At 35.4% G+C, this 144179-nt stretch overlaps 1 long non-coding RNA gene and 1 pseudogene across 1 annotated transcript; both read left to right on the forward strand.

The window, feature by feature from the left end:
• Nucleotides 1-50451: 50451 nt before the first annotated feature.
• On the forward strand, nucleotides 50452-117001 carry LOC129059349 (uncharacterized). The gene is made up of 4 exons (XR_008525166.2): nucleotides 50452-50602; nucleotides 51444-51492; nucleotides 53274-53391; nucleotides 116862-117001. It is a non-coding gene; the product is annotated as an uncharacterized LOC129059349 (long non-coding RNA).
• A 20961-nt stretch (nucleotides 117002-137962) lies between these two features.
• Nucleotides 137963-138116, forward strand: LOC129059739 (U4 spliceosomal RNA; annotated as a pseudogene).
• The last annotated feature ends 6063 nt before the right edge of the window (nucleotides 138117-144179 follow it).

The raw sequence follows: 144179 nt of genomic DNA on the forward strand, positions 1-144179 counted from the left end.
TTGAGAATATGAGAACCTAAAAGATGGAGAAGGGGCCCCATGGAGCAATGGAATAAGCAGTGCCTGCCTGGTGCTGTAACCAATGAGGTGTGGCACAGTGAGGCTAGTTTTAGGAGTACTAGCAACAGCTGGAAACCAGAAGCAAATGCTTCTGGAATTGTCCACTGCTGTGGAGGTGAAGAGCATTATGAGGTCAGGCTGACAAGGGAAGCAAACAGAAAAGAAAGGAGAATGTGCTTTTTTTTCATCCTGCTTTGCAACTCCATATAGTACTCTCTTGGCAGATCCTAATGAGTAGCAAGCTGGAAAAGGAGATGTGTTCTTTCAAGAGCCTCAGTCCCAGTCCAGCATCATAGAAGAGAGGACAGACTGGAACATTTAAACACAAAAGACAACAGTTTAATGACCGGGACAGTTTTCTTCCTTGTCTACTAGATGGAGAATGCCTAATCTGTTTTACTCATCTTTGCAGCCCCTTGAATAAGAATAAAATGTCATATTTAGGACTTGTTCAGCAAATATTTCTTGGATGCTTAAATGAAGATTAGGAAGAAGATAGTTTAGATCACATTTTCAAGGACTGTGAATTTAGAAGCACTGAGTGTAAATATGAGTCCTGCTATTGTTCATATGTCTGTGATTTTGTCAGTCATTCTTCTAAGCTTTTTACCTCTAGAACCTCATTGAACCTGTAGATTAGCCCTATAAGGTACATGCCATTATTATAAAGACGACAAACACAGGCTGACAAATGTTAAAAGCCTTCTCTAAGGTTCTAGAGTGAATGCGGCAACTTAACCTAGTGTTAAAGAAAATGAACTTGAGAGACAGAGGGACCTGGATTTGAAACCCAATGACCTACTCTCTTTTTCCCTCTATCAAAGGAATTTTATAATTGGGTTTCAAAAATTCCTTTTGGAAAACCTTTAGTATTCTCAGTGATAATGTTGCTGCTATGGGTCAAAATGTTCTCTCATTTAGATTGAAGGAAAACTTTATTAAGTAATGTTTTTAACAATACATTGGTTAGTCCTTGAGTTCAAGTCAAGGAGTTAATTATATCGATTTATGACAGAAGCACTCGATAACTAGATGGTAGAAATGATACCCTAAGACCTCTGCCAGCCAACAACTAAACTTTATGAAAAAGAATATTAAAAGCAAACTATAATTATTAAATGAATGTCAAGAGTGGGCATTTCAGAATATAAATTAATTCACTAGAAAAAATATGCTAACATACATATCCATATACGGAGGCAGAGACAGCAACTGAGAGAAAATTATGGCATTTTAAAAACATTTCCTATCTATTCCTCTGAGGACTACTAAACATCTTGAGAAACTGGTCGTCTTATTTATGCTTTGTACACTCATTTGTCTGTGTATTGTTTCAAGAGTCCTTCCAAAATGTAATTAGTTGTGAGCAAGCTAGTCCAATCCTTTGCCTCCAATATTAACATCTTTTAAATTCAAATAAATGCACCAAAGGGGGGCATAAGCAAATCTCTAACTTGGATTTTCTTCCTTAAAGAGCTTTCTCTCACCAAGTACTTTACATTTTGTTTCTAAGGGATATCTAATCATATTCACTGCATAATGCACCCAAATTCATCTCTAACACTTTCTATTTTGAAGGGGCTTATACACATTAACCCACCTATTATACTATAACTGCATGCTGCTTTCAAGAGTAGGCAGGAAAACAGCTGCAGAGCAGTTCAGTGGGATGGCTACAAGTCGTGTACATACCCACCTTCATATAATATTAGAACATGAGACTGTTTAACCAACTACATTGCCCTCCATTTTAAATGAAAAGAAAAGGGGAATGGAGAGGAAAAGAAAGACATTAAAACATTTTCAAAATCATTTATATAGCTTGTACTATGAGCCAATATTTTGAATTATTCCTTCAAATAAACATGCTCAGCTGGGCGCCGTGTCTCACACCTGTAATCCCAGCACTTTGGGAGGCCAAGGCAGGCGGATAACGAGGTCAAGAGTTCGAGACCAGCCTGGCCAACATGGGGAAACCCCATCTCTACTGAAAATACAAAAAATTAGCCAGGCGTGGTGTCATCCCAGCTCCTCGGGAGGCTGAGGCAGGAGAATTGCTTGAACCTGGGAGGTGGAAGTTGCAGTGAGCCAAGATCACACCACTGTACTCTAGCCTGGGAAACAGAGCAAGACTCAATCTCAAAAACAACAACAACAACAACAAACTCTTACCATATAATCCAGAAATCATGCTCATTGGTATTTACCCAAATGAGTTGAACACTTACATATACACAAAAGACTGAACATTAATGCTTATAGCAGCTTTATTTATGATTGTCAAAACTTGGTAGTAACCAAGATGACTTTCAGTAGATGAATGAATAAACAAACTGTGGCTCATCCATACAATGGAGAATATTATTCAGCAATAAAAAGAAATGAGCCCTCAAACCATAAAAAGATATTGAAGAACTTTAAATGCATGTTGATTAAGAAAAGCAAATCAGCAAAACCTACCTACCTTATTCCAACTACATGACATTCTGAGGGACAGAACTACGGATATATTAAAAGATCAGTGCTTGTCAGGTGTTACAGAGAAGGAATTGAAGGCATGACTAGGTGGTGCACAGGAGAATTGAACAGCAATGAAAATGTTCTGTCTGATACTATAAACGTGGATATATCTCATTATATGTTTGTCAAAATTTATATAATATACATTACAGAGAGTCAACTCTAATATAAACTATGAACTTAAGTTAATAATGGTGAATCAATAATGGTTCTTCCATTGTAACAAATATACCACACTAATGCAAGATGTTAATCATAAGGAAAACTGGCAGAGAGGGGAGGGTGACTGGTATGTAGGAATTCTCCTCTTTTCCATCATTTTTTGTAAAGCTGAAACTGATTGGAAAATAAAGTCTGTTCATTAAAAAAAAAATGAAGTATGTGCCATAGATGTTTGAAACCCATTTGCTTTGCCTGCCATAAAACAATGTTCGCTATACATAATGCCTCACTACTAGATCTTCTCTCATTTTATTTCTGCCAAGGATGGGTGAGAATGGATAACTTTTAACCTATGAGTGACATTAGTATATCTGGTAGACAGGTAAATAACACTACTCTCTTTTACACCTTACTCATATTATGATTAATAAAATCATGTTCTAGTCTGATTCATTATCTTCCTCTATTCTCAGTAACCTGGGCCAAGATCCTCTCTTTCACAAGTTAGAGTGACTGCAGTTTAGTAAACAGCAGGGCTGGCTCAAGGATGAAGGTACATGACTCAAGACAGAGTTCTAATGGACAGGAAACAACGCAACAGAAGAGGCACCCTATGGACCCATATGAAGTCATATCTAAGCAAATTTAAATGTAAAATAAGCAGATATAATGGCAGTGCCTCTGTGTGTGTGTGTGTGTGTGTGTGTGTGTGTGTGTGTGTTGGAGTTGGGGGGAAGGATCAAATACAGAAAGGATAATTTGAGAAAATAAATAAAAGTTACAGTACACAAGTCATGTTACACAGTACAGGTGATTCTATTTCTATGTTATTCTGACTTTATAAAAACAACTATACCCAGATATACACACAGATTCTCATCCAATCATATGCACACATAGTTTCACAAAGACAAATAGGCCAAGGAGTAATTCTGTAGAGAAAACAATTCAGTTCATTGATCATAGCAACAAGTGAGCAAATAGAAATCGACGTATACTTTCTAATTATTAACATCCTTAAGTCCATTAGAGTAAACCCAATAGACATGAGTCCTCTCATTTCCTTACAAAGTCTGATAACAAACTATTATATTAAAAATTACACATTTCAGTTACTCATTTTTCTACTTCCCACATCTCCAGACAGAATTTTTCTCATACTCTGTGAGACACAGAAATATTACATGACAGTGACACCTCTACGTCTTTACCATTAAATAGAAAACATGAATATATTCCTTTCATTGTTGTGTTTGTCTCTTGGTTCTTGGTCAAATTTCGCAACATACAAAAGTTTCTATACAGTTGCGCATTTTCATTTATTTGTCTTATTTTCAATTTTAGCCCATCTCCATTTCTGTGCTACTTTAATATAAAAGATAATCTCTTTTTAGAAGATAGTAAAGTCCTTAGCATAGTTTATTTATGGTTTGCATCAATATATAGCATCGGAATTCTCACTCAAGTCACATTGCTTAATAATTTATATTACCGAAATCTAATTTTGTGAAAAAGAACAACATTATATTATATACCAGTAGATGGGGAATGATTTCCACAGAACTTTGTGTATTGTATATGTTTTGTATATTGTATATGCTAGTTGCATTCAAAATTCACAATTTTCAAGGTATGTAAATTTTCAAACAGAGGAAAACAACCCTATATATTTACTCTGAAAACACCAGTAAAGGAGATATCTTTACCATTTTCATATTTCCATTTTATTTGAGCAACTGCTCTTCTGCACTGATAAGTCAAGGAGCTATTCAATAAATGATTGAATTCCATGATTCATTGCTTAGAATTCCTCCTTTTCTCTCACTTCTCAAAAGAAATGTCACTCAAATTGTGTATGTCACTTCTTTCTCTTTCCATGAACTAGCATCATTTGAAAAAAGCTTAGAATAAGTAAGTTACCTGTTCATGGACTTATTATTAAATGCTGCATAACCCCCAAACAAGTCCTGCAGTAGGAGAAGATCTCTAACTGCTGTAGAAATGGGAGGAATGTTTTTCCATTTATTAAGAAAGTCTACAGTGCGATTCAATATACATGGCTTTCAAAAGTGATAAGGGAAATACCCTTTCTTCCCATAATACACCCTCCCATGAACCTCTGTGTATGTAATGACAACTTTATATAATGTCAGCATACAATATTTTCTGGAATTTAAAAATGCAATTTCTATGCCTGTGTGGATAGTAAAACATTCATCTTCAATTCTTCCATGCCTATTTTTGTAAAAGAAAAAAAAAAAGGTAATATTCTCTTTTTAGCTGCCTGTTGATCTTGTCTCCTGAAAGCAAACTGCATGGAAGTCACAGAGTCATTGAGTTTCTGTGCTGTCCGTAGAGATGTGATCACATGAAGGATGTTTCTTCCCTCAGGTTTGGCCTTAATTTTATATTTTATATTTCTTATGATGCTGTTTGCGTAACATATTATCTTTACATTTGCCTAAAATAGGTCATATTAATATTTCAAGCCATTGTTATTTTCAAAGATTATACACAAGAATATTTTAAAGACAGTGAGTTTGAAAAGCATAGGATATATCTCATTTTCCTGTGAAAATAAGGGCTTCTTGTTGATCTTAAATGTTTCTTTGTGTGGGGAGAAGAATAAAGCTACTTTTAAAAGTATTCACATTATAAAAACAGGGAAAACACTTCAAGAAAGCTCTATAACCTCTTTCAGTGGTTTGATGAGTATAACACAGGAAGAAAGAGCCCCCTAATGGCTCAGATATCTATAAAAACAGAAGAGGTTGTACTTTCTCAATTCTTGTTTCACAATGGCTAAAATGAGTAATCAGGAAAGAGATCTGATACTATGGAAGCTAATGGAGAGTTGAATAAAAGGTCGACTAGAGCTCTCTCAACAATGCAAACAATAGTGAGAATCCCTAAAATGAATTGGTGAAGTAAGCTGTTAGATTTCAGACTGAGGGTGATGCTTACATATGTGACTCCTAGCACACTTGTCTTCCTCAATTATGTTTGCAGAGAAGCACTGATCTGGAATGCAGGCAACATATTCATTACACAGTTGGAAAGTGTGAAATGTTTTTTAAAAACACTTTCTTTTTTTCCAATCATTGACCATTTCCTGTTAATAATATGGGAAATCAAATTTCTTAGAGGAGAAATTACAGAATTTGTAAGAAAACAAAAAAGAGAATCAAAGTAATATTGAGTATAAGCTAAGAAGAATGTCCTAGTGCAGGAAGCACACAGTGCTAAGAAATTAAAAGTATTTTTGAAGGAAAAATATGTCTATTCACAGAAAAAAAAATAGCACTGATGTTACATCTACTTATGCTAAAATGTTAATGGTCTCATAAAAACATACACAACACAATTAGAATTACTTTTTTTTAAAATTGCATATAAGTCAATATAGCCCATAAGTAAGTACCAGGAGGAAACTGAACTGTATAAAACAACTTGGATACTTAAGGTTGTTGCAACAAAAATTATAAAATACAAAGTAATTTTGTATATTAAACTTAAAAATGAGTAGAAGAATTAGTTAAAACAAAGTTACATCCTTGAATGAGATGTCAGATATTTGCATAAATAAAATGGAATTATTAAAATATAATTTTAAATATACTTATTAAAAGCAATCAATATTATAAGCAAAACAATAACTAAATAAGGTTATAATAGATTTAAAACAAATTCTGTGTGTGAATTTGGCATGATACCGCAACAATACACACAAATATGTGGTTTACAGTGCCAGTCACAATTCTCAGTTAATGGTTTGGCATTTGTCCCCCAAATATAATACTTAAAAGAAATATATATATATACATGCTTTTTTTAAACAAATGACTCAATTTAAAAACAAAAACATCACTATTCTCTAATACATATCTCTACTTCCTAAGACCAACTGTACTTTCCCAAATTTATATCCACAATTCAGTTATTCACTTCTGATATGATTATATCAATAGAATACCAAGGTAGCTGTAATAATACTTGCATTATTAGGAAGCATCTAAATATCATCTCGCATTTAGAAGACAAAATGAACATCATAAAATATCGTTTTTCAAATATGCATTTTTAATTAAAATATAAATAAGGGTGAATAAAACACACAAAAACAACTATTTAGAGTATGTAATAATTCTAAATTCAGACATATTGGCTACCACTAAGGTTGGCAATCATGTTCTTGTTTGAAACATTGAACAACATATTAAAAAGTTTTGCTGACTTATCACAGATGGCAGTTTGTTATTTGATTAGAGGAGTGACTCAGGGAACTTCACTCAAAAGGACAGTCAGAGCAATTCTCAGCGTAAAATATCTCTTAATTAATCCAAAAGCAAATAAATTGACATAAAAATGTCACACACCATTTGAGTTCCAGTAAGCATTAAATAAATCCTTTCTGTCACAATGTTTTATCCTTAGTAGTTAATATCTGTGACCTATAAAACTAAGGTCAATCAAATACATCAGGACTGCATTGCCCCCGCTCATTATTTCTAGTCCAACCCATCAATTTCCTCAGATATCATTTAAAAAAACTCTGTTCTTCCCAGCAGAGGATTTAATATGTGAGAAGTTCCCATATATTCACAGATGCTTAACCTGCACATAGCATCACTGACATGCAAAACATTAATTGATGCTACTGCAGGTAAGCAATGAACTCTAAAATAGCTAAACATCTCCAGAGTCACATTTCTTTGCCTTAGCTCCATACTTTCTTAAGCACAAATGCTGACCATCAATAAGAGGGCAGTGTAATGTCACATCATTTAAGAAATATTGTGTTTGTATCGAAGAGTTAAAACTGCAATCAAAAGACAGATTTAGAAAAAAAATAACCCCTAGCAATCACTGAAAAGCATATGATAGCATCTACGTCTGCATAAAATATAATAACTGATAGTTAACACAGCAATGGTCCTTTCTTGATATGCTATTATTTACCAAAGTTGTTTAACAGCTAAAAACAATATTTATGAACATATTGTAAGGTTGTCACAAAAAAAGTACTTTGTATTATAAACTTGGCTTATTTTTCTTCTTTACGTGGAGTATCTGCTACAGAAACTTACAATGTAGTGACCTTATTTTTGAAAAAAAATCTGTACCTGGAGATATTTTTTAAATGCAAATATATTAATATAAACACAGTGTGCATTTCCATATTTCTAAATCAACATACTTGTGTATAGAATTTACTTTAATGCATCACGGCAAACTCAGTTTTAAAAACATGCAAAGCTATGATGTATTTTGCTGTGAATAATTAAAAAGAAATGCAGAGATAAAAATTGAATTTCCTTACCTGGAGCGTGAAACTGTTCCTGTTCAATGCTGGAAGAAAGTGGAACTGGAAAGGGGACTTGATTTTTGTTTTCTTTTCAAAATCCGCTTTAATGATGCAGGAGTAAGATGAGCTATTCCAAGGTGAAGTCTGTTATTTCTTGCTGGAGCTCAGAGCTGACATCCTCTTGTAAAAAGAAAGGCACCTCAGTAAGTTGTTCACTGAGGGAGCTACAGAGCAAGATTATCTGGCACAAGCAGTCACAGTAGTGATGCTATGGAACGTGCACTGGCTTCCTCCCCACCTTGTGTTCCTCTCTCTCTCTCTCCCCGCTTTTTTTTCTCTCTCTCTTTCTCTTTTTCCTTTTCACCCTGACGCTCGCTCAGCTCTGAGTCTCAGCTCCTGCTGCTGCTGTATAATCAATCTAGCCTGTCTGAAGCTAATAGTCCCCTATTTAACCAGCCAATCAATAGCAAGGATTCCACTGCTAGTCCCAAGAGTCTTTTCCAAGAGTGGTACAAACAATAAGAGTTTTGCCAGCAGTTTAGAGAAGTATTTTTCATTATTTTATCTCCCTTAGAGATAGGGCTTGAGAGGGCAGAGGCTCAAAGCAAGCTTAGTGTTACTGCTGATTTTTGCACTTTAAAAATTTACCCCTTCTTAACCAGCTGATACTTATAATTATCCTCACCTCCTATATATTGCAATATAAAAATTGCTGCAGAGTAGCAATGTGTGATAGGATCTTTCTCATTCAAACATGTAAGAATATACTCAGTAACAAAACTATATACACTGACAAATGCTTTTTGCTAAAAACAATAATGCCTCCAGTAGCCCGTATCACTAGGATGAATTAAAGAACGCCTCATTATACTGATTTATTTTAAATGTTATCTATTTTATTTTAGAAAATCATGGTAAATAATTATATTTCTTCTAAAGAACAAGAGGTGATGTTTGTAGATATTTTTGAACTAGGATCTGAGTCAGACTTCAGTGTATAAAACATTTTTTTCAATTTTAAAGCATTAATCTACCAAAGTTTCCCTCTGAATGTATCAAGTAGAGCATTTCACACCTGATTCATCCCTTCCAGGTTAAGAAGATTTTCTTCTTAAAGTGACACATTCATTGCTCAACTGCTGTGACTGACCATAATAAAGAAGCACAAAGCAAACCATTGAAGACCAGGCTGGTTTCTCATTTCCCACATGCTTCTAGGGGGGCAAAAAAGCAAAAGAAAAAAGAGAAGAGCATATGGGGTCGCATTAGCCAAACCCTAGAAATGCAGTCTTTCTCAATTTCTAATTAGGAGGTGGTTGCTTATCTCAATTTCACACTGCTTGGTCAACTAACATTTTAGTTACTTTTTCTTTGTAATACTGCATTTCTGCATTCATTAAAACAAATTGTATAAGAATCTTTAACTGCTTCAATTCCCAGTTGGCATTCAATTCCAGGCAGTAGTCATTGTAGCTCCAACCTTCAGCATCATATGATACAAATAAAAATGTATAACATGTGCTAAAGCATCTTGTAAATGAAGACTGAAAAGGTTATAAGGTAGGTGTGATCATGAAGTTACACTCAATTAAAATCTAAATTGTGAAGTGTTGTAACACCTATCAGAGACACACTTCTTTGATTTAATTGACTCAGTTCAGCAGATATTTATTGAGCAACTCTTTGCATCAGACCGTACATTTAATTAAGTAAATGAAAGAACAGGCTACTTTGTGTTTTTGGTATTTTCAGTGTAGTGCAGTTTGGGTAGTCAATCACCCAGGAGTTTACAATCTGGTAGGTAAATGAGGAATTCTTAAGTAAGCACCTGCTTTCATCAATAATAATTCAAAGAGCAGCAAGTCGTCAAGATAGATCATAGCTCCTCTGAAACAACAGAAAGACCCTGTAAAAAAGATAGCCTTGCAGTGATCCTTATCAAAGACAATAAAAAGCAATTTATAGGGAGAAGAAGATGGCAATGATGATAGTGAGGGGGAGGAACGACAGAAGCAAAAGGAAAATGTTAAAGGAGGTGGGTGATGGGAGAGGGGTGTGGAGGAAGACCCAAGTGAGATGGGTGGCCGGAAAACTTAGGGTCCAGGAAGGTAAATGAAAAAAGGGAAATGCTCATAATATGTAAGACTTTGAACGCCAAGCTGACAGTAATAGGGGATTGAGAGCATTTCAGTTTTATATTTTCAAACAGAAATGTGGTAAACTTGTAAGTATGCTTTGGGAACCTCTATATAACAAAATGGTGTCACTTAAGTACTAGAAAGGGACCTCAGCGAAAGTCAACAATCACTAGGGAGAAAATTGCCAAGGTCTCCCTTAGAAGTAATAATGGGTAGAACCAGGGTGCTCATGTTGGAAATTAGCAGAACGAATTAATATTAAAAAAGATTCTGAAATGAGGTCTCTGCATGACTCTGCAACCTAATAAGAAGAGGTGCAGCTTAGGAAAGCACTAAATTTTCAACTTAGGTGGATGACTAAAAAAAAAAAAAAATGAAGTGAATGGCAAATAGCCTGCTTACTTACATTCCATCTCAGTTTTTGGTGTCATAATATTTATCTCTAATTAAACTTGTTTCATTGTTGTTGTTACATGCATTTTCCACTACACTATAAGCTTCATGATGGAAAAGAACTGGTTTTGTACAATGCTTTACCCCCAGCATTTTCAGGAATTGTACTGGGCATATATTAGTTGTTCAATAAATAAGTGTTCAGTGGAAAACAAAATAATCCCCTTGTTTGGAATAATACAATAATCATTACATCACAAGTCCTCAACTCAGAATTCTCCAAAAATTATTTCATTTAACATGCAAAACTCTATAAAATAAATATTATCCCATTTCACACATAAAGAAAGTTAGCTTAAAGAAGGTAATTACGTTGTGTAATGACGCAATCAATCAATAAGCTTCTATTGAATTCTGAAGCCCATGTTCTTTATAATGTTGAGTTTTCAGGAACCAGCAGGTAATATAACAGAAACTAATAATCTGGATATTAATTTGTAGGTTATATAATTGATCAGATGGAAAGAACAAAAATAAATCAAATTAAAACTAAAGGTCGGGATTCTGGGAAGATGGCAGAGTAGGATGTACCAAAAATCTATCTCTGCTCTGTAGACAAAAATTGCACTGGCAGAATCTGACTAATGTAACTATTTTAGAACTCTAGATTCTATTGAAGGCTTACAACTTCCAGTGACAGCTTAGATGGTTAATTTGTAGTTAATTTGGTCCATTTAAGCTCTTAGCACAGCAGCAGCTAGCATCCTGCTCTTAAGCCCTATGGCAGGCAGCTGTGCATATATTTCTAGAATAGATTGCATATAGTTTGTGGTGGCCAGGGTTAGAAAAAAATGACCCTGCCTTCCAATATTGGAGATCTGTGCTATGACCACTGATTGCTTATCACAGAAGAGCACAAGAAGAGATAGTGGCCACTGTTGCCCCAACTTCCCTCAATGTTGCATGCCTCTCCCTCTCTAAGTAATGTGTCTTTCAGGAGATTTATAGAGCTGGTACCTTTTTGCTTCTTCCTTTTTCTCTGTTTTCTATTTAGGAGCTAGACATTGAAGACTAGGATATTCAAAAGCAACCATGTATACAGATGAAATTAGAAAGTTATCAGGCATACCCAGGAAATGGAGTAGGCTCAGAAAATACTTGAGAAGGCCTTATGTTTACACAACAGGATGACCAAACAAATCCAAACCAACAAAATGAAAACCAAAAACAAAACAGAAAACAGCCAACTATGGGGGAAGGGGATAGTCTGATTTCCTGAGTTACTATATTATTAGATTCAAATGTTTAGCTTTAAACAAGAAATTGCAAGGCATACAAAGGAATAGGAAAATATGGTCTATTCAAATGAAAACAAAACAAAACAAAAATAAAAACTGTCCCTGAGAAAGAATTGAAGGCAGATCTACTAGGCAACATTATAAAGAACATGGGCTTCGGAATTCAATAGACGCTTATTGACTGATTGTGTGTCGTTATTGTCTAATGTAATTACCCTCTTTAAGCTAACTTTCTTTATGTGTGAAATGGGATAATATTTATTTTATAGAGTTTTTCATGTTAAATGAAATAATTTTGGAGAATTCTGAGCTGAGGACTTGTGATATAGCGATTATTGTATTACTCCAAACATGGGGATTATTTTGTTTTCCACTGAACACCTATTTATTGAACAGCTAATATATGCCCAGTACAAAAACAACTATTTTAAAGATGTTCAACGAACTAAAAGAAGGTGTGCACAAAGTAAAGAAGATAATGCAATATTTGTTAAAAATATGAATAATGAGGTAGAAAACCTAAAAATAAAACCAAAAAGAAATATTGGAGTCAAAAGTATAATAACGGAAATGAAAACTTTACAAGAGGGGTTCAAAGGCCGATTTGAACAACCAGAATAAAGAATCAGTGAACTGGAACTTGGGACAATAAAATTTATTGAGTCTGAAAAGACAGACAGATTGAAGAAAAGTGAACAGAGCATAAGGGACCTATGAGACACAATCAAGAAGACCAGCATATGCACTGTGAAAATGCTGAAGAGGAGACAGAGAGAAAGAGACAGAGAATATTTAAATAAATAATGACTGAAAAGTTGACACATTTTATGAAAAACATGAATATAAATACACAGGAAGCTCAATGAATTCTGAGTAGGAAGATATCAAAATAACTCACAAGACATTATAGTCAAACTTTTAAAAGCTAAAAACAAAAACAGAATTTTGAAAGCATCAAGAGAAAAGCTTAGAGGCAAATACAATGAATTCTCAATAAGATTATTAGCAGATTTCCCATAAGAAGCTTAGAAGGCAAGAAGGCAGTGGGTTGATATTTGCAAAGCACTAAGAGAAAAAAATTAAAAACCTGTCAACCAAGAATCCTATATCTGGAAAAACTGTTCTTCAAAGTGAGAAATAAATTACGACATTTTCAGTTAAACAAAAGCTTAGGGAGTTTTGCTTTTATTATTATTTTTAAACACTTGACCTTCCCACAAGAAATGCTAGAGGGAGTCATGCAGTCTGAAATAAAAGAACAACAGACAGTTATTCAATGCCATATGGAAAAAGATGTCAGTCAAGGTAAACATATGGACAATTATAACACGTGTATTATTTATTGTACAAGGGTGTAAAACTCTACCTGTTCTTTTCTAAATGATTATTGTAACTTTGGTTTATAACTTCAAGTTTTGTTTTCTATATAATTGAAGAGATTAATGCATTAAAAAGTTATTAGTTTGTGTTTTGGGGTACACAATGTATAAAGAAGCAATTTTGCAACATCAAAAACCCAAGGGGGTGGGATAGACTTGTTACAAGAATAGTTACTGTATGCTATTGAAGTTAAGCTTATGTAGGTTCAAGTTACTCTTGTATCTTTAGGATGTTATAGTCCCCATGGTAACCACAAAGATTGTAGCTATAGAATTATTCAAAAGAAAATAAAAATGGAGTTTAAATGTTTTATTACAAAAAATCAACTAAGAGCAAAAGAAGGCAGAATGCAGGAAATAACGAACAAAAAGTCATAAAGCAGATAGAATATAAGCAGAAAAATAACAGAGTTAAGTCCCTTCTTGGTAATTTAAATGTAAATAAACTAAGTGTTGAAAGATAGAGAGTGGCAGAATGGATAAAAACATGATCCACCTATATGCTATCTACAAGAGACTCACTTTAGAATCAAAGACATAAATAGATGGAAAGCTAAAGAATGGAAAAGTATATTTTATGCAAATAATTACCAAAGAGAGCAGGTCTGGCCATACTAATACCAGACAAAATAGACTTTAAGTCAAGAAAGTTTACAAGAGACAAAGAAGACTGTTATATATTAATAAAGTTTTAGTAAATGAACAATATTTAATAATTATAAAAATATACCTTTTTCAAATAGCAGGTCATAAAATATATGAAGCAAAAATTAATAAAATTGAAGGGAGAGATAGTTCTAACATAATAGTTGAAGACTTTAATAACCTGTTATCCACAATGGGTACAAGAATTAGGCAAAAGATAAGTTAAAAAAATAGAATTATTGAATGACAATGAATGAACTAGATCTAACAGGCATACAAGAACACTCTAGCCAACAATATAATACACATTCTTCTTAAGTGCACCTGGGACATATTCTAAGATAGATCACATTAGGTGGTAAGTCCCCCCCAAAATGGAAAATACTTAGAGACAACTAAAAATAAAAAAAAAAAAAACAGCGTACCAAAACTTACAGGACATAGAGAATGCAGTGGTAGAGAAGAAGGTATAGTTATAAATGCTTACAGTTTTTTAAAAAGTGTCATCAATTTAACACATTAAACTTATGACTTAAGAAACTAGAGGCCAGGCGCGGTGGCTCACGCCTGTAATCCCAGCACTTTGGGAGGCTGAGGCGGGCGGATCACGAGGTCAGGAGACAGAGACAATCCTGGCTAACACGGTGAAACCCCGTCTCTACTAAAAAAATACAAAAAATTAGCCAGGCGTGGTGGCGAGCGCCTGTAGTCCCAGCTACTCGGGAGGCTGAGGCAGGAGGATGGCTTGAACCCGGGAGGCGGAGCTTGCAGCCAGCCGAGATGGCTCCACTGCACTCCAGACTGGGCGACAGAACGAGACTCTGTCTCAAAAAAAAGAAAAGAAACTAGAAACAGAAGAACAAACTAAACCCAAGGCTGATTGAATAAAGAATACGAAAAAATAGAGCAGATATAAACAAAAGAAATAAGAGAAAAATATGTTTAAAATGTATGAAACCAAAAATTGGTTCTGTAAAATAATTGACAAAATTACCATACTAGATATACTAAGAAAAAATAGAAAATACTAAAATTAATAAAATGAGAAATGAAAGGGTAGACTTTACTACAGATTTTAGAGAAATAAAATGGAGAATAAGAGAGTGTCATAAGCAATTGAATAAAATTATCAAGAAAACTGATAATACAGATGAAATAGACACATTCCTAGAAACACAAAACTGACCAAGAATAAACCACAAAAAATAGAAATTCTAAACAGAAATATAACTGGTAGGGAGATTGAGTCAGTAATCAAAAATCTCTCAAGAACAAAATGCTTGATGGCTTTATTGGTGAAATCTACAAAACATTTAATGAATGAACCACCGATACTTCTGAAACTTTTCCAGAAAATTTAAGAGAAGAAAACATTCTGTAACTTGTTATATGAGACCAACATTACCCTAATACTAAAGCCCGTAAGTGACACTACAATAGTAGCAAACTCAAGTTAGCAGCCTGTTAAAATGCTTATACAACATGACCAAGTGAGATTTATTTCTGAAATGCAAGAATGGTTTATCATAAAAAATGCAATTTAATGTACCATATTAAAATAATGAAGAGAAAAAACATAAACAAAATTTATTATCTTTTCACGATTAAGAAAACCTACATGTGAAAAACTCACAGGGAACATTATATTTAATGATGAAAGACTAAAAGCTTTTCCTTTAAGATCGGGAGTAAGAAAAGCATAACTATTCTCTTCTCTTCTCTTCACTATAGTATTGGAAGTATCAGCCAGAGCAATTAGGCAATTTAAAAAAAGACATCCAAATAAAATGAAGAAGTAAAATTCTCTTTGCACATGATATGAACTTACCTGAAAAAAAAAGTATAGGTTCCACAAAATAAAACCTGTTAGAACTAATAAACAAATCCAGAAAAGTAGTAAGGCGCTAAGTCAACAAGAAAAAATCAGTTGCTTTTTGTAATAGTAACATAAACAAACCAGGAGGAAATTAATAAAACAATTTCATTTATACTAACATCAAAAATAATAAAATATTTAAGAATTAATGTAACTAAGGAGGTTAAGGTCTTACACAATGAAAACACAAAACATTGCGGGAGGAACTTAAAGAAGACATAAATAAATGAAAAAAAAATGTTCATGGATTGGAAAACTTACCATTGTTAAAGTATCAATATTATCCAAGGTAATCTTTAGATTTATTGCAACCCCTGTTAAAATCCCAATTGCTTATCTTTCTGCAGAAATAGAAAAAAATTATTCTAAAGTTTATATGGAATCTTTAGGCATCCTGAGTAGCCAAAACAATTCTAAAAAGAAAGAACAAAGTTGGAGGACTCCCAACTCCTGATTTCAAAAATTACTACAAATCCACAGTAATTAAAACACTGTACTGTTGGCATAAAGATATATGTGTGTGTGTGTGTGTGTGTGTGTGTATACACACACACAGTAATGTAATGAATAGACTACAGAAATAAACCCTTGCATATATTAGCAAGTGATTTTTGACAAAAATGCCAGGATCACTTATGGGGAAAAAAAATAGTCTTTTTAACAAAAGGTGAAGAAAAGCTAGATACCCACATGCTAACAAACAAACAAACAAAAAAATTGGTCTCTTATCTAATAGCATATGCAAAAATTAACTCAATCTATGATCCATTGATCCAGTAAATAAAAATGTTGCCTAACTGTGTGTTCTAAAACTACAGAGGTCTTAGACAAAAACTATGGCAAATGCTTCATGACATAGGATTTGTTAATTATTTCTTGGATGTGGCATCAAAACCATTGGAAACAAAGGAAAAAGTAGTTAAAATTGAAATTGATAATTTTTAAATTGTGCATCAAAAAGTTTTATCAATTGAGTACAAAAGCAACCCACAAAATGAGAGAAAATATTTGCAAATCATATATCTGATAAGAGACTAGGATCCAAAATAGACAACTCCTAAAATTCAACAACTACAAAACAAACAACCTAATTCAAAAATGGGCAACACATTTGAATAAACTTCCCTCCAAAGAGGATAAGTAAATTGCTAATAAGCACATGAAAAGATGCTTAATATCACTAAGACATTAGGGAAATTCAAATCAAAACTACAGTGAGAGACCACCTCAAAAACACTAGGATAGTTACTATGAAAAACAAACAAGATTATAATTGTTGGTGAGGATGTAGGAAGGAGAGAAATTAGAACTCTTGCACTATTGGTGGGAATGAAAAATGGAAGCGCTGCTGTGGAAAACAGTGTGGCAGTCTCTCAGAAAAATAAAAATAGAATTGCCATATGCTCCAGCAATTCCACTTCTGCATATATATGCAAAAGAATTGAAAGGAGGGTCTTGAAGAGATATTTTTACACCTATGTTCATAGCAACATTATTCAAAACAGCTAAAACGTGAAAGCAGCCCATTTCCATTGACAGATAAATGGAATTTTTAAAGTTGGTAGGTACAGACAATAGATTGGTATTCAGTGTTTAAAAAGGGCTGAAAATTCTGCATTGGGTTACAAAATAAATGAATCTTGAGGTTGTTGTGTTAAGTGAAATAAGCCAGTACCCGAAAGACAAATAATACATGATTCCACTTATATGAGGTCCTTAAAGTAGACAAAATCATTGAGACTGAAAGTAGAATGGTGTTACAGGGGCTAGAGGGAGGGAGAAATAGGGAGTTTCACAACCACTGGAGCCATGTGTTGAGAGTAAAGGTGAACGGTAGGAGGTATTAGGAGGAGGGCTATTGGAGAGCTATGCAGAATAGGAATAGGTACTGAGTTCCATTACAGGGTAAGTTGACCAAGGAGAAAGAGAAGGTTGGCAGAGCTTCCCTGAGGCCCCAGCTGTGCCTGCAGATCATAAATTTCCAGTGGCACCAATATGCAAGGTTGCATGGATTTCCTGGGCTTGTTGTGCTCACCAGCTTGGAACCCTCAGAGATGAAAAGATTCATAGAAAGTGATGATTATTTTCTACAAGAAATTTGGCAGAAGAAGGAAAAGAGAAAGAGAGAGAGAGAGAAACTAATATTCTGCATACTCTGAGCATCAGAGATTTCAACGCTTTGTTTTAGTAAATGGTGTTAAAGAGTATATTTCTGTAGATAAGGGAAAGAACTAGTTGAAAAAGACAACTTGAGAAAGCAAATAAGAGAGACAATGCTGAATATATTAAGGTCAGAAAGAAAATAAGAAGGTGGGGCCAAAAGCTTTCATGGGGAATTTAGTACTTACAAAGAGGAAAAGGTTATTTATTTGAAAGCTAGAAGAGTTAAGTTTTATAGAAAACATTATTCTTGTAAATTAATTAATGTATTCCAAAAATATTATTAATACTTATATTCCAAGTAATCTACTAGGAGCTGGAAATTTAAATATATAAGTAGGGTTTTTTTTCTGTGTTCAAGTTGTCCAATCTAATAGAAAAATTATATATTTTTAATTATATATAATGTACATAAATATAATTATTAATATGAGTAAGTTCTGCAATAAGATTAGAGCACTAAGAATCATGGAAATGGAAAAGTCAAACATATTGGAGGATGAGCATACAGTTGTGATGAACATAGTGAAAATTTATGTATAAGAAGCAGGAGAATGGCGTGAACCCCAAGGGGCGGAGCCTGCAGTGAGCCAAGATGGCGCCACTGCACTCCAGCTTGGGCGAGAGCGAGACTCTGTCTCGAAAAAAAAAAGATTTCAAAATAGAGGAAAAAATAAAGTAAAATTAAAAGGAAGAGAATATTTGAGCTTAGCTTTGGGTTCACAGGCTATTTAAGATAGAACATAGGGCACTGAAGTAGGCATAGTAGGTGATTTTGCACTTCACATTAAGAAGAGATCAGAACGTGAGGAAACAATGAAATCAGGGTCTGTTTTTGTTTCTAATATCATACATTTTCCCTAACATTTTGTGAAAAAAAAATCAAAGAAATAAAATCATGATGATATAATTATACTTTAGAAAGAATATTTGTGGAAAGAATAATGCTTTAGAAATAATATTATTGTGCAGCCATAAAAAAGGATGAGTTCATGTCCTTTGCAGGGTCATGGATGAAGCTGGAAACCCTCACTCTCAGCAAACTAACACAAGGACAGAAGACAAAACAGCAAGTGTTCTTACTCCTAAGTGAGAGTTGAACAATGAGAACACATGGACACAAGGAGGAGATATCACACACCAGGGCCTATAGGAGGCTCGGGGAGCAAGGGGAAGGAGAGCATTAGGACAGATACCTACTGCATGCGGGGCTTAAAACCTAGATGACGGATTAATAGGTGCAGCAAACCACCATGGCACATGTATACCTATGTAACAAACCTGCACGTTCTGCACATGTATCCCAGAACTCAAAGTAAAATTTTAAAAATGAAAATAAATTTAAAAAGAAAATAAATAATATCATTGAGAATAATAATAATAGTAATGCTTTAGAAAGAATAATCTGTGGCAACAGGAGATAGTGGGATATTTTTACAAAGGCATTAGCTGTGGGAATGGAGATGAGAGAAAAATGAGCAGTTTTTAGATAAAATGTACAAGATTTGATAAATGATTGAATGTTGAGTAAATGTGAAGACAGAGATTAATTATGAGTTTATCTTGATGCTGAGTAATGATGGAGACAAAAAGGTATATTGTGGTTTGGGAAATGATTATGTTGCATTTCTGATGGACATATAGACGCAGATTCTCATAATTGTTCACTAAGTGGTATTCTGGTACTTATGACAGTTGTTTATACTGAGGATATGAATTTACGAAATAATTTATGATAGTCAAAAGAACCCAAAAAGAACAAGAATAATAAAAAAAAACCAAAAGGACCAAAAGCAGAAACATAGAAGACACTGACATTTTAAAGCTGATCCACAAAGGTAAGACAACGAATGAGACTAACAGAATGAGAAACCCAGAAGACAGAAGCCTACAAAGCTACAGTGGAAAATGTATCAGACATTTGCTGGTGCTTTAAAGGGAAAAGTGTTATGTTTTCTGTTGTGGCCCATTAGGATCAATTATGATAATAGTGACAATCAGTGAATAAAAAGACACAAACGAATCAACTACTTGCTCTTCTCCCTTTCTCAACAACTGATTATTTTATTCCATGCATTTATTATTCTTTGATACTTTTGTTTTGAGTAACTCCATATGCAAATCTCAATAAAGACACAATGGGGAATAAAGGTGAACTGAACAATAGCCTGGAGCAGAAAGAGCAAACACTACAACGTGAAGTTCAGATAAGCATTTCTTACATGAGATTGACAGAATTCTGTATAAATTGATAAACTATTTAAGCAATTAGAATGTTAAAAGGATTCACAGTCTGTATTACTTATTGAATCCAATAACTTTTTAATAATTAATATACAAGTAAGGAGAAATATGAATTAAAACCCTTGAATTTTAGTTGTTGACAGTTCATGTTAATAGTCTTCATCATCAGAATACTGACTAGCCTTTGTCTTATTAAATAATATGCAAATTAAAGATACATTTAAGTGGAATTTATTGCAGGTGCTTATAATCTGTTTAAATACAAACATCAAAACATTATCAGATACAACTTTTATTTTTGAAAATAGTGTCTCTCACTTTTGAAATTAACTGGGGAAGATTATGATTTGTGCATATCAAGCCTTAATTTTATAAAGAAAGATTTGCTTCACTTGATGCTTTATTGGAGCGTGTCTACAGGATGGAAGGGCAAGTTAGTAAGTACGTATATTCCTTTGGCAATGACCAATCATCATTTTCACCTTCATATTTATACCTCCATTTTTTCAAACTCTAGTACTATATAGTACCTGTACTACTCTTATTATGTTGCATGTTATCTACTATTATAAGTTTATTTGTCCTCACATGCGTTTTAGTTCTTTGGAGAGACTATTAAAAATGTTTGAGCAAGAATTATATTTTTATAATTTATAAACACTTTTTAAAATCTTCTATAATGAGCATTGTTATTATAACATTATTTATTTATTTATTTGTTTTGTTTTTTTTTTTTGAGACAGAGTCTTGCTGTGTCACCCAAGCTGGAGTGCAATGGCGCAGTCTTGGCTCACTGCAACCTCCACCTCGCGGGTTCAAGTGATTCTCCCTGCCTCAGCCGCCTGAGTAGCTGGGATTACAGGCACCTGCTACCACACCTGGCTAACTTTTGTATTTTTAATAGAGACAGGGTTTCACCATTTTGGCCAGGCTGGTCTCGAACTCCTGACCTCAGATGATCCACCCACCTTGCCCTCCCAAAGTGCTTGGATTACAGGCATGAGCCACTGCCCCCAGCCTACATAATTTATTTTTAAATTATTGTTATCAGTTCGTTTTTACTTTTGAGGCTTTATGTCTTTATTGGGGAGATATCAATATTTTAAGAGGTGGATACAAAATTATTTCCAAGAGGGTTGTCCAGTTTGGGAATATATTTTGTTTCAAATGTGAGGTTTCTGAGTGTATCTTGAATGAGCTAGGGTTATCTGAAGAGGTAGATAAACACTGATAAATAAGAAATGAGTGGGAATTTGTGGGTGTGTTGGTGGAGTAACATGTCTTCCAAGACTAGCTGGGTTGAAGGAATTGGTGATGGCAGTAGTAGCTGAAGCAAAACATAATTTAATTACATAACCCCTCTCAAATATATCAAAATACTAGAAGAATATTTAAAATACATAAATGCAGGCATGCATAGTGATTGAGACTTTGATTCAACTCTGGATCAACTCAGAGATGCCGAATTCTCAGGATATAGGTTGAAATGAAGAGCAGTTACTTAATGGAAACAGTATATCATCAAACTAATGTGTGTCCAAGAGAATTTAAACCCCTAGGAATTCACGAAATGTAGAGAAGCCATTGAACTTCTGTAAGTTAGAGTGTATGAGATTCAAGCCAAATGTATTTAAAATTTCAAGTATATGTGACAACAACTGACATATAGATTACTGTGGAAGTCACACTCATCAGTGTTTTCAAACTACTTCTACATGTCTTCCTATATTACAGAATCTTGAAACCTAAACAGTGCATTTCTCAGGCTTGCTTTCAGCTAAATCATTTTGTGTTTTTGTGTCTGCCAATCAAATGTGTCTTTATGATGCTCAAAAGTGGAAATAAGACAGTAATTGACCACAGGAGACCCTATCTGCTAGCAAGCCTGACAGTGAACATAACTGGTTTTGGGGGAAAGCAGAAGCAGGGTTCTTGGGTTTATTCCCTATTACTTTAGGTGACAGGGAGGGTAGAGAAGTGTTTCCACTACAATAGTGTCTGCATATAATTGTTCATAAATGTTTCTGATTTCTTTTGTTTGTGTGTAGTTCCTGAATATGCAGAATCCCTGCCCAGTTCTCTCCTCTCCTTGTAAGTGTGTAACAAAATTAATATCCGTAGTAAATCCCCAGCTTCTAGAAATGAGTGGGTTCTACTATCTACAAGTAAGAATCCTGGAGGAATAAATATTAATGAAAATGTATAATGATAAACCATTGTATAATTGGCTTGTGGGATATTTTGAGATAACAAATAAATATTGTGCTCTGAATGCTAAGAATCCTGGTATAATTTTAAAATGTCATTTAATAAATGTTCTACACACTCCCTAAGTTACTTCCCCCACTAAACAGAGACAAAGTCAAAGGCCGCCTGACATAAGTTAATAAGAAAAACACCCAAAGCCTCTGTAATAGGCTACAGCATTTATAGCATAGTTTCTGAGATTTTTTACTACATCAAAATTAAAATGAAAAACAAAAGTGATTTTCTGGTTCCCAAGGCTTTCTTTCTATAGAAAGCAGTTGAAAAAGTAAAATAAATAGCATGAATACAAAAAGGTTTGTTAAATGTTTAAGTCTATGGAAACCAATTTTCCCAAAATATGATTTTTAAGCTTTGGTTATAGGAACAAGAAAAGTTGGCCATACAGCCCCTTTTACTAGGCCCACGTGAGCTCCTGGCCATCCTAGGTGTAAATGGAGACCTGAAATTGACCATGGAATCAGACAGTGAGTCCTCTGCTTTGCAGAAGAATATGAGCCAAGTGTTCCTTCCATATTATGGCCTGGTCTCTGTTCAGACCTTCTCTCTTCATAGCTGGAGTCCAGTTATCAGATGGATGTGAATGAAGACTAATAGAAGAAGTACAAACAATTGAGAATTCTTATGGTGCTAAGAAACATAGTGCAGTTAGACCAGATTACTCCAGAGAGGAACATTATATAAATGCTACAGCTAGAATGAACTCTCAGTGCAGTGAAACATCTGGTGTTGTTTTGCATATGTTTTGTTGTAAGTTCTGTGCACTGCTGTTCTTCAAATGCATTTCTTCTTCTGCCGTCTGTATTTGCCTTGAATTACTTCAACACATACTTACCTTCCTGCTCTGACCTTTTTTTTCCTGAAAAAAACAAAATATATTGATGTTGAAAAGAATTCATTTCTAAGCATCCTACACAAGTAGTAGAAATATCATAGGCTTCAGTGACACTGTTAACTATCCATGGGATGCTTATTGACTATGTCATTCTATGAAAAGGAGAGTATCATGTTTTCTTACAGAAAAGTGGGTAATCTTTCCTCCAAAAGATGTGTTTTACCCAGATGTTTTACTTTAGTTTGCTTTCTGGAGAAGATTACAGTAATTCTGCAGTGAGAAGATTTTTCTACCACAGGAAATGTCCTGCATTGAATTAAATGATGATAACTTGCTATCATATCTAATCAACAGTTATGACTTTTTATAAAACGTAGAGCTGATGGCACCTTTACTATCACATTGATTTGATTAAGAATCTTTTTGGATACATTTTGAGAGTTCACTCTATAATGACATTTTCTCTTGAATTATATGTATGGAGTGGAAAAACCACAAGCTTTCAAGATTACAAAAAAAAGAAAAAGTGAGACTATAAACTTAAAGTGGTATTTGGGAGTTGGGATTGAAAAGAAAGAAGAAAAAAAGAAAATTCAATAGTATCACTGGCAAGTATCAATTATATGAAAACATTTTCTATCAAACTAGAAAGAAAATGATAAACCAATATGGATTTAGGGATGAAATATTTTCGAATTACCAGAGAAAGGACCCAAGGAGAAAGATGTGCTTAGAAAATATCAAGGCAAGCCAGTCTCCTGTAGCCTCATACCTAGAAAACAGATCAAGAAAATCACATAAAATGTGGAATTGCTATGATTTATTCTATTATACATACACACATGCATGTGTATATAGATGCGCATGTGTGTATATATACAAATATGTGTGTATATATTTGTATATATACATATATACGTATATGTATACACACGTATGAATGCACATAGGTTTGTATATATATATACATATACACACATACACGTGTGAACACACAGACACAAAATAGTGTGAATCAAGATGTTGTTAGTACTTTATTCAAAGGGGGAAATGAGAATACAATTAAAAATAGAAATTATCACTTTTAACAGTTTTAAAGCTACAGAAGCTGCTGTTAAAACCTATGAATGGTAGAAGAAGAGAATGGTGGATTATACGCCAGCCTGAAACCAACACTTATATCATGAAGAGAACTTTAGGGAGAAAAAGTGACTAGTTTGTGAACTGATTTATAGAAGAAGTAAAAACTTACTGTCACTTTACTTTGGATTTAAAGTTCACGAGCTAAAAATTTTGAATGATGATGGATGCTTTTTCTATCAGAGATTCTGGATAACTGTCAAACAATTACAACAACTTTAAAATTAAGACAATACAGAAATAAAATTGAGCTGAGTCTGAGGAATGAAATCAGCCAACCAACAAACCAACCAACAAATAGACAAAACAAACGGCATCAGTACATGGAGATGTGTTTACCGGTTGGACGATGGTACACAGACAGTTTTGTCTGCTTGAAGATTAGAAATGCTTAGGGTTAAGGGTTATTTTTTTAAAAAGAGGAGTTATAGAAATTGTAACATATATGAAATTGCCCGCTAAAAATTAGAGTCAGATTAGTCAAAAAAAATTCATTTTTATAATTCTGATTAGAAAAGGGAGTGAAGACTTACAGTTGATGAAAAATACAGTAAATTAAAGACACTTTCACATTGCTCTCTCTATTCTTCAATTATTTTACTTCTAAGAAGTTAGAATAATTAATAACAACAGATACAAGGAGATATTTATGCTTGGGTTTGGAATATAGTAAGATTTTTACACTCATTTTAGTTAAGACATTTATTAAGTGATTAAAATATTAATATCAACATATTTATTGAAAATAAACATGATTTAGATCATATAAAAACAGTCCAGGATTGTGTCCAAAAACAGTTTCTGTCACCAGAATTCCAAAATCTGTGCCTCTGGTAAGGAAGGGATCCTGGGTTACTTATATCTATTTCCAGTGTTATCTCTGGCACATTGTAACAATTTAGTCATCTTTGTAAGTATGTAAGTTATTCTCATATGACAACTTTCCTACTTCAATTAAAATGGGATCAGTCCATAGAGTGCCCTTTCTATGATTACCTATCTATCAGCAGAAAGTTAGTTTCTGATTCCATTGTTAGACATTCTATATTGTGAGGATAATCTTGAATTTTATATAAAATTACTTTCAGGACATGCTAAGAAAACTCCTGTGACCCAGTTCTATGCTCTTTCTATAAATGAGAAATTTTCTTAATTCATGAGTCTTTGCCCTATCTTTCCTTGATGAAAAGTGTTACAGAAAAGAGCAGGAGTCATCTGGATCCACTTGCCACACACCCACTGGGAGGAGCTGACACTGAGAACTCCAGGGCAAATCAAGGAGACTGAGCTGGTTCTGAGAGAGAGAGAGAGGCTCCTAAAATTATAAAAGAGAAATAGACATATATAAGGAGACTGATATTATAAGAAATTCAAAGTGAAATGAAAGGTTGTCATAGTTGTTCATTTATAACACAATAATAAATGAACTTTCAGAAACTAGGGAGAATAAAGATGAGCCTGTGCTCAAAAGCAGTGGGAAACATCGGTATCAATTAGGCGTCACCAGATAACAGAATGGGAAACATCTGTACCAGTTAGGGTTCTCCAGAGAAACATCATATATATATATATATACACACACACACACACACACACATACACACGCACACATATATACATACATACATATATACGTACACACACATAGTATATATATACTCAATTCTGTATCTATTTCTCAATTTCTGTCATTCTACTTATTTTATATATAACATGCATTTTATATATATGTTATATATTACACACACACACACACACAAAGGAATTGGCTCACATGATTGTGGTGGATTGCAAATCCGAAATCCATAAGGCAGGCCAGTAGGATGGAAACTTAGGAAGGGCTAGATGATGCTGCAGTTTTGAGGCAGGGGTTTTCCTCCCCAGGAAATCGCATTTTCTGTGTGTGTGTGTGTGTGTGTGTGTGTGTGGTTTTTTGCATTTTTTTTTCACTCTTAAGGCTTTTTAACTGATTTGATGAGGCCCAGCTGCATTACTTAGTGCAGTTTCTTTAATTAAAGTCAACTGATCAGTAACATGTGGATTAGTGTTTCCTTAACTATCTGAGTACTAAGGCCTAGTCACATGGACACCTACCACTAAGCATTACAATATTCAAGCAGCCTCATATTTAAAGATTCCACCAGTACGGAATCTGTTAATGAATCCTCTAATATTTAATGGCACAATTCTATGTGTCCCAATTATTACATATTCGCATACATATGTGCTGTATTAGAAATTCTGTTGATGGAGGAAAATATGTTGAAATTTACATTGTAGTCCAAGATCAATGTGCATACGGGCCTTGCTCCTTTTTAGATGCCAGGGAAGACTCCGTTCCAGGCCTCTGTCTAGATTCTCATAGTTCCTTGGCTTGTGGCGGCATAACCCAGTCTTTACATGCTATTATCGCTATCTGTGTGTTTGTGTCCAAATTTCCCCTTTTTATAAGGACATCAGTCATACTGAATTTATGGGCCCACCCTACACCTATATGACCTTTATCTTAACTAATTATGTTTGCAATGACTCCATTATTTAAAAAGGTCATATTCTGAGGTACCAGGACATATAAAGTTTTGAGGGATATTTTAACCTATGACACACGATTTGGATTCCATTTGTAAAAAAAAACAAACAAACAGCATTTTCTTTACTTTTCTTTTAAATTTAATTTTATTTTAAGTTCCAGGATACATGTGCGGAATGTGCAGGTTTGTTACATAGGTAAACGTGTGCATGGTGGTTTGCTGCACTTATCAACCCATCACCTAGGTATTAAGCTGAGAACGCATTAGTTATTTATCCTGATGCTCTCCCTGCTCCCAACCCCCTGCCACAGGTCCCAGTGTGTGTTGTTCTCCTCCCTGCATCCATGTGTTCTCATTGTTCAGCTCCCACTTTAAGTGAGAATATGTGATGTTTGGTTTTCTGTTCTTGTAAAAAACAGTACGTTCTATCTCTTTATGAGCACCGTGCTGTAAGTTTTCCACTTACCTCAATAAATGCAAGTTTTGTTCTTTGCTCTGCTCTCTTGACTAGGACACTCACCAGGCTCCTATGCAATGTAGCATCCAGTAGGTTTTGATGAATGGGGAAACTTGCAAAGGAATTGGGAGTGGGTGGAAAGTGAGGGGAGAATGGAAATTGAGGCATGGGTATGTCTACTCCTGGCTGCCTTTTTGAGTTGTCACCTTGAGCTAGTTACAACCATCAATCATATGTCACTTCTGCTCTTTGAAAATCTTTTCGTGACTTTGGGTTCTCAGTAAACATTTACTCATCTCTTCCAGCAAAGTGCCATGACATCATCCATGTTTAGGTACTTGCTCTATCTCTCTTTGTTTTCTTGTTAGGGTTCACTAAGGATAGTGGCAGAAATATTATAGAGTAAATATTAGGGACGTTAGGGACAATAGAGGCTTCCCCAGTTAAGGCTGTTTACCCTACCTCCATTTACTAACCTTTAAGTCAGATAGCCCTCTCAGGGGGAGGTCGACCAGGGATATTGTCCCCTAATGATATTTACCTTAGACCTCCGTACCTGAGCTTTATTCATTCCTAGAACTACTCTCTTAACCATGTTAATTATCCACAAATGTGTTGACTCAAAGCTTCTGTTGTTAATTGTATACCAAATAAATGCCTGGAGTGCCAGCTGCTCAGGGCCGGCCTCAGTGACAAACCTCTCTTGGTGTGCAGGTGGTCGGACACTCTGCTGGAATGGCAAAGCAGAATATCTGTGTGTCAGTGTACGTTTTATTCATCCATCGTTTATGTCGGGGTCTGTGGGCAGCCCCCGGCAGCTAATGCTTTCAAGTGTGAGGAGCAATATCTCGTTTTCTTACATAGCATTTAACCTTTGTAGTTAGTACTTTTTGAAAACAAATGTTTCTAATGTAACCATGCTTTCTGTTTACTGTTGGTACTATGACTGACACAAATGCTTTCCAAACATAACACATACTATCTGTAGTGTATAAATACCTAAAAACTGTAACAAGGTAATGTACTGTCTAGATTTTGTGAATATTCTGTCAATGAAAATTTATGTGAATTCTCTTTCCAAGCCACTCGTCATTTGGGGACATTTTTGAAGCTCTGTTCTTTGCTTTCCTCTTGCTGGACCAAATTTCGTTTCTCTTGATGAATTTGACTACTTTTCATTATGGAATGTCTTCCTTGTCCTATACTGCATTTAATATAAATTGAAACATTCCAGCTGTCCTTTGACTAGCATTTGCACAGCATATCTAATTTCATCTTTTAACTTGTCTTTAATATTTAAAATGTGTTTCCTGTAGAAAATCTACTGATGGATCTTTCATTTTTTATCCAATCTGATAATGTCTCCCTTTAAGTGTAATATTATGGTTGAGTTTAAACCTGCCGTCTCACATTTTTTACTATTTGTGGCATCTGTAATTTGGTCCTTTTACTCTTCTCCTGTCTTCTTTTGGTTAATTGAATATATTTTTATAGTTACATTTTTCTGCATTATTGGCTTATTAGTTATGTTTTTTGTTCTATATTTCTAAAGGTACACACGTTGATAGAGTGGTATTGGTTCAAAGGTAGACCTACAACAGAATGGAGAGTCCATTCTGAAAAGGAAGAATAGTCCTTATCATAAATATTACTAGGCCGGCCGGGTGTGGTGGCTCACACCTGTAATCCTAGCACTTTGGGAGGCCGAGGCAGGCAGATCATGAGGTCAGAAGATTGAGATGATCCTGGCTAACACAGTGAACCCCTGTCTCTATTAAAAATACAAAAAGTTACCGGGTATGGTGGCTCATGCCTGTAGTCCCAGCTACTTGGGATACTGAGGCAGGAGAATTGCTTGAACCCAGGAAGTGGAGGTTGCAGTGAGCTGAGATCGTGCCATTGCATTCCAGCCTGGGCGACAGAGCGAGACTCCATCTCAAAAATATATATATATATATATATATTACTAGGCCATAAAAATCTTTCAACTTGATGCCTATATTACACAGCACACAGTAATTATAATAAATCAGAAATATAAATATAAAGATAAAATAATAATGCTTCTATATCAAAACATATGTGAATATCTTCATGATTTGGGGATAGTCAAAGAATTACATAACCCTGCAACAAAAACATTACTATTTTTAAAGTGATAAATTAGACTTCCTTAAATTTAAGAACTTCTGTTCATCAAGTGATAATATTAAGAAAATGAAAATGAAAGCCAAGGCTGGTAAACAATATTTCAAAATAAGTAAAAAACACATACTAGTACATTCCACCAGAATGGCAGCAATTAATAAAAATATGACAATACCAAATGTTTATTGAAATATTGAGTAAACAGAATTTCTCACAATCTCTTGAAAGTGTGACTTGGCACTGGCATTTTGGAAACTATTTTGGCAATATCTTCTAATGATAAGTACGCTTATGCCCTATGAAACAGGCAAAACAGATGAATAAGTTTATGTCTACCAAAAGACATATTAAGAAAATATTGATAGCTGCATTATGTTTGAAAGCCCAAACTGGCAAGAAATCAGATTATTCATCAACAGGTCAGTATGTTCTGATAAGTTCATGCAGTGGAATACAAGGTAGCAATGAAAATGACAAGCCAAACCTACTCACCACAACGTGAATAATTCAAATAGACATAATGTTGAAGAGATAACCAATAAACAAAAATTACAGGTACAACTAATATATGCTATTAGCAATTATAATAGTGGTTATATTTGGAGTGGTAGATATCTGAGAAGGTCATGAGGAAGCTGAGGTCCTTGAAACGATTTTTATCTCCTCCTGAGGGATGAATATACATGTGTACCCACAGGTAAAATTCCATCAAGGTGTAGACTCAAAGATTGTGCCCTTTACTTTTTGTAACATGTCTTAATTAAAAATTTAACAAATTAAAAAAAAAATACTGTTTTGCAGAAGTTTCCTTAGAAGTGAAGTTAGTAAATAAATTGAAGAATGATTGTCCTCTGGTTTGTTCGAAGCTTTGCCAAGTGTTATATACCAAAATACTACCAAAATATCAGAGCTTCCAATACAAAACAGTTGGTCCACTGTTTGGCTATTGCGGTCTTGATTTTTTCATTAAGTGCAGGAATCTAACTCCTTCATTATATATTATATTGTACTATATATATTGCATTATTTTATATGTTTATTGTGAGTCTACTGTGAAGTGGAATGTATTTACATATTAAAATATGTGCCTTTATAACAATACATACCTTTTATTTCTCTTTCATAATTTGAGCATCCTGTTGTCTTTCTGAAATTGAGCATAGACATATATTTTATAGTAACATAGATAAGGGGGCTGTTATGGTTTGGATCTGTGTCTTCACCAAATCACATGTCAAATTGTAATTCCCAAAGTTGGAGGTGGGCCTAATGGGAGGTAATTGAATTGTGGGAGCAGATTTCTCATGAATGGTCTAGCACGATCCACTTGGTGCTGTCGTTGCGATAGTGAGTTCTCATGATATCTGGTTGTTTAGAAGTGTGTAGCCACTCCCTGCTCCTCTCTCTCTTGCTCCTGCTCCTCTATCTCTTGCTCCTGCTCCAGCCAGTTCAGATGCCTTGCTCCCCACTTGCCTTTTGCCATAATTGGAAGCTTCCTGAGGCCTCCCCAGAAGCAGAAGCTGCTATGCTTTCTGTACAGCCTGCAGAACCATAAGCCAATTCAACCTCTTTTCTTTTTAAGTTACCCAGTCTCAGGTATATCTCTTTTTTTTTTTTTTTTCTTGAGATGGAGTCTCACTCTTTTGCCCAGGCCTGACTGCAGTGGCACTATCTCGGCTCACTGCAAGCTCCGCCTCCCGGGTTCACGCCATTCTCCTGCCTCAGCCTCCCGAGTAGCTGGGACTACAGGCGCCCGCCACCGCACCCGGCTAATTTTTTGTACTTTTAGTATGCAAGAACAGACTAATCCAGGCCTTTCTAAAAGTTTTCTACAGAAACAAAAAACAGGTAGTGTTAGGTGGAATAAGGTTGAGAATCCAACGAATAGTCCCTGGATAGAGCAGTGATCACAATAATAGTTACAGTGAACAAAGAATGATGGTCCAGTGGGAACACAAATAAATAAATAAGGTATCAATCAATCAAAGATAATCAAAGTAATCACAGGTCATGGTGAATGCTTTGGAATAAATTAACAAGATCAGCTAGTCAGAAACTGAGAGAGGCCACTTTAGACACGGTCAGCGAAGATTTCTCTTAACATGTGACATTTGGGATAAGATATAGTTTGAGTGTAAGTATGTGATTCAAAGGCCTGAGAGAAGAGCAAAGTCAAAAGCCCGTAAGCAGAAAGAGTTTGGTATTTTCCGTTATCGGCAAGACAGCATCACCACGACCAGCCATTTAGGGTCAGCAGTGGCTCATGTTTCTATGGCGCAACCACTGCTTCAGCAGCTTCTCCTAGAGCTGAACAAACTTCCCTCTCAGGATTACTCTTGTGTCTGGTCACCATGGCTTCCCAATCACTTGCTCTTCCAATCATCTGCCCACATCCTGGGAGCTGCTTCCACTTTACCCACAGCTGACCCTAATCATCACTCCTCTAGGAGGTGCTCTTTGCTTCCATAAGGAATGTCTTCCACGTATTGGGTACCCTTATTGGCCCCTTCTGCCATTTCCTTAAAGATCGTACAAGGAATTAATTCCCATCTGATTGTGAGATGTCATGTGAGGAAAATCACTGTTTTAAAAAAAAAGCATAATGTGTAGCAGAATTAGAAATGAACTTCACATCATCACTATGGCATGAGTTCAGGGACAGGCTTTATTGAGGAAATAAACCCAAGTCCAAGATTAACAAATCAAGAGAAATCATGGTTTCCCCATCCTCCCTTTATCCTACTGAGAGGCTGATGGAGGCCAGAGAGCTCTGTTCTGAAGGGTGACCCACCCCCTTTTCACCCTTTTTTTTAAATCACTGAAGGAACATTTTAATGCAGGAACAAATAAACTGCTTCTCGGCAAGATGATCTAGGTTTGAGTCCAATTGTTTACATAAATTCCTTATGAATTCCTTCTGTCTAGAGACCTGGGGCCAATGAGAGGTCACAAGCCTTTCTGCCAGGGGAAAACACCCACGGATCCCTGGGAATCTGAGTTTGGGTGCAGCCCTTCCTGTAGAGGAAAAAAGCCTCGTCCCCTCTCCCCACACTCACCCCCTCTATATTCTCATCTTGTTTGTCTTTTAACATCACAGAAAGAACTCTGCAGATCAACTGTGAATAATCTTGTTGCATCACTAAGAGGATTACAAATATAGAGAAAGTCCCATTGAAGTTTACTAAAACTGGTTAACAAATCTTATAATCTTATGTACAATTTTTTTTCCCAGAGCAACACATATATTATAATGCTATGTACACAATTTCTGAAACACAGAAAACTTTAATAAACAAATTACATTTTAAAAACACTGGACATGTAGAAATTGTACTGACTTCAATATAATGCTTATCTCTGAGAGAGAACTAGTAAAGTGGTATGAACAGAACTTTACTCTCTCTATGGTTGATTGCTAAAAATAAAGAAATAAAGTTTAACTAAAATATTTTTTAATATTTGTTTAACTATGGTGGAGGGTATCTTTTATAGCATTCTATAAACACATCTTTTAGTATGTTGGGATATTTCTATATAATAAGAAAATCTAAATAATGTAAGTCCAAGAGGTCTTGAATGATATCCAAAACTTCAAATATATGTTAATCACATATGTGCCAGTTTTATTAATTTTCAGTGACTTCCTCAGATGAATTAAATATATCAGAAAATGCTTGCAAAATATGCAATCCACAATTTTAAGCCATTTAATCTTTGGTGAGCATTTATTCCCAAGCAACCGTAATGTCCATTTCAGTGTTTTTCTGCTTCACCTCACTATGTGATGAAATTCTTGCCACACAATTAAAAAAATGCAAGGATTCCAGGGGAAAGTCCTTAGGAATATAGGGGAATGTTTGCGTGAGGGAGGAATTAAATAGGAATATAGACTTATTCTCTAATCGAAATGTAATTTGCCAAAGATAAGATAGAAATTTGTTCTGACAAGAAAGCATGTGTGGTATTTGAAAGATTAATTTTTAGTTGAATATATGACTTTGAAACACGTATTCCCATATATTGCTTTTGTCAGGTAAAAACTTATGCCCATGGATATAATTCACAGATTCGCTTTCATTAAAAAAAAAAAAATTAAAAGCCAATTTTTTAGCAATGTCAAAGTCTTGGCGTTGAAAAGTCTTAAATATTATGCAATATATATCATTGCATCAAACTTCATTAGATTGAACTGCATTATAATGCTACCCATAGCATTGTACAGTTAATTTGTTTCTATATAGTAAATTTGTTTATTCGATAATTAAAATAGCACACATTTTTGAGTGCCTACTGTTTCCTAAGCACCAATATAGGGACTGGTGATAACGCAATGACAAAACAAATAAACAAACAAAAAAGCTGTCCTCGTGGAACTTACAGTCCATTGGGAAGAAATACAATTGAATAGGATTAAGATGGTGAACAGGAGGCTGAACTAGCTTGCAGCTCCCACTCAGATGGACAGACCAGTGTGTGGAGACTCACAGTGTGAACTTTTGCTCCAAGAATTACCACAGGAACATCCCAGGAAAGCTGAGAGAATCCAGACCCTTTTAAGGAGCTACAGCACCGCTGAGGATCCCTGAGATGCCAAAAAACGTGAGTTGGCTTGCGTTCTCAATGGGGAGGCTCAGGGTCAGGGGCAAATTCTCAGCCCCACTCACCAGCTGCCTGGTAATAGACTCGGTGCTGTTGTAGGGGCATGGTGGAAGTGAGACTGGCCTTTTGAACTGTAGAGTGCATGGGAGCAGGGTGAGCCCTGTGACTGCCAGCTTTCCCCTACTTCCCTGATTACACGTATGACTCAGCAGAGACAGCCATAATCCTCCAGGGAATTCCATCCACTCCACTGGACTGGGAACCACACTGCTATCCCCCACAGCAGCCACAGCAAGCCACAGCAAGCCACGCCCAAGGAGAGGCTGAGCTCCAACAAGCTTATCCCTGCCTCCACCTGGTGGTCTTTCTCTAACTCACCTGGTAGCTGAAAACAAAGGTCATAAGCTCTTGGGAGCTCTATGGCCCTGCCCACTGCCTGAGAAACCTGGATACTTAACAAGATGTCCCTAGGGCAAGTTTGCATCCTCCCTGTAGAACCACAGCTGATGTGCTCTGGAAAACGCCACCGCCTGGCTGAAGGCCAACTAACACAAAACCAGCACACTATGCAAAAACACAACTAAGGCCTCTTACAGAGTTTATTTCATTCTCTTGCTACCTCCACCGGAGCAGGTGCTGGTATCCATAGCTGCAACAGCTGAAGATGGATCACATCAGAGGACTCTTTGCAGACACTCCCCAATACTAGCCCAGAGACTCATAGCTCTTCTGGGCGGCTAGACCCAGGTGAGCAAAAACAATCACTACACTTCAGCTCTCAGGAAGCCCTATTCCTAGAAGAAGAAGGGGGAAACCACATCAAGGGAGCATCCCTGGGACAAAAGAATCTGAACAGCAGTGCTTGAATCCCAGATCTTCCCTCTGACATAATGTATCCAAATGAGAAGGAACCAGAAAAACAATTCTGGTAATATGACAAAACAAGAGTCTTTAATACCTCCCATAGAACATACCAGCTCACTAGCAATGTATTCAAACCAAGAAAAAATCTCTGAATTGCCAGAAAAAGAATTCAGAAGGTCAATTATTAAGCTAATCTAGGAGGCACAGGAGAAAAGTGAAGTCCAACTTAAAAAAATCAAAAACATGATACAAAATATGAAAGGAAAATTCTTCAGCGAAATAGATAGCATAAATAAAAAACAGTCACAACTTCTGAAAATGAAGGACACACTTAGGGAAATGCAAATGCGCTGGAAAGTCTTAGCAATAGAATAAAACAAGCAGAAGAAAGAATTTCTGAGTATGAAGACAAGGCTTTCAAATTAACCCAGTCCATCAAAGACAAAGAAACAAGAATTTTAAAATTGAACGAATCCTCCGAGATGTTTGGGAATATGTTAAATGTCTAAACCTAAGAAAAATTGGTATTTCCAAGGAAGAAGATAAATCTAAAAGTTTGGAAAATATATTTGAGAGATTAATCAAGGAAAACTTTTTCAGCCTTGCTAGAGATCTAGACATAAAAATACAAGAAGCTGAAAGAACACCTGGGAAATTCATGGCAAAAAGACCATCACCTGGACACAAATTCATCAGGTCATCTAAAGTCAAGACAAAGGAAAGAATCTTAAGAGCTGTGAGACAAAAGCATAAGGTAACCTATAAAGGAAACCCTATCAGATTAACAACATTCTTCTCAACAGAAACCCTTCAAGCTACAAGAGATTTGGGTCCTCATTTTTGCCTCTTTAAACAAAACAATTATCAGCCAAGAATTTTGTATCCAACAAGAACCAAGCTTCAAAAATGGAGGAAAGATACAGTCTTTCCCAGACAAACAAATGCTGAGAGAATTCATCACTACCAAGCCAGCACTGCAAGAACTGCTAAAAGGAGCTCTAAATCTTGAAATGAATTTTCAAAATACACCAAAATTAGAACTGCCTTAAAGCATAAGTCTCACAGGACCTATAAAACAATAACACAACGAAAAAAAGAAAAACGTATTCAGGTAATAAATAGCACAATAAATAGACTAGTATCTCACATCTCAATACTAACATTGAATGTAACTGTCCTGAATGCTCCACTTAAAAGATACGGAATGGCAAAATGGATAACAATTCACCTGCCAAGTTTCTGCTGTGTTTAGACATCTGGCTCAACATGTAAGGACTCACATAAACTTAAGGTAAAGAGGTGGAAAAAGATGTTACCTTAAAATGGACACCAAAAGTGAGCAGGAGTAGCTATTCTTATATCAGACAAAACAAACTTTAAAGCAACAGCAGTTAAAAAAGACAAAGAGGGACATTATATAATGATAAAAGGACTAGTCCAACAGGAAAATATCACAATTCTAAATATATATGCACCAAAACTGGAGCTCCCAAATTTATAAAACAATTACTACTACATCTAAGAAATGAGATAGATGGAAATAGAATAGTGGGGGACTTTAATACTCCACTGACAGCACTAGACAAGTCATCAAGACAAAGTCAACAAAGATACAATGGACTTAAACTATACACTAAAACAAATAGACTTAACATATATTTACAGAACATTCTACCCAATGACTGCAGAATATACATTCTTTTTATCAGCACATGGAACATTCTCCAAGATAGATCATATGATAGGCCACAGAACAAGACTCAGTAAATTTAAGAAATTATATCAAGTACTTTCTCAGACCAATAACAAACAGCAAGACTGAAATGATAAAAAAAAAAAAATTGCCAAGCAAAAAGTCCAGGACCAGATGGATTCACAGCTGAATTCTATCAGATATTCAAAGAAGAATTGGTACCAATCCTATTGACACTAATCTAAAAGATAAAGAGGGAATTCTCCCTACATCATTCTATGAAGCCAGTTATCACCCTAACACCAAAACCTGGGTAGGACATAACAAAAAAAGAAAACTAAAGACCAATATCCCTGATGAGCATAAATGCAAAAATCCTCAACAAAATACTAGCACACACAAATCCAAGAGCATACACACACAAAAAAAATCCACCATGATCAAGTGGGGTTCATACCAGGGACGCAGGGATGGTTTAACATATATAAGTCAAAAATTGTGATTCACCACAAAAACAGAATTAAAAACAAAAATCACATGATTATATCAATAGACACAGAAAAAGTACTTGACAAAATCCAGTACCCCTTTATGATTAAAACCCTCAGCAAAATCAGCATAGAAGGGATATACTTTAAGGTAATAAAAGCCATCTACAACAAATGCACAGCCAACATTATGCTGAACAGGGAAATGCTGAAAGCATTCTGCCTGAGAACTGCAACAAGACAAGGATGCACACTTTCACCACTTCTATTCAACATGGTACTGGAAGTCTTAGCAAGAGCAATCAGAGAAGAGAAAGAAATAAGTGGCATCCAAACTGCTGAAGAGGAAGTATAACTGTTGCTGTTTGCTGATGATATGATTATACACCTAGAAAATCCTAAAGACTCATCCAAACAGCTCCTAGAACTGGTAAATGAATTCAGCAAAGTTTCAGGATACGAAATCAATGTACACAAATCAGTAGTTCTGCTATACACCAACAGAAACGAAGCTGAGAATCAAATCAAGAACACAATCCCTTTCACAATAGCTGCAAAAAATAATAATAATACTTGGGAATATACCTAACCAAGGATGTGAAAGAGCTCTACGACGAAAAATATAAAACACTGCTGAAAGAAACATAGACAACAAAAACAAATGGAAACACATCCCATGCTCATGGATGAGTGGAATCAATATTGTGAAAATGGCCATACTGCTATAAGCAATCTATTATACAAATTCTATGAAATTCCCATCAAAATACCACCATCAATTCAGAAAACTAGAAAAAACCATGCTAAAATTCATATGGAATCAATAAAGAGACTACATAGTCAAAGCAAGACTAAGCAAAAAGAACAAATCTGGAGGCATTACATTACCTGACTTCAAACTATACTACAAGGCCATAGTCTCCAAAACAGCATGGTACTGGTATAAAAATGGGCATATAGACTAATGGAGCAAAATAAAGAAAACAGAAATAAAGCCACATACTAACAGCCAACTGATGTTCAACACAGCAAACCAAAACTAAAGTAAAGACACCCTATTCAATGAATTATGCTGGTATAATTGGCAAGCCACATGTAGGAGAAAGAAACTGGATCCTCATCTCTCACCTTATACAAAAATCAACTTAAGATGAATCAAAGACTTAAATCTAAGACCTGAAACCGTAAAGATTCTAGAAGATAACATCAGAAAAACTCTTTTAGATATTGACTTAGGCAAAAACTTCATGAACAAAACCCAAAGGAAATGCAAGAAAAACACAGATAAATAGATGGGACTTAAACTAAAAAGCTTCTGCACAGCAAAAGAAATAATCAACAGAGTAAACAGACAACCCACAGAGTTAGTTCAGGATTATTATGTGTCAATGAAAAAAATAAATAAAAAGAATTGAAGTTATAAATGTTTTCATGTTCAGATATTAAATAAGGAAAAACAAGACCATTATCTAAATCATAAAAATCTCCAGTTGTGTGTTAAAAGGATTTCTCTTGCAGTGAGCCAGAATGGACTTAATTTTGTAAGAATTAAATCCTGAAACAACAGCCTGAGCTGTACATGGTCCCTTTTTAGTCACAGCTGAGATGTAGGGCACCAAGTCCTGAGACTGCACAAAGCAGCCAAGCTCTGGGCCCTGCCCACAAAACAATTTTTTTCTCCCAGGCCTCTGGGACCGTAATGGAAGGAGCTACTGTGAAGGCCTCTGACACGCCCTGGAGACATTTTCCCCATTCTCTCGGCTATTAACTTTTGGCTCCTTGTTACTTATGCAAATATTTGAAGCCAGCATGAATTTCTCCTCAGAAAATATTTTTTTCTTTTCTATTACATTGTCAGGCTGCAAATTTTCTAAACTTTTATGTTCTGCTTCCCTTTTAAACATAAATTCCAATTTCAAGCCATCTCTTTGTGAATGCCTAAAACAGAATGCTTTTAAGAGCACCCAGGTCACATCTTATATGCTTTACTGCTTAGAAATTTTTTCCACCTGATACCCTAAATCATCTTTTTAAAGTTCAAAGTTCTGCAGCTCTTTAGGGCAAGGGCACAATGCTGCCAGTCTCTTTGCTAAAACATAGCAAGAATCACCTTTATAACAGTTCCCAACAAGTTCCTCATCTCCAACTGAGACCACCTCAGCCTGGACCTCATTGTCCATATAACTGTCAGCATTTGGGTCAAAGCCATTCAACAAGTCTCTAGGAAGTTCCAAACTCCCACATCTTCCTGCTTTCTTCTAAGCATAATACCAATAAGAGCCTTAAGATATTTTTAGAGAGCATGACTTGGTTGGGACCCAGAGTTTGCAACACTAGCAGCCTAGTGCAGAAAAGTGTGAGATACTACGGGCATAGGGTAGACCAAGGCAGTAATTTTTAGCTTCTTTTTTTTTTCTCTTTACAGCATTGTTTTGGCAGAATATTTTTTACCTTCTCACTGTTGCAGGAAAGAAAGAAATTGAAAACACAGAACAAATATAAAAACATGTCGGGTTCAGCCCAAAAGTTGAGGGTCAATTCATCATGACATTGGAGCATCACTGGAGAAGAAAACAGCTAACAGGAGGCACTGGTGAATGGGCCAGCCCAGGAGTTTTTCTCTTACCTCTATGTGTTAGATGACTATGAAACTAAGAGGCAGCTCTTAGAATAGATCACCATATAGAGTAGGGTGATAAAAATTCCCTGATGAGCATGGTCTCCTGGGTGGAGTTGGGAGCTGAGTTGTCAATACACAAAGAAAACTGGAATCTAGACCAGAAAATACACATCTTGAGGACTTTATCCTTCCTTTCTCATAATCTCATCCAGAGGAACATATATGAGGTACTAATTTTCAATACCACCTTGAGAATATTTCCATACACAGAGATGGCTAAAAATGTGGATAGCTAGATATCAGACTGTGTAGATAACAAGAGAAATATAATTATTCTAGAAAAAGGCAAAAAATATCAAGAAGAGTTGCAGAAATATAAAGATTGCTATAAAGCATAAGTGGTAGAAAAGATATAGGTGGGAATGTCGATATTCATATAATAAGAATCCCATAGAAAGAAAAAAGTAAAGATAACAATATAATACCTGAACATTTAACATAATGAAAAATAAGAAAAATCAAAACAATTTATAAGTACTTAAATAATATATGAAAGAAAAAGAATGTAGAAATCTAGGCATACTATAGGGAAATTTAAGAACACCAATAACAAAACAGATTTTGAAAGGACCCAAGAAAAAGAACTGATAATGTACAAAAGAAGAAAAGCCAGATGAATATTCAACATAAAGCTGTAAACCTGGATGCAGGAAGTCAAGTAACACATCAAAAAAGTAACAAAATGACTTCATAACAAAAATATTACATTTTAAGCTCAAAGATGAATTAAAGATATACACATATAAGTCACTGGAAGATGATACACACAAAATCGGGTTTTTGTGGAATGAGAAAATTTGTGAAAGTATTCCAGTGCTGAAATAGTACTTTATCACGTTGCAGGATACGCATTCATGGCTCTATGAGGAGTAAAATGATATGAATTGTCTCCTTAATTCTCTAAGTACGATGAATTCTGTAAACGGGTTCCTACTACTGAACTACACTTCGCCGTTTTGGAATATGGCCTACTGATTCCAGGAGGAAGCACTGAAAGATATTAAATAAGCTCTATAAACAACAGCAACAACTGCAAAAGAATAAACACCAGTGAGAAAAGATATTCATAGCAGTTCAGAACTAAACTCAAATGACAGAATCATGGTGGAGTTAACACAAGAGAACAAAGCGAGATGAAAAAGAACTAAGGAATCTGTGTTTTGAAACCGATAAGCAAAACAGCAACAATAATAAATTACAGCACAACTTTCAAACAAGCAATGAACAAATTTAAATGTCACAAAGGAAACCTAATGTATTTGCGAAAGGAATGGGATACAACCTTTAGTCATTCATCATTATGTAATGACATTAGAAATCAGTAATGAAAAACAGCAAACACACACCCCAACACACAGGCACCTCTCATGTTCAGGATATAAACCAAAATACTCTAAGCAACCATTTAATTAAATACTTGTTATAGAATTGGAAAGATTTTAGAGCTACAACTCAATATCAAATGTGTGAGACCAGCTATACTATTTGATGAAAATAAAATTAAGAGAATTTGAAAACAAATGGGCACATTCAGTTAAATTCTTGAATATATTTTGCTATAGGCACTTTCTCCTAATTTTCCTCAAAATTTAGCTGTGAATAAAATAAAACTACATTAACTGATAAGTACAATGTGCATAGGAGAGCAGATAGCAGAAGACAAGAGTTTTAGAATCTGGAGAAAAGAAAATTAGAAATAAATATGTGGCAGAGCAGATAAAGCAAATTCTCTCTTTTCTCTCTCTCTCTGAGTTTATGTGTGTTGGGGAGGGTGCATGTGTATCTGTGTGTGTCTGTGTGTGGTGCATGTGTGTGTTTACACTCACAAAACTAATGCATGAAATCCTGAAAAGGCTCAGGGATTAAAGGTACTATGTATGCCTGAAGGCGGGATGCTGTTATGGCTGACAAGAGACTTTGTCAAAAGTTTATCTATGGAGCAGCTAGACATTGCAGTCTTTATTCCAACATTAAACAGCCAGATAGCTATACTTCTCTTGAAGAAACACAGAAAACTGAAGTTAGAGAAATTGGAGCTGATGTTATGTGAATTCAGAGATAACAGGCAAGGACTAGGAGTGGTGGCTCACGCCTGTAATCCCAGGACTTTGGGAGGCTGAGGTGGGCGGATTACGAGGTCAGGAGATCGAGACCATCCTGGCTATCACAGTGAAACCCCATCTCTACTAAAACTACAAAAAATTAGCCTGGCGTGGTGGCGGGCGCCTGTAGTCCCAGCTACTCGGGAGGCTGAGGCAGGAGAATGGTGTGAACCCAGGAGGCGGAGCTTGCAGTGAGCCGAGACTGTGCCGCTGCACTCCAGCCTGGGCCACAGAGCGAGACTCCATCTCAAAAATAAAATAAAATAAAAGAGATAACAGGCAAAACTGGATATGGTTTATAGAATAAACTAAAAGTAAAGAGATTAGTTAAAATTCTGAAGTTCTTTCATTACTAAACCACCAAAATGTTGGCAGCCAGACTTATACAGGTAGAAGTCATGAAGTTCACTTTCTGGGGAAGCTAAACAACCTATGTAGAAGAAAGGACTTCCTATGATGCCCTCGCCCTCATCCCTAGAACCTGTAAATAAGGAACTCTGCAGACGACATTAAGGTTATGAACTTTAAAAAGGGAGATTATTTTGGATCATATCGATGGACCCAATCAAATCATATGAGTCCTTAAAAGCAGAGAATGTTCTCTGGCAGGACCAAAAGAGGTAAGGCATAAAATAAAATCAGAATGATTTCTAAAAATTTCATTTAAATTAAACCATGTTATTGGAAGTGATCCAATGAAAGCCAGGAAACAGAAGTGTGATCTTACAGTGAGGCAGGCTATGCAACAAGTTTTATCGACATACGGTGCTTTCAATCAATTATTTTATGTTGCTCTCTTGATTGTTAATGGGCAGCAAAAAAAAAAAAAATGAATCATTTGAATGAATATTCTAAATAAAAGTCAGATAATAAAACTAGCAGATCTAAAATGAACAACTCAGAGGTACCAGAGAAGTTTTAAGCAGAACAGGGAAAGAACTACAAAAAAAGTCTCTACAATTTTATGACATGGAATTTCATCTCACAAACAAAATGAAGAAAATAAAAATATTCATATAAAAATAAAAGTTCTTGGAAATTGAAAATATTATAGTATATATTAACAAATGAATAAATTATATTTTAAAATAAACAAAACAGTAACTAGGAGAAACTAAGAAAAATACCCCCAAGATAAAAAATGGAGAGATAGAAGTTATCATAGAAATCCATATAAGCAAGTTTCAGAAATGAAGAAATGATTTTTTAGATTGAAAAGACTCACTGCAAGCATTATACAATCAGTGACAATGCACTCACACAGCCTCCTGAAATGTTACAGGTGTTTTAAAGAGGAGACGTTCCACAAATCTCCCATGTTTGAAAGATGAAGACAGGATCCTAGCGATAACCAGAATTCTAAGATGGCTCCCATGGTCTCCAATTCCTGGTACCACACTCATGATTAAATTACATTATGTGGGAAAGAGATGAGTGTCACTCCTTTGATTAGGTTATGTTATACCAGCAATGTTAAAGGATTTTCCAGATGTAACTCATACCCTAAATCAGTCTATTTTCAGTTAATCAAAAGGGAGATTATCAGAAGTTGCCTGCCTTTATCAGTTGGAATCACCCGCAAGTTTGGAGGGCCTTCCCTGAATTCAGACCCTTTACTGCTGGCCTAGAACAGCAAGCTGCCATGAGTCCTACAGCCACGAGGAAATGGAGTCTTCCAACAGCCTGCATGTGTTTGCAGCTGCATTCTGCTTCACATCTCCCAGTGAGAATGCAGCCAGATTGGCTCCTTGATTACATCCCTGTGAGATCCTAAGTAAAGAACCAGATGGACTATGCTTGGGCTTCTGACCCTGGGAAACTGAAGTAGTAAATATCCTTTTTTTTTTTTTTTTTTTTTTTGAGAAGGAGTCTCGCTCTGTCACCCAGGCTACTGTGCAGTGGCGTGATCTCGGCTAGGTGCAAGCTCTGCCTCCCGGGTTCAAGCGATTCTCCTGCCTCAGCCTCCTGAGTAGCTGGGACTACAGGCGCCCACGACCATGCCTAGCTAATTTTTTGTATTTTTAGTAGAAACGGGGTTTCACCGTGTTAGCCAGGATGGTCTCGATCTCCTGACCTCGTGATCCACCTGCCTCGGCCCCCTAAAGTGCTGGGATTATAGGTGTGAGCCACTGTGCCCGGCCGTAAATGTACTTTAAGTCAAGTTAAAAATTTGACTTAAAAACTAATACAAGCATGAATCAGAATAGCACTGGGTATGTCAACATAAACATGTGCAGCTACAAGAAAATGAAAAAAATCATATTGGTGTTAATGTTTACATAAGCATTTCAATATTTTATAGGGAGCTACTAGGAGCTGTATTGAGGGATGGAAATGGTAGTGTATTTTTAAACAGAGTAACTTTTTTGGCTAAACTACCTAGAGGTGTTTGACTTAGACCATAGATAATTTTTTACCCTGTCATCTAAATATTTAATAGAATGAGGCTACAGAAATGAAGTTGATAAATCACTTGCAGCTGTGATGGTAGGACCACCTGATCTGTGGGAGACAGACAGCATGAAGACGGTTTGGATAATAATACCGGACTCAGTGTGAGAGAGAAATGTTTAAGAATGAATGTTGCAACCCAAAATCAGATCTGAGAGGTTATTGATGCTGATTGAACCCTACCTAAGAAAGGTCACACATGTCTATGAAAATGAGTACCGTGGAAAATTTTAATGCACATTCTCTCCTATCTCCCCTTTCTTTTCATGAATCTTGGAGGATTATACCTTCCTGCTCCCACTACCAACACTTAAGGATTGCTTAATTCTCGCAAATGGATTGTGAGAACAAGTGACCTATGTCATATCTGAGCTGAAGCATTTAATGGACACTGTGAGATCCTCCTGCTCAAACTTCCTGTTGTGTTATAACTGAGGAAGCCATGTGCTCCAAAATGTGCAGCTGCGGAATAATGGAACTTCATCAGCCTGGAAAACTGTCATCACATACATTACTTGGGACCTGGAATGTTGCTGTGAGCTTCAGGAATTTCTACAAGAAAAGAATAAACTTTTGCTGTGTTAAAGCCTTGGAATCTTGGGATTGTTTTTACTGCAATAATTCTAACCTATGTTTACAATATAATGAGAAAAGCTGGGAGGTTATAGAGAGTTTAGAGCATTCTTCTTCACGAGACGGGAGTAGGATGGCTTTAAAAGTGGAATAGGTATGGACCTGATACAGTAAAGTAAGTGGGGCAAGGCTGTGAGCTAAGGACAGCAGAAGGATGCCGAATTCAGATCCAGAATAACATCTGCAGTGCTCAACAAGTACTTCATTCCGTTATGCCAGGTTGTGATTTATTCATTACATACAAATAATAAAAGAATGGACTGAATAGAGACTGTGGCGGACTGAATAATGTTCTCCCCAAATCATCCATAATCCTAATCTCCCAGAATTTGTGAATGTTAGGTTACTTTAGGGGATTAAGTAATATTACAAATCATATTATGTTGCTAATCAGCTGACTTCAAAATAGGTTTATCCTGGATTATCTCAGTGGGACCAGTGCCATCACAGGATCCTTAAATGTGAAAGAGGGAGGCAGGAGAGAAGGTAGCAGTAATGTGATGTGGGCAGGACTCCTCCTGACACTCACTGTTGGCTTTCAAAGATGGAGGAAGGAGAGCATGAGCCAAGGTTTGCAGGTGGGTTCAAAAAGATGGAAAAGACAAGGAAATGGATGCTCTTTGGGAGCTGCTAGAGGAAATGGCAGCCTGACCAACACGTTGACTTTAGGCTGGTAATATCCATGTTGGACTCTTAACAAAGAGAACTGTAAAATAATATGTGTATTTTTTAAACAATTACATTTGTGATGTTTGTTGCAGCAACAATAGGAAAAAATGCAAGCAGTTATACAGGCTGAGAGAAAGAACAGTGGAAGTACCACCACATGTCGCTAGATAGATACCTCTAGGACTTAAGGGTACCCCCACCTCCACCCTAACTTGAAGGGGCGACTCAAGTGCTGTGCTTTAGATATGCATAGACACTAACTGACAGCCAGCAAGAAAACAGACACCTCAGTCTTAGAACCACAAATAAATTCAAGTGGACAAAAACTTGAATAGGCTTGGAAACACATTCATCCCCAGGGCCTCCAGAAAGGTATGAAGCACAGACAATAGTTTGGTTTAGTCTTGAACCTGAAGGAGAGGGCCAGCTGAGCCCACTGGGACTTCTGACCTACCAAACTGTGAAATAATATATTATTATTTTTTGTCACTGTTTGTAGTAAATTGTTATGGCAACAATAAGAAAATTCAAGACAACATGCATAGATGGAATTATTTTATACTTCACTATTCCTCTCCTACCCTTTATAGTCAAAAGTATATGTTATTTAAACTAATATTCAGTATTTACATGATTATGCCAATGGAAATACTTCATGAAAGGCCAAATGTATAAAAAATATTTTTATACGTATTTTTCTTGACCTAATAGTTGTCTTGTTTATTCTTTGTACACTTTACCATGCAAATATCACTTTCTTTCTTATGCTATCATTACTCTATAGTATTGACTATTTTATTCCCCATTGTCCCTTCACTTTGTGTCTTCTACTGTCTTGTCCCAAGCTAAACTGATTGTTTTGTAGGACATTTGTACACATGTATTTTGGGGACTTGTGCTGGGTAAGGGTCACTATATTTGGATAGCATGTCCTCCTTCTTAGTTAAGTTTTCCTTTTGCTGGAGGATATCTTCTTAAGAAAGTTCTTGGAAATAATTTATTTCAGTCATTTTTTCACCAAATTATCTTTATAGCTTTTCACCTTTGATTATTTTGCTGCAAACCGAATTCTATCTTAAACAGCATTTTCTGTAAAAGTTGTGACAATTCTGTTCAATTTTCTATCGTTCAGCAATGTTGTTAAAAAGTTGAATTTCAATTTTATGCTCATACCTTTTGTTTAAACTGCTCCTCCCTCCACACACACACACTGTTAGGATTCTCTTTAGTAGATTGAAACATTAAAATGAGTCTTGATGTCGATATTTTAAAAAATCAAGTGTCACACCCTTTTCGTTTTATGGATGGAATGATTTTCGTGTTTCTGAAAACGTGGTGATATTGTTATTTTGGTTTGTGTAGATTTCTCCTGCTGCTTTCATTATCGCTATTTCCTTTTGCTTGTGTTTATAGTTTTTATTTAATGTTTTTTTCTTTTTCATGCTGAGTACTCTGTTTCCTTGTGTATCTTGCTCCTTAGTAGTCTATTTAATTTTAAATTCTTTATGAAAGATCTTTCTCCCATTTTCTCTATAACCAACTACTTCCCTCTTACTTTTGTCTAGCCACAGGGAGCTACTTGTTTCTTTTCAAACATGGTAAGCATGCTGATCCTTGTATCCTTTGAACTGCCTGTTTATTCTGTCTGGAATTCTCTTTCCTGAGATACTCACAGGGCTAATTCCCTCACCTCATTAAAATGAGACCTCCTTTGACCATTCTAATGATAACTGCTTCCTGTCCTCAGAACTCTTGAACCTTCTTAAGCAGTTCCACTTTTTCTCTTTGTTCATAGCACTTGCTACTAGGTAATTTTTGCATCTGTATGTCTAATGTTTACTGTTGGTCATCCCATAACTAGGATATAAATACCTTAAGAGATGTGATCTTTCTCCATTACTCACTTATCCCAATCACTAAGAGCAGTCACTGGACCATGATATATGCACAATAGATACTCATTTAACTAATGAATGACTAAATGCATGAGTTAGATGTGAACCACTAACAATACTTAATGGAATATCTATTTATATGGGTGAGGCTTGTAACTTTGATGACTTTATGCAATGCTGACTGTGCAAGGGGAGACTCAAATGTCAATAGATGGAAACTTCTCCCCATGGTCTTTTAGGTTTTTCAGACAAGCCTCCTCAGGCCTTCCCATTAGGCCTGAGAAAAGAGAAGTAATCTCATGACAAAAGCTGGGGATGCGATGTGGCTATGTCTAAATGTCCAATTGGTTGCTTAATATCAATCAGCCTCTTCCTGGTACCTGTTCACCTTGCCAGTCCTTTTTTTGGAGGTCTTTGCCCAAAAGGGGATCCCTGGTGTTCAGGACACAGATCCTCCACTGATATTCTGAAAATTTCACTCCTGCATGCGACCCTACCTGGCTCTTGAGCATCAACCTCTCGAGATGTAGGTGACAATCACTGCTTTATTTTCTGGTTTGACCTGGGCACACACGTTAGTTAACACTCACCTATTTGCCTTTTCACCTTTAGACCTCTCTCTTGTTTTTGTCTGCCTGAATCTTTACTTTTACTCATATTTACTTTCATTGGTAAAGTATTAGTGGGAAGAAAAAATATACCTGGGAATTAAATTCACTTGTCTAATTTGAATCTGGCTATTATTATATTTTCAGTAATTATCTTTTTTATCTCTAAGTCATCTAGTGTATCTGAAAGCTATTTATTATTATCTTTTTTCTGATTTATAACATTTTAACTGTATGAAATTTCATAGTATCTTTTATTTACAGAGGATTGTTACTTCCACCATCCTCAAAACTCATGTTAAATGACATATTTGATTATCCATGTTTTTAAACTTAATATAATGCTTGAAGGAATACTAATAAAAATATTAAAAACAGATTTTCATTAAAAGTCACCTGAAATTAAATGTGCCTGGTTTAAAAAATTAGCAAACACAGAAAACTTTTAGATCCAATTATATCCTTTTAAATAAAATTTAAAAGTAACTGAGAACTGACTTATTTTATTTATTTTATTGTACTAATAAGTATTCTTGATTTTCACTAGATAAAAACTGAAATTGGGATATAGATTGTTTTCAAAGAAGGTATAGAATCAAACAAAACTAAGACTATGAATATAGTCTAATGATGATGTTTAAAATATAAATAAATCTGCTTGAGGAAGTTAGGAAAAGTTGTTATCTGGAGGTACTAGATGGACTAATTATTATTTTTTAAATGATCTCCCAAAGGACACAAAATTTCAAAATGACTTTGACAAGTTTTTGTAATGACATGAAATAAGTAAGATGTTATTCCTTTTCAGTATTGCTATTAATTCCTCCGAAGCTGTTGATTCGAAGGCTCACAGAAAGAATGGTGTAGCAGCATCAGATGATAATTATATCACTCTTAATTTTCAATAATTTGGTATACCAAAATGTGAGGCCTCCATTATTGAGTGTTCTTTAGGTTTTCTTTTAAAAAGAAAAATATCACACAGCTTGGTTTGTTTATGATGATAATCCTCCACTTTTAACAACAATGGTTTTAATTTTAGGGACAGTAATTTTGGTAGAATCTAACAAAACAGAAAATCACAAGAATTAAATATGTTAGAAGTAGAACCTATTTATTTTAACTGCATGAACGTATCCACTTCAGTTTCCGGCTGTGACTGTATCGAAGCCAACAGCACTGTGTTTCAGTTCCTCTTGACTTGCTGCAATGATTTATGTGTATGCTAACACTAATTCATGTCCCAAAGTGACAACTTGAAAGACTGCAAATGTTGCCCAGGTGGTTGATTATCAGAGAAGTTATTGAAATACAGGAAGTTAAGTATTCAGTGGGTGGTACCAGTAGGTCAAACACAATTCATCACACCTGATAAAAATGCCCTTGGCTAGATCTGGTTGTATTTGTAACATTATCAAATGAATTATATATTCCAGTAAAAACAGATTGAAGGAACTATTTCTCTGCTTTTGACCTTGACTCTGCTGACTTGAATATCATTTGGTGGGATTACTGTACTCTCTTCTTTATTTCAGATAAAAAATGTTGCCTCGTGAAATTTTCAGTAGATTTCTCAAAATTTTTCATAATCATCCAAAAATTATCAACCTTGAGGCGAATGTGTGAGGGAGGTTTGGGGATGAAGTGATGAGGTGAAAATTTGATGTAAATAGTTGTTCATTTTACTTTTAAAATATTAATGGTGAAAAACTATTTTGGGTCATGGCTGTATGTTAATTAATTCATAAGAGGGGGTTATGCACACATCTTCATGAGAAAACATGATATCAGTATCAGGAGATGTACAGGCTGAATATTTAAATAATAAATCAACAAAATTATTTCATAACTAGCCATTTTCAGAAATTATTCAACTCCTCTGTTTATAAGCCATAAAGAACCATTCTAGCAGTGATAGTCTTAATTCCAGTCAAGTGTAAATGGTAATCAGTCTCCAGTTTGGTGGTTGTGGACTGTGACAAGCAATTATTTTTTGGGACCAGGGAGAGACCATTTTCTGCTTGTGGCTGAAACATGCAATTGGGGCAGCATGGCAAACAGAATTTTAAGATAAACCTCAGCATCCTGTCCCTAGCATATACCCTACCTTTGAGTGTAAACAGGGACTGTGATTGTGATGTGATAGTCATTCTCGTCATTGTTACTTAAGACATTGGCCCTGGCAACCTCAGAGAGATATTTTCCAGCTGGTTTTGAGGAAGTGAGCTGCCATGTACTAGGCCATGTGGCAAGGGCCTGGTTGGGGACCTCCAGGAGCTGAGAGCATCCTCTGGACAACATGGAAAAAGAAAATGGTGACCTCAGCCCTATAGGTAGAAGGAATTGAATCCTGTCAACAATGATGTGAGTCTTAACAAAAACCCCAAGCTCTAGAAGAAAAGATAGCCCAGTTGACATCTGAACTTTAACCTTGTGAGACCTTGAATGAAGGAGGGGCTAAAATGTGCTGGACTTCTGATGCATAGAAACTGTGTGATAATAAATGCATGCTTTTTATAGCTGCAAAATGTGATAATTTGTTACTCAACAGTATAAAACTAGTACATCTTACCTAGTAACTGGAAAACATAGGTTTATATGGAAAAAAATTTTTTTTTCACAATGTTTTTATCTATTCAGTGACAGTTTGAGACTAGATATCTTCTCAGGTAAGTTGATAAATAAATGCATAATTCTATTAGAAAAAAAGGAAAGATTGTATTTTAAAGTCTGCCATCATAAATGTGTGTTAGCATAATACATAGCACAGCAAAATTATTTTTACACATTTTAATACAATTTGTAAAGGCTCATTGACCAAAATATTTTAACTGGATGCTTCAATTAAAATAATTTGCAGATTTTGCTTGATTTACAGCTACACTAATGCCAGGTCATTAATTCTTGTAATTATGCTCATGCCATTATTTATTGCAAGAGAATACATATAGCACATGATTGTATGCAATTATTTAAACTGCTATAAAGAACATTTCACCAATGAAATGCTGATGTTTTATATTTCTCATATGAAGAATAGGGTAACGAAAATAGTTTGCAACATGAGATAAATCCAGAAGTTGTGAATATTAAATATTTGTGGATTTAAATTTTGTTTTCTATGTTGCACTTTTTATATATAATGCTAGAAGGTACAGCCATAGGTTTTATTAGTGATAATGTGTCTGGAATTGGTTCCTTCCAGTGGGTTTTTGGTCTCGCTGACTTCAAGAATGAAGCTGCAGACCCTCACGGTGAGTGTTACAGTTCGTAAAGATGGTGTGTCCGGAGTTTGTTCCTTCAGATGTTCAGATGTGTCCGGGGTTTCTTCCTTCCGGTGGATTCATGGTCTCACCTGACTTCAGGAGTGAAGCAGCAGACCTCTGCAGTGAGTGTTACAGCTCATAAAGGTAGTGCGGACCTAAAGAGTGAGCAGCAGCAAGATTTATTGTGAAGAGTGAAAGAACAAATCCCCGAACAGGTTGCCCCTGCTGGCTCGCCTGGCCAGCTTTTATTCCCTTATTTGGCCCCACCCATGCCCTGCTGATTGGTCCATTTTACAGAGCGCTGATTGGTCCGTTTTTACAGAGTGCTGACTGGTGCGTTTACAAACCTTTAGCTAGACACAGAGTGCTGACTGGTGAGTTTTTACAGAGTGCTGATTGGTGCATTTACAAAGCTTTAGCTAGACACAGAGCACTGATCGGTGCATTTACAATCCTTTAGCCAGACAGAAAAGTTCTCCAAGTTCCTACCGAACCCAGAAGCCCAGCTGGCTTCACCTCTCAATAATATTGTTAAATTTATTACCTCAACTAGAAAGGAGGACGAGCATAGTCCAGCTGAAGAAAGAGCTAAAATATGTATTTAGAACTAGATAGCCTACATATTTTGAGAAAAAAACATTTCATTCAATTTGCTGTTTATATCTAATAACTAAGAGTGATGCTAATACATGCATGAAAATACTTCATTCTGAAATTATGAGCATTGTTTGGATAACTTATGAAAGGGGTTCCCCATTCCTCAGAAAGATTTCCAAAAAGGAAAGATATAACAATACTTAGGCAAGTACTTTTATCATTGTGTAAAAATTTCATGCAAAGCAACATTTGTAACAGAAGTGTAAAGTGCTAATACAATATACGAAATACCTTTGTACACACTTTGTTTAATAAATATGCCATTCCTCAAAGCACACTTCTAGTCATCCTCTTACTCACTATATGTAAAATTTGAGCTGCTTTTTTTGTTTGTTTTTGAGATGTAGTCCCCTTTGTCACTCAGGCTGGGGTGTGTGGCATGATCTCGGCTCACTGCAACCTATGTCTCCAGGTTCAAGTGATTCTTGTGCTTCAGCCTCCCGAGTAGCTGGGACTACAGGCCCACCACCACACCTGGCTGTTCTTTGTGTTTTTAGTAGAGATGGGGTTTCACCATTTGGCCAGGCTGGTGTAGAACTCCTGGCCTCAACTGATCTTCCTGCCTTTGGCCTCCCAAAGTTCTGTGATTAAATGCATAAGCCACCACACCCAGCTTGTGCTGCTTTTTTACAAAAAATAAATTTGCTCTCTAAGGCTGTGTCCTTATGTGGTATCATGCTTACTTAGGCATATGCTTGAACTTAATATGAATGGGATAATAATACATTTTATACAAAAATTTTCCATGAAAGTTGGTAAAATAACAACGAACAAAAGCAAGCGGGAATTAGGTAAAATATTTAGCAAAATTTATGACTGACTAAGGATCCTTTCCACAGTAGCATTCTGCCTGTCTTGAGGGCAATGAGGTCAAATCCTTGAAGCTCCACCTTTCTATTTTGGATACAGTAGTGCTATTCAGTCAAAGTTTGCCTCTCTCTCTGCTTCATCTGCTTTCCATCTATTTACAATTGACCAACTGGGGGAAATATTATTTCTTTATCAAGGGCAATAAAGTAAATTAGGTGACTGCCAAGCTTGTTTGGGTGGTGCATTGCTATTCTGCTTTGAAGATGACTATTCATGATTCAATCTTGGGTTTTAATTTTCAGCTTACCTTTTAAAATGCAACCATATTTTCAAGTTCATTGAAGTAAGCAAGAGGAAAGATCATTGCAATGTCACCATCCATATCACCTATAAATATGTTAAAATTTTTATCATTTCTCTGTAAGTATTATCTATGTGTAGACAGTTGGCCAAATAGTTATGTTATATGGATAAAAAGTCATGATTCTTGTCCTTGAGACATAAAATAGGGTATGAATTAATAAAGTAGGGCCTCTGGGCCAAATCCAGTCCAGTGCCTGTTTTTATAAATAACGTTATTGGAACATATCCATGTTCAATCAGTGACACATTATCCATGGCTGTTTTTATGCTACCATGACAAGTTCAGTGGCTAGGACAGAGATCACATGGCCTGCAAAGCCTAAAACATTTACTAACCGACCCTTTACAGAAAAAGTTTTCTGGCCGGGCGCAGTGGCTCACACCTGTAATCCCAGCACTTTGGGAGGCCGAGGAGGGTGGATCACGAGGTCAGAGGATCGAGACCATCCTGGCTAACATGGTGAAATCCCGTCTCTACTAAAAATACAAAAAATTAGCCGGGCGTGGTGGTGGGCGCCTGTAGTCCCAGCTGCTCAGGAGGCTGAGGCAGGAGATGGAGGTTGCAGTGAGCTGAGATCGCGCCACAGCACTCCAGCCTGGGCAACAGAGCAAGACTCTGTCTCAAAAAAAAAAAAAGTTTCCTGATCCCTGATAGAAAAGAAGGGTCAAATCAAGAATCAAAATTCAAATGATCTAATGTAGTATTTATATTTTTGGGGGGTCTAACTTCTCCACACAACTATTATGATTCCCTAAATTACCTTCCAATAAACCACTGATACTTGAATTCCCATCTCAAGGTTGATTTTGGGTAAATCAAAACAAAGACAAGTGGTATTAGAAGCGGATTCCTAGAAAGCAGATTCTCATAATGGGTTTCCAGTACAGAATTGTCCTCTGGCTATTTATGGTGATAAGTAAAGGAGTGAGAACTCTTAGCATAATAAAACATCCGAAGTCCTAAGACCCCCACATGTTGTGAATTTGGTTGGAGTAAAGATCTAAGGGTCCATACTGGGCTATAAAAATAGTGTAGTACCTGAGCCGTACTGTAAAAATGGCAATTATAAATAATTATGAGTGTTGAGGAGGTAATATGAACACTCAAGTTCAAAGCAGTAAAATAAAAATTAAAGAAAAAAAGACTTAGGTAAGCCACCTATCAACTCAGAGAATGCTGATGCTTTGTTGAAAGAGAGCTTTGTCTTACAAATTAGGCACTTATAAAAGTAAGTAAATCCTCAGTCTTGAGGAATATACTGAAGCAGGAAATTCCCCTGACCCCTTGGCGGGTGGGAACTGCAGTGCAGACACTGGAGCTAGCCAGCTGCTTCAGCATTGGCAGGGGCAAACTCCACTCACTGGAACCTGTTGGCGCTCAATCCTTCCCGGGAAGGAGCACGCAGGTGAGCGCTTTTGGGTGCCAGCTGGAACAAAACTCTGTGAGCCCTACGGAAGCATGTAGCGGGGAGGGGAGTACCAATGACCTCTAAAGCCTCAGACAGCAAGTGTTACAGTGGGAGAGACCTGGTGGGAGGTAATTGAATCATACGGGCGGCTTTTTCCTGTGCTGTTCTCGTGATAGTGAGTAAGTATCACGAGATCTGACGGTTTTATAAAGCATAGTTTTCCCTGTACAAACTCTCGCCTGCCGCCATGTAAACGTTCTTTGCTCCTGCTTCGTCTTCTGCCATGATTGTGAGGCCTCTCCAGCCATGTGGAACTGTGAGTCCATTAAACCTCTTTTTCTTTATAAATTACCCAGTTCAGATACGTCTTTATTAGCGGCGTGAGAATGGACTAATACACTAACTTTCTCAGTGAGCATCTTATTCCAGTTATAAAACTACCTCCGGTTCTGAAGATACAAAGATAGGATAATGTTAACTGTTTCTTTGCATAAGGCAAGTGAAAAAATACAGATGACCTGATATCTTCTATCTGCCTACTCTACCTTTTGAAAGCTCTCTTTCTGTTGTTTTAATAGCATTGAATTGATACGTCATTATTGTGTCTATTCCTTTCACAATACCCTTAAAGTCTTACTTTTAACTTTTTCCAGTGCCATTTTTGGTTTGCCGAACCTTAGAAAAATTAATAGTTTACAGTAAATTAGGTGGAGATGCTAGAACATCTGAGGCAAAATATTGAGAATGGGTTTTAAAGGTTACATAAAAATATGCTGGCCGTGCGCGGTGGCTCACGCTTGTAATCCCAGCACTTTAGGAGGCCGAGGCGGGCGGGTCACGAGGTCAGGAGATCGAGACCACGGTGAAACCCCATCTCTACTAAAAATACAAAAATTAGCCGGGCGTGGTGGTGGGCGCCTGTAGTCCCAGCTACTCCGAGAGGCTGAGGTAGGAGAATGGCGTGAACCCGGGAGGCGGAGCTTGCAGTGAGCCAAGATTGCGCCACTGCGCTCCAGCCTGGGCGACAGAGCGAGACTCCGTCTCAAAAAAAAAAAAAAAAAAAAAAAAAAGCTAAAATGGATTATGTAAGAACAGATAATCTACGATTTAACTATGTCCCCACGGAGAACTTAGGAGAGATTCCCTTCACTAAAGTGGTAAGATATATGTCATGCCACTACCATCAAGATTTCAGATAAAGCAGGAAAGGTAAATCTCCCCCAAAACTCAGTCTACTGCCATCAAAGGTGCAGAAAATATATATTGTCTATGAAATACAATTGATGTTCATCACATATAATCCTAATTTATTTTACCTTGCCTTTTGTGTATTCCAGTAGACTCTATTTAAATATTTCACAATGACAGAAGCTATGAATAAAAACAAAATTAATTTTATTTTTCATATTTATATTCCATTTATTTCTAAATAGGATGTTGCAACTTAATATAATTTTTTAAAGGTGCAAACACAAACATCATTAAACTGTTTAAAAAATTCAGGAAAAAATCAAAATACGTGGAATGAAAAAGGCACCTATACGAGGGATAAAGATCCTACTTAAAATTAGTTGTGAGTATACTGGTGGACAACAAAAAAGAGATTACAATTGGATATGTTGCTCCTGTTATCCAAAGTAGGAAGCCCATTCTTTCTGTGGATCAGTGTCTTAGTTTTCTATCACTGCTGTAGCAAATAGTCACAAATTTCATTGTTTGGAACAACACAAACATATTTTCTTAAAACTCTGTAGGCCAAAAGTCTTGGTAGGCTCAACTGCGTCCCCTTTTCCAAATCTCACAGGACTACAATCAAGGCATCAGTTAGCCTGGGCTCTTATTTCAAAGCTTTGAGAGAGAATCTTCTTCCAAAATCATTCGTGTTTCTGGCAAAATTCCTGTGCTATGCTGGCAGGCTATTGGCTGGGAGACCTAGCTGCTTTAGACCACCTGCATTCCTGATCGCTTCATCCTTTCATTCTTCAAATAAGCAATGTATGTTAAGTTCTTAAGCTTTAAGTCTCTCTGACATCTTTTTTGCCAAATTTCTTCTTCTCCAGCTGGAGATAGCTCTCAGCTTTTAAAGGTTTCTGTGACTAGATTGGACCCACTTGTAAATTTCAAATTAATCTTTTAAGATCTTCAACCTTAATTACATCTGCAAAATTCCTCTGTTCAAGAAATATTATGTATTCACAGGTTCCAGGAATTAGGGAGTAGATATCTTTAAGGGGAAATTCTGCCTACCATAGGGAGAAACTTGGAATGTCAAGCTCTCCTAGTACCAAAATATTACCAAACACACAAGCACATCCTTTTCGAATATGACTTAAGTAGGGTCATAGTAATAAATGTACTAATATTAAGCAATAATGTTCTTAATACCTCTGAAATTATTTAGGCATACTTCATTTCCTTTGGCAGTTGTCAATTCCCAAGCAATCTGGTTTCATAATAATAAAGTGTTTTACCCAGACAAGGGTAGTGTAGTTGCTTCTAGAAGTAAATTGTCTCAAGATGTGTTGATATTGTACTTTCTTTAGACAGTGGTTCTGATATAATATTTTCTGACTTTTGATAGAGGCTAAAATTAGGTAGTTTTTTCTAAAAGTATTTAATTAGGGCTTGGGATACTGGTAGTTTTATATTGTGAATTGAGAGATTTGTTCACTTTGCAATTAGATAAACAGAAGATGAGTTTGAGCACCAATTGCATTTTTCTTTTCCTCTGTCAATAGAGTTTGGTAGGTAAAATCCCTCAAATATCAGGTGAACTCAAAAGAATGTCTTTTATATTTAAATTGGTTGTATAAATTCATGTATATCAAGTGCTTGAAAATTAGCTAATATTTTCTTTAATATGATGAAGATACCTCATTTTCATTCTTTCTAAATCTACTTCAGTTGCTGAGAGAATTTTAGTATGCTGAGTGATAGTTCTGGCCTTTTGGCAAATCAGGCATATCCTGAATGTAGTGATAATCCCCACCCAGCAGGTATTTCTAACTGAATACAAACAAAATTAACTGTGTGCAAATGTTCATGTAATTATGGTTTGACAGGATGTGAGATAAGACACTTTATTTTCCTTATTGTCAATAGGCAGATTGCAGACTAGTGATTTCAAAGACATAAACAACTAATTTTTTAGGCATAAAAAACCTAAATCAATGTTTGAGGCAACTAAATAACTAAATCAATACTTTGAGGTAAACATTTTAAAATAAAATATTTTTATATTCTTATTTTCTTTTATGTACTATTAACAGGCTTGGAAATATTGTTTCCTCTTATTAAACATACACAATAATACGTATTTTGGTAGTTCATTCATCTTAAAAATAAAGAATCCAGTATTTATTTTGAAGACATTGCATATGCATATACAGTTATATAAATATGTATTCTTTTTCAATATTTTCCGATACTCCAAGTCTCATGACTCATAGAATAAAATTGAAAATAAAAGCTGTTGACTAACATGATTTATTTCTGTTTGCAAATTTGTAAATAGGAAAGCCTCTCAAATGCTTATCAGCTTCAAGAATAAATAAATACAGAATATCCAGCTCCTATTGCTCCATATTCCAACTCCCCACAAGCTGCCATCTGTTAATCATAGGTACAGCTTTCTAACATTAGGTCTCTATGAACTGGATGCTTATGTTTTATAAAATAAATGGTGGAAAGAAACCAAAAATGGTTAGAGTCTCATCTCTACCACTGACAAATGGGCTTCATTTTTCCTTTTTCTCACAGCAAATAACAAAATATCCTCCAGAGAGTTGTGCTAAATGCTGCCTCTGGTCATATGTTGCTTGGTGTGTAGGGAGCAGCCGCAATGGAGCAACAGCATTATTTGCAGATGTTATTTTATGTTCTAAAGTGTTCATTTCTTATTAATTTATGCTAAGTTGCTAAGTCAAATTTGCACTGAAATACTAAAGTACTAAATACTGAATTTAGTATTTTGAAGAGTATTGAGGAGTATAAGCAGGACATATATCACAATTGTTTTTATTTACTAATAAAATAATAGTGTTTATCTTAGTTCTTATATGTAACTTTTTTAAAGTAACATGGAAGCATGAGTAAAGTTAAAACTTTGACCATTTTCATAAATAAAACTATATTTAGGTACATGGAAACCAAAATTTAGACTTACAGTGAAAGATAGGATTTGGATTATAGTTTCGATGTGAAGAAAGCGAGCTGATCCAGGCTGCCATTTACTTGAACTACTCTTTGTAGGCCTCAGCCTCATGTTCAAAAGTGTTCCACACAGCTACTGGGTATAATTGTCTCTATGTAACCATGCATGAAGGAGGGTCTTAAAAGCATGGGATTTAATAAATCGGTATGCTGAGTCATATGTTGCAATAAACTGCATATAATAAATTAGTTGAAATATGCAATGCACAGGTGGGGATGTATATAATATACATAAAAACTATGTAATATATATACCTACATACATATGATATTACAGCAAAATTTGGAGCTATATTGCAATTCTTTTCCCCTTATACATTTGAGGAACTCTTTGGTCAGCATATGGCTCTCATAAGGTCTCCCTGCCTTTTTTTTACGTCCAACCCTCCTTTGCATTCCCACCTGGCCCAGAACCTGTGCTCATCCTTTACTTAAGTAATTATTGCATTCGTTCAATCTTTATCCCAGAGCTTTTTTTTAAATTGTGCAGAGTTTCCACACTACCTACAATTTCCAGAATGTTCCATCTACAAAGCATGAAGGATTCGTGTCTATTTATCTTGATCTAGCAGTTTCTTTTTCTATGGCACTGAATACACTTATAAAAATGCAGGATTTAAAAAATATGAATCAGTTTTTCTAAAGATGGTGAAAGTGATATTTTCTTTAGAATTTTTTCCTGATGGATATTATGTATAAATCTCTCTGATTTTACATGGCAAAAATAAGGTTAAGTTAAAAATTACCTGAGAGAATCCTTGAATTTATGACTTCTGGGCTTAAGTTTTATTGCAACATCTCCACATTTCAATATTTAACTATTTCTGGGCCACATAAAGCATGAGGACAGGTACTTCTGATATATTTGCTGTGTTGTGGGGGAAAAACAAATCTCACCATTTCCTTATAATTGCCCCAAAATTTTAGTTTAAGAAATACTTTTAATAAAAGTAGTCTCCTTCCCAGATTAGTAAATGTATTCTAACTAAAGGGTTTTGTGTGTGTGTGTGTGTATGTGTGTATGTGTATATGTATACACCTATAGATACATGTATATGTATACATCTATATATATACACACACACACACCTTTAGTTAGTCTATGTATTTATATATATATACGTATAAGTTATAGTCACTTGAACTCAACAAATCAAATGATTCAGTGTGCCCTATCTGCCAGGTATTTGATAATATAATTGAGAGTGAATACAAGGAAAAATAAACTATACTTACTATCTCAGAAAGTCCATTTTAATTGGGAAGTAAAAATGTAGCCACATAAACATGTTACACATTGATAGGATACATTTTGGTGGTGTTTGCTAGGTGCTGCAGTTGTGGAATTAGCAGCTATTAATTTTATCCTCGGGGTTGAAGACACTGTTAGTGCTAGTTTTTGAAGAACAACTAGGGAATTTCCAGCTGAATTTGATAAGGATAATACAGGTAATAGAAATAGTATTGTCAGAGAGCTTTGCAATGTAAAGTTTCTGTGTTCCAGTAATGTGTCTGTACAAGAACAGAAAAACTATTGTGGATTCAAATTTGAAACTGTTTGTAAACCTGAACAAATAATTTTAAGCAGAGGCATTCACAGGGTGATTTATTTTATAAATAATATTTGGGATCTCGAATTGCAGAATGGATAGTTTATATTAGAAGAGTATTTTAACAGTTCAACATAGGAATAATTGCAAATTGAACTAGGGCAGAAATTGTGGGGGGAAGATAGATATGTATGCACTTATATGTACAGATGTGCATACCTCCTTGTTTGGATGATGGGACACAACACATGGGCACTTGCATAGATGAAAAGCAAATTCTATGTTACTTTCAACCCCAAAGGAGAGAAGACTGCCTGGCAGGGTACACAAGGTGGCCCACCCAGAGACAGGGTAACTTCAGGATGGAGCTGTAAGAGATAGGTAATGTATGGCAAGTGGGGAGAGTTGAGTGAGGTTTGGTATCTGGCTCTGGGGAAATTCAGGGAAGTGTTTGTGACTGAGCATGTAGAGAGCCTGATAAGGGAGCTCGTTGAGGTGGGCCTCCTCCAGCCAGTTGGAGATCTGAGTAGAACAAAAAGGTAGAGTAAGAAGGAATTCCTCTGGCTGGACTGCCTTGAACTGCGATATAGGAATTCTACAGCCTGCAGACTTGAATTGAAACGTTGGCTCTTTTGGGGTGGAGCTTTCTAAGTCTTTAGATTAGAGCTTTCTGCATCGGCTCTTCTGGGTCTCCAGCTTGCTGACTGCCCATCTTGGGACTTCTCTGTCTGCATCTCTCTTATGTGTATACATAAGATTTGTTGTTAAATTTTACACAGACACACACACAATTGGAATCTGTTGGTTCTTTTTTTCTGAAGAATCCTATTACAGGTCCACATGGGGAAGTACTAGATTTTGGCAGAAGGAGAAGTAAGGAAAAAGTATAGAAATAATATTTAGGAAAAACCATTACTTAATAAAACATAACCATTTATTCAAATATTTTCTTTTATTTTTGAATCCATCACTGTGGGAAATCTTGAATTCTGCATTTCACAAGACAATGAACTTTTGTTTGCCCTGGAGAAATATGTAACTTTTCACAGGCTTTTTCTATTTTAACATATGTAGAGATAGTTTTTGGAAATTTAAGAACAAGAGTGGACCTAAGTACGAAAAATACATACAACTTTTTCTTTAGTTACTCTTGATACTTTTCATTGTTCAGGTTTTATGTATAATAAAACCTTACTTTATTTTCTTTCTTTTTAGTTTTCTTCCTTAGTTTTGCTACTGCTATAGCACAGGATAAAGAGCTTACAGAATATACATTGATTAGTCATGCAATTTAATTAATTTTTCAGGAGTTATGATTATTATAATCATCAAATTGGTTATGCAATTTAATTTTTCAGGAGTTATGATTATTATAATCATCAAAGCCTTGGGCTCAAAATAAAAATAATTATTTTAATTTTTAAATATACTTTTATTTCAAGGAATCAGTGGCTATGATTAATTTAATAGTACTCCTTCAATTATAATAATGTTTTGTTACAAAGCTTTCATGTCATTTTTTTAAGCCAGCTCTTTTTATGTTATTAATGTTAGACCATTTTAAGTCAATAATTTCATATGCTAATATTGGTTTATTTCTAACAGCATCCATCATTGTTTAACAGTCTGTTGGAGTGTTGCAAATTTATGAATTTTTATTATGAGGGCTCCTTTTGGCAACAGATAATTTTTTGTTAACTATCATCAAAAAAGATAGAGGCTTTCTTCTTTCAAGAACAATTTGTGTTTTGATAAAAACAATGTGTCATAATGGATTACATTTATTTTATATAATGTTATAACTATTAGGGATGAAGTTTTTATAGAGATTATTATAATAACTTTGCTAGTCATTGATTTTTATTCAGTAATATATGTTGTCTTGTGTGTTTGTGTGTGTGTATTCATTCCCATGGATACTTGTCCTATGGTTGTAAAAACATTAATGTCAAAATGTATGAGTTGAATTTAAGACATGGAGAGACTGCAATTGTAGTAGCAATTAATTTTGTTCACTATATATTCAAATATGGTCACCTCACTGAATTCTGAAAATATAATAGAATTATCCTTCCTGATTCTGATGTAGGTAACTGCAGTCATATGATTAGTTCTGAAAAATTATAAGTGCATAAAATATCTCACTTATAGGAAAGACATTTACTTAATAAGAAGAGCTTCAAGAACGTTCTTTACTTACGCCACAATATCTGGCAGAATTTGTGATATAGTTAGTAAACAAGCCCAGATACCTAAATGACTACAGTGAGCATAGGAGCCACCTCCCATATACAAACTTACAACTGACATGTTCCTTGAGCAAGTAATAAACTTTTATTGTATCAAGACATTGTTATTTTATTTGGAGAATATTATAGAATAATCTCAGTTATCCTGATTTACATAACACAATTCACTTTTTTCATATGCATGTAAGAATACAGATCATTAATATGGTTATTTTCTATGAAAAGTATAGTTCAAATTCTAATCTGATACTTGAAATAACAGTATGCCTTTGCCTAACTAAATATAACTTGCTTTTTTATTGTCAGTGAGGATAATGATTTTTATCGCTATATTTCTCAAAATACAAAGCAAGAAAGAATTCACTGAGTCTGTAATTAGTTCAGGAAATATGTTGAAGAAACATAAGGGGGCCAGGCGCAATGGCTCACATCTATAATCTCAGCACTTTGGGAGACTGTGACTGGTGGATCAGTAGAGCTCAGGAGTTTGAGACTATCCTGGGAAACATGGCAAAACCCCTGCTCTGCAAAAAAATACAATAATAATAATTATAATAATCTGGGTGTGGTGGTCTGCACCTGTAAGTCCCAGCTATGTGGAAGGCTGAAGTGGGAGAATCCAGGCCCAGGAGGTTTAGGATGCAGTGAGCCATATTCCTGCCACTGCACTCCAGCCTAGGTGTCAGAGTGAGGCCCTGTCTCAAAACATAAAAAATAAAAAAATAAGGATTACATGAAATAGGATACTGTTATTATAAAATGTAACACAAAATAAATCCAGATGAGATTATAATAATATGCTGATATTGATAATAACAATTTTAATACCAGCAAAATTATATTTATTAAATATTTAAAATGTGCCTGTCACTATACTAAGTGATTTGCATGTTGTATCCCATTTATTCTCATAGCAATCTTGTCATACAAGTAATAATATTATCTCAATTTTTTCAGAAAATAAAGCCAAACTAAGGTTTAGTGAGGTGTTTTGGGCTGAATTGTGTCACCCCAAAATTCAGAACCTCCGAATATAGTGGTATTTAGAGATAAGGTCTTTCAAGAAATGATTATGTCAAAATGAGTCTGTTAGGGTAGGGTCTTAACCCATATGACTGGTGTCCTTATAAAAACAGGAGGAGACACCAGGGATGACACACACAGAGGAAAAGCCATGTGTGGACGCAGTAAGAAGGCAGCCATCTGAAAACCAACAAGAAAGACCTTATGTGAAACCAGCCCTGCCTGCACCTTGATCTTGGATTTCTAATCTCCATAAATATGAGAAAAATATTTCTATCAAGTCACAGATCTGTGGTATTTTGTTATGGCAGTCATATGGCAGTTATATTATTACCTTTATAATAAGATAGAGGTAAAGATAACTTACGTGAAGTAACAAAAATAGTATGTGACAGAGACAGCATTTACATCAGGAGTGTTTAACATTAGTTTACACTTGTATCCCAAGCACACATTGCAGTTTGGGTATTTCTTTGTGATTGTAACCTTTTTTGCTTAGCCTTTTTGTTGCTTTTGTAACAGTTATTGTTCAACGATAAAATTGCCATAAGCCTATTTCACCATATTATAATTAGAATTTAGATCACACAAATTTACTCCCAAACATCTGTTGAGAACACATTGGATGTCTGAATTAAAATGACTTAAGAAACACAGTTTTATGGTATGCGATCATCTGACTTAGTCTTCCAAATGGTTAAAAATGCCTTTAAAAAATGGGAACTGTGCAGCTCATAAATCAACACAACATAGGTGAGGGATTTCCAAAGGTGATTAAATTTTTATGCACATTTATATAATTTAGCACATTACTATTCCTGTTTCTGGGTAAAACTCTCCTGTGGGCTTTAAACTGCTTAGTTGGCATCATAAAATTAAAGATAACCAAATTAGTGCATATTAGCAGTTAGATTCTTATATTTAAGGTCAATGTCTTATTTCCTGTATAATGTTAACAAACTTAACAATAATTTGTAAGTCTTTGCTTGTATAAAATGCCATTAATAGTAAAGAATATTCTATAGCTCAAATGATAATGAGAAATATTTTGGATTTATATTCCAATTTTATATTACCAAAGGCTAGATGGTATAGATTCCAGTTATGTCATCTATACATGGTGCATCATTATTAACTTAGAGTAGAGCTAAAGCAAAACAACAGTAACAGAGGCACTATTTATAACAGTGAAAACATGGCTGGGCATGGTGGTTTATGCCTGTAATCCCAGCACTTTGGGAGGCTGAGGCAGGCAGATCATGAGGTCAAGAAATCGAGACCATCCTGGCCAACATGGTGAAACACCGTCTCTACTAAAGTTACAAAACTTAGCTGGGCATGGAGGCGTGTGCTTGTAGTCCCAGCTCCTCAGGAGGCTGAGGCAGGAGAATTGCTTGAACCCAGGAGGTGGAGGTTGCATTGAGCTGAGATCGCACCACTGTACTCTAGCCTGGCGATAGAGTAAGACTGTCTAAAAAAAAGAAAAAAAAAACAGTGAAAACAAACATAACTTTCCTTCATTACTGAAGATCCATCAAAACCAATTGTATATAATGCAAGCATCTATAGCAAAAGTTTACTTTTGTTTAGACATATCTAAACCAATCTAATAAAAGTAGCAATGTTTTGTGATAGATCACAAATTTAGATATTAGAAATTGTTGAGACTATTGGGTAATTAATTAATTTAGGGACCCTAGCTATCTTATACATAAATTTTAATATGTATTATGATTTATCGGTCATTTAAAAATGTTTACTTTTTGAACTCAAGATAATTTGTGAGCAGCATCAGAAAGGAGGAAACTTCTTTGTCCTCTTCCTTTATAATAATTCCTTCCATTTGGTTTTCTACCTGTATTTACAAAACATTTATAAATCATCCATTGCTTCCTAATGGCTTACAGAAGCAATGATGAAACTGTGACAGGATAAAATTAACAAGATTTTCTCATAATATAAAACTAAGCTCCATTGTGTGCTAGATAGTTTTTGTCTCAACGTTGTGATTTAACATAAATTTTAAACACAGAACACTATTTCAAGAATTCTCTCATTCTGTAAACAAATTTGAAGAGGAATGTATCAGTCCTTTCTCATGCTGCTAATAAAGACATACCTGAGAGTGAGTAATTTATTAAAAAAAAGATTTAATGGACTTATAGTTCCCCATGGCTGGAAAGGCCTTACAATTATGGCAGAAGGTGAAGGAGGAGCAGAGGCATGTCTTACATGGCTGTGGGCAAGAGAGTGTTGGCGGGGGAAACTGCCCTTTATAAAACCATCAGATCTCATGAGACTTACTCACTTTTATGAGAACAGCATGGGAAAACCTGCCCCCATGATTCAGTTACATCCCATGAGGTCCCTTCTATGATACAAGGGGATTATGGCAGCTACAATCAAGATGACATTTGGGTGATGTCACAGCCAAACCATACCATTGTCCTTACATTTCAAAACACAATCATGCCTTCTCAGCACTCCCACAAAGTCTCAACTCATTCCAGCATTAACTCAAAATTCCCAGTCCAAAATCTCATCTGAGACAAGGCAAGTCCCTTCTGCCTGTAAAATCAAAAGCAAGTTAGTTAACTTCCTAGATACAATGGGGATACAAGCACTGGGTAAATATACACATTTCAAATTGGAGAAATCAGTCAAAACCAATGAGGCTATAGGCCCAATGCAAGTCTGAAATCCAATAGGGCAGTCACTAAACCTTAAACTTCCAAAATGATCGCCTTTGACTCCATGTCTCACATTCAGATCATGCTGATGCAAGAGGTAGTTTCCCATAGTTTTGAGCAGCTCTGCCTTTGTGGCTTTGCATGGTACAGGACCCCTCCTGGTTGCCTTCACGGGCTGGCGTTGTGTCTGCAGCACTTCCTGGCACATGGTGCAAGCTGCTGTTGGATCTACCATTCTGGGGTCTGGAAGATGGTGGCCCTCTTCTTACTGCTCCACCAGGCAGTGCCCCAGGGGGGATCCAACCTCACATTTCCCTTCCACACCGCCCTGGCAGAGGTTCTCCATGAGGGCTCTGCCCCTGTAGCGGACTTCTGCTTGGGCAACCAGGTGTTCCCATACATCTTCTCAAATCTAGGCAGAGGTTCTCAAACCTCAGTTCTTGACTTCTGTGCATCCACAGGCTCAACACCACGTGGAAGCTGCTGAGGCATGGGGCATGCAGCCTCTGAAGCAATGGCCTGAGCTGTATGTTGCCCACTTTTAGTCATGACTGGAGCATGTATGTCACAGGACACCAAGTCCCAAGACTGCATGCATCAGGGAGCCCCTGAACCTGGCCCAGGAAACTGTTTTTCCCTCTTAGACCTCTGGACCTGTGATGGAAGGGGCTGCCTCAAATGTCTCTGACATGCACTAGAGACATTTTCTCCATGGTCTTGGTGATTAACATTCGGCTCCTCATTAATTATGCAAATTTCTGCAGCCAGCTTGAATTTCTCGTCAAAAAATGTGGTTTTCTTTTCTCTCATATCATCAGGCCATAGAGTTTTCAAAGTTTTATGCTCTGCTTCTTGTTGAATGCTTTGCCGATTAGAAATTTCTTCCAGCAGATACTAAATCATCTCTCTCAAGTTCAAAGTTCCACAGATCTCTAGGGCAGGGGCAAAATGCCACCAGTCTCTGCATAGCAAGAGTGACCTTTACTCCAGTTTCCAACAAGTTCCTCGTCTCCATCTGAGACCACTTCAGCCTGGACTTTATTGTCCATATCACTATCAGCCTTTTGGTCAAAGCCATTAAATGAGTCTCTAGGAAGTTCCAAACTTTCCCACATTTTTCTACCTTCTTTGGAGCCCTCCAAATGGTTCCAACTTCCACCTGTTACCCAGTTCCAAAGTCACTTCCATATTCTTGAGTATCTTTACAGCAGTGCTGCATTCTCTGGCAACCAATTGACTATATTAGTCTGTTCTCATACTTCTAATAAAGACATACCCGAGACTGGGTGATTTATTGAAAAAAAAAAAAGGTTTAATGGACTCACAGTTCCACATAGCTAGAGAGGCCTCACAATCATGGTGGAAGGTGAAGGAAGAGCAAAGACATGTCTTATGTAGCAGAAGGCAAGAGAGCCTGTGCAGGGAAACTGCCCTTTATAAAACCCATCAGTTCTCATGAGATTTATTCACTATCATGAGAACAGCATGGAAAAATCTCACCCATGATTCAATTACCTCCGTCAGATGTCATGGGAATTGAATCCCATCAGATTCAATTACCTCCCATGACACATGGGGATTATGGATAGCTACAATTCAAGATGATATTTGGGTAGGGCCACAGTCAAACCTTATCAAGGAATTGAATACAAAGAGCTAATATACTAGTTATCATACTTTTGTGTGTTTTCATAGGTAATATGAATATTTTCTGTTTATCTTTTGCATTTAGGTGCTTATCTTTGATTTTTTTTACCAGTTTCTAAAATTACCTAAGTAATATACAAAAATCATCTCCAAATTATAAAAAGATTCAAACTGGTTGACATAGAAATGTGGGTTTTCAAAGGCCAGTTCACCTTTTTTTCGTCTATAGCACTCTTATCCCTAAATAAATTATATCATAAGTTGTTCATATACCTACATGGATCTCAAATGTGGACAATTTTTACCCCAGAATAATATTTGGCAATGTATAGAGACATTTTTGATTGCCTTATGTAAATAGAGGGGGTGAAGAAAACCTCTAGTGTGTATTAGCCAGAGATAATGCTCAATCATACAGTCCTCAGGACAGCCCTATCACAAAGAATTATTAGTCCATATGCTGGTATATATCATGCCAGTCTTTTTCTGATCAACTGCATTTACACATATGCACATGGATGTTTTGTTGACTGTGGTATGTCAAAATTTAAAGATGTATCAGGCACACAGTAGATACAACTCTTCATGCTATATCCATATGAATGAATGTCAATCATTCCTATTGATAGAATTAATAAATTTATTGACTAATAAAGCTCTTTAAATACATGTTATTTTAGATAAAAATTAAGAACTTCTCAATTTTGTAAAATAGTCATCTTAGTGTTTTAGTTTTTGAATTATTAAAAAAAAAACACTGTTGAATTTTTTTTTTAATAATAAAGCTAAGCTTTGCTACTACTGCTGGACTAGTCTATTTGCCAGTTCTGAGATTTCTCAAATTTATGAGTCACATTAGATAATTTCTTCTCTTTCAGTTGTTCTAATTTGTTTTATTTTCTGATCGAAATGCCTGAATCTCAATGGATTTATCATTAACTCTTTCTAACTCAGAAACTCTTGTGAGAGAGATGACAGACATATCGTAAGATTATTGTGTTGCACTGAACAAGGGCATGATACATGGTAAATAAATGAATGAAAAGAGAAGGAGCAGAGAGCAATTTTGGTGTCTCATTTATACTCTACTTATATCATCTTTGATTTCTAATAACAAACTGATGAAACATATTTTAAGTAATTTATAAATGTAAAATTCGTTTTTTTATTTTGCAATTTCAGCTACAACCTGGTAACTGTTATAGTAGTTAAAACATTTTTTCACATTAGAACCTTACTTTTTTAACAGTGAAAAGAATTATAATTATGTCTTTTTATTTCTATCAGTATTTCATTGCAATATGTCCTGAATTTGACAGATGAACAGTTATCTCTTTTTTTATTAATGGACTTTGCAGGAAGCAAATTAAGGGCATCTGAGTAATTATAATAACTTGATACATTTCTAATTTGCTATAGAATGTAACTCATGACTGGTATCTGAAAAAAAAAGAAAGGATGGAAGATAGACAAAAGATAGGAAGGGAGGGAAGAAGGAAACAAGGAAGGGAGGGAGGAAGGAAGGAAAGAGAAAGAGTAAAAGGAAGGAAGGAGGGAGGGAGGGAAATAATCTTATGAGAAATGGGAATCAATAGTATCATTAATTTTTTTAAATTATACTTTAAGTTATCTGGTACATGTGTAGAACATGTGGGTTTGTTACATAGGTAAACACGTACCATGGTGGTTTGCTGCACCCATCAACCCGTCATCTACATTAGGTATTTCTCCTAATGCTATCCCTCTCCCAGTCCCCCACCCCCCAATAGGCCCCGGTGTCTGATGCCTGCCCCCGTGTCCATGTGTTCTCATTGTTCAACTCCCATTTTTGAGTGAGAACATGCGGTGTTTGGTTTTCTGTTTTTGTGTTAGTTTGCTGAAAATGACTGGTAATATTTAATAAGATGGGAGAGATGGATGTTATCTATTAAGATGCATATTGTTTTCCTCAAGGAATATTACCTTTTGAGCATTTTGCACTGTGGTCCAAAAATGGCTCAAATTCAGCTGTTTCTTGCTGAATCCCAGCTTTGCATGTGTGTCACTAAATCCACGAGGCAGCAATTCAGTGCTAATGAACTCTTCTGGTGGTTACTAACTGCTCTATAAGCATTGCAGGTAGACCATAAATAAAATTTTACCAGTCAGTTATGAAAGGAGAAAAATGAGAACAAAATAGGGAGTTTTCAATGAAGCTAAAGTTAAAAGGAGTGATCTTTATCTGCTCTTATACATGTGCAATTTTACAATATTAAAATAGCTGTGTATCATTGATATTTTATTATTTTGCTGTCCTTTTCAAAACAATATATTGTAAACCTGTACTAGTTCTTACAAGTCTCTTGAAAAATTACGGTGTGTGATACTGTATTTAATAGTCTGTCAGGCCATGGTTTGCATTAATAAAATATGCCGGGGACCCAGGGACACTACACTGCACCTCCTTTTTGTCACACTTACATACCATGTGTAAGTCTTATTGCATTTGTATAAGTTTATTTAACAATTTAAGTTCTAAAGATATTACACAATTTCATAGTGCTCAATTTTAATACATTTCAAATGAAAGCAAAAAGGAAAAAATGAATCCTATTAGAATTTTATTCTGTTCATATATGCATACTCACAATATAATTAATATTCTGAGCATTATTCATTAACTAGGTGGCAAGTATATTATGGATTCAGATTTGATTTAAACTTTGAGGAGAAAAGAAAGTAACTTTATAAATAATAGCATTAAATAATGTTCATAGGAAATATAACTTTATTAAAGTATTCATAAAATATAAATTGGACCTCTCTAAGACGTTTATTTCCTGTATAACTCTTACTACACTAATTTCTTACTTTCCTATTGATTTTTTAAACTATAGTTAAAATACATAGGGAAGGGCTTCAAGATGGCTGACTAAAGGCACCTAGCACTCACCTCCTCTGTTAAAAAGGACCAAAACAGTGAGTAGATAATAACAAGTCAAATAGTAGATAATAACAAGTCAAATAGAGATGATAACACGGAACACTAAAATTCAGCAGGGAAGTGTCAGGGAACCTCTTAGGCAGAGAAGCAAAAGGAAGTGAAGCATCCTCCCAGGCTGGGACCAGCTGTGAACCAGGAGAAACCTTCCAGTGCAGAAAATATGTAAGTGACAGATCCCAGTAGTTCACATTCCCACTGCAGACTACTGTGGTACTAGCCACAGAGATAGCCTCAGCCATCATTGTCTCTGGGACCAGGTTAGGGAACTGCCACACTCCCTAGGGAGAGTCCACACAATAACATGGTTCCAGAGAAGGAATTTGTACTGGGTCCCGCACACTTCCCTGAGACACAAACAACTGCAGCCTGGTGCCATTTAGAGAGCCCAGCCCCCACCAGACTATATCCTGCCCTGGGACCCAAAAGGCCCCTGCATCTCCACATCCCTGGATCCTCATTGACATCTCCGTATGTCTACCCAGAAAACTGTAGCATCACTGCACTGGGTGGACCAGTGGTGCGGATGAATCTCCAGCAGTCTAGCCCATGCAGTTTTGTATAGCCAAGGGAATTTGTGGTGAAAGGTGAAACTCAGTAAGAAGACTGTCCCTGGGACAAAGGGAGCTGAGACACATGCCTCCCAGAGCCTGAGGGCAGTGTGCACAGGAATACTGCCCCTGACAGCAACCCTGCCCCCTCCCAGCAGTAGGGCTGCCACATACCTGTACAAGCTTTCAGGGGGCCTAGGGACCTGAAGCTTGGGTACTTTCTGTGGACCTAAGAACAGACCTGTCCCACCCACCATTGCTCCCACTGAATCTCACCATCTGGGGGCCTGAAAATCAATACCTCTTGCCAGCCACAGCTGGTGCTTGCCTGCATCATCAGTGAGCTTGAGGACAGGCCCCCTCTGACCAGTGCTGCCACTACCAGTGCCCACGAGTGTCATCTAGGAGCCAGGAGATTGACTGACCCCATGTACCACAGACTGTACCAACATATACCATTGGTGGCCTAAGGCCCAGGCCTTTTCACCACTGCGGATGTGAGGCCTAGGTATCAGCCTCCCCTGCCTATCACTGCTGATGCACAAAGGTGCACCATCAGGAGACCTGGAAACAGATCCAGCCTGCCTGCTGCCAGCACCTGAGAACACTGGGAAGGGACAAGAGGATTGACATGTCCTGCCTGCCACCACCTGCATCCTGATAAACTATCATGGGGACGCAGAAAAAGACCACTCCTCTTGATACCTTTCTTGCCAGTGCCTGTGTGCATTATCTGGGAGCTTGGGGTTGATCTGACTCCCCCGACTTCCATTAGTTCCCATGCATGCCTTCTGGAGGCCAGTGGACTGCTCCACCCAGTCTGCTCATGCCTACACACCTGAGCCACGGGGCTGGGGATTGACAAAAACATCTTCCACAGTCTGTGTGCATGGTAAGGGGCCTGAGGACAGGCCCAGCTCACCTGGTGCCAACCTTGCCAGTACTGGCATGTGTCTTCTAGGGTCCTAGAGGTCAACCTGTCCACCACCACTGTCATCTGTGCACCCCTAACAAGAGCCTGGGGATAGACCCGCCAAGCTTTCTGCCACCACTGCTGCTGGCATGTTCCCCAACAAGCACTACCTGGAGGCCTGAAGATTGGCACACCACTGTTATTTTGATCACAGATGCTGTATAAGCTGCCTAGAGCTTGTTCAGTCTACTGGCGCCTAGAGGATCTCTCCAGCCTACTGGTGCCAATGCAAACGCTTAAGAAAGCCACCTGGAGGCCCTAAAAATGGTCTATCTCTACCTGCTACCACCAGTACCCATGTATACTGCATACACAAGGGCTGACATGCTCAGCCCACAACTGCCACCACTGGGGCCTGAGGACTGGCCCAGCTTGTGTCACCATTGTTAGCAATGTTGCACCACAGTCTCCACTAACAACTGCAGCTGAGACCACTGAATAACTCATAGGAACCACTGATAGTGATTACAGTTAAAGAAATCATACAGAGACTGCACTACTGCATGCACTGAAAATCAAAGCCAAAACATCGTATTCAATCAACATAATAGATACATCTGTAGAAAGTCTTTCCCTATGAAAGCCATTCCATAAATTGGAACAAGCAACTGTTACATCAGATGCAGATTTCAATGTAAGGACACAAAAAATCAGAAAAAGCAAGGAAACATGACACCTCCAAAGGAAAAAAAGAGTATCTATCTATTCAGCAACAGATTTCAACAAAAAAGAAGTCTATGAAATGCTTAAATAATAATTCAAAATAATAACATTAAAATAACCCAGTGAGATACAAGAGCACACAGATAAAAAATACAAAGAAATCAGAAAAACAATTCATAATCTGAATAGGAAATTAAACAAATAGATATATATCATACAAAACCAAACAGAAATTCTGAACTTGAACAATTACATAAATAAACAAAAATACAAAAGGAGCTTCAATAAGACTAAACCACGCAGAAGAAAAATTGTTGATCTTGAAAACAGGTATTTTGAAATAATCTAGTCAGACCTAAAAAAAAAAAAGAATAAAAAATAATGAAGAAAGCCTACATGACATATGAGACTCCACAGAGAGAACAAGTGTTTGAGTTTGGGTATTCCAGAGAAAGAAGAAACAAAGTCATAGAAACCTACTTAATGAAATAATAGCCAAAAACTTCCCAAGTCTTGCAAGAAATAAAAGCATCCAAATGCAGAAATTTCAAATAATTCCCAAATAGAATCAACCTAAAAATGTCTTCTCCAATGCACGTTATAGTCAAACCATCAGAAGTCAAAAACAGAATTTTAAAAACAGGAAGAGAAAAGCACTAAGTCACATTTAAGTGAACCCCCATCAGACTAACAGGGTTTTTTAGCAGAAACCTTACAAGCCAGTAGAGAATGGGATGATATACTCAAAGTCCTGAAAGGAAAAAAAAAAATCAGCCAAGAAGCAAAGAATACTATATTAGAAGGCTATTCTTTAAAAATGAAGAAAAACTCCTTTCCAGACAAGTACAAGCTGAGAGAATGTGTCACAAGACTGATCCTCCAAGGAGGGAGTCTTGGTCCTTCCTAAGTGAATTCTGCATCTAGATGTGAGGGCCAGTGTTTGCCATCATTAAATCACATGAAAGTGTAATACTCACAGAGCACACACACAGATACACAAATCTAAGAAAAACATGGACTTACATATTACTATTACAGAAAACCATCAAATTGCAATAAAAAACAAAGTGAAAGAAAGGAACAAAAGATAAAGAAAATAATCAGAAAATAATTAACAAATTGACAGGAATAACTTTTTACATATCAATAATAACCTGGAATGTAAATGGATTCAATTACCCCCTAGAAAGATACAGATTGTCTGAATGGATTAAGAAAAACATGACCCAACCATATGCTGTCCAGAAGAAACTCATATATGAAGACAAATAAAATGAAAGTGAAAGGATGGAAAAAGATATTCCATGCAAATGAAAACCTAAATTTAGCAGGAGTAGCTATATTTATACCAATAAAAATGACTTTAGGTTAAAAAGAGTTAAAAGAGACAAAAAAGGTCATTATATAATAATAGAGGTATCAAGTCAGCAAGACTGTAACAATTATAAATGTGTAGGCACCCAACACTGCAACATCCAGATAGATAAAACAAATATTATTAAATCTAAAGGGAGAGATAGACTCCAATACAATAATAGTTGAGGACTTCAACACTCCACTTACATAATGTGTCAAATGCTGTGGGTGGAGTGTTGGAGTTTGAACTGAATTTTAGACTAAGTGAACCTAACATTTACAGAATATTTTATCCAACAGTCACAGAATACACATTCTTCTCATGAGCATATGCAGCATTCTAGCAGGATAAATCATATGTTAGGCTACAAAACAAGTCTCAACAAATTTTAAAAAATCAAAATTTTTTCAAATATTTTCTCAGAATACAATGCAACAAAACTAGAAATCAATAGTAAGAAGAACTTTGAAAACAATACAAATACATAGAAATTAACCAACAGGATCCTGAATGACCACTGGGTCAATGATGAAATTAAAAAGAAAATAATTCCAGAAACAAATAGAGAAAAAACACAACATATATACCTCTGGGATCCAACAAAAGTAGTGCTAAGAGGGAAGTTTATAATAATCAATGCCTACATAAAAAATACAAATATGTCAAATAGACAACCTAACAATGCACCCCAAGGAATTAAGAAAACAAGGAATTAGAAAACCAAATCCAACATTAGTAGAATGAAAGTAATAACACATATCAGAGCAAAACTATACAAAATGGGAAACTAAACACCAACAAAAATACACTGCAACCTCTGTCTCCTTGGTTCAAGCAATTCTCCTGCCTCAGCCTCCTGAGTAGCTGGGATTACAGGCGTCCACCACCACGCATGGCTAATTTTTATATTTTTAGTAGGGATGGGTTTTCACCATGTTGGCCAGGCTGTTCTCAAATTCCTGACCTCAGGTGATCCGCCTGCCTCGGCCTCCCAAAGTGCTGGGATTACAGGCATGAGCCACGGTGCCTGGCCCAAAAATGGATAGTGTTTCTGTACACCAATAGTAAACTAACTGAAAAATAAATCAAGAAGACAATTCTGTTTACAATAGCTACAGAAAATAAAATAAAATATCTAGAAATACATTTAACCGAGTTAGTGAAATTTTTATGCAAGGATAATGATGAAACATGAATGAAAGAAATTAAAGAGGACACAAACTGGAAGATATCTAATACTCATGGGTTGAAAGAATTAGTATTGTTAAAATGACTGCAATACCGAAAGCAACCTACGGATTCAATGAAATCCCTGTCAAAATACCAATAATTTTTTTTTCACAGAAACAGGAAAGCAGTCCCAAAATTTGTATGAAACCACAAAAGACCCCAAATAGCCAAAACAATCCTGAATTAGAAGAATAAAGCTGGAGACACCACACCACCTGACTTCAAACTATTCTACAAAGCTATAATAACCAAATCAGCATAATATTAGTATAAAAACAGACATATAAACCAATGAAACAGAATAAAGAATCCAGAAATAAATTTATATATTGACAGCCAATTGATTCTCAGAAAAGGCACCAAGAACATGCACTGAGGAAAGGATGCCCTCTTTAATAAATCATACTGGGAATACTTGATGTCCATATGCAGAACCATGGAACTATTCACCTATCTCTCATCATATACAAAAATCAACTGAAAAGAGATTAAAGACTTACATGTAATATCTGAAACTATAAAACTACTAGAAGTAAACACGGAGAAACTTTTAGGCCATAGATCTAGGCAAAGATTTTATGGTTAAGATTTCAAAATCATAGGCAAAAACAAATGCAACTATATAAAACTAAAAGTCTTCTGCAAAGAAAAGGAAATCAACACAGTGAAGTGACAACCTGTAGAATGGGAGAAAATATTTACAAACTATATGACAAGAAATGAATAACCAAAATAAGTAACTCAAACAACTAAACAGCAATATCATGACAATAAATAACATCATAATAATAATTCCATTAAATAGTGGCTAAAAGGTCTGAGTAGACATGCAAACGGGCAACAGGTATACGAAGAAAGACTCAACATCACTAACCATCAGAAAATGCAATTCAAAACCACAAAAAGTTATCATCTTACCCCAGCTAGAATGGCTATTATAAAAAAAAAAGAAAAGAAAAAGAAAAGAATCCCAGTAAGGATGCAGAGAAAAGGGAACTCTTATACATTGTTATTGGGAATATGAATTAATATAAATTATTACAGCCTTTATGGAAAACAGTATGGATGTTTTTCAGATAACCGAAAATAGAATGACTACACAATCTGGCAATACCATGACTGGGTATTTATTCAAAGGAAAGGAAATCAGCACATAAAAGGGGTACATGCACCCTCATGTTTATTACAGCACTATAGCTGAAGTGTAGAATTAACATGTGTCCATCAATGAATGAATGCATAAAGAAAATTTTATATGTATACATATGTGTGTGTATGCATATACCCACAAATATATACAATGTATTTTATATATACAATGTATTTTTTAATCCAGCAATAAAATATGATAAAATACAATCATTGGAAGCAATATGTATGGAACTAGAGGTTATTATGCTAACTGAAATAAACCAGGCACAGAAAGACAAATGTTGCATGTTCTCACTCATAGGTGGAAGCCAAAACATTTGATCTCATGGAAATAGAGTGTAAAATATTGGTTACCAGAGGCTGGGGAGGGTGAGAATGAAGAGTTGTTTAACAACTACAGACATGCAGAAGAAATAAGTGCTGGTGTTCAATAGTACAGTAAGATAACTCTAGTTAACATATTATATTGTATATTTTAAAATAGCTGAAAGAGAATATCTGAAATATTCCCAGTGAATGTTCTTTTCTTTTCTTTTTTTTTTTAATGGAGTTTCGCTCTGTCGCCCAGGCTGGAGTGCAGTGGCGCCATCTTGGCTCACTGCAAGCTCCACCTCCCGGGTTCATGCTATTCTCCCTCCTCAACCTCCTGAGTAGCTGGGACTACAGGTGCCCGCCACCACGCCCGGCTAATTTTGTTTTTGTATTCTTAGTAGAGACAGGGTTTCACCATGTTAGCCATGATGGTGGGCTGCACCTGATCAGTCTGCATCAAACCTTCCCTAATTAAGAAATCTTGGCCGGGGCGCGGTGGCTTGCGCCTGTAATCCCAGCACTTTGGGAGGCCGAGGCAGGCAGATTATTTGAGGTCAGGAGTTCGAGACCAGCCTGGCCAACATGATGAAACCCCTTCTCTACTAAAATTACAAAAATTAACCGGACACGGTGGCATGTGCCTGTGGTCTCAGCTACTCGGAGGCTGAGGCTGGAGAATCACTTGAACCTGGGAGGCAGAGATTGCAAAGAGCTGAGATTGCGCCACTGCACTCCAGTCTTGGCAACAGAGAGAGACTCTATCTAAAAAAAAACCAAAAAACAAAAAACAAAAAAACACAAGAAGTTTTGGCTGCACCAAGATGCTAGCTGTGTGTGTTATTATTTTGACTACTATGTAGTTTAGTGAAGATGTTCAGTAAACAGATGACCAAGTTTAATTTTATAATTTTCAGGAGTATTATCCTGATTCTAGTACAGAATTACCCTAATTCTAGATTAGAATTAGATTTTAGCAATATCTATTACTGTTCTTTGTTTGCCATTTTCCTATTGTACCATTGCTACATTTAGTGATATAAAGCCATCTGGATACAAATTTCTAATTATTTTCAACATATATATTATTTTCAGTGTTGCTTTTGGTAATACATTTGAAATGATAATATTGAGCTACACGAAAAATAAATATATTGGTTATTCTATCTTTTATCAATTGCATGGATTAAATGTAGAGAAAGCTCATGACTAATCCCATTATAAAAGATGAGAGAAATAAGAAATACATGCTTAGTGTATATAGAAGATAATGGGATATGGTGTTTATTTAAAAATATTTACATACCTGTATTATTCACTACATATGATTACATTGATACCGCAAACAAAATGTGTGAATATAATTGAATAAAATTATATCTAGAGGGAATTCATTTTCTAAAGTGTGCATAACAAAGGGTGCTATGTCAAAACATGTAAAATCATCACAGTGTACTTCAGAAACTTCCAAGTATTGAATATACAAAATAAAAAACATGAATTTGTGCTGTTTTTCAGCTGAAGGCTCTTATCAACAAGAGTTTTCAGTTATTGTGGGAGAACCCTTTCTTGTTACGGTAGATCATCTTACTACATGATGGTATTTTATCTTTCTCTCGCTCACTTGACCTTACAGGGAAATCACCAGTAAGAATATAGTTTTTGTGACAATGTAAATATTATCCAGTCAAGATAGTAAATGTTCATTTCTTAGCTATGATTGCCAGAATTTTCTTAAACTAAGATCAATGTGTGGAATGTCATAAGTATATAAAATCTTACTAACTAATAACTTGGAAAGACCATGATTTCTTTATTTCTATATTTGATTCGTGGATGTTTACCTTCTCATGTGCAATCTTGGTAAATTATAAAGTATGTTTAAATGTCAGTTTTCTCATCCATAAGCTAGGGATACCATTGTCTCCCTTGCAGTATTGCTGTGGGTATGAAGACTGAAATTGAAGTGGCTGATGTTTATAAGGCACATATGATAGCTATATTTGGGGAAATGTGGTTGATAGGGAGAATTCTTCTTTTTCTTTCTCTCTTTTTTTTTTTTTTTTGAGAAGGAGTCTTGCTCTGTTATCCAGGCTGGAGTGCAGTGGTGTGATCTCAGTTCACTGCAACCTCTGCCTCCCAGGTTCAAGCGATTCTCCTGCCCCAGCCTCAAGAGTAGCTTGGACTACAGGTGTGCACCACCATACCCAGATAATTTTTGAATTTTTAGTAGTGACAGGGTTTTACCATATTGGTCAGACTGGTCTTGAACGCCCATTTTGGCCTCCCAAAGTGCTGGGATTACAGGTGTGAGCCACCACGCCTGGCTGACAGGGAGAATTCTTCTGTTAAGACTTCACTGAAATTGAAGATAGGCTATAATTGTCCCTTATGTGCTCACTTACCACTGGTGGAAATATCTCTCTTTAAGACCTAATATACTTTATGTCTTTCTACTGATAATCAATAAGTGCTTGGAGGATAGCAAATGCATTTTATTAAAACTTACTCCCAGTACATAGCAGATTGCTGAAATCACAATTGTTAAATAAATGTTTGTTGCCCTGCACTAAAATGTGTAAGACACTTGATGAGAAAATTTAGAAAATATTTTAAAAGACTTTTTATGTGTCTATAGAATATTTAACTTAAAAAGATCCATGTGTTTGCTTTATGTGTCAGAGTTTGTTATGTACTATGCTTTTGTACCTTCATGGCTTTTTTTTAAATCTAGTTTTCAAACATAAATAATTTTCTGATCTTTTTTAAGTGAAATATTTAAAATACATCAAAAATGTTTTGACATTACGATTATTTGTTTACACATGGTTAAATAATATCTATCTGAATTAGTATGTGAATTATTCTTTGATAGGTGATGATTCTTCATCTCAAAAGCCTAATGAAGATAGTATATTGATTGGTTCTCTGGTCTTAAATGATAATCTTTCAATAGTAAATTGCAAAGAAGCTTAGTGATATTTCTCTTGCATCAGTTAAATAAAAATTTCCAGTAATCAAGCCATGGCTAATGATGATGGAAGTAACACATTTATGCAACAAAAATTTGCACATATTTCTTCCAGAAGCCAACAAGCAGTTACATGAAGCAACATAAAAGCAATTTTTTCCATCTTTCAAGCAACCAACAAAATTAAATTTCATTGTTATTATTTAATAAAAATAGTAATATGACTTTAGATTACAGTTGGTATACTAATCTTTTAGTTAATAAATTTACAAGCTTAGTGGGAAAAACATAACAAAAGCATAAACAAAATCTGTATGCGGTATGGAACTTATTAGATACATATGACCCGATTCTAATTTAAAAACTGTAATGCGATTGAAATAATACCCAACATAAAGCTTATGACAAAACAAATGCCTACAATTTTCCTTTAGAAAGTAAAGTGCATGCAGTTACCGAAAAAAATAGACTGTTTACACGGAATGTTAACTGTTCCTTCTGCATTGTTTTATCAAAGTAGGTGATAAGCCGCAGTGTGTGTTGCTCCCCTCTATGCATTTATGTGTTCTTATCATTTAGCTCCCACTTATATGTGAGAACATGCCATATTTGGTTTCTGTCCCATGTTAGTTTGCTAAGGATAATGGTCTCCAGCTCCATCCATGTCCTTGCAAAGGACATGAACAACACACACTGGGGCCTAACTGAGGGTGGAAGGTGTGACGAGGGAGAGGATCAGGAAGAATAACTAATGGATACTTGGCTTGATACCTGAGTGATGTAACAATCTGCACAACAAACCTTCATGACATGACACAAGTTTACCTAGGTAACAAACCTGCACATCCTGCAAATGTACCCCTGAACTTAAAAGCTGAAAAATAGGCATGGGTGCAGTGTCTCACACCTGTAATCCCAGCACTTTGGGAGGCCTAGGCGGGTTGGCCACAAGGTTAGGAGATCGAGGCCATCCTGGCTAACACGGTGAAACCCCATCTCTACTAAAAATACAAAAAATTAGCCAGGCGTGGTGGTGGGCACCTGTAGTCCCAGCTGCTCGGGAGGCTGAGGCAGGAGAATGGCGTGAACCTGGGAGACGGAGCTTGCAGTGAGCCGAGATCACACCACTGCACTCCAGCCTAGGCAACAGAGTGAGACTCTGTTTCAAAAAAAAAAAAAAGCTAAAAAACAGAAAAAATGACAAGGAAGAAAACATGTACATATTCAATAATAATAATAATAATAATAGCCAACAGGATTACTATGAAAAAAGATAGGTGATAACTCTTCAGCTAACATTAATCAGGCTCTGTGTGCATGACTTGACTTGTTATTTCTTATATATGTACAAACTCATTTAATACTCATAACCCTACATGTAAATACTTTTTGATGACCTATTTTACAGATGGGAAAACTGAGACCCAGAGAAGTTAAACAACTCCCCCAAGGTTAGAATCTGATAGTTGCTAGAATCTGGGGAATGCAGATGTGTTTCAAATTATATTTGTTATTATAATTATATTTCTTATTTGTTAAATAAGAAACACATGGGGGTCCAAGATGGCGGACTAGAAGCCACTAGTATGCCACGGTGCTCATGGAGAGAAATAAAAGGGGTATGTAAATACTACACTTTCAACTAAAGCATATAGGTGCATGGACTGGGATTAATCAAGAAAACAACTCGAGCCACAGATAAAGCAGAGGAGCAAGGCAAAATGACTGCCCACCCTGGAGTGACATGGAGCTAGGGGAGGCTCTCCTGCCCAGGGAAACAGAGAGTGAATGAGAGACCGCGGGGACCTATGCTTCTTCCACTGATCTTTGCAACCCGGGGGTCAGGAGATCCCCTCACTTGACTTACTCCACCAGGACCTTCAGTCTGACATGCACAGCTACTTGGAGTCTTAGCAGAGACATCTCTATGGTACATTTGGAGTCACCACACATCCTAGCAGTAGCAGCTGCTGCTCTGGCAGAGGGGGCGGTTAAAGTCCTGTACATGCCCACAGGAAAGAGGCTGAATCCAGGGGGCTGAGCGGTGATGGTCTGCAGGTCTGGCTTCCAGGGCAGCTCACAGGATAAGACCCACTGTCCTGGGACTTTAGCCAGACTCCAGTAGCAGCCTTAAGCTCCCTGAGACAGAGCTCCCAGAGGGAAAGATGGGCTGCTATCTTTGCTGTTTCACAGCCTTGGCTGTTGTAGTCTTCAATGCAGCTGCCCTACGAAAAAGGAGTCAGCCTGCTTTTTTATGCGAGTCCCTGATCCAATTTCTCCTCACTGGGCAGGACCAGGATCTCCAGTCACCCTTTGCTGGTGTTTTCAGCAGCTACATCCCTCCGTGGGTTGGAGCTCCCAGAGGGAGGGGCAGGTCATCATCTTTGCTGTTTTGCAGACTTAGCTGTTGTTTGCCTTCAGCATTTAGGGAGTACGAGGTGACTAGGGACTGGAGCAGACCCCCAGCACAGCACTGCTGCCCTTTGAAAATGCAGCCAGACTGTAAAAAAAAAAAAAAAAAAGAAATGTGGGTCCCCGATCTCATTTCTCCTCACTGGGCAGGACCACTCGCCTGGGTCTCATACCACCCCCTGCTGAGGCTATCAAGCCAGTAGCAGCTCTGCACTTATCTAGGACAGAGCTCCCAGTGGGAGGGACAAGCTGCCGTCCTTGCTGTCTAGCAGCCCTTGCCTTTGCCATCTCCAAGCTTGGGAGAGTCTGGGGGGACAAGGGGCTGTTCTGGACCCTCAGCACAGAGCAGCTGCCTCACAGAAAAGTTGATGGACTGTCCTCCACGCAGGTCCTGGTCTTCACTTCACCTCACTGAACAGGGTTACCTGACCTGGGACTGGAGCACAAATACCCTGTCTCTGTCTGATTACTTCAGTGAGTGTCAGCTCAGAATTTCTGAGGAGAAAATTCCAAAATCAAGCCACAAACCCTCTGGCAGTACAGCCCTAACAGCCCTTGAGCTGCGGAAAGAACAAAGGGCCTAGTCTCTAAGCTGGCTCTGCCAGCACAAAGCAGTCACCATATGGAGAGGAGTCCAGTCCCTCTACCCTGGGAACCCCCACCCTCACTCTTAAGACAGGACCCCTGGTGCAAAACCGCAGAACAGCCACCCCTACCAGTGGCTGAACATGCCCAGCAGAAGTGGCTCTGAGATTTTCTGGGGTAAGCCTCCTGGAGCCAACTGACTATCCTTCTGCCACTGCATAGCAGTGGTCCTGCCTCTGCTGCCCACAGCCTGGGGAAGAAACAAAAAGCCTGAAGGCTGCACTCAAGCTTACAGCATGCCACAGACATCATATGAAAAGGAGCTCAGTCTCTCTTACCTGTGAGCCCTGGAACCCCTGCCACCCAACAAGCAGAGCCTCTAGTTCACACCAGCAGTGCAACTACCCCAGCCCCCCGACTCAACACCGCCAGTAACAGCAGCTCCATGTTGGAGGTGGAGTCACTCGAGGGGCCACTGAAAACCCCTTTGCCACTGCCTCTGCAGTGGTACTGCCCTTACTATTCTCTTGAAAGAGCAAAGATCCTAAATGCTGTATCTTAGCCCCAGCAAGCTGCAGTCAACACAAAGAGAGGAGGCCAGTCTGTCTCCCATGGGCTACACCCCTGCTCCCCCTTGCTCATCAATAGGCAGGGCCTCCCTGGCTTGGACAGACAACAGAGAATCCCATCCCAGGCTGATTGCACTGAGGGACTGATGCTCTGAAACTATCTGGGGTAGAGCCCCAAGAGACAAATGCAAGACCCTTGGCCACAACCACTGCTAAGGTCTTTTCCTCTGCTGCCTCTAAGTTGAGAAGGGAACATAATCACTGAAATCACCCCAGACCTGTGATGAGCAGTCTGGGAGTGCCAAGCTGTTGTCTACAGCCAGTACTCAAGTAGGAGGGGAGCCCACACCTTCAGAGCATTGAGAGGGAGCATAGCTGCAATTGTGAAGAAATATAGGGGAGCCACATGACTGAACAAGAGCCTATTACTAACCATTACACCTAAGTGTCACCTACTGGATCATATCCTAAAACTTCGATACCAAGAATACTTTGCTAACATACCCCTGAGATACAAAAGACAAAAAAGTCAACTATGAATAAAGACCCTGTGCAAAGCTTTGGCTCTGTGAAAACACCCAGAAAAGATACTGCAGCTAAAGGAACACTCACACACAGAGATGAGAAAGAACAAAATCAAAAACTCCAGCAACTCAAATGGCCAGAGTATCTTCGTAACCTCCAAATGACTGCATTAGTTCTCCAGCAAGGGTTCTTAACAAAGCTGAGATGGCTGAAGTGACAGAAATAGAATTGAAAATGTGGATAAAAACAAAAATCATTGAGATTCAGGAGAATGGCAAAACCCAATCCAAGTAAACTAAGAATAACAATAAAATGATATAGGAACTGACAGAAAAAATAGCCAATGTAAAAAAAGAACCTAACTGACCTAATACAGTTGTAAAACACACTACAAGAATTTTATAATGGAATCACAAGTGTTAAGAGCAGAATAGACCAAGCTGAGGAAAGAATCTCAAAGCTTGAAGACAAGCTCTCTGACATAAGACAGAACAAAATAAAGAAAGAAGAATAAAAATAAACAAACAAAAGCTCCAAGAAATATGGGATTATGTAAAGAGGTCAAATCTATGAATCATTGGTGTTCTGGAAAGGGATGGGAAAAAAATAAACAAATTGGAAAACATGTTTTTGGATGTTGTCCATGAAAACTTCCCCAACCTCAACAGAAAGCTAAACATTAAAATTCAGGAAATACAGAGAACCCTGGCAAGATACTACACAAGAAGATCATCCCCAAGACACATAGTCATCAGATTTCCCAAGATCGAAATGAAAGAAAAAATGTTAAAGGCAGCTAGGGAGAAAGGGCAGATCACCTACAAAGGGAGTCATGTCAGTCTAACAGTGGACCTGCCAGAAGAGATTGGAGGTCTATATTCAGCATTCTTAAAGAAAAAGTCAGTGATTGCAAGCCTAATTTCAGACAAAACAGACTTTAAACCAACAAAGACCAAAAAAGAAAAAGAAGGACATTAAACAATGGTAAAGGTCTCAATTCAGTGAGACCCAATTATCCTAAATATATATGCATTCAACACAGAAGCACCCATATTCATAAAACCAGTTCTTAGAGATCTTCAAAGAGACTTAGGCTCCCACACAATAATATCTGAAGACTATAACACCCCACTGAGAGTATTAGAGAGATTATTGAGGCAGAAAATTAACAAAGATATTCAGGATCTGGACTTAACACTAGACCAAATGGGCCTAATAGACATCTTCAGAACTCTTCACCCAAAACCAACAATATATACAGTCTTCTCATTGTTACATCGCACATACTCTAAAATCAACCACACACTTAGACATAAAATAGTCCTCAGCAAATGCAAAAACAACAAAATCATACCAGCCATGCCCTTGGAACACAGTACAATAAAAATAAAATTCAAGACTAAGAAAATCACTCAAATAGTACAATTACATGGAAATTGAACAATCTGCTTCTGAATAACTTTTAGGTAAATAATAAAATTAAGGCAGTGTCAAGAAATTCTTCGAAACTAATGCAGACAAAGATAATACACCAGAATATCTGGGACAGAGCTAAGGGAGTGTAAAGAGGACAATTTATAGCACCAAATGACCACATCAAGAATTTAGAAGGACCTCAAATTAACAACCTAACATCAAAACTAAAAGAAATAGAAAAAGAAGAGCAAACAAAACCCAACACTAGCAGAAGACAAGAAATAACCAAAATCAGAGTTGAACTGAAGAAGACTGAGACATGGAAAAACATTCAAAAGATCAACAAATCTAGGAATTCAGTTTTTGAAAAAATTAGTAAGATCCCTAGCTAGACTAATGAAGAAAAAGAGAGAAGATCCAAATAAACACAATTAGAATCAACAAAGGGGATCATATCACTTACCTCACAGAAATACAGATAGCCATCAGCAAATACCATGAACATTTCTATGCACACAAACTAGAATATCTAGTAGAAATTGATAAATTCCTGGATACCTACATCCTCCCAACTGAATCATGGAGAAATTGAATCCTTGAACACACCAATAACAAGCTCCAAAAATTAATCAATAAATAGCCTATCCACCCAAAAAGTATAGGACTAGACGGATTCAGAGTTAAATTCTACCAGAGGTACAAAGAAAAGCTGGTATAATGCCTACTCAAACTATTCCAAAAAATTGAGAATGAAGTTCTGCTTCCCAGCTTGTTCTATGAGGCCAGCATCATCTTGATATCAAAACCTGACAGAGACACAATAACAACAACTTCAGGCCAATATCCTTGATGAACATAGATGCAAAAGTCTTCAACAAGATGCTAGTAAACTGAATCCAGCAGCATATCAAAAAGCTAATCCACTGTGATCGAGTAAGATTTATCTTAGAGATGCAATGTTGGTTCAACACACATAAATCAATAAATATGATTCATCACACAAACAAAATTAAAGGCAAAAACCATGTGATTATCTCAATAAATGCAGAAAATGCTTTTGATAAAATTAAACATCCTTTCAAGTTAAAAATTCTCCATAAACTAGATATTGAATGAGCATACCTCAAAATAATAAGGGGAATGTATGACAGACCCACAGCCAATATCATACTGAATGGGCAAAAGCTAGAAGCAGTCCTCTTGAAAACCCACACAAATACAAGGATGCCCTCTCTCACCACTCCTACTCAACATAGTATTGGAAGTCCTGACCAGAGCAATCGAGAAAGAGAAAGAAATAAAGAGCATCCAAATAGGAAGAGAGGAAGTCAAATTATCTCTTTTTTGCAGACAACATGATTCTATAGCTCGAAAAACCCATAATCTTGGCCCAAAAGCTCCTAGATCTGATAAACAACTTCAGCAAAGTTTCAGGATACAAAATTGATGTACAATCATTAGTATTCCTATACACCAGCAACAGCCAAGTCGAGAACCAAATCAGGAATGAAATCCCGTTCACAATTGCCACAAAAAGAAGAAAATGCTAAAGGAACCAGGGAAGTGAAATGTCTCTACAATGATAATTAGAAAACCTTGCTCAAAGAAATGAAAGATGACATAAACAAATGAAAAAAAAATTTTGTGCTCATAAGTACCAAGAACACATAGTGTTAAAATGGCCATAGTGACCAAAGCAATTTACAGATCCAATGCTGTTTCTATCAAAATATCAGTGACATTCTTTACAGAAGTAGAAAAAAAGTATTTTAAAATTCACATGGACCCAAAAAAGAGCTTGAATAGCCAAGGCAATCCTAAGCAAGAAGAACAAAGCTGGAGGTATCATGCTACCCAACTTCAAGCTATACTGCAGGGATACAATTACCAAAACATCATGGTACTGGTACAAAAACAGACATATAGATCAGTGGAACAGAATGGAGAGCCCAGACATAATACCACACACCTACAACCATCTGATCTTTGAGAAAGCACACAAAAATAAGCAATGGTGAAAGAACTCCCTATTCAATAAGTGGTGCTGAGATAACTTGCATATGCAGAAGATTGGAACTGGACAACTTCCTTACACAAAAAGGAAACATTTTTGCAAATCATGCATCTGACAAAGGTATATCCAGCATCTATAAGGAATTTAAACAAATTTACAAGAAGAAGTCAAACAACCTCATTAAAAAGTAGCCAAAGGGCATAAACAGACACTTTTCCAAAGAGGTACGCATGTGGCCAACAAGCATATGAAAAAAAGTTCAATATCACTAATTATTAGAGAAATGCAAATCAAAACCATAGTGAGACATCATCTCACACCATCTAAAATGGCTACCAAAAAAGTAAAAAAAAACAACAAAAAAACAGATGCTGGCGAGGTTGTGTAGAAAAGGGAATGATTATACACTGTTGATGGTAGTGTAAATTAGTTCAGTCATTGGGGAAAGAAGTATGGTGATTCCTCAAAGAGCTAAAAACAGAACTACCATTCATCCAAGCTATCCAGGGTATATATCCAAAGGAATATAATCATTCTACCATAAATCAAATACTGGATGTATACCCAAAGAAATATAAATCATTCTACCATAAATTCTCATGCATGCATATATGTTCATTGTAGCACTGTTCACTATAGAAAGACATGAAAACCACGTAAATTCCCATCGATGGATAAAGAAAATGTGGTACACATACAACATGGAATACTGTGCAGCCATAAAAAAATAATGAGATCAGGTTCTTGGCAGGAACATGGATGGAGCTGGAAGCTATTATCCTAAGGAAGCTAATGCAGGAACAGAAAACCAAACACTGCATATTCTCACTTATAAATTGGAGCTAAGTGATGAAAACACGTGGACATAAAGAGGGGAACAACAGACACAGGGGTTTACTTGAGAGTGGACGATGGGAGGAGAGAGGATAAGAAAAAATAGCTACTGGGGCCAGGCATCAGTGACTCATGCCCTTACTCCCAGCACTTTGGGAGACCAAGGTGGGCAGATCACTCAAGCTCAGAAGTTGAAGACCAGACTAGACAACATGGCGAAACCCTATCTCTACAAAAAATACAGTAATTAGCTGAGTGTGGTGGTGTATGCCTGTAGTCTCATCTACTCAGGAGGCTGAGGTGGGAGGATCACTTGAACCCAGGAAGTGGAGGTTGCAGTGAGCCAAGATTGTGCCACTGCTTTCCAGCCTGGATGACAGAGTGAGACCCTTTCTCAAAAAAATAAATTAAAAAATAAAATAAAATAAAATAAAACAAAATAAAATAAAATAAAATACAAAAAAAAAATATTGGGTACTAAGTTTAGTACCAGGGTGACAAAATAATCTGTATGCCAAATCCCTGTGACATGAATTTACCTATATAGCAAACCTACACGTGTACCTCCGAATGTAAAATAAGTTTAAAAAAAGAAATGCATAAAGTTCACTAATCAATTAAAATATGAAATATTAATCACTTAAAGTATTTGATTTGTCATACATCACAATATCTAAGTTGAGTTATGTATATCCCATGATAAAAAATGACCTTTTCTACACACTATCAAACAATGTTATAACAGCTAAATGTTACTTTGTATTGATTGCCAAATCATCACCTAAAGAAGAACTGTTTCTATACGGCAAAATGATTCAATCCAACACATTTTCTGTGACTGAAATCTATTACAATAATATTCAGTAATTATCTGAAAAATGAGAATATTAATATATCATTACTGCAATAAATAATAGATTAGCTAAAAATTTAATTTTTAATAATGTGTTCTGCAAAGGAGTTATTGTGTATAACAAAAGAGCTTAAAATTTAAAGCTGCTTGAATCTGTTTCTAGATAAAGAATTCTGATTACTTCAGCATCTGTGAATGTTTATATCCTTATCTATAAAGTGGATATATTAAGACATACAATATAGGATTGTTGAGAAAATTTAAAGGGCATGAGAAAAACAATGTTAGCAGTTCATGATGCACATCACATGGTCAATAAATGCTACTCTCAATAGAACCTGAGTCTAGAGCCTAAAGGAGACAACTCTATTCATAAAGCAAGAAGCCCAGATTTTCAGATATTCTCAACTTCTCTGTCACTACTCAGATTAAAATTAATTTAGTTTCTATTACACTTTAGGTCAGCATTTTCCTTCGTATCACAGATATCTTTTAAGATATATAAATTGTTCAAAGAAAAATTAGGTTGAAATTAAATATATCAGGAACTTTATTTGGAATTAGAAATGTTTTGTTTTGTTCATTGGATTGTCTTTTATTATTAAAACACTAGAGAAATAATATTAAAAAATAAATTCCCATATCTGATCAACCTAACAACCTAATGAAATATCACAAATACTTACATCAAATAGAACTGACTCATTCCTAAGATTGGAGCACTAGTTAATGACAGACAACAGAGCTTAGTATATGAGATTCCAGTTTCTGGAACATTGGATTGTGTGTCTTGAAACACAGCTTCACCACTTACGGAACGATCCTTGCTGCATTGCTTGAATTTGCTTCTTCTCAGTACTGGACATAATCAAAATAACTACCTAAATATTTTGAGGATTAGATTAGATAATTTACTCAAATCACACAACAAAATTGCTGTAACAAAATAAAATCACAATAAATTCATTAATTTGGCATGTGCCATTCCCTAGGCTATATTATTTATGTTTAATTTCCCTTAAGTCACTTGAACTGTGTGTGAACAATGTTTTTTTTGACCAAAGAAGAGATTTATTCCATATACAGATGAAAGGAATCCAGTTTTCTGTTGCACATCTTCCTTTAGAAGAGAGAGAGCCATTTAATTAATAAGTATTATTCTGTATATACTGCCTGTAAAATACTAGCATCACTATAATGAGAGGATCTAAAGGAAATTTTCCTTAAGATCACTGACTTCAGGTTTCAAAGATAATACATATATATAATAATTAAATAGCCTATGAGTATTTGGTAAAAACAATAGCAAGACATGATATAAGCTAATAAAAACAATTGTCTCATAGTCAACATTGTAAATAAATGTTTTATTTTAATGTAAAGTAAATTCATTATGGTTTGGAAATAATAAACAAGGTTTTATGGACAATTTGGCTCTCAAATAGTCTACAAGCAATTTATCTTTAGTTATTCATATAACATGAATCAACTTTGATATGAATTGTCTACATTTATCAAAAGTTTGTTTACCATTAATAATTGAAGAGATGGGAAAGAAATTATATGTGAAATGTTAATGTAGTGATAATTTCATGAATAAGCCTTACTCTGGGGCAAATCTTAGATAACATTGAACCCATTCAATCACATGGTCCAGTGGATTAAATGATTTTAAACTTTCTACAGTTTTCTTTCCTTTTCCTAATAGAGATTTATTAAGTACTATACTCAGAATCTTAAATAATTGCACAAAGCCTATCTTGTTTTAAGAAATTAAGCCACAATGACTCATCTAAATTTATCATATTTGAGTAATATAACCAGTTGCTCACACACTGGGAGCACAGTGTTTCTGGTGTGATCCTATTCTAAAATCCTGTTTGTGAAACCCCTCATAGATATACTACTTGCAGTTTGATGGATTACACCTCAAAGATACATTTATTAAAAACCTGCTAAGTGCCAGATAAAGCCCAAATAGACACATTTCTTTTTTTTTTTTTGTCATACTTAAGAATCATTTTGCCTCCCTGTATCCTCACTTTTTTTTTTCCGTTTTCCTTTCCATGCCACCCACTTTAGTGAGTTATATATGAATAATTATTCAAGCAAAAAGGTTTATACCCCTGGAGGGTGAAGAATAGTGTTCTTAACATATTAATTATCAAGTATGGTTTCCAATGCAGAAAAAGGCTTTTAACCATTAACACAGAAAAGAAGCTTTTAGAATGTTTTTTTCATTAAACAGCATAAAATTTAAATTGTATTTCTTGAATAAATGAAATGAGCAAAAATGAGCAGATTTTAAAAGCTGTCCTGTTGGAGAAGTTCTGTGACCAACTAGAAATGTATTGAAGGTTATGAATTTTTTTATTTGTAATGAATGTTGCATGGAATAATATTCTATAATTAGTTCTTAGAAATATTCTTACTTTAAAAGTGTTAAAGATTTTCCATAATGCATTTGTTATTACATATGTACAGGTATAAAAAATATATATTTGTACATTTTCATGTATTTTATTTCAGATATGGCAATATTTAGTCATTATTTATTTATGAATTTTACATAATCTATGGACAACATTTGTTAGAAACTTTTCTAAATATGTAACACAATGGAAGTGATGCAGAAAAAAGTCCATATTCATTCATATATAAATTATGGAGCTGCCAATAACACCTAATATGTAGGAGGATAAGTATAATTCTGTGCAGAAAAGATTTATTCAGGATCTCCAGCACATATTGTAAACCAGACATTTTTCTTGTCCTGGATTTACAAATAAAAATGTAGTTTTGATCTTTCATCTGTCTGGTGGCATTTATATAATTAAAGCTTCCTGAGGGCAGAGGTGCTTGTCTGTTTTGTTCAATGATAGATCTTCCAAACCTAGGACAATGCTTAGCACATAGTATAACTTAATAAATATTTGCTGAATGAATTAATGAATAAAATATGAGAAGACATATTGGTGATCTTTCACATTCAAAGTAATGCAAAACACTCTGTTTATTGTCACAAAATTCTGAAAGAGAGAGGAATGATCACCATTACACTAAAATACTGTGTTATCCTCTCTAGTACATTACACAATTCTGAAATTCATAGTTTTCTTTTGTGCAGGTATAGGAAAAGGTCTGGTTTTAATTATGAGTGGGCTTAAAGGAGTTAAAAATAAAGTATGGAGATAAAGAGCTTGCAGTTTTGCAAATGTTATAAGTATAAAACAAATATTATTTTCTAAAGTGTGTCAGAATTCAAAATAAAATGTTTTTGAAAAATGTGAAAGCTTTAATATCTTTGATAAATATGTTTGATCTACTGACTCTAAGGCCAGATTGAGACAAAACATACGTATTCCTTTTATTATGTAAGTACAATTGATTTCTTACTCTTTGCTGATATTTATAAATGGAAATTAACAGAAATAAATGAAGCATAAAATGGAAAGCAACTAACATAAACTGGAAAGAAATAAATGAACAATTAGTTTATATAAATTATCTGTCCTCGATTTTCATTGGATCAACCATAGGATAAACACATAATATGACTATACATAAACTCTTATTTCGTTATTTGTGAATGGGTGCTGAAGTGTATGGGGGGTATGTAGAGAAAGTATTATAGGCAAAAAGGTCAACATGTGTCTCTCTTAGACTTAATAGCTGTAGTTGCTATTTTCTTCCACCTATTGCCCCAAGATTACTTCTTCCCTGACAAAGTTTTGGCCAGAGAATATTATATAAAAACACTAGCCTTCTTATTGCTCAGATCTGTGTTATCCTGGTCCTATATTCAGCCTTCGCTGACACCTTGACCCTGAATTACATTATTTCCCTTTCAGTTCAGGCTTGAACTCCTTTATATTCCTGGGCTGTTCTTCCAGATTATAGACAGTCCCCAATTTGCCATGGTTTGACATACCATTTTTGACTTTACTATGGTGTGAAAGCAATATGCATTCAGTAGAAACCGTACTTCTACTGAATGTAGGAATATGTACATATAAATGTACAAGTATATGAATTACATATCATTCTAAAAGTTTAATGATAGCTAGTAGCCTAACAGATTATATATATATTTGTATATACATATGTATACAATCATATGTATATATACACATATATATTCTATGTGTGTACCCAGGCAATCATTCTGTTTTTCACTTTTAGTGTAGCTTTCAGTAAATTATATTAAACACTTTTTATTATAAATTATGCTCTGTGTTCAATGATTTTGCCTAACTAGGATAATATAAGTGTTCTGAGCATGTTTAAGTTATGTTAGGCTGAGTTATTATGTTCCATAGGTTAGGTGTATATAATGAAGTTACTTATGATATTTTCAATTTACAGTGGGTTTACCAGTCAAACCTCACTATATGTTGAGAAGCATCATAGATCCAAACACTCCAGTAAATCAAGCATGTCTCTGAATTTCAGACTATGTGACAAGAGTATTGAAATTCCAGCAAGTTTGTGTCTCTCCCTTCCCTTAGATTACTGATTGCTATTTCTTATATTCCCAGCAACCGGCTATTGGGTTTGGAGTGAATTCTCAGAAACATCACAACTGACATAACTCCATAAAGAATTCATAATTTCTACTTACATGTTTTACCCACATCAATAACAGAATCTCAGGAAAACCAAAGTGGAGTTTACAATGTTCATTTTGATAGTGTGCATTAGACTTCTTGACTTCAAGCTACAAAAACCAACACAGAACCTGGAAAAATTTTACTTCCTGGCCCTTTTGTTTCTCTACCCTGATGCTTGTTGAGTTTTACCCATGCTTTGACCATCAGCAAATTCAAGATAAGAAAAGGAATAAAGTTTATCAAAACACAAGAAGCCACAATACTTTAATAGAGAATGCATATTTCAGTGTAGTAAGAAATATGATACAATAGAACAGAAAATATTAAACACAATTTTAAGTAGCCAAAACATATCCTATGAGTTGATAATTTATTTATTTATTTTTCATTATTATTATTTATTAATTTTTTTTTTTTTTTGAGATGGAGTCTTCCTCTGTTACCCAGGCTGGAGTGCAGTGGTGCAATCTCAGCTTACTGCAACCTCAGCATCCCAGGTTCAGGCGATTCTCCTGCCTCAGCCTCCTGAGTAGCTGGGATTACAGGCATGTGCCACCACGGCCGGCTAATTTGTTTGTATTTTTAGTAGAGACGGGGTTTCTCTTTGTTAGCCAGGATGGTCTCCATCTCCTGACCTCATGGTCTACCTGCCTCGGCCTCCCAAAGCTCTGGGATTATAGGCATCAGCCACTGCGTCTGGTCATGAGTTGGTAATTTTAAAATGTTTTGTTTTTAAGTAGAAATCTAACATAGTATAATATTTTTCCATATCAAATGGAGTTTTTAAAAATAAATGAGCAGATATTTTGTCATTAGCAGATTGGCTGAAAGAGAAAGTGGCTGAAGGCAATAAAAAAGGAGGAAAATATATTCATTCCAGATATTGAGCAATAAGAGTATAAGTTAGAATGGTTCCTCTCTATTTCACTAGGAATATGTACATATAAATTGTACATATATATGAATTATATATCATTCTAAAAGTTGAATGATAGCTAGTAGCCTAACAGAGATTTTATGTATGTATGTATATGCATATGTATACAGTCATATGTATATATACACATATATATTCTGTGTGTGTGTGTGCATGTGTGTCTGTATATAATTAGAAAATATTGTGCCACTGCTTCTGGAAGAAATACAGGGTTAATTTTTCTGTGAGCTGCTGGTGACATTTTCATTTACTGATCAACAAATAACTTTGTTTTATGTGTGTTTCTTTTAAAATAGACCTTATTTCATGTCCATTTTTCACAACTAATCAATTATATGCAGTGTTCCTGTATAATGGTAAATCACCAGCCTTTTTTTCTAACATTTCCCTGACCCTGGGTCACATGACCTACAACTTCTTTGGCTTTCAGCCTTACAACAATGCTGTCCACTGAGCTTACTTATTGGTCATCATCTTATGAACCCACAAATTTAAACTTTATCTTCCCGATAGCCTCATCACTCACTACAGATGTTACTTTAAGACATTCTGGAGCAGCGTCATGTGCAGGTCAGTGAGTTTCCTGTTGCTTTTTTTGGGTGTATCACTGGTGTCGATTCATCAACGTTGAATTCATGGCCAACAGCACCATAACTAGTGTCTGAATGGAGCTAATCTAACACATGCATTTTCTCCATAAGACACATCACTGTCTTGTGCTTCCTATCCTGGGCAGCACTTCACCCTTATGCTTGGGAGTAATTTTAAACAGCAAAATCACTAACAAAAAGCACAAAAATGGAAAAACATGACATTAAATAGACCGTGAAAAGGACACTTGTTTATCCTATGAGAGCTGAGACAAGAAAGCGCGCTGTTACCTTGCGTGAACTCAGTTGGGAAAGTGTACTTTGAGCACTCACATTTTTTGCCACTCTGCACATGTCCTCAGATGACTTTTAGTCATTAGTAGTGTGATATTGATCTTGGGGTTAGAAATAAACTTTAGTGAGTAGCAAAGTGGCAAATATGGAAGCCACAAATAATGAAGCTTGGCCATATATAAAATAAATATGGTCTGAGACATTTAACTTGGTAACGTTGCCGAGTTCCTATTATGCCTGAACAGCTGCTTAGGGGTTAAGTTTCTACAATTTTTAGAGAAACATTTTCATTGTCAATATCAAGGCATCATCAGAATTGTCTTCAGTTATTTATTATTTTGTATTTTGTCATTCTTGCTGTTGATTTGTGAATGTCAGTTAAATTAATTGTACCTTTGGAGACCCAATTTGTTGTGAATGATTTGGCAAACCACTTTACTACAGTGATGTTAGTAGATAAAGAATGTTTTTACTGTAATTTGCCAGTTATTGGGCTTTAAGACATTTATTTATTATGAGTTAAAAATGAATAATCCCATTTTTGTATGTAGTAACAATTTATTAGTTATGTGCTTTCTGGAAGTATGCTATTTTAAGAACTAGCAAGTTACTTATCAATGCAATTATATAAAATTCATGGGATGTAGAACATTATTTCAAAGTATACAATTAAATTCACATAGTCAACTGTATATATGTTACAAGCAATTTGCTTATTGCATGTTACTTTGTTTCTTTCTAATTTATGACAGTCCCTAGTTTGCTTCAGCATAATTTGAGAAAAAAGGAATAAATGCATAGTACAGCATGTAAACTGTCTTATAGCTAATGGGATTACCACTAAATTCTTGATATGAATTTAGCCAATAAATTATCATTGCCTTAAATTTTAAACTAGTCAGTATTCTCAAAAACACTGATCTGTCTTTATTGTCGGCATGAACATATGTGCTCAATAACACATCAAAAAATCAGAGAAAGCCATTTTATATACAAATGTAGAAAAATAGAAAAAACAGAGAAATGTATGTGAGAAAGAATAAGAAAAGTTGAAAGAATGATTGCCTTTCATTATATATTGAGCATATGCTTACAGAATAAACACTATGGACTGTGCACCATTCTAAATACTTTAGAAATATTATCCGCTTAATAATCATAGTGGCCATATGCAGTGGCCAATATTATGGTCGTTTTACAGATCAGTATATTGAGTACTGAAATTGCAGCTAACTGTGCTAACATCACAGACTAGTAAGTGGTAGAGTCAGGTTTCATACTCTGGGCAATGTACCTGCAGGATCTGTTATTAAATTTTATGTTAAGCTTCCAGTTACCATTGGCTCTTCAGGTTTTTATTTATTCTTCATCCTTCTCCTATGCGCTTTTGACCTAGGTTTCTCCAGTTTCCAAAAAATATCTATCCAGTTTCTAAGAACTTTTTTAAAGAAAAACAAAACACACACTTTTACTTACCTACAAAGGATATGCACTACATCTTTCTTGCCAGGGAAAGAGAGGAAAAGTCCAGAGCTCACTGGCCATGCATTAGAAGGCGTGGGGGCACGTAATACCATTTAATCATATTAGTGATTTCTTGTTTTTTTTATTGTTTGTTTATTTTTTGTTTTGTCTTGTTTGTTTTGTTTTGTTTTTTGAGATGGAGTTTCACTCTTGTTGCCCAGGCTGGAGTGCAATGTCATGATCTCGGCTCACTGCAACCTCCGCCTCCCATGTTCAAGCAATTCTCCTGTCTCAGCCTCCCGAGTATCTGGGATCACAGGCATCTGCCACCACACCTGGCTATTGTTTCTATTTTTAGTAGAGATGGGGTTTCACCATCTTGGCCAGGCTGGTCTTGAACTCCTGACCTCAGGTGATCCACTCGCCTCGGCCTCCCAAAGCTTTGGTATTACAGGTGTGAGCCACGATGCCTTGCCATATTATTAATTTCTCATCATAGGCACCTCCAAAAGTAAACAGCATGACTCATTTAGAAATATTTATTTTGATTCCGTGTCTTTATTATGAACTCCCATGACACAAGCTTATCTATGTAACAAACCTGCAGATGTACCTTTGAACTTAAAATAAAAATTTAAAAAATAATAAAAACACAACTGTTTTGTACCAGTGTATAAGGAAGACACTTTTCATTACTGTTTCCTAAGTAAAAAAAAAAAAATCACTGAAAAAAATCTTACATATATGATTAAGTTGATTATAGCCTGAGTCTAAAATGTTTATTTTTCAAAATCTTGAAATCAGTGGCATAATCTTTATCCTGTTATTTCAAGGGGAGTTAATTTTAGAATACTTTTTAGGAGAAGGTAGAAAACAGTATGATTCTGAAAAGTAGTAACTAGAAGTTTACATGATTTTCTTCCGAAGAACATATGGGCCATTTTTGTAGAATAAGAAATCTTTTGAACAGCTTGTTTTATTTCTTATTACAATTATATTAGTGTTGGAAAATAGAGTCAACAGTATAGGAAAACAATTGAATTAGCTTCATTATAATACCCTAAGGAAAGGGCCAATTGTAGTTTGTGAAAAAACAGAATGTTTTTTCAAGTACTGTTTAATAAGCAGCCAGTATGTACATTTAATAAAAATAGTTAATGTTTCTGAGTGCTGAAGTCAAATACGTGTTAAAGGAATTTAAATTCTACTACCTTTTCTTTATCCATAATGAACATAAGTAGACAATGCATTCTATGATACATAAAATTGTCAGCGTATTTGTGCATTAATTCAGTATATCTAATGCTAAAAATTACTTTTATCTAAATGGTTCATGGACACACACCAAAAGGCTCTTACCACCTGAAAGCAGTTCTGAATACAAATTACAAATCAACTTTGTCACTGCCATTCATTATCCAAATTACTTGTCCAAAGACACAAGGATAAATAACCACTCAGTTCCATTTCTTCCCCTATCTCTTTAATTTCCAGCTTAGAATACAGATTTACTATAGAAAGGAATGGGCAACTTCAAAACTAGCTTAAGGTGAATCTTAAAACCCTGGTAAAATAATAACCTCATTTTCACTATTTTCATTATTTTTTACTTTTAACTCCTGAATTAAACAAAAAATTATTTAAATTTATTTACTCAAACTTCAATTTAGTTATTTCAAAGACTCAAAAATCCTACATTTCTGTTCACTTTCCTCTCCACCTCAACTCCTGTCATCACTTGGTGTGCAGAAATGTTCACACAGCAGGTGCTTCGCCAACAAATATTCTCACTGCTGACCATCTCATGAAATGATCAAAGAAATGATTTGCCTTCAAGTAACCAAAACCTATTTGATGTAGTTTAAGAGAAAAATGAACTACAGAAATGACAAAAATGATTTGCTTGTGATGATCACTCATATTACCTTCACAATGTGGTAGACATTAGGGTCTACTGAATAATTTAATTGGAAAATATTTAGAAAAAGTTTTTGAGCAATTAAAGCATTAACCTTTTATTCATTTTTTTTCCATTCAATTTGTAATTTCCTTTTTTGGGAACTATTTTTCTTTGAACATGTGTGTTATTTGTTCTGACCTATTAATCATCCCCTCTTAGAATGATGTGCAAGCATTGGAGGTTTTTATTATTTTTTTCCACTAGTGCAGTTCAAATGGCCTTAGTTATAGCTTTTGGCATATGCTCCCTTTTCCCAGTGATTTTTAATTTGCTCCATGTTGGAATCAACTGGTAAGACGTTACAAAATCTCAGTGTCTGGGCTCTACTGGATACGCTTAAACCAGAATCTCCATTGACTGGAATGGAGAGGTGAGGTCCAATAGAAATAAACATCATTTTGTTGTTGTTGTGATTGCATTTTTTGTTTGTTGGTTTTAAACTACCCTGAGTCCTCCACTATGCAGAAAAATTTTAAATTCCATTCTCTATGTCATCATAGTCCTATAAGCAATTTAAGGCAAATAGTCTGTCTCTCAAAAAACAAGCACCATCAAGAAAGCAGGTTATCACTGCTCCACTGGGCCTGGAGGAAACCTTTCTATATCCCAGTCTTCAGAGCCCAGGAGGAATAAGAACATGCTTTCAGTGCTTCTCTGTTGTTGGTTGTTTTGGTTGTTTTCGTTTTGGTATTTTTGAGATATAGGAGATTGGGCATCTTAATACAGGGCCAATATGCTCATTCACTTAAGCACACTGATCTCTTCTGGTCAGTATCTTACAAAATCATGTCCATGTTGCCATTTTCCCAGAATCAGTTTCTATTCTGATGTTTAATATCTGAAGTTAATTTTGAACATTTTAAAAACATGAAATAAAATATTTTCTTCAAAAGTATACTGCTCAAAAATTCAGTGTAAAAATACAAATAATGTACTTGATAAAAATAGATGTTTTAAAGATAATTAAGCTCAATTTGATAATCTCTAGGCCAATTATATTCTTTAGAGTGGAAGATTAAATGGCTTCCTATAGCCTATAAAGTTTCTTCCAGAAAATGTTAATTCTTGGATCTGTGATGTTTTCTTATTAAGGTTTATGAAACTTAGTTTGTACAAGTAATTAATATAAAATATCTTGGGTATTTTCTGGTTAACTGATAAAATAGTTTATTATTTTTTAATTTTTAAAACTTTAATTGACAGGTAATAATTGTATACATTTATGGAGTAAAAGGAGATGTTTTGATATAGATATGCATTGTGGAGTGAATAAATGAAGCTAACATATCTGTCACTTCATATACTTATTTTTTTACGGTGATAACATTTAAATTTTTTTAAGCAAATTTGAAATACAAATTACATTATTATTAACTATACTCTCTATGATATCAATAGATCTTCTAATTCCTCTTGTTTCATTTAAACTCTGTACCCTTTAACCAGTATCTCCTTTTCTCCTCACCCTCTCCCCCACAGTCTCTGGCAACCACTATTCTACTCTGTACTTCTATGAGTTTGAATTTTTTAGATCACACATATAAGTGAGATCATGAAGTATTTGTGCTTCTTTGGAATATTTTACTAAGGATAATGTTCCCCATGTTCATTCATGTTGTCATAAATGTCAGAATTTTCTTCTTTTTAAAGGCTGTATACCATTCTATTGTGTATACATACCACATTTTCTTTATCTTTTTATTTGTTGATGGACACCTAGGTTGATTCCACATTTTAGCCATTATGAATAATGCTGCAATGAACATTGAAATACATACATGTCTTTGACATACTGATTTCAAATCCTTTGGATAAATACACAGAAGTGGGATTGCTGGAGCCTATGTTAATTCTATTTTTAGTTTTTTATGGAACATGAATATTGTTTTCTAATTTGCATTTCCACCAACAAAGTACAAGAGTTTCTTTTTCTTGACATCCTCAAGAACGCTTGTTATCTTTTGTCTTTTTTGTAATAGCCATCCTAACAGGCATGAGGTGATACCACATTGTAGTTTTAATTTGCATTTCTCTGATGATTTGTAAGTACACATGTTAATGATCACTTATGATTTTATCTCAATGGAAAATTCTGAGGTTCAAAAGCCTTTGTAAAGCATCAATATGTGCCTAATACATTAATACTTTAATGGCTAAAAATAGCTAACTCAGTGAAGCAAAAAAAATGTAACTAGTTAAGCTTAATGTATAGGAAAAAAGAGGAGTACTTACCAGAGTGATTGAAAGGAAATGATCAGATTTGAACTTGTGTCTAATTAGTTTTGGACAACTCTTAGTGATTACTGTTTAATATCTAGTTATTAATTCTCACTGAATTAGAATTAGAAAAAAACATTTTAGTTGATAAAGTTTCTACTTGAAATGTATAATTTTAATTACATTCTAAAGAAATGGAGTCCATTGTTAAAATTGAACTCTATAATATTGATTGGGTTGCAATTCCCAATGTTTGTTTGAAGACAAAATCTGTTGAATAAGCTTCCTTTCCCTTTAAAGCTATTTGAGTGGCTTATCAAAACTAATTGACAATAATTTAATTAGTAACTAGTGAATAAACTTTATATCTAATTTATTAAAATATTAAACCTAAAAATTAGTTAAACCCCTTCTACTTTAGCTGATGGGATTTTCAAATCTTTGAGTTAAGGTAGAAATAGTTGAAAACCCTTGAATCTATGATTTTGGAACAGGACTCCTACTCTTATAATTGGTCAGTATATTACTTGGAAAAAAAATACTGTTTTTATTGACTACTTTTCTTGAGATAATTTATGTATTTCAGAGCTAATTTAAAGTAACGAATTGTTTGAACTTTAAGAGATCATTGATTTTTATTTTATGTTACTCATTAGACCTAATTGATAAAAGCAGTGATATAGTTTGTTTGTAAATCAAAGAGATTATTTTCATAATTTTTACTCAAATCAGTATTATTTAGTTTTTATATCTAAATATGTATTGTTTGTAGCAGCGATCCCCAACCTTTTTGGTACCAGAGACCAGTTTCATGGAAGAAAATTTTTTCATGGGCCAGGCGTGGTGGAATGGTTATGGGATGATTCAAGTACCTTTATTGTACACTTTATTTCTATTATTACATTGTAATACATAGTGAGATGAATATACAACTCACCATAATGTAGAATCAGTAAGAGCTCTGAGATTGTTTTCCTGCAACTAGATGGTCCTATCTGGGGGTGATGGGAGACACTGATATGGCATGTCCAGTTCACAATAGGGTTCATGCTCCTATGAGAATCTAATGCTGCTGCTGATTTGACAGGATATAGAGCTCAGGTGGTAATGCAAGTGATAAGGATTGGCTGTAAACACAGATGAAGCTTTGTTGGCTTTATGGTCCATGGCCCAAGGGTTGGGGACCCCTGGTTTATGGAATAATGGACTATCTATACTGGTATTTCTTAGAAAATATAATAGTTTCATACCTTTGGTAAGCTATTAGCCAATAAATGCAGGGAACATACTAACAAAACAGCTTATATATTTTGGGATCAGCATTATAGGTATATTACACATTATTTAAACTTTATAATTTTACCAAAGGATATTAGGTGACTATCATAATATACAAATTACTACTGTAGGTGATAGTGAAATTATTTTATTGAAGTTCAATATGTATGCCATGCAAATGGAAAACTAAAAATTTTTTATCTGTTTGGCTGCTGAACATAGCTCAAGGACCAATAGATGCTAAATTGTAGCAGTTCTTATCTTCAATTTAGTAATATGTCAATATTTACATAAATACATGCAAAGGAAAATATGTAAATGCCAGAATATATACAGATGATAACTTAGGGCAATGTGCCATTTATAAAATAATTTCATCTTTAGTGATTTTTGACATATTCATGTACTTTAAATAAAATAAAGTACATTTATATGATTGTTACACATGTGGGGAATTATCAGCAGAGAATATCAGTGTGATTAGATTTGCACCTTAGATGTATTATCTTAGTGGAGTGTAAGTTAAGGCCTGAAGGCTTGGAAAACTGGAGAAAAGACCATCTATTTAATGACTGTTCTATGTTTCTGGCAGGACAGTAGCAAGACACAATAAAATATGAACAATTAGCCTAGAAAGAAACAGAGAAATTTGAAATTATATTTATATGTTTCAACATATATTTGAGTCAACAATATTTGAGTTTTCAAGTAAAAGAGAGTAAATATGAATTGATTAAGTTACTCTGTTGACTGGGAGGGGATTCAGCATTGGATGTAATGAATTTGTGGGTGTACCTACTATATAAAGTATTAAAGTATTTCCCATGATTTCTCAGCTGCTTCAATATTTTGATATTTGTATTCCAATAGAATAATTAAAAATATCTTATGTAATTTCTCTTGCTCAAGTGGAAGGGTCATTTTATTATACACAGATTAATGATTCAATTCTGATGAAGGGCAAATTAATGATAAAATCTGCATGTACAGTGAAATAACTACTTTGGCTGCCAAATTTTATGATCTTAAGTGGAAATATTCATATAAAAATTCTCCTGAAGTTTTGCTAATAATTTTTTCATACTTTATATCATGCCAGAGATCCTAGTTCAACAAGGTATTTTCAACTTCCTCATAAGCCTGGTTATTATCTGCTAATCTTTTCCTAAATTAGATATCTGAACCAATTCACTTGCTTGTCTCTTATCATATTTTCTGAAAACCAGTTCACACAAATCATTACCTAATAAGCTTGAGAAAGGACTCATTGTAAAACTTTCTCTTAGAGATTTACCTTATACAGTAACATGTTAGATTGATGAGGGATTTTGTTTCAATTTTCATGAATTATAAAAGTCTTAAGTTGATACATTATTACATGTTTAAATGTGCATATCCTTCTGTAACCAATACTGAACAAAAATATAGAAATGTACTCAACACTAGAAAGTTCCTTATCCCTCCAGTTAGTTAGTATTACTGCTCCCTCTCGCGGCATAAGGTTAGCGCCCATTCTGTCTTTTATAATCTTTGATTAATTTTACTTGTTTTGAAATCCATATAAATAAAATCATATGGTTTTCCTTCTTTTGTATCTGATTCTTTTGATTAATATTAAGAATAGGAGATTCATCCACATTGTGGCAATGAATTTTCCCATTCTGATGTCTCTTATGGACATTTGATCTGGTTTAAACTTTGGCTATTAAGAAAAATATTTATATGAAAATTTATGCAATTTTGGTGGACATATGCACTAGTTTCTTTTGAGCATATGCTCAGGAGTGTGATTGATGGGTCACAAGCTATAGATTTGCCTCGATTTGGTGAGTTCTGCATTGGATCTATAGATTAATTTGGAAAGAATTAAAATTTTACCAGTGTTGAGATTTCTTACACATGTAAATGTGTATCGCTCTGTTTAGGTCTTTTTTTCATTAAAATTTGCAATCTTCAATCGAGATGTCCTACAAACTTTTGTTATATTTATTCTATGCATTTTACATTTTTATGCTATTGTATGCAACATTATTTTATAATTTGATTTTCAACTTGATCTTTCTAGTGTCTAGAAATACAATTGATATTTATATATTGGCCTATATTCTTCTGCCTTGATAAATTTACTTATGTGTACAATACAAGGCTAACAATTGATGTAGTGAACCACAGAATCAAGCCCAGATGTCTGACAAAACAAAACATGAAATTTGAAAAACCTGAACCACATTATGGAAAAAGTAATACCTATGGAAAACAAGTAAGACTAATCTGTGACTGGCATACCTTTCAGAACGCATTCCAGCAGGAGCTTAATAGAGAACAAAATGGAAGCCAAAATTAAAACAAAATACAGGAAAACTTGAAGAGAAACACTATCCTCAAATTAAATCCACCAAATGGGCGTAGCAGGAATGACAAAATATCTTTCAAAACGATCTCTACTGTTATTTCAGTGTTGAATTAAAATTCTGAAAACCTTTAAAAGAATTATAAAATTATACAATATATACCATAATTAAATTTGCTTCACATTTTATGCAACACTCAATACTAAAATTAAACGAGAAATGTCTTCAAATCTCTAGGAGAAAATAGTATCATCTCAGCCTTCTATGAAATCAAGGCAATATGTGAGTATTATTTTAAAATATTTTTCTCAAAATACTATACAGAAAAATGCATACAAGAGTGATGAACTCTTACTATTCTAAGCAATTATATGAAGTAGATTTGGGGAAGAGGGAAGAGAATGTCAAGACATAACTACTACCATAAAGAAAGAAATGGGATGACTAGAAGTACATAAGTGGCATTCAGTTACCTTCCATCCTAAGAGCCAAGGTGCTGAATAAAAATAGACTTATCGTTAGGAGGCCATTAATAAGGATTCTTAATTACTAATACTCAGTTGATTGCAGTTGGATATCCAGTGACCAAGAGACCCTGCACAGCTAACCTCCCAGTCTCTGATCAATAAAATTCCGATAGAGGAATTGGAAGGAAAGCAGAGCAAGATGACCATATAAAACTCTCCACAGATTGTCCTTTCCATAAGAACAATACATTTAACAACTATCTATACAAAAAAGCACCTTCCTAATAACTAAAACTCAGGTGAGCTATCAGAGTGTGTGGTTTTAATATTATATCACAGAAAGAGGCAATGAGGAAGATAAAAAAAAGACAGTCTTTACAAGCCAATGCCATTCCATCCCCATTCCCCAGCAGCCATGTGGTACAAACAGAGAATCTGTGTGTTTCATGGAGGGAGAGTGAAGTGACTGTGGGACTCTGTATTGGAACCCAGTGCTGCTCTGACCCCAGTGGAAAGCAACAGCAGGCAAAACTCAATTGATGCCCATGGAGGGAGCATATAGACCAGCCCCAGACAAAAGAGAATTGTCAATCTCAGTGGTCAGAATAAGAGTTTCAGCAAGGCTTGACCCCATGGGCTAAAGTGCTCTGAAGTTCTGAACAAACCTGAAAGGCAGTCTAGGTCACAAGTCTCAGTGCTATCATAGGCTTAGAGCCAGTAAACTTAGGGGGCTCACAACCTAAGGAAACACCAGCTATGCCATCCGTAGGGGTGCTTGTGCCACCTCTTCTTCAGCCCCAGGCTGTGCAGCATGCAGTACTGAAAAAGATTGCTTCATTTCACTTGAGGAGAGGAGAGGGAAGAGTGAAGATGACTTTGTCTTGCAACTTGGATACCAGCTGAACCGCCATAGAATCGGGAATCAGGAAGTGTCCTTAGGCATCTATTTCAGACACTAACTCCCAGATGACATTTCTAGAAGTGCCCTGGGCTAGAAAGGAATCCACTGCCTTGAAAGGAAGGGCCCGGTCCTGGCAGAATTTTTCAGCTTCTGACTAAAAAGCTCTTGGGCCCTGAATAATTAGCACCAGTGGCCAGATAGTACACACCATGGGCTTTGGGTGAGACTCTGAGATGTACTGGTTTCAGGTGTCATCCAGTACATTTGTAGCTCTGGTGGATACAAGGAGTGACTTCTGTTTGCGAAAAGCAGAGGGAAGAGTAAAGTAGGCTTTATATTGCAGCGTACATACCAGCTCAGCCACAGAAGGGTAGAGCAAGCACTAAGTGAGTTCTTGACATTCCCGATTCCAGGCAGTGACACTTGGACAGTGTTTATGGATCTGTCCTGGGCTAGAGGGGAGTCCAGTGCCCTGAAGGGTGAGTACCAGGACTAGAAGCATTTATCACAAGCTGACTGAAGAACGCTTGGACCTTGAGTGAAAATCAGCAGTATCTGGCAATACACTTAATGGGCCTGTGGCGGTGGCCATGGAGAAAAACTACTGTGCTTGTGTAAAGGGAAGAGAAGAGTTGGAAGGAATTTGGCTTGTGGCTAGGGTGCCTGTTCAGCTAAAGTAGAATAAAGTAATAGGTGTATTTGTAAGGTTTTCAACTTTAGTCTCTGGCTCCAAGATGGTATCTCTGAACCTGCCCGGGGCCATGGTGAACTCTCCACCCAGAAGGGAAAGACACAAGCTTGACTGACTTCACCAGCTGTTGATTGTAGGGCCCTAGATCCTCAAATGAATGTAGCCGGGTGATAGCAAGGTAGTAGTTACAGTGGGCCTTGTGTGAGACCCATTGCTATGCAGTCTTCTGATCTCACCCAGTGCAGTCCCAGTGGTGGCAGCCACAGGGGTGCTTATGACACCTCCCCCCCAGTTCCAGGCAGCTCAGCACAGAGAGATACATACTTCATTTGTTTGAGATAAAATAAGTGAAACAAATAAAATTAGTACATACCTTCTCCTGAAGCTAACCCACGTTGATTTAAGGCACTCTATCTATAATATTCTCCAAATACAAAGTAGAGCAAAAATTCCTTTGCTTTTACCTTTCCTCTCAAGAAAATAAACAAGCAGATGTATTTGTTTGTACCCCGACATCTGTGTATCCTCAACCACACTGTTTCTACCCTGGTGAGTAGAAATGTTGGATCTTTGGGAAAGGACCCTTGCCTTGTCCTTGCAGCTTTCTCTTCTCCACCAGCTCCACCAAGGAAAGACGTTCCATTTTTCCTTCTATCCTGATGGGAAAGAACTCTACATTATACCCTTCATTTCCCCTAGTGATGTCTGCCTTTTGCTTACCTTGAGAAATAATGGCAAAATGGTTACAAGGACAGAAATTTTTGCAACGACGAATTCATTCAGAATCATTTCAAAAATTAAATTACTATCATGCACAAAAGTAATAACTTAAATGCTTTTCAGAAGCTGATGGGTTTAAAATGATAAATAAGTAAAATGTCAAAAGGGCAATTGGAAGTAGTTTACACAGCTTTACAGGGTCACCCTTTTTTCATTCTCTTTACACTTTTCTATTTTGATTTCTATTTTATAATGTTAACTTCTTGTTACTTCTGGGTATCCCAGGTTAATCATGGACGTTAAGACACTGAAGACTAGTGTAGTAAAATATTGCAGGCCAAATAAAGGTGTCATAGTGACACAGTAAAATATAATATAAAGTGAGTTATATTCAAAATAATGAAACCGTTTCATGCATATGATAAAATATATGATGATGAATCAAATGACATGAAGTATTTTTTTTCCTAAAAATGTTATTAAGACATTAGGTAATGGAGAAAGAAGCAATAAGATAATAATAGTATGACCTCAGTTAAAATATTTGTAGAAAAATCAGTTGAAATTCTCATACTTTACTCACTTTCCAAAATGTTTTAAAATTAAATGATAATGTAAATATTAAAGCAGATTCACACAATACTTATATACTGTCTGCATAGAAAGGGGTTTCTAAGCACAAGGTAATAAAGAAATTAAAAAAGGAAATAATGATTTGAGAACTTACTGTTGAAAATATATTTTATATCAAAGGAATCATAACCAAAATCAAAGCAAAATTACAAGTTAAGAAAATTTGTAGGCTACATTCACATCTATATATCTGAAAGTAAAACATTATATCTCCCAACAGAAAAATCAGCAAATTTTATGAACCCAGAGATCTAAAACAAATGCCGAATTAACATATTTAAAATGTAAAGCTTCAGCAGTAATTATAGACAGTATTATTGGAGAGATAGTAAAATGATACTGAAAATATGAGAAATGAGATAACTTTGAATATTAAACTAAAATATTAAAGATAATATTCCCAGGAGTTATATTGTAAAGAAACAGTTGAACCTCATCTGTATTGAGGGCATTTATATGCAAAAAGAGAAAAATGTGTTAAATCAAAAAAGTGGCTACATAACAATTAGAACAAAGACATAAATTTATAAAGGTCGATTTTAGCAGTGTCAACACAACTTCTACCAAGAATAGAGTGATGCCCTCAATACTTGATATATTTATGTCTGTTGCTAAGCTGAAGTTAGAAAAATATCAGCAATATTGCCAATAAAAGAGGAATAAGTTAGACCCATTAACCTGAATCCCTACTTAATCTTCAATTTGCATCTAATTAGATGACCTGTGTAGTATGTCTATGTAAAAAAATAATGCCTTGAGCTGGCACTACTATACAGTATATTTTACAACTATGGTTCTGGCAAATGATTAAATTGGAATTCTTGAGAGGAGTGTCCTTGTAAGATGTATTAGCATATTAGAATCCCGTGTGTAAGAAAGTCTTTGACTCTACCAAGATTGATCTTCTGAGTGAGTAGCTGAGGGTTTAACATAGTTTAAGGTTGATTTACCAAGACAAATATACTCTTGGAAGAACTGGTTAGTATGCTCACCCAATCACCTCTCCTTCCTTTGGATACTTTTCTTAAAGTAGCTGGATGCCATGCTCCTCAAGAAACTACATAATAAGGGAATAATGAAAAAAAAAACTATTTGCTCAATATATGTATATGTGCTCTCAACTGTATTCATAACAAAATAAGAAGAAAATATTCATGGTAATTACAGTCCCCAAGGGTCACGAGATCATGGATGATATTTATAGCTAACTTATTCTACTACCCATTCTGTATTCCCTTTGCTTTCATCAAGAACTTCAGCTGTTTATTGTTCTTTACCTGGTGGAGTGACCCAAATTTTAATCCTGAGGGATCTATGCTATAAGTAGTCCTGCCCAGATTGAGTTGTAATTTTCTGTTGATTTCAATCACAGAATATAGTAAAACTAAGAGATACTCTGAAAGATCACGCATATTCTAGACCTACTCTTCCTTACCTCCCTGATGGAATAGCCCAGTTTCCCCTTGGTAGCCCTCATCAGTCACCCCAGCCAGCCCCATAACTCCTTTCTTCACCTGTTGATTCAGAATTAGTAAGCCCAAAGTGGCCAGGTTGACAGGCTTAACTTTCAGTTCAGTGGAATTATTGCTGTGTCTCCTGGTACAAGCATTCCTCTCTATGAAACTGATACCTCCATGCCAGCAGAGCATAAAGTTACAAAACAGGAAGCAACAATTTTGCTAGTGAGTCACTATGGGAATACCAAGTGGTACCACTCTTATTTCCACCCCATGATTCCTGAACGCATAAATCCTGAGTATCAGATAAACAGTACTATATATTGGATATGATTGAAAGCATATACAACTTTCTGGAGAAGCTAGCCTGGCCCTGCAAGTCACTGCCACCTAGCTGGTGCTGTAACTCGGTCTTCAAAAACATCTTAGCCAGGCGTGGTGGCTCACACCTGTAATCCCAGCACTTTGGGAGGCCGAAGCAGGCGGCTAACTTGAGCTCACAAGTTTGAGACCAGCCTGGGCAATGTGGCGAAATTCTGTCTCTACAAAAAATACAAAAAAGTAGCCAGCTGTGGTGGCATGCACACGTAGTCCCACCTACTCGGGAAGCGGAGGTAGGAAGATGGCTTGAGCCCAGGAGGCAGAGGTTTCAGTGAGCCGAGATGGCGCCACTGCACTCCAGCCTGGGCAATAGAGTCAGACCTTGTCCCAAAACAAAACAAACAAAAACAAAACAAACAAAATAGACATCTAACTGTTCTATCAAGCTAATTGCTTAAGGATGATGGGGAATGTGATAAGACCAGTGAATTTCACAAGCATAGGCCCATTGCCATAATTCTCTGGCTATTAAATGAGTTCTTTGGTCAGAATGCTGCATGTAATACCACAGGAGTAGAGCAGGCATTCTGTTCATAAGTCCACAGATGATAGTTGTGGCAGAACCATAGCATGCATGGAAGATAAATCCAACCAGAGTAAGTGTCAATTCCATTATGGACAAAACACTGTCTCTTACATGATGGAAGCATTCCAATGTAATCAATCTGCCGCCAGGCAGATGGCTGATCACCCCCAAGGAATAGTGATATATTGAGCATTCAGTGTTGGACTCTGCTACAGACTGGGCACTCAGCAGTGGCCATAGCCAGGTCAGTCTTGGTGAGTGGAAGTCCATGTTGCTGAGCCATAACCTTAATCCCTGACACCATGGCTACTTTGTTCATGAGCCCATTGGGGAATGATAGGATTGAGTATGGAAAAAAGCAGAATAGAATCCCCCAAAGGGTCATGCTATTCACTTGATTATTAAAATCCTCCTTTTCTGAGATCAGTCTTTGGTGAGCATTTACATGAAACACAAATATCTTTATATATTTTGTCCATTTAGAGAGGTCAATCCTCATACCTATTCCACTATTTTTTTTGTTATTAATTTTTCACTCATGGTTGTTCTAAGTATTTCACCATCTGGCCAAACCATTAGCTACAGTCCACAAATCAGTACCATCATCTCTTGATAACTGTGAAGAATTGGTTCCAGGACCTCCTGCAGATACCAAAATCCATGGATAACCTAGTTCCAGATATAAAATAATGTAGTATTTGCATATAACCTGTGCACATTGTCCCATATACTTTAAGTCATCTCTGGATTACTTATAATACTTAATGCAATATAAATACTATGTAAATAGTTGTTGTACTGTATTGTTTAAAAAAAGATAAAAATCTGTACACATTCATTACAAGTGAAAGTCATTTTTTAAAAATAATTTTGATCTATGGCTGGTTGAATCCACAGATGTGGGGAAGGTAGTGTAGCAGGTGTGAACACCACAGGCATTTGGGCCAATTCTTCTTGTAACTTACTTGGGCCTTCAAGGCCTGCTTGAGCCTGATCATATGTATATACCACTTCCATTTCAGAATAGACTGTTGCAGTGCATGTCCAACTTAATAGATTAGTGGGTCAGATAACACCTACTTTATAATGAGCCGCTCAAGTGTCATGATAATTTGGGGGGCCATGGTCGAGTGCACAGTTTCTATTAAGGCCCAGTAGCAGGCCAAGGTCTGTCTCTCACAAGGTGAGTAGTTATCTGCAAAAGATAGCATACTGTTGATAAAAATCCTAAAGAACTGTGTTATGATTCACCTATGGGCACTTGTCACAGGATAAAAACGGTATTCTTATCTACAACTGACGCTTCAGGCTCCATTGGAACTAATGGATCATATGGTCCAAGTGGCAGAGCAGCTTGCTCAGCAGCCTGGATCAGTTTTTACAAGTGTTACAGCAGAACTGATTGTATTGATCATAATAAAGGATGGGAAAGAGAATGTTAAAATTCTTGCACAAAACCAACACCATTGCTGGGAGGAGGAATATTCTGTGTGCAAACCAATTCTAGTTTTCTTCTCCTGCTAGGGTAAAGCCACAAAGACCTCAACTGCTGAAACCAGGAGCACATTTCAAAGCTATATTGTCCATAAAGGGTGAAATAAAGATGTCTAGCACACTTAATTATTAGACAACACATGCTTCATACTTTTTATTCAGTTATCATAGTGAAGAAGAATGTTAAAATACATAAATTGCATATTTTTTAATCATAAAGAGAATTATATGCAAAAATGAATATTTCAACAAATTAAAGTCAGATAATTTTTTAAAGACCCATTTTATTTTTTTATTAAAAATATTTATTCCATTAATCTAAAATAATTTTCTTGCTGATTTTCATGTCCAGAGGAATATTCTAGTTTGAGCTGCTTATGTTTTTTTTCAAAATGTAAAAGGAAATCCTCTCTGAGACCATGTCTCTTTCACACTAAAATTCAAATATAAAATTGCTAATAACTTTAATTTGTTAAAGATCTTAATTTCTGAATTTAAGAACCATCTGTCATTTATAACAGGAAATAACAGAAAATAAAATTGACTCTAATAACATGACTCATGATAATTTTAGCCATATTCTCCATCAGCCATAACTGTAACCTAATAAATTGACATTGAATATTTCCTCCTTGAACACAATTAGTAACGACCCTTTTCTTTTATTATGATGCCCAATTGTCCTCAGATAGACTATGAGATTAACTACTGTGGCGAGCCTGCTGAGATTATACAAGTGTGTAGCCTGCTGTTTCAGTTAGCAATGACTTGAGAAAAAAACAATGATTATGTATGTATATATGTATACATATAAATATATAATTTGTGCTGGATATATATAGACACACACATACATATGTATAACCATAGGTTCATGTGGTTGACTCCTTATACATTTCACTTCAGTTTCAATTTCATGTAGATCTGTATGAGTTTCAAACCAGGTGAAAAATCATATCATTATGGCCCAGCAGGGACATAAAATAATTTCACTGAAGCCCAGCTGGTTTGAAATGCAATGACTGAAAATCAGGTAAGATTTACATATTGGCAGCTTTGGAAATCAAAGCTTTACACACCTCTGATTACATTTAAATTAGAATTCACAGTAAAGGTCACAAGTTGTACCCAATTGTAATGATCTGACTATAACCCTGGAACTATCTCAAACTTACCACTGTAGGGCTGGCTTGCCAGTGTCAGGTGCCATCAATCTTACCAGGCAGAGATGAGGGCTCAGGGTGGAACTCTGCACACCTCATGCCTAAGTCATGACTACACAACTCTAAGAGTATAACACATTATCCATCACGTCTCCTAAAAAATTCACCCTCAGTATTCTGTAGGATCCTTTTATCAATGGGTTTCACTTTGCACAATTTCAGTTACTCAGAAGTCAATTGCCTTCTGAAAATAGTACATGAAAAATTCCAGAAATTAGCAATTCATGTTTTAAATTGTGAGTTGTTCTGAGTTGGGTGATGAAATCTTCACCACCCTGCTTCATCTTGTCTGAGATGTGACTCATCCCTTTGTCCAGTGTATCCAGGCTGTACACACTCACACTACCTCCTGATGAGTCACTTAGTAGCAGACTTGGTTATCAATATAACATAGTATGGTTTGTGTAGGGTTTGGTACTATCCACAGTTTCAGGCATCCACTGGGGTTCTAGAAAGGTAAGCCCTGTGGATAAGTGGGGGATGTAATTTATGTCAAAGTGTTTGATGTCTACATCCTAAGCTTAATGAAGTGTAGTAGTGAGGATATTTCAATTATTTTAGTTGTTTACAAGATTATGACTTGTGATCATTGAAACAAATGTCCTTTTCTCTTCCTCTCATTTTTGTCTCCTGCTTTTCAGATCATAGAAAAATTAGGGTTACTCACCCCTGTCATCCCAGTACTTTGGGAGGCTGAGGTGGGTGGATCACTTGAGAACAGGAGTTCAAGACCAGCCTGGCCAATGTAGCGAAACCCTGTATCTACTAAAAATACAAAAAATTATCTGTTCATGGTGGTGCATGCCTCCAATCCCAGCTACTTGGGAGAATGAGGCAGGAGAATCTGTTGAACCTAGGAGACATAGGTTACAGTAAGCCGAGATCACGCCACTGCACTCTATCCTGGGTGACAGAATGAGACTCCATCTCAAAAAAAAAAGAAAAATATTAGGGTGACATGTTTAAATGCATATTTAAGATAAATATATACATAATCATTACTCATTTCTATACACTATTACATTTCCATTATATTTACAGGATTACTTATAGCTAAAATTGATTTAATTTGACCTATCTCTCCTTTATTTTGGGAATTAGCTGTAAACACATGTTAATTTTATGGATCTTCTAACAGGCATTTTTTGCTAACTAGGTTTAGATTTCCCTAAAGCATTGAAAATTAAGGCAGGGTAAAGAAAGCTAGAGCCATCACTTCTTATTCACCATTGTTATTCTAAATTTATAAATATCCATTAGAAAAAAACTAAGCCGAGTATTTTTCATCCATTTTATAATATATTCTACCACACAAACCATATAAAACAATTAAGAAAACATTCTTTTATGCCTAAAAAAGTCAAATTATCTAATTAAAATAAAGGTAATATTCAATCTATTTTTTTATCCCTCTTATAACAACAAACAGCTTTAGCCTCTTTCTCAGGTCTTTCTCTGCCTATGCGTCCCATCCTTTAACAATCTCCAAATGCTTACATAATTTTTACACAGAATCCTTTTCAAAATTGTTTATAGCAACTTTTCACCTGGTTTCAATTATATGAAGTACGAGTCTTCCTTTTTTTAAGAGTCAGTGTTTTCTGTAAAAATCTCAATTTCTTTCTCATCTTTACTCTGGATTAAAATCTGCATTCTTAATATTTTCTTGTCATTTTCTCATTAAACATTAATTCAAGAAATATCTATTCAGGGCCTACCATATAGCAAGCACAGTTAAAAGTGTTGGGTGGATGTGACCGTGACAAGCTCCTATTCTCAAGAACCTCACAGATGAGAATAATGAGATTGCATGATTAGTAATAGAGATTCAGATCAGACTAATACAGTGAATGCTTATGAATTTATGTTGCCTTAGCATCCATTTCGAATACAGGTTTAACTTTCTCAGACCAAGAGCAGTACAGTTTCAATTCTACACAGTTTTCAGCTCTACACCCGGCACAAATGGTTCAAGCCTGTGGCCACAGATAAGAAATTAAAGGAATCTCTTCTGCCTGGAAGGCTGGGCTCCCCACCTTCTCTCTGCTTTCCTTAAAATGACCATTCTGGCATTTGCCTGTGAATTTAAGATGACCCACGCCTTTTTCTCGTATACGCTGTTAATTGCCAGAACTTTTTTTTACCTCCCTTTCTTCCTGCCTGCCGTGTGTTCCCTGACCTGTGTGTGGCCTCCAGGCTTGCAGTATATACCCCACGTTCTGTAAGAACTGAAAACTCTTAAACTTTCACAATGTGGCTCTCGCTGAAACCTTGCCAGCAATCCCACCACTAGGCTGGCTGCCTGAAGGCACACCTGCAGGTGGATCTCCTGCTAGTGTTTTCTCAGGGCCTCTGAAACTGCTAAGAACAATAGCTATCAGCTAAGTTGATGGAGAAACTCCATGAAGAGTTTCATTCAAAACAAATAAATAGAATACTCGATATTCCCCAGCATGAGAGGAAAGAAGTGTGGAATCAGACTTCATACTGAAGGTAATTCTAGCCTTGAATTGAAAAAAGACTCTGTTGCTTCTAAGGGCAACATTATCTGCAAAAATGAACTGTGTTTTACACTGGAATCTCTGTGTGACCAGTTTCTTCCTAATTAACTTATTCAGGTCCTTGCTCTTTCCAAGAAAATGTCAGCATTTTAAAATTTGACATTTTAAAAGAACCAGAGTGTTTTGACATCAAATCAAATATAAGTTAATTTAAATTAGTTCACAAAATGTCACAAAGATAAGTGAGAGAAAAGAATCCACTTTTTTCCCCAAAGTCACAACAAATTGTTTAATAACGAAGAATAAATAAATAATTATGTGTAAGAGATTGCCAGTGACTGTCTTTCATTTCCTTAAGAAGAATGGAGCAGACTAATTCTGCTAGAATTTCCTGATGTATTAGATCAGTATATATATTTTTAAAAATTTTTGGAATGTGACATGCAATAACTATTTTTCACTTTTATCTTGAAAAGTCATGTCAGATCTCAAAAGAAACACATGAACAACAGTAACAACAAAAAGCTATGTTAAAATTAGCCTCAATCTTGAAAGAAAAAGATTGGAAGGTCATAATGTCACAACAATGAGTGGTTTTGTAAATTGAATAAATTTATCTTTATGACAAACTCATTATATTTTTCTTATTTTACTTTAGTCATGTGAAAGTATATTCCAAACCCAGAACCTGAGCACAGAATGGGACTGAGAAACACTTGTCTAGATTGTCAGGCAATCTGTAACATCGCAGTGGATGTAAGTTTTATGGACGCTAACCCATCTATATGGCTTTGGAAAATAAAGTACTGCTGTTTTTTTTGTAAAGGATTTTTATTTTTTATCTTTACATACATCTCCCATTAAAAGGTTAAGACATTAGGGTTTTCTGTTTATAACTTGACTTTTGTATATGCAAACACTGTTTTGCAAGATCTTGATGATAAACTCAACAGATATGAACTGGTCTGGTACTACATGGTAGTATAAGGTATCTCATCTCCATCAGGGTATGATTACAATGTGTACTTTATATCTAGAATTAATCTAATGTTTCTCCTTTTTTTTTCACAGACTCACATATGTTTCACTTATTTATACTTCAAAATATTTCAGCATTCTTTTGGGATTGCCTTTATTTGAGATTGGGTTTCCCACCACTTCTTTGAAAACTTCAGATGTATTATGCCTCTTAATAAGAAATCTGATATGATAAAATGACATAAATAACAGAGATAAAATCAGATGTACCTTAGTCATTGCTGAACTTTCAGTAAGCACAGCTGTGATCAAGCTGAAAAGATACAGTAAATTGCATTAATAAAAAATATGGGTCTTTTGTCCTACCATTATTCTCAACATATTCCATAATTTAACACAGTGGCTTAGGTGATGCCTTCATGCAAATTTATCATATCATGGGCCATGAAGAGTGACTGACAAAGTAGTATTTCACAGACACGTCCATTGACTGTGATAAATACGACCTCTACATTAGAAATTCATATAACACAGTGAAATTTAGAAAACAATGATGTTGGTAGACAAGCCAAGCCCACGAAATCATAAAACCATGAATAGTCTTTCATAATTAAAGCCGTTATATTCATGTCTACTGGACAAAGCAACACATGAGTTACAAAGGTCATCATCTCTCAGTATAAAAAATAAAAACCAATGTTAAAATTCAGTATCACTCTCATTGAGCACAGTTGCTAACTCTCTGACTACAGAACTTACTCTGTGTTCCCTTCTGCTATTCTTCTGTGACTATTTTTTAATCACTTTTCTTTCATAAGCAATTTTTCCTTTTCCCCTTCACTCTCTCTTCTTAATCCACAACTCCACCCAGCAGGCCCTGAATAACTTTGGAAGTAAAAACACCCTGTAAAAGATTGTCCTTTTTTTTTTTTTTGGTTGCTTACAGTTGCATTACATTTACAGTTATGCACCACATGATGTTTCAGCCAACAATGACACACATTTACTACAGCGGTTTCATAAGATTATAATGGGGCTGCAAAATTTCTATCGCCTGGTGACATCGTGGTCATTGTAATATTATAGTGCAACATATTACTCATGTGTGTGGTGATGCTGGTGTACACAAACCTACTGTGTTGTCAGTTGTATAAAAGCATAGCACACACAATTATGTATAGTATATAGTACTTGATATGATAATAAATGACTGTGTTACCTATTTATGTATTTACTCTATGGTACTTTTTATCACTACTTTAGAGTGTAGTCTTTCTACTTAAATATTTTTTTAAAAGTGAACTGTAAAACAGCCTCAGGCAGTCACTCAGAAGGTATTTCACAAAAAGGCATTTTTATCATGGGAGATAACAGCTCCATGAATCTTATTAGTCTCCGAAGACTTTTCACTGGGACAAGATGCAAAAGTGAAAGAGGTGATACTGATGATCCTGACCCTGTGTTGGCCTATGATAATGTGTGTGTTTGTGTCTTAGCTTTTAACAAAAAAAATTAAAAAATACAAACAAAAATTAAAACTAGAAAAATGCTTATAGAATGAGGGTATAAAGAAAGAAAACATTTTTGTACAGTTGTACGTACAATGTGTGTTTTAAGCTGTGTTACTACAAGAGAGACGGGTCAAAAAATTAAAAGTTTATAAAGTACAAAGCTACAATAAGTGAAAGTTAATTTGATACTAAATAAATACTTTTTAAAATAAATGTAATGTAGTCAAAGTGTATAGTATTTATAAAGCCTACAGTAGTGGATAGTAATATTCTAGGCCTTCACATTCACTCACCTGTCACTCACTGATTAACCCAGAGCAAGTCCTGCAAGATCTTGATAGAGCACATGGTAAGTGCTCTAGACAGGTTTACCATTTTGTAAATCTTTCATAATGTATTTTTACTGTACCTTTTCTATTTTTAGATACGTTTAGATACACAAATACTTACTATTGTGTTATAATTTCTGACAGTGTTCAGTATAGTAACATGCTGCACAGGTTTGTAGCCTAAGAGCAAAAGACTGTATGATATAGCCTAAGTGTGTAGTGGGCTACACCATCTAGGTTTGTGTAACTACACTTGATATGGTCTGGATCTGTGTCCTCAGTGAAATCTCTTGTCTAATTGTAATCCTCCATGTTGCAGATGGGGCCTGGTAGGAGGTGATTGAATCACGGGGGTGGTTTCTCATGGTTTAACACCATCACCCTTTGGTACTGTACAGTGATAGTTTTCCCATGAGATCTGGTGTATAGCAACTCTTCCTGCCCCTCTTGCTCCTGCTCTGGCCATGTAAGATGTCCCTGCTTTTCTTTTGCTTTCTACCATGAATGTAAGTTTCCTGAGGCCTCCCAAGAAGCAGAAACCACCATGCTTCCTCTACAGCCTGCAGAACCATGAGCCAATTAAACCTCTTTTCTTTACAAACTACCCAGTCTCAGGTATTTCTTGATAGCAGTGTGAGAACTGAATAATACAACATTCTATCGTCTTTATTCAATGACAAAATTATCTAACGATGCATTTCTCAAACAATATACCTATCATTAAGGGACACATAGATGCATTATCATAAAGGCACTGAATATAAAATGATAATGACATTTGAGAATGTAAACAACAGCCTGGAATCTCATCATTATTTGTTTAAAGAAACTTTTCTTTGATTTCCTAGTTATGCATATGAACTTTTCTTCAGAAACAAAACTATGATGCAAAAATGTACTATTATTCAATTCATTGGCCCTGTTCAAGATGAAACAAATTGTCAGGTCTTGGTATCAGATGGTTTATTCAATTCAGAGAACAGGTTTGGGCACACAGAGACATCCACTGTCCTGCAGAGAGGACATATCTATGGAAATGACAGGTTGCAAACCTTTTAGGAACATTACAGCTTACAATTAAAAATAAATAGAAGGCAAAGAACTGTTAGCATTTTTTTTAGTACAATCCCTAGGTGACTCCCTGGAAATCAACTGAGGTGCTCTTATATAGCAGATTTCTGGGTCCCACTCAACACCTGTAGAATCAGGGAAACCAGAGGAGATGCTTGGGAATCTGCATTTATAATAATCTTTTCAGATGTTTCTTGTATACCCTTTAGTCTGAATATTACTGGGTTACAAGAATACTGTAGCTTCCAACATGACTATATCCATCAACTTGTGGCACTCCTGCCAGGTTCTGAAGTCCTAACCACAGTACTATTGTAAGATCTGGCTGGTTAATGAATCTAAGCCATTGGTGGCCATGAGAAATTCACTGGGTTGAGCTTGCAAATTGACAGTATTAATGGCTATACCATGTTAGTAGGTCTCAGCAGGAGTGGAACAGTTCTTAAAGCCTATAAGTGACAACACATGGTATTCAGTGTTTTGTTTCTGTGTCAGTTTGCTGAGGATAATGGTCTCCAGCTTCATCCGTGTCCCTGCACAGGACATGATCTCATTCTTTTTTTATGGTTGTGTAGTATTTCAGGGTGTATATGTACCACATTTTCTTTATCCAGACTATCACTAATGGGCATTTAGGTTGATTCCTTGGCTTTGCTATTGTGATTAGTGCTGTAATGAAATGACACATGAACACATAGAGGGAAACAACACATACTGGGGCCTTTCAGAGAGTGAAGGGTGCAAGGAGGGAGAGGATCAGGAAGAAAATCTAATGGGTAATACACTTAATACCTGGGCGATGAAATAATATGTAAAACCAACCCCCCTGACAAAACTCTATCTATGCCACAAACTTGCACTTGTACCCCTGAACTTGAAAGTTTAAAAAAGTTCTTAAAGCATTTATCTGATATTTTTAAGTAATAAATATTGTCTATATATTTTTTATATTGTTATATAATATTGACAACCACAAAACCTGGTTTATATGACACAAATATATGAAGTCCTATTTGTTTTTCTTCACATTTTCTTTTTCAAAAGGATTTGTAGATGTTGCTGTTTAAGACAGTCATAGCATGATCTCATTAGGCTTAGGAATAAATAATACATTGAATATCTTATTAACACTGGCTGAAAAATTGTATAGATTTAGAAATGATGTTAGAATTTTTTAAACAAAATACATTTTAGATAAGTTTCATCCTTTCATTCAAGTAAATAAAAAATATATTTTCAATAATAGAACAATTTCCAGAAAATGCCCACACCTTGGAAAATGCACTGGTAACGTTTATTTTAATTTCAAACAAAAGATCGATTTATCTGAGTCATTTTGCCCTCAAAAGTGTTAGATTACCTCTCTTCTTTAAAATTCAAGATTTGTGCATATTTAGTACTTTATTGATTGTGCCAGGCTAGTCTTTTTCCTTTTGTAATTTTCTCCCAGCCTACGTTAAAAGCTGTACCTACTCTGCAGTGGCACCTGTGCAATTTTAAAACAATTCAGAAAATTACTCCCAGCTTTGACTTCTATCCCAATTTCAGTTCTCTATATTCGATTGCATTCCCTGGTTTCTTTCCTGTTTCCTTATACCCTAGTTTTTCTTCCCTCTTTCAGTATTTCTTTTTGTTGATTTCCCATGTAATGGTGCGCCTGTTTTTCAATTTTGTAAGGTTTTATTTTCTGAAATGCACAGTATTTCTTATTATTCCTTCACTGCAAGGGTCATGGGTTAATTTCAGTCTCGCACAGCCCAGTCTAAGATCCAATCCCAGAGCATTAACGGCCTGTAATCAAGATTTACTTTAAAGATATGACAAAAGAAGTGGAAAGAGGATATTATAAACTTAGAACTTCCCCCAGCCCTTTGGAAATAAGCTACTTTTCCTTTTGAGACTTGTTAAAACATAAATATTTGTGAAAACAAATTTGTTTCTCTAGCAGAAGAACAGTGTTAAACATGTTTTGTTTTGTAATGTAAACTTGGCAGTGCTTTCTACTTTTTGACAAAGCAGTTGGGCTATCAAGAAATTAGCACACCACTTTTCTTACTGCACAGATGAATAGGTTGGCAGTGAAATGAAGCCATTTACTGCATTTTACAGTCCAGTGAGCTCAATAGCAGCTGCTTAAAAACCAAAAACAAGGTTTTGAAAACAAAGTGACTCTTTATTTCTTCAATTGAAATGTAAAATTTATACAACAGGAACATTCCTATAGTATTGTTACTAGCTGGTGAAGTTAAATTTTTCATTAGAAGATAGTCATATTTAGCTTCTTTGCAAAGGAGGTTAAACTTTTACAAAAAGCTTTATGCTGATATTTTCTCAGTCGGTACAATTTTACCAGAATTTCTTTCATATATTGCATAGTCTTTAAATATTACTAGTATATTTTTATTAAAATATACCCAAAGAATCATAACTAATATAATACATGCTTATTTTATATAAAATATGTTTTTAATGTGTTATGGACATTTTAATGAAGTTGGTAGGAAATTTATTAGGCAACATTTATGGAATGCCTCCTATGTGTATCGTGGTTTCTCAGATGCTGGTTCATGTGTGACCCTATGAAACTTAAATATTTAAGGAGAGAGAGGAATAAAGGTAAATTAAAAGTCACTGTGCAGCATGATAAATGCTTTGTTAATGACATATCCAATTAGATATGTAAGCTTAGAAGACATTTGTCTGTGTCTGCCAGGGGATTGATATTAGGAAATAACCATCTCTGACTTAGCAAAAGTAAGCTATGAATTAATGGGTCAAAATGTTTAGAGAAGGATTTTTCCAGAAAATTCTATGGTTGATAAGCTGTCAAGGAGTCATGGGGATTTTTATACATCCAAAATGAAAAGTAGGTTTTTGGGGGCTGGCATGTAGTGTTAAGGGATTTCTAGGTGGGAAATAAAAGTGAAAAAGCCATTTGGAACTATTTTTATAATGACCCTTTCTTTGAAACACAAAGAAGTTTGAATTTAGGTTAAGAAACCTAGTAAAACACATTAAAGTGATAACTGATCAAACTTTTATTTGATCATTTCTGGAACAATGGGGAAACAATTCTGAAAGCGATGGGGAAAATTGTATCATAGGGATGATACTGGAAAAATTAAAAAATGCTACATTGCTTGAGTAAGAGCACAAGCGAATGATTTTTTAAAATGAATTAAAAGAATGGCAAAATGGAGGAACACGTTTGAATATTTACTTACTACTTGATAATTTACTTACTACTTGATAATTAAATGGTTGGTTATATGAGTGGATAAATAAAATAATAACATACATAAACACATATAGACAAAATGAATAAAATACTTCAATTGTTGGAGATGTTGAGAAAATGGTCTGTATACTATACATACTCAGAAAGAAAAATAAAGGTATCTATGACTTTTTGAAAATGTGGGTACCAAAAATTTTTCTCATTACTATTAATGCATGCTAATTTTCTCATCAAGAGGTAGAGTATCTTCACTCACACTGCATAAATGTAGACTGACTCTCTAATTTGTATTGACATGGGCAACACAGCAGAAGTGACCTTCTTAGACTTCTGAGCTCAAGCTTTAAGAGGACTGCCAGCTTTAGCTTTCATCCTTAGGAGCCTAGTTACCATACTGTAATGAAGTCCAGGATATTCACTGGCCTTGAGAATATTTGGGGAAGCCCTAGAAGATAAAACAATATGTGGAAAGAGAGTGTACATGGGGGATAGTCAAGAGATCTCGGTGTCAGTCCTGTGAACAAAGCATTTGTGGTCCTTCCTCTTCAGCTCGGCCACCAGTCAAAAACAGTCATAAGAACAAATCCAGCTGGTAGTACATGTAGCAGAAGAACTGTTGATTGTTATTCTAAGTCACAAAATTTTGGGTTGGTTTGTTTTACAGAAATAACTACATGAAACAGTAGTTGATACTTATAAATAAAGGTTCTATATAACAAAATCAAAAACATATGAGTTCGGCATTAGAAATGGGAGGCTGGAAGGCCAATTATGAGAATGTTAGGGAAGTCTGGAAGATTAGTGAGAAAATTGTTATGAAAGGCTGAAGAAATCCCAAGGCATATACCGTAGTGGCAGAATTTTGACAGCCCTGTCAACAGTGGGAACATGGATATTTTTTTAAAATGTACCTGATGAATTTGTAGATCAATCCAAGAAGATTTCCAGACAGAATTTTTTATTGCTTATGGCAAAGCAATACAAAGAAGCCAATTGGAACTTTAAAAAGTAATACATGCACTTTGGGAGGCCGAGGCGGGTGGATCACCTGAGGTCAGGAGTTTGAGACTAGACTGGTCAACATGGTGAAACCTCATCTCTACTAAAAATATGAAAATTAGGCAGGCATGATGGCTCATGCCTGTAATCCCAGCTACTAGCAGGGCTGAGGCAGGGGGATAGCTTGAACCTTTGAGGCGGAGATTGCAGTGAGCTGAGATCATGCCACTGCACTCCAGCCTGGGCAACAGAGCGAGACTCTGTCTCAAAAAAAAAAAAAAAAAAAGTAATACATGAAAAAGAAGGAGTTAAATAAGAAATCATTTAATTTTTAAGCAAAATTAGAGAAAATATTTCTAACCAAATATTTTATAGGTTGGAAACCATTTCTCATTCCTAGCAGGTTAAGCTGGCAAAAGTTCCTAAAAGTAAGAAATAGCCCCAAAGGAAAGATAAAATCCAGGATGCTGATGGAGTCAAAATGAAATCAATAGTGTTGCTATACAACCCTTTGTTAAAACTTGAGAAATATTTAAATTCTTCTCAGAAGAACTTTTTCTAATGGAGAGAATGACAGTCTGTTATATAGCAGTTCCATAAAGATTTTAGGAAACCCTATTGTCAAAAGCACCATCAGCTTCTACTCAAATAAGTGGAGTAGCTCAAAATGCAAAAAGTCTTCTGGGCTCCCAACTATCTGTGGACACAAACAAACTGGTTGAGCAAACTGCTCAGTTACAAACATGGTATATTTCTTTTTTAAACGAAAGATACTTGAGACAGTGAAATAAAAATGCCAGAGATTTTAGCAAAAAAGCCAAGACAAGGATTTGTTTAGAAAACTAGTCTAAGATGGCAGATATATACCCTAATCAAGGAACATTCCTTGTCTTTGGAGTAGGGTTTCCTGGAAATCCTGGCTGGATTTCAGAATTACTACTGGCCACTGATTGCAATGAGTCTGCAGTTTCAGCTTGTGAAAAGGATTGTCTATTGCAGTTTTCCTGACCCTATGTCACCATTATACATTGCTTGTATATGGAGAAGCTAACAAGGACTTGACTTTACCGGTTCCAGAAAAAGAATAAACATTCCAAAGAGACTCATCTGTATCCAGATACAGCATCCATCATTATATTGCAATTGGATGGAGTACTGTGTTCTTGAGAAGGAGGACATGTGTATTTTGCATGTGGAGATACTGTGACTTGTTTAAGACAGAAGGTATAATGTGGCTTCCTTCAAATATGGATTCCAGTGTTTCCCTCAATCCTTTTACATGCATGCTCTTCCTTCAAAGAAGCAGAGTCTATTTTCTTCACCTTGAATCTGGACTTACCTTGAGTATCACGTTGATTAAAAGAATGTGATAGAGGTAATACTGCAAGCCAAGGACTTAAGAGGACTAGTACTTTCCACTTTCCTTTCTAGACACAGCTCAGTTCCCATGTTGTAAGGAGGCCCAAGATATCCAACTGAAGTGAAGACCACTTAGAGTATCTAGAGGATAAGACACCAGATGCAGATATTCCATGAAGAGATAAATCAAGAAACCTACACTAATATGTTGTATTAAAGCTCCAAATATATTCATTTTTTTTAGTCTAGAACCCTGTCAACACTATGTAGACCAAAAAAACCATCTCGACAACTCAGTTCAATCAAGCACAAATTCTAGTGCTGCTGTGAAATGGCTGTGCAGATATGATTAAAGTCTATAATCAGTTTACTTGAGTTAAATGAAAAGGAATTGTTTATGGGTTGGCCTGAATTAATACATCATAAAACCTTTCAAAGAAGTTTTAGTCATTTCCTGGAAGCAAACATCATAAGAGCTGCTGAGTATGCAATTGTTCTCTCTCTCCCCTGGATCTTCCTTCTTGATTGCTGCCTGTGAGAAACAGGTTTCGGCTCATGCCTATGGAGTTTTAATCCGGATCTTCCTTTTCTTACTGCCTGTCCTGTGGACATCTGCCTTGCTTAATAAGCTGCCACAATTGTGTAAACCTTGTAATAAGTCCATCTATGTATACATATTTTATATATATATATACACACACATGAAAATAAACATGTAGATAGATACATAGATAATATAGAAAACAAAAACCTAATGTTAAGTTAATCTAAAGTAAAAGCATTAAAGTTTCAAGACCAATCTATGATGCACCCAAAATATTAATGCTATAATAAAGCTTCATTCTGTTTAACTGGTTTCTGACTTAAAACAGAATTTCCAACATGGTTTTAGAAGCATAATGTCTTTGCTTTCCATATCTAGAGTCTAAAAGCTGCAAATAATTCTGCTTTTCAAAAAAACCGTCACATTAAAATGTGATACCTTCAGGCCTTATTCTCTTCACGTATAGGATGCAATGACATTATTCTAATACTTTTTCTTGCTCTTTAATATAAATTGACTGAAGTGGATTGGATTTTGTTACCAGAATTCATGCAGGAAACACCTCTTATGAAAGTAATTAGTAAATGATGTTAAGATTGTATAGGATTAGCAAAGTCTAGAGATTTAGAACGCCTTTTCTCAAGTAATATCTTCCCCGAATATACCCAGTCTACTCTTCTCCTTGCCAAGAAGCAATGAAATGCAGTTACTTGTGATGGAGCAATATTATGCATCTAATTTATCTTCTTATATTTCAGGGATAGCTTATTACATTTTATTTTTAAGGCAAAGTAGAGTTTTTTTTTGTTTTTTGTTTTTTTCGTTTTTTGTTTTTTTTAGTTTATAAACAGCTAGATTTTTCAATGTTTTGCTGTCTAATTTTCCTTAGGTACAGAAAACCTGGTCCAATGGCTAATTGATGTTTCTATCTCAGGTATTGAACTCCTTTAGGAAATCAATGCAATGATGTAATTTATGTCTAGTAGCTGAGAACTGCTATGCCTAAATTATGAAAGATGCTCATATTTTCTTAAAAAGGTTTTGAGATGACATTATCTATATTTTTAGGATTCAACCTATACTGTGCTTTAAGAAATTTTGAACTTTACGTCTGTGCAGTTTAACAGCTTTATTTTCAGACATTTCTTTAATGTTACATCTAACAGCTCATAGAAAGGTGAACTGATAGTGCTTTCAAAGATACCTTGCACTGAAAAATAATCCATTGGAAAAATTATATTCGCACTTAAATGGAATGCCTTCTTAAATCCTGTAGGCCCATTCTTTTTTGGCTTGGGGATTTAGTGGAGTAAATTTCTATAGAAGCAAGGACTAGGTGTTCTCATCGGATCAATTTTATCATTTATTCTATCATTAAGAAAATGCCATTGTACGCACATAACCAATGAGAAGGAAAAAGTGGTATTTTTTTTTTAGCACAGAATGTGATTCAAAATAGTTGTGTTAAAAAGTCCATTTTCATCATAAGAGCATGTCCATAATGTACATTTTCAGACAATTTTAACTTTAGACATACTAAGGGCTGCTGTAGCACTTTTATTTCTAGTCAAGATTCTCTTATGCAGAATGTGTCTGGTGATATTACAAGTGATTTATCTAGGAAAATAGGGCCAATTGAACAAACTAATGGATTTGACTTAGCTGATTTCCCATGGGAATTTCTGCTTTACATTCTGTGTTATCCTAAAGCTGTGCTCTGTTCATTTCAAGATGTAAAAACCCAAGTTAAAGTCTCTTCACAGGCTTTGAGTTATCCTTATCCTTACACTGTTAGCCCTTTAGGTTCATCGTTCCATGGCACCTTAATGCAATTATTATGATTTTGATGCCCTTTGTTAGTAGTAGGAAACATTATTATTAGAGTTCAATGAACAATAATCAAATTTTTAGATTTAGTATGATGCCATAAAACAAAGTCATAAAGAGTCTTGATTCTCTTCAGCTTTTGTCACTCCGTCAATCCAACTACATAGTAGTTTAAACTATCATTTTGACACAAAGAATCTGTAATATGAATAATTATCTTTCTTCACAGCATCAACATCTTGTCTCCACTTTTATCACCGTTTGTAATTAACTACGAGTCACTAGAGATTCAAAAGAATTTCAGTTTGATTTTAAAGACAATGATCTTTACCACTAATTCAAACTGTCTTTAAAGATCTCAGACTCTGACACACCTCTATTATACAACAGAACACTGTTACAAAAAACTCAATTTTGTTTCTAACATTGCACAAGTAGTAGAACCACATCTCAGACCTTAATAGCAGAGCCACATCTCAGACCTTGAAACACTCAGGATTATTATTCCTACAATATTTTCAAGTACCCACCGGCTAATTGCAACCTCCGACTCCCTGGTTCAAGCGATTCTCCTGCCTCAGCCTCCCGAGGAGATGAGGTTACAGGCACCCATGACTATGCCCGGCTAATTTTTGTATTTTTAGTAGAGACGGGGTTTCACCGTGTTGGCCAGGATGGTCTCAATCTCCTAACCTCGTGATCCACCCGCCTCGGCTTCCCAAAGTGCTGGGATTACAGACTTGAGCCATGGCACCCAGCAGAGAGGTGGGACTTCTGAGGTGATTAGGCCGTAAGGGTTTCTACCTCAAGAGTGAGTTTAATGCCTTTACGAAAAAGGACATTTAGAAGTGACTTATCTTTCTTGGTTCTTCCTCTCTACTGTCATTTGAGAAACAGCGTTCCTCCTCTCTGGAAGATGCAGCAAGACACAATCTTGGGAGTGGAGACCAGGGACTTACCAGATACCACATATTCCAGTGATTTGATCTTGGACTTCTCAGCCCCTAGAAGTATAAAAAATAAGTCTCTGTTCTTTATAAATTACACAGTCTCAAATATTTTGTTATGGCAGAACAAAAAGTACTGAAACATTGACTCACATCTCTGACCACAGAATACTTCCACTACTTCCTCTTCTTCAGACTCCTTTGTCATTTTTCTTTTATTGTTCTGGTTTTCTTATTCGAAATATTTTCCCCAACACATCACTTTATGCCAGAAGACATCCCTAAATATCTGTTGTAGAGGCTGATGAGAGTTCCATAACATCTAATCTTAGAAATGAATGTCAAGTATTGACTCAGTATGATTAATCAATTTATGATGTTCTCATAAATAAGTTGCTTGGATGAGCTCTCTTCTAATATTGTCCCTGATTTTTGGAAAGGGAACTATTCCTACTTGCTAGTGAAAAAAAGACTAGTGTTTGGAGTTGAGTACTTAGTGATAATATTTGAGTACTTTTCTAAATGTTCTAATAATCATCAGAACAGCTGGAAGTATTTGATTGAAAAAGAAGTGCAAAAATCAAAAAGAAGATTCTGACAACTTTACTTTTTCTCTGTAGAGCTAATCTTGTATATTTTGACTGCTTATATGTATGTAAAATAGCATGAAGACAATAAGTACATACTATAAATATAAAATTTCAGCATCTAACCATTTATTCTGTTATACATAATTGTGAAATTTATGTGTTTCCTTTTTCTAGAAAGTTTTGTTACATGACATATGGGTGAACTAAAATAAATGTATCATTCATTTTCAGACATATAAATTTCCCTCTTTAAAATGTTCAGTATTTTCCTTCAGAAATCACTAGTGTTGAGAATTTTTAAGAGTAATATTTCTATGGAATTAGGACATTAATAACTATATTTACTTTAAGAAATACTGCATGTATTTGATAGATATCTGGGTCTATATTTCTCTACGATACAATCTTGATTGAAAAATAATTACCCTTCTAAAATATGCTGAATGTACAATAGAAGTATACGTCTTTTGAATAGCTTTTATTTTATACTAATTATTTTATAATACATTCACTTCAAATTTTGGTTTAAAGTGTTTGTCATAGATATAGATAAAATAAAATAAATGGGAAATTGATTTTATGGTCTTAAATGAGACGATTATATTAATCTAGCAAATGAGTTAAATCAACAACAGAATTTTGAAAAATATGTAGTGTGTAATAGCTAATAATAAATGTTTTTATGTGTAACTGATTTTATACCATTCAACCAAGTTTGTTTTTGTTAGGCCTGATAATATCAGAAGTAGTATATTTGTAATTTCAGTGTTTGTTAACTAATATTATACATCCCTCAATTGGCGTAATTATAATATTTTAACTAAAATATACTGTGAAATTATACATTCTAGGCACTGTGCTGGGCTTCTGGCAAAATTATAAAGTTGCTTTATTAAATTCACACATGTGGAAATCTAAAATAAATTTTATACATATATTTTTTATCATAAGAGTGTATAGTATTTCTTAGGGAATTTCAATGAACCTGGAAAATCTTATATACTTTAGTGCAACTGTAAGTTACTACACTTGGAGAAAAAAATTCTTGATATTTTCATAGTGCAAAAGTATACATATGTGCTAGTCTCAGCATCTAGATTAAAAATCCACACTTAAACCTAAAATAAAAGTTAAAATATTTTTAAAAAGAATCTATCCTACAGAAGTAAAGGCATTGATATGTGATCCTGGATATACAAGAATGTTTTCACAGCATTGTTTATGATGGCAAAATAAATCAGAATTAATTTGAGTGTCTTCAACAGGGAATTGGTAGAATAGTTTTTATATCCTTATAATGGAAAAATTTTAAGATATTAAAAGATAAGTTAGTTTGCATGTATTTACCTGAAGCTATGTCTGCACCTATATGCAAAATAGGAGTTTGCAAAATAATATACATGATATCGTTCACTTCATACGGAGTATTGGTTAACACATTAAAGAATTTTCTGTATAGGATCAAGTTAAGGAATTTACATGCATTGGCTGATTTAATTCTCACATAAATCAGCTGATAGAGCAGTTTTATCATTCTCATCACATCCCTGAATCTTAGGTGCAGAGAGCTTCAATAAATTGCCTGGAGTTACACGGAAAGAATAAAGTTACCAGTTATTAGGATTTTGAGAACTTCAGAATAAAGAAAGCATGTTTAGCTCCCCCTGTCCGCCCCCCGCACCCTGGGTACATGGCTGTTTTCCCTGGTTTCAGTTAACCAGCATTCAACTGAGGTCTAAAAATAGGTGAGTGTATAACAACAAGATATTTTGAGAGAGAGTAAGAGACCACATTCATCTACTTTTATTACAGTACATTATAAATATTCTGTATTATCATTTTTATTGTTGTTTCTTACTGTGCCTAATTTATAAATTAAACTTTACCATAGATATGTATGTATAGAAAAAAAATACATAGTACAGTGTATATAGGATTTGAACTACCTACAGTTTCAGGCAACCACTGGGGGTCTTGGAATGTATCCTCTATGGATAAGAGGGATTACTATATTTCCTAAGTTTTATAATGGCATTCTTTTGGAATAGATTAAATGTCATGCATGGGCTTTGAGCTTATTAATTTTATTATAACATTTAACAACATCTCATGAAATTCTGATGCACACGTAGAAAATATCAAACCAGATGGAAGTATTACGTGCTATATCCTTGGTTGAATAAATATACCCACAATGATTAATCAATGGGGATGTTTATAGGTAGTTTGAAAGGAAAAATAATATACTTCTGGGTTCTATTACTGGCACTATTGTGAATACAAATGTTATCAATCATGTAACTATTAGGCTGCTCACAAATACTTTGGTTTTTCTCATACTGTACAAATAATAAGATGGCAGTTATTTCACCTTCCTTGAAGGTAAATGAAACCACTTCACTTGTTTTGACCAATGTCATTTGAATAGAAGGAATTTTTGCAAGGCCTTCCCATGGCCCCTTATGAGCTGTATTAGCATGAGTTGTGACAGAGTTTTTATCAGCTGTCTTCCTAAATGACTAAGTCTCCTTGCAGACTTATTATAGAGACTGAATTGGTTTTAGATGTGAAAGTTATTTATTACTGCAGTATAGTATAGGTCATCTTAACTGATACACATAACAAAATGGAATGTTTGGTTTAGAAATATACAAATGTTCCTACCAGGGGAAATTAGACAATTGACTTAATAATAAAACCAGTATTTAATTTCAGGAATTCAGAATTTATAGTATATATTTATGTATACATATATTATACTGTAGATATATTCACAAAGTTAATTTTTGATTAACAACTTACAGAAAGCTCTGCACTTGAGATTTATAAACTTGCTGAGAAAAATTCAGTAAGAAAACTCTATTTTAGTATATGCTTAATGAAATATCTTGGTGGAAACCCTAAACTCTAAAACTACCCTGTGGTATTCAGAATGAGTCAAGCAAAACCCATAATAAATGACTTTATAGGTAGCTTTTGGATACAGCTCTAGGTTTAAAATTTGAGAATAAGGTTGGCAGATTCTATTCTTTACAAAGGAAGGGCTGTCACAGCAATGTGTGCCTGGAACCCATTTTAAATAAAGGAAAAATTGAACAGCTGGCATTTTAACCATCATATATCTAATACATAATGATGCTTCATAAGTTATTGAGACCTTCCTCGATCTCTGGGATAGTTGGAGCAATGGCTAAACATAAACTATCAGAAAAATTGAATCTGTAATTCTGTCAATAAGTGAGAAAATATTCTAAGATTCTTTAAATTTTAATTCTGGGTTTTTGAACACATTGATACATAAAATATAACAAAATAAGGTGGAAACTATTTAATTGCAGTTGGTATCAATTCTTATGTACTGAATTTAAGGAGAGAGATGTTATCACCGTAGGAAATTATACCAGCTAATGAGTGCATACCATTAATATATTTTCTGAAGTTTGAATTTTCAGTTAATGCACCTTCAATGATATTAAAGAGCACTTTATTAACAGCTATTTGAAATGTAATTTATATACAGAGAACTGCACATATTTAACTGGTATACTTTAATGAATTTAAACATATACAAACACCCCCGATCCTGTCACCACACTCACTTGGATATGATTCACATAAACATATCCAAGACCCCCAAAATTTATTTTTAACCCCTTATGTGTGTATGTGTGTGGCGAGAAGAATGAATTTGAGACCCAGCCTCAACAAATTTTGACGTACACAATATTATAGTGTAAACTATTGGCACTATATGGAACAGCCGCTCTCTAAAATGTATTTATCTTGCACAACAAAGTTCATATTCCTTGAAAAATATGTGCCCTGATTTTAAGTGGAAACGGCAGTAGAAAAGTACTATTGTTTACATACATTTATAATTTTTGTACGTACATATTTGTATACATGCATTTGTTTACAAAAAATGTAAAGAAGTATAACAATATTCTTACAAGTTGTTTTGGTTTCTAATTTTTTGTTTCTCTCAATTTTAAATTTTAAAAAAGATTTGTTGCTATATATTGTGTTTATGTTCAGAAAAATTATCAAAATAATTTTAAACATAAAATAATTAAAGAGAGCTCCCAGAGTTTAAAAAAAAAAGAAAAAAAAGAAAAACTTCCCATTACCCCGCAACACAGCCTTTGGAGACTACTGTGGTCTTCTCTGCCTCTGTGAGTTTGACTATTACAGATACCTCATATAAGTGGAATTCTGCAGTATTTGTCCTCTTGTGACTGGCTTATTTCACTTAGCATAAAATCCCTTAGGTTCATCAATATTGTCACCATTGGCGGGATTTTCTTCTTAAGACTGAAAAATATTCTATTGTATGTATATACCTCAAATTTCTTTATCCATTCATCTGCCAATGGGCATAGATGTGGGTCATTTCCATATCTTGGCTATTGTGAAAAATGATGCTATAAACGTGGGAGTGCAGATATCTCTACAAGATCCTGATTTTAATTGTTTTGGATATGTATCCAGAAATAAGAGTGCTGCATTGCATGGTAATTCTATTATTTTTAGCTTTTGGAGGAACCTCCATACTGTTTTCATAGTTGCTGTATCATCATACATTCTCAATGTACAGTGTACAGGGGTTCCAAATTCCTTATATCCTCACCATTTATCTTTTGGTTTTCTGAAAATCAACATCCTAACAAGTGTGAGATAATATCGTTTTTATACTACTATTTGCAATGACTTTTTGGATATGACACCAAAAGCACAGGAAACAGAAGCGAAAAATAGGCAAGTTGGGCTATATCAAACTAAAAACAAACAAGAAAAACAAAAACCAAACAAACTTCTACACAGCTAAGGATACAATCAACAGAATGAAAAGGCAATCTATAAAATCAGAAAAAATATTTGCAATTCATATATCTGATGGGTTAATTTTCAAAATATATAAGAAATTCCTACAATTTAATAGCAAAACATGCATAATCTGATTAAAGAATGGGCGAAGGATTTGAACAGACATTTCTTCAAAGAAGATATGCAAATGGCCAACAGGTACATTAAAAAAATATGCTCAACATTTTAATTATGAAGGACATGCAGATTAGTAGAACTTTCAAGTAAATAAATAAATAAATCTACTTCACAGACTATTTAACCTGTAAAATGCTGAATTTTGTTTTGTAAAATGTTACAGAAATAATTTCCTCACAATTGTTGTGTTAATTCGTTTGTGCTACTATTACAAAATATTTACTACCTGGTCATCTATAAAGAACAGAAATTGATTTCTCACAGTTCTGCGGGCTGGAAATCCAAGATGAAGTCACCTGCGGTTCATTGTCTGCGTCTAAGAGAGCACTTTGTTGCTGCACCTGCCAGAGGGAAGAAATACTGTATCTTCTCATGAAGGAAGGAACCGAAGGGGGGAATAGGGACCAAACTCCCTCTTTCAAGCCTTTTTGTAGTGACATTAATTAATTTATGAGGATGCCACCATCATGACTTAATCATTTCCCAAAGGATTTCACCTCCTCCCACTGTTGCACTGGGGATTAATTTTCCAACACGGGAATTTTGAGGGACACATTCAAACCATAGCGACTGATATATAGTAACTAGGTGGCCCTATGGTCTTCATAATAAAGTTATATTTTACTTTAGTATAAAATAAAAGGTCAAGGCTTGTAACTGTCATGAGACTGCTTCATGTATATCTCCCCTAGTGACTATCACAGTTGACTGACAGCTCCTGGGGTTCGTCTTTGTATCCATCACTGCCTATACTCCAAAATCCCCATCTCACAGCTGTTGTCAGCCAATGACAAAGCATAGTGAGGTGCTGTTCCTGCTCAATACGGAGGGAAACTTTGGCTTGATAACTCTCCATTGGCCTGCCAAAATATGTTAAGTATTGTGCTACTATCTGAAACTCATTTTACCTAACCTTGTTTATTTTCTTTCCTCCTTCATAAGGTTTACAAATATTGTGGCTGAAGGCTCTGTCTATTCCTGCTTCCTCCACCTCACCTTGCAAAAGTGTTTATCCAGATAAATCCCTCACACATCTAATCCCATTTTGGCAAATTCAATTTCAGAACTTTGCCTTCACTATTAGTCTCAAGGAAAATATATTAATATATACACACACACATGTATATATTTCCCAATCTATTATAGGTAAAATATACTCTTATCACGAACAAATCCAAATTGTGAATGCTTAAAATATACTTTACAGATATTAAAATTTAAAAGCATCATAGGAAAAATATTAATACTGTTTACAGAATTTCAATATGTGAATAATATTTACATTACAGTTTCATATGAACCTTTTACTTCTCTATTTAGTATGCCATCAAGTCACTGCAGAGGTACGAAAAGGAGAGCTCTCCTAGTTGTGAAAAAAGAAACATGTTTTATTGGGAGCTAAGTGGAAGGTTGAACATGTGGGAATATCTGGGCATGCACTGAAGACACCTTTTGCATCTCCCCCATCCACATAGCAAAGTGAATGTGGTTTGTGTCCATTTATGCAGGATACTCTGGAAAACCAAACTGAAGCAATGTTAAGATACATTTTTAAAAGAAAACTAAAGGAAAACAACACATACTTTATTACCTATCAAAGTAACCACCTCATTATATTTTAGTGGAAGCTATTATTTATTATCGAATTATTTGCTTGGGCAGGAGGATACAGGGTTTTTCCATTTGGATTGTATATGTTCCTCATGAGAAAAGCTGAAGACAAAATCTTACCCTTCTGCCCAAAGTCGATTGAATCAACATGTTTACCTTGCTCTACGGAGCTGGTAACCTACTGGCTGGGTGTTGTGTGGCTTGGCAATGGAGTTCTGCATGACAGTAACAATGGTTTTTAAGTGAACTAATCAGAGCTATTAATGCAAATGCAGTGAAGGCAGGAACTTTGCTACATGCAGGGCTTATCATTTTGCTAATAACAATGCCTGGCACAGATTAGCAATTTGTTGAAATAAAACATATTCTGCGAGATATAAGATAGAGGAGAAAGAGAGCAGCATGTAGCAGAAATAGATGTCGAAAGATGAATTAAGATGATGCATTAAGCTTGAAACGTGAGGCAGAGAAAGCTGTACATAAGTTGAAGGCTTTGAGATAAAAGACTATAGGAATTAGATGAGTGGGGGCTATGGAGAACAGAGAGAAGTTAGAGTGTGGACAAGTGTTCTATGAGCAGAGACTGGGACTAGCCAAAACGTGATGATGGGCAGCTAGCTTGGAAAGAATGCTTACAACGTGAAAATTATATATTTACAAAAGGCCATTACTTCTGTTAAAGAACAATAGACCCCAGTGAAAAGAAAGGAAATTGAAAAATAGAGAAAATGTGGAGAAAACTGGAATCTCTATAGACAGCATCAATGCAGCATCAATTATGTGAACCACTTTTGAGCACAAAGAACTATTGTTTTGACCTTGGAGGCAATTTGGTCTTCATTAGGTTTAGCTGTAGGATAGTTGATGTTCATTATTCCCTATAATGCTTGTGATGGCAAAACCTTCACAAATTTATATGATCTAGGTATGTTTTCAAACCTTACAACCCAAATAACCGATCATAACTCTCACTATGTCATTTGAAAAAAAAAAAAGATCATCAGAAGTATAATTCAATTAGCAAGTATCAGTAGTGGAGTATAAATTGTTATTGGTTAATACTAAGTATGATTGAAAAATCAAAGTAGATGGAAATATGGGAATCTTTATTTTGGATGAATAAACTTTATGCCTAAAACATATGTTTATAAAAAAACTTTGTGAATAAACCCATTGTCTAGTATTTAAAAGAGTTAAAGTATGCTATTATAAGACTTTCCTTAATTGGTGAAATGATGCAAAGCCAATAATATTGCTCCACTTACTGAAGTATAGAGATGAACAGAAAATTTTTTCTTTATTCCATGTTCTATATAAGTCAAGAACTACAGCTCAAGATTAAGTTTTTTTTGTTTTGTTTTGTTTTGTTTTGTTTTCCATTTCCCTGGGAACAGAGCAACAGTCTCTCTGGGTCTAAAACATCCTTTTTTCAGTACATCCCACAGCATCCTATAGAAATATGTTGCAATCAGTTGCCAAGTCACATCCTAGCTTAATGTCAGCAATTTTCTTTCTGAACCAATTTTGCACTCAGCATTAAGAGGAAATATTGAAGGGAGACATACCTTTTATATTTGTAAAATTTATACTTCTTGAGATAAAAAAGCAACTATTTCTATTGTCATGAGATCTTGAGAAGAAATAAGAAAATGAAATATTATAGAAAATATTATATTATTTAATTTTCCTGTTCTAAAACACTTTCTAAGCCTGCCTGTTTTTATGCCAAATTAAATTAATATTTGGATGTAGACAGCTTTTCAGAGTGGCAGTATCATAGTCAATGAAGATTTTCTGAGGCATAATTATTGCTAATTGGACATAGAAACCACCTTCACTCTTATATATAAAAATTATTATGTGCTACACTAGATATTTGAGGAGAATTGATAAAAGAAAGACTGTTGTATTCATATGCTTGTCTTCCTGGCTAGAGGATATGTTTTAATTAATCAGCTCATGGAGTTTAGAAAAATATTTATAGTATACATAGCTGAGTGTTCATGTAAATTTTGAATACATTCATACATCTTTTTTTAAAAAAAGATTGAACTTCAAAACCATTTTCTTACATACTCAGTAGAAGTTGTTATGAGCCAACATTTTTTCTGAGCTATACTATTTTAAACATCTAAAGTAAATTATTTGACATATAAAAAGACTTCTTCATTTAAAAATATATCATGTAAAAATAATTTTACAAGTGATGGCATCTCATTTTAGAAGAAGAGGCATCAATGACAGCAGTTGCAGTAACTCGATGCTGAATATGTTTTTAAATACAAGATGCTGTGTTCAGCATTGTACATATATTATCAAATTTTATTCTGATAATATGCTGCATGATGTATTAGGCTGGGTTCTCTCAGACAGAACCTACACATATACATACATATATATACATATATATACATATATATACATATATATATATACACACATATATATATACACACACACACATACAGAAGGAGAGAGAGAGAGAAAGAGAGAGAGAGAGATCTCTACATTTATTAGAGGAATTGGATCATGCAATTATAGGGGCTGAGAAGTTCCAGGATAGGTTGTCTGCAAGCTGGAGAACCAGGGAAGAGAGTAGCGTAGCTCTCTCCAAGTCCAGAAGCTTCAGAAATAAGGAAACTGATGGTATAACTCTCAGTCAGAGGCCAAAGGCCTGAGAACTCAGACAGTCACTTTGCAACTCCTGGAATCCTAAGGCCAGAGAGCCTGGAGTTCGGATATCCTAAAGCACCAGAAGGAGGGTGTCTTAGGTCCAGGAGAGAGCGAGCTTTCCTATGCATTTTTGTTTTATCCATACCCCTGATCAATTGGATGGTGCCCACCCACATTGAGGGTGGGTGTTCCTCCATTAAATATTTAACTATAGTTTTAACTGTGATATAGGCACTGAATTCTTGTTGCTAATAATCTGATAAGATCCATCCGAACTATGAAGTGAGTACCTGGAGGAACTCCTACATTTTAGGCTTTCAAAGGTTACAGGCTTTTTGTGTGTGTGTGTGTGTGTGTGTGTGTGTGTGTGTGTGTTTTGAGAAAAATGGAATTCAAACACTGATTAGAATGTATGTTTACTTATATAGAATTTATGAAGGAATGTATATAATAATAATTACTATGTATAATTTTAAAATATAATAAAGGATCTTTAACCATGTGGTGTTAGTCTGTCTCTTCCATTTTGTTTTTCTTCCCTTCTTGAGCACTCCTTGCTTTTTTACCCATCGCCGTTGTTTGATAATGAACATATTTGTAGCTTCTCATTTTAAGTCCCTTTCGACACTTTCAGAGACTTTATCCTGCAAATTTGGAAAGGTTTTTCTTTTCCATAATATAATTTTCCAAATGTTGGCTACTTGTTTAATTTTTTAAACATGCAATTGTTTTGCTTGTTTGCTTCACCTGGCAGCTCTCTCTAAAACCTGAGTCACTATTCCTTTTGAACTCTGCTAAAAACATTATCATCTTCTCCAGGAGCTGAAGTGAAAGATGATGTTTTATTCTACTGCTTTAGTAGGAAGAGCCACATTATTGTCTAATTCGAGTGCAAAATATCTCATACCATTGACCATCTTTCTGGCAATAGACATCACAGTCTACTTCCTAACCATTTCATCTCAGGCATTGTGCTGATTACCCCTTCAGGACTCTGGAGTTCACCGTTTTGCTGTAATTTCTTTAACCACCTGCCAACTCACTAAGGGCATTTGCTTAGTGTTTAATGTTCACCTCCCAAATCAGTCTTTTTAATTGAATAAGCTATTTTTTTTGAACATTTCATATTCAAGCTTAACTTCCCTTTTGTAATATAGGCAGATGTTAAGATCACATCAGCACTGCTGTGCAAAGGTTTATGGCATATATTATTTTATATCTTTGTTCCACTGTCTGTCCTAAAATAAAAATCAATTGGTTTTTTGTTTGTTTTCTTGTTTTTAACATATCAACACAAACCAAAGTATTCTCTATGCTCCATTGATACCATCTCATTGTTGTTTGGATAGGCAAGATAAACATGTCTTAAGTTTTTAAAGGTTACAGAAGGGTTGAGAATGATGGAATCCAATCACTGATTAAAAATGTGTGTTTACTAGGTAGTATTTACGAATGGATGCATATAATAATTATTGTTATTTTTAATTTAAAAATATAATAGGGACCTTTATCAATGTGGTGAGAGTCTTTCTATGTCCAGTCTGTTTTTTTGCCCTTCTAGAGCACTGCTTGCTTTTTTACCCATAGCCTTTGTATGATAATCAACAACATATATGTTGCTTCTCATTTTAAGCACTTTTCAATACTTGCAGAAGCTTTAGTATATCACGGACATATATGAAATTGTGAGGACTTTGTTATTGAGATTTTTAGTTAAAATTATCATCATAAATAATCATAATGAAATACATTTTATAGTAAAATATTAAAATACAAATATAATAATAAGGCAAAACTATAGTAGCATCTTTCTCTAGATTGCAATTTAAAGAAGAAACATTGACTTCCTAATATTGGAATCAATCTTTTTAAAAAGTTTTTATTTTAGGTTTAGGGGTACATTGAAGGTTTGTTATATAGATGAACACATGTCATGGGGGGGTTGTTGTACATAACATTACATCACCCAGAAATTAAGCTCAGAATCTTTTTCTTTCATTTTTATCTATATTATTTCCCTTATGGTGGACCATAAATCTAAAATTGTAATTAAATGTCCATCCTCCAAAAATGGAAATGCAAGCATGTACACGTCTTTAAAGGTAAGACACAGAAGCTGTCAATATAATTTTTACAGAAGTTATATTTTTAATCCGTGTGTGCACATACAAGGTGGAATGCCCATTGTATGAGGGACATTCTATACACTGATTATGTGTAATTGAATGCAAGAACTTATACAGAAGTACATTAAGATGAAGAAACATGTTTCTCTTGTTCTCTCTTCTCTGTAGCACTGAAATTTCAGCTGCAAAGAAAAGGGTAGGCAAGTCAGGGCAATGTCAATTTTTCTCAATTAAAACAATTTTAAAATCCAAATGAATACTAAGGGGAGAAAGAGAGCCAACTACCCATAAGTATTTATAATTTGATTAAAATTCTGTTTTGTTGAACTCTCCACATTATTTAATAAGAGGTAGTGACCTTAGAATAGCTTACCCTGCTCAGATAAACCATTACAAGCTTTGCAATTTACTAATCATCAATCTAAAACAATTTTCTGTAATATTTTAGCCCCTCTTCACCGATACATAAAGAGAACTTGCATATAAAAACAATAGAGGAATTCAAGATGCTATACATTTAAAATCTCGACTGTAGAAATGATTTTCTGCCATGTCTAGTAATTCAGAGCTAGACAAAACCATTTATTTAATTATATACCTGCTATGGTTTGAATGTGTCCCCCAAAGTTTATGTGTTGGAAACCTAATTCTCAATGTAATGGTGTTGGGAGTTAGGGCCTAATAAGAGGTGATTAAATTATGAGAGTTCTGCCCTCATGAATGGACTAATATCATTTTTCCTTAGAGTGGGTTAGTTACAAAGACAAGCTTGGCCCATTCTTGCTCACTTGCTTTTGCCTACTCTTGACCTTCTGCTTTCTGCCATGGGATGACAGAGAATGTAGGCACTCACCAGATGCCGTTGCTATGCATTTGAATTTCCAGCCTCCAGAAACATGAACCATGGTTCATTATAAATTAACCAGTCTGTGAGAGTCTGTTATGAGTATAAAATGAACTAAGTGCCTAACGTGCAATATGAAAAAATGAATATAAGATTAATCTCTCAGACTACCTTTCACTATCCAGTGTAGAGAGAATCAGTCCAGTGTAAAACTAACTTTATGTAATGAAGGGTAAAAGGAAGAAATCAAATTAACGAAAATGGATGCATGGATTAGAAAAAAAATCATTAAAAAAATTAAATGGTTGTACCAAAAGGAGACACAATGCATGGTTTAAATGGGAAACCTCACTGACCATGACATTTATTTTTAATTAGCAATTCAACTAATGTATAGCATCAGTAACATTGTTAATAATTATCTCCCAAGCTTTGTCATTGTATATGATTTATAGAACTCTCCATATATGTTGTTGTTTCATACATTTACAATATTTTTAAAATTTAAACCAGTAGTCTAATGTAATAAGAACTATTTCACCATGAAAGATAAAGAGTGTAATAATTCCTGTCAAAAGTCCAATGGACATTGTCTAGGTAAGCAGAATCCAGATAGTTCACCTGAAAAGTAGTAAAATGTCCAAACAGCTTCATAAATAAATAGACTATATTTAATCTTAAAAAACTGCTAATATATGTATTTGATATTAAGAATTTTAAAATTAATTTCACTGGAGTTTGAGACTCTTAATTTAGAGAAAAATGTAACATTTTATATATACAGTTTTTGAATTCAATTTTTTTTAACAATTGAAAAACCATACCACACTAAGAATTTGCATTTGAACACTGAAATATTCTCTAAGTGGCCTGTTAGTGTATTAAAATTTCCTCTTAAACCTTTTTATTTTTATTTTTTTTTAAAGTCCTAGTGGAAGGTTTGGCTACATAAAATGTATTTCATAAAGTTCGACTCTGAAGCATAATGCCAATTGCACAGTTGCCCACATTGAGCTAAGAGTGGACAGCATTTTGTAATCATGGATATAGTGAACTTAATGTGACAGCCATATTCATCTGAGGCTTGCAAGTGTTGGACAGTGCCCTACCTAGATATTCTTTACTGGGTCAGTGAGCGATCTCCAGCTGCCAAGTGATGTCAGCTCACTCCAAAGAATTGGCCTTGTCTGACAGAAGTATGCCCAATAAAATGTATGCATATGAATCACTGTCTTAAACTCTACTTCTAGAAAATCCAAACTATGAGACCCTTGTTAAGAAAAATAAGCAGTATTTTTCTGAAATTCTTATTCTTTTCTTTTTTTCCTAATATAAAAGGTTTTTTTTCTTTTGCTAGTATTGCAGATTTTGTTTCACATAGCATTCTCTCTCTCTCGCTCCCTCTCTCTTAGTCTGTCTGTCATCAGTCAGGGATTATTTGATTTAACCTTCACAGTGGTTTTAGCAGATAGGGAGCATTAATCATAACCGGTTTTGTTTTGACAACAGTTGGAGTAGCTGTAAATTAGATAATAGAAATATTGGTCAAGGTCACACATTTAGTAAGTGGTGGAGTTGAGATTGCAATCTGGTCTATCTGACTCTAGAGTAATGGAACTCTTAACTGCTACGCCACACTGCGTCCCCTTATAATTTAGGGATCCCAGTGTTGGTGAACGGTAGGACCTATCACCAGCTCCCTCATAGTCCAATTAGATGCTGATCAAATATCCTTTTCAAATATTCAGGCACAGAGAATTGGGCAAATTAGAATTATATATGTAGAGAGAATGTATATGAATATGCTTTACACATCTATATAATTTAATGAAATTCATCCAGGTATGTTCATTTGGGGCAATTTCCTTGTGAGGCATTGTGGAAATAAACTAATGATTTCAAACAGAAAGCAAAAGAAAAACTGGGGGTGGTAGGAGTTCTCTTAGATAGGTATTCTGTCCTTTCGCCTACCTACTAACTTAATGCAACTTTGCAAATCTACAGTAGGTTTTCTTTAGGACTACACTGCCCTGGTCATTTGTTTATGTTTTTCTCTCATCCATTGTGGATTCTGATGCCCTCGGTACTGAATAATAAACACAAGTCTGATGGTAGGGGCTGCCTAATGAACTCTATACCCTGTATCTGCATTTGTATATTTTTTCTTAATTTACGTTGGCTTCTTTTGTCTAAAGGTAGGAACTTAAACTTCCTAATATTTATTTTCACTCGCATTAATGATCTTTTGTTTAGAATTATTTATGTACTCATAATATTGCTCCTTAATGTATTCTCAAATGTGTTACTTGGAATCTTTCTTACAGAACT

The sequence above is a fragment of the Pongo abelii genome, chromosome 4, assembly GCF_028885655.2.
Source record: "Pongo abelii isolate AG06213 chromosome 4, NHGRI_mPonAbe1-v2.0_pri, whole genome shotgun sequence".
Classification (NCBI taxonomy): domain Eukaryota; kingdom Metazoa; phylum Chordata; class Mammalia; order Primates; family Hominidae; genus Pongo; species Pongo abelii.